Source organism: Aquila chrysaetos, chromosome 22 (assembly GCF_900496995.4).
Source record: "Aquila chrysaetos chrysaetos chromosome 22, bAquChr1.4, whole genome shotgun sequence".
NCBI lineage: Eukaryota > Metazoa > Chordata > Aves > Accipitriformes > Accipitridae > Aquila > Aquila chrysaetos.
In genome coordinates, this window is record NC_044025.1 from 17,813,936 (window position 1) to 17,958,114 (window position 144,179).

General features: G+C 42.1%; 2 protein-coding genes across 4 annotated transcripts; both read left to right on the forward strand.

Moving 5' to 3' along the window:
* Positions 1–4,967: 4,967 nt before the first annotated feature.
* On the forward strand, positions 4,968–86,247 carry TRPC7 (transient receptor potential cation channel subfamily C member 7). Of its 3 annotated transcripts, XM_029998432.1 has the most exons (13): positions 4,968–5,441; positions 13,247–14,024; positions 36,333–36,515; positions 52,838–53,002; positions 58,940–59,156; positions 64,638–64,871; positions 66,788–67,052; positions 73,472–73,667; positions 76,517–76,738; positions 79,757–79,837; positions 82,934–82,987; positions 84,317–84,392; positions 85,139–86,247. In XM_029998432.1, coding segments are annotated over exons 1-13 (2,616 nt in total). In that variant the 5' UTR covers positions 4,968–5,439; the 3' UTR covers positions 85,282–86,247. The 3 variants fall into 3 exon arrangements, with proteins under 3 accessions (XP_029854292.1, XP_029854293.1, XP_029854295.1); XM_029998433.1 differs by lacking the exon at positions 82,934–82,987; XM_029998435.1 differs by lacking the exons at positions 79,757–79,837; positions 82,934–82,987.
* A 51,230-nt stretch (positions 86,248–137,477) lies between these two features.
* Positions 137,478–139,659, forward strand: SMIM32 (small integral membrane protein 32; the record flags this gene model as incomplete). Its single annotated transcript, XM_029998312.2, has 1 exon — positions 137,478–139,659. A coding segment is annotated over one exon (453 nt), but the record flags the coding sequence as incomplete, so codon positions are not given.
* Between the last annotated feature and the right edge of the window lie 4,520 nt (positions 139,660–144,179).

The following is a 144,179-nucleotide window of genomic DNA, read 5'->3' on the forward strand; positions in this document are numbered from 1 at the left end:
GTGGGAAACAGCAGCAAAACCTCAAATATGTGCACATGCACTTCTCTAAGCCGCAAAGAATATACAGTCAGCAGTGTCTCACACAGAGAATAAAGGACAGTCACCACTGTTAAAATGAGCATCAAAAAATAAAGGTACAATGCTCTGTGTAACCGTATCTACCAAGTTATGTATAGAAATACCACTGTCTATGACATGACCTTGACAAAACCTACTTATAACTTTTAGAAGGAAATGAGTCTGTAATATAAGGAATGGCACAGGTTATGTTAATTAAAAGAAAGGAATAGAATTTCTATCTTTCCAGTTTAAATATCCTTAGCTTTTTAAACTTGTAAATAAATATTTTTTTCCATATTTATAGCTTTACTCTATAAATGGGAATGAAGTTCTATAAGAAATTAAACACATTTATTTGTATTCCAGAGTTTCTTCTGATTCAAATGTTAACTGTCCGATTTATTAACAGAAGACTTCTTTCTTGACATGTAAGGATCATTTACTTTTAATGGAAAAAAATTGCACCAGATCTGATTATCATATAGATTGTTCTTGAAATAAAATGGGTTAAAAGAAATAGGCACTTGTCAGACCAATCCTATTGCTGGTAGTATCTTAAATTAACTCATTACTTTTGTTCCCCTGCTGCTTCTCTTACCTGAGGGATATAACTTACTTATGATCAAATTTATCTTTGTGGGGGTAGATTGCTGCTAGTCTTAGTACAGTTATCCTGAAGTAGTTAGGTCAGTAAAAGAAGTAGTTAAAAGAGAAAAAAATGTCACTGAAGTGAATAAAACCATCTTAAAGATAATGGTTCACAGCTAGACAGAGTGTGAGTAATCAAAATGTATTCTGCTTATTATGTTTTCTAATATGAGGACACTTTGGCATTTATTTCACTTTTCTCATATGGAAGGATATTAGATGAGATTGTACAGCCAACGGGCTTACTATTCATAGATACCCTTGTAAGCTGCCAGTCATCACAACCAATAGCTCTGGAGAATGGAAAATTCATGAGATGGTAAAAGTAATATAAAGATGTAAAGCAATATTTTGCCTTTCGTCCCTGGGACAAAGCTGGTTCAGGTGGGTACCATTCCAGCAATAATTAGAAATACATGCTATATACGTTGTAATTATCTTCTTGAATTGTTAAAGATTATGCAAGTTAGGCCTATGTGCTAATATCTAGTTATAATTAGTAGGATGTTGGTACAGCTAGTTCTACGTGGGCTTGGTAGGAAATGATATATGCTTTTGATTGCCCACGTCTTTCACACGTTATAAGTGCTGGCCGGTTTCAGCCCTTCCTCCTTCCCCACCTTTCTTGCGTTGGCTTCTTCAAAAGCACAGCAGAACTCTGCTTCTTTTCTCCTGATGCTTTGGTTGTCATTTCAAGTCTGGGGAATAGGTGCAGAGAGCAGTGCAAAAAGGGAAAAAAGATGGAACCCTACCAAGCTTGCTTGTACTGTTAATGCTTTTGCTTTATTGTTTATATTTTAGCTGAGGTGGTTAGTTTGAAAAGTTGGTGCTTAACACATGCATGTGTTTGAAGGAAGGATCAAGTCAAGGTTATCACTGACTGAATGAAACAGTAGTCTCTGGACAAAACGGCTTTGTAATGAAAAAATATTTATCAATAGAGGCCAAAATTCTTCTGACAAATCATTGCTGAACTTCCACTTGTGTTCTGGTTTGTTCTGGTTGTGACAGCAGTAAAGGGGTTGAACAGTGGAAATGATTAAGAGACAGCAGAGAGGAGTCTGCTGAGCAACTGGAGAATTAACTACTCTGAAAAAGAATCAGAAGCTTAATACCATTATTTCTGAGTCTTTTTGTTCCATTTCATTGAAGCTTTTCCCAAATCTTTCTTCGGTCTTTTTTGGTGGCATATGGATAACTGAAACATCAGGCCTGAGCAAACAAAAGCAGAACTTTACATTCATTTTAAGGCCTTCTCATGCAATTCTGTTTCTGCAATATGTCTGGGAATACAATGACATTTGAGGGTAAAGAATACTGAGGTCAATAAGAACTCAAAAGCTTTCAGAACTACAAATGTTTAGGGGAATTTAAAGTCTCCATATTTCATTCATTTAGTGTCATAACTGTATGATTCCATGACTTCTAAAATTGCTTAACTGTTTCCACATTTTTGTTCCTGCAGAGAAATGTGTGCTTGGTTGGTTTTGGTAGGATGTAACATTTACTATGTTTTGTTTAGTTTTAAAGATACAGGTGACATGAAGCAAATAACAACTTGATTCTTTCATACAAGAGTTGTTCTTGCCCCCAGTGAGGTAAGGACATTTTTGGTTCAGTGTAAAACAACGCAAATAGTTGAAGATGTGCAGGAAAAAAACCCAAGTTTTTTGTAATTCTTTAGTCAATAAGACTTTAGTCAGCTGGGGGTTGTATAATATTAGAAATAGATATCTCAGCACACTCTTTTCATGTGAAACTGTTGCAATAGCAAAATGTAAAGCTAATCAAGATGAAAAGCAACTTGTAGAAGTTCAGAACCTTGTGATAAGACCTCTTTTAAGAGAGCCAGGTGTAAGATTCCTTGATTCTGTAGATGTGGGTTTCTAGTAATTCTGAGATGTGCCTTACCAGAAACATACAACAGTAGTTTGAATATTTTTAATGTGCATTGATAATAACAGACTATGGACTTCCTCCATCCCCTTTTTCCCTCCCACTTTTTTGCTTCACATATGTTAATCAGACATAATTAATTGCAATTGGGAGTGCTGTCAGTATTTTGTCAGTTGCAGATTTATGGAGTGGGTAAGCTGTTGATTATTAAGATTATTAAGAAGGTCCTCCTGACAACTCTGAGTGCTAGACATTGCTGGGGCTTGAGTGTGTTGGGTTTTTTTTAGGAAAAAAGATGTGCATGAAAATATAAGTAAGTGGTGAATATTTTCCATTGGAGTTAGAACTAAGAAGGATCAGGACACATAATTGCAGCTGTACAGACACATGGAGCAGTAACACAGTACATTGATTCCATACCTGAATTTTTTTCAGGATATATATGGGAGAAAGATTACCCATGTTTAGTCAAATCAGTTGCATATTCAACCCTAAAATGAATATTTTTCAGGTAACCTGGCAATACTGTCTATGAATAAAATAAATGAAAAAATGCTGGATTTGTCTAATCTCCACTTCCCATCTACCCAATTAAAAATAAAGGTGAATAAATTGACCTTTTGCAAGTATTCCCAAGCCTTAGAAAGGAAATGTAAATAAATACTTTTAATGCAAGAGCCTGTAAACATATTTGATTCTTAATTAGTTTGTTATGGTGACAGACAAGTATTGAACAGCAGAAAATAAAACCCTGCAGGGGGAAGAGCCAGACAAATACCAAGATACTTGGAGGGCTATTTTTTTGCTTAGAGAAAAAGTTGTCCAAAAGCAAAAGAGAGGGGTTGCTCTTACCCCCAAGCTGTGTTAACTACCTAAAACAGAGATTTGTGTCTGTGCAGCAATATATCATTTCCAGTTTATTTCAACAGCATAAGTGAGTATATAGCTGTGGAGTCTCTTTTTTTTCTTCTTCTTCTTTTTTTCTTTTCTTTTCAAAGGATGTCTTTCCCACAGAATGCTGTTCTCCCCTGAGCCTGGTAGCATCCACATCCTTCTCATATGTTTATTCATCTGGGCCCTCCTGACTTTCTCAGCAAACTCCAAGAAGCCATGAATGGGGGCAAGAACAAAGCAGTCAGTGCATTTTAGAGGGCAGGAGGTATCAGCACAGGAAGACAGTGTCAAAACAGAGTGCAGTGAATCGTGCAGGTATGGGTGCCTCCCACAATAGAGGTTATTATACTCTCCCCCTTATTCAAGCCATAAAAGCTCTTAGTAGGAAAAGGCTCACCCTCCTCACAATCATGAGTACAGCTCAGGCTAGTGAAGGTAACTTAGCTGCCTGGGGATGTGGGATGAAAGCCCTGCACCAGCTGTCTTTAAGGGTTTCTGAAAGGCACAGTCTGGGATGCTCTTATAGTTCTGCTACAGAAGCCACACCAAGCTCTCAGTGGTCCCTGCTGAAATGGTCAGTGCCTGCGCCCATCATTTCCCTCAGGTGTTCCCATCAAATAACGTCTTCAGCCGAGTTGATTACACAGATTCGAGACTGAAAGTTGGTGAAAAATCTCCTCTTAATCAGTGCCCTCGCTTCACCCAGTGCAGTGAGGGGGTGGGATAAGGAGAATCTGGGGGCAAATCAACAGCCTGCCATCCTCTCGCGTGTGCTGCTCAGAGAGCCCTGCACTGCCTCCCACCGTCACCTCTCCAAGCAGAGAGTTTCCTCCAGGCTTAAACTCCCGGAGATACGCCAGGTGAGGCGGGCTGGCGTTATCTGGTAATTGCAATGGGGTGCGTGATGATGTGGGGATCCCCGCGTCCGGGTAAGGAGGAGCGGGTGGGCAGGGGAGTTGCACGGATGGGGAAGGACAGGGAAGGTCATGGGCTTGGAGAGCCCTGTGTGGCTGGAGCTATGTGGGAGGCGGTGGGAGCATCCTGGGGGGGGGGTCCTGGGAAGAACATCAGCTCTTACCGCTCGGGATAGACCACAGAAGGGTGCACCGGCGCTCCCGGGTGCAGTTTGAAGTTGTTCGGGCGGCTCTCCTCTGCCAAGCAAGAGAGGAGATTGATTGCATTGACCGATTATTTTGCGTACTGGTTTAATTCCCCCCCTCTTTCACTCCCGCCACTCACACATATACACCCCTCCTCGGCCACCCCCCGTGAGACAAGCTCTCTTAGGGAAGGCAGAAACCGATCTCAGCCTGGGCACGGCGGACGGGGAGAAGCGGCACTAACCACTCCCAGCGGAGGGGCGGCACAGCCGGATGAGGCAGGCGTGCGGCGTGTGAGGGGGAGAGACCCCGACGGAGCCCCCCGCCCCGCTGGGCAGCCTGCAGGCAGCCCTGCCCTCTCCAGGAAGGCTCTCTCGCCACGCCTGCTCTGGGGCAGCCCTTGGGAGGGCGCAGGGGCACTCGCCCAGCTCCGGTGGAGAAGGGGGCGAGCCGAAAAAAAACCCACCCTCGAATCCACACCTAGAGGAAGACAACGGCGTGGGAAGAGGGGGAGGGAAGACGGGCAGGACAACGCGACCCACATGCCGACCGGGCAGCAGGCTTTTCCTCCGAGAAGCGAATCCCCGGCGCTGCCGGGCGGCTCTGCCCCAGCTGCGCCGAGGGGATAAGGATGAGGCGCCGCCTCGACCGCGCCGGCGGCGGCTGCAGCACCGCGGACAGCGCCCGCCCCGTCCGGCCGCGCTGAGCGGGCGTTTCAGCACCAGGGACAGCGACACTTCAGCACCGCGGACAGCGGCAGCGCCATGGCGGGCCGCGCCCGCGCAGCGCCGCGCAGCGCCCCGCGCCTCTAGAGTGAAGCGGACCCGGCCCCGACGCGCACATGTAAGCTGCTGCCCCTGCGGGGAGCGGCGGGCAGCCGCGGGGGCTCTGCCTCTCTTCCAGAGCCGGCTGTCCTTTCAGCTCCTCTGAGAAGTGCCCTGGCTCTAACGCCAGTGCCTTGTTACGCAGCGGGAAGTTTTGTTGGGGTTAGAGGTGTCTCGGTGCGACTCGGCCTCCGACAAGCCCGAGTATGGGGCTGGCGTGAGTGAGGTGGGTGGCTGCGTGTGAAACTGGTTTGGCTTTCGACCCTTAGAATTTGTGCAAACGTGCTTGGCCTCAGCGTACCTCCAAGGGCTTGTTGCTTGTTACTGGCCACATGGTTTGGAGCCACGCTGTTGTCTTCTCTTGTAGCTGGGTGAATTTTTTAAGGGCTTGTTTTTCCTGGAAACAGTGTGGCTAAGGCGAAATGAGGAAAAATGAAAGGTGTAAATACGGGACACTGTATCATGCCTGTTGCAGCTTACTGGGTCTAACGGTTGTCAGGAGTCCTTCTCTCCACGTTTTTTCTTGTCTTGAAATAACTATGAAGTAAGCAATGAAAAGGGTGCAGCAATAGGGAAAAAAACGAAATAGAGCCAGAACGGAGATTACCAGTTCTTTTCAGAGCTTTTTCTTTCCAATAGAACTGTTTGTTGAAAATCAGCTTTACACTGCCCCCTGCTTGCACAATTAGAAATATCTTTTGTCGCTCTCATCGGTAGTAAAAATTTATGAATGAACAGGTATTCTTCTGTTGTGTTCTTGGTATGATTTGAGCCTGAGTTTTGAAGTGCTTCAAGAGTGAGGGTGAATTATTCCTAGTTCCCAAAGCCAGATTATAAAAAAAAAAAGTAGGATTCATTCTTGTCATGGCAGTTTATTTGGTGGCCAAACATGTTAATGAATGGATAATGGAAAAGAATGTAAAAATAGTCTTGATTTTGGTATAGCTATCTTACATGTGTTCTATGATACCTTTGTAATAATCAGTTATCTTCACAACCATATATTAAGGGGAAGCAAGGAAGGAAGGAAAGAAAAGACCCCCAGTACGTATATTGTAACACAAGAAGAAATTGAATACAAGAACCAAGGTGATTATTTTACAGTCTCTCCTGCAGTAAAAGTCTTGTATTGGTGTATGACATTGCTTTGGAATGGGAAAGAAAATGCTGATGCTTAGTTTATAAGAAGGGGGAGGGTGAGACAACTGAGCAGCAGTGGATGGGTTTTTCGGAAAGATAGCTGGTAGAAAGCCAAATTCCATTTCCTTTTTTCAAACCACAAGGCAGAGCTGCCTTCTTTCTAATAGAGATCAGGGAGAACATGAAAATTTAGATGCTGGTAAGGATTTGGTGGTCTGTCCTCAATGTTTCTCGGTTATTGGCCTCCGACCTCATGCTTCATGACAAGATGATGGGAGTGTTAGTATGTATTATTCATCAACATCCTTTAATGACATGAGAGGCCTGGGTTGTCTTCCTGAATGTATCTTGTGCTGCCATTTCTTAAAAGGATTTGAAAAGGTGTGGTTTTGCTGACTGCACCTGTAATTCCACAAGGACAGAGGCCTCTTTTCAAAGTTTGACCTTGAATTATCATTTTCTTTTATGAGCAGTGGGAATGGTGGGGAGGGGATATTACTTCCTGCAACTGCTTTGTAGGACTACTCTGCAAGTGAACAAATATCTGAATAGAGCTAAAAAATTCTGTTAATTGTCCCTAGATATGTATGCAACTTTTCACGTAGGAGAATGCAACTTTTCATGTAGGAGAATGACCATGTTGCTAATAGTGTTGAATTAGTGCTTTGGACATCCCAAGATTAAATAAAATGACATGTAAGCATTTCAAAGCATAGAAAACTTTGGAATAAGCTGCTGTTAATCAAAAGCAACCACCCCAAACGATACTGAGTCTGTATACATAGTAAGTCAGCAATATGTGAAAAAAGATACTTAAAACTTTTATCTTAAAGGATAACATCTTGACTTAAGATAAGATTTAGAAGGCTGTTTAAGATATTGGAGAAAAAGAGGGTATCACAGAGCTCTGGTAGTATATGCCTGTGCAGCATTTGGAATGCCAGAGTAGCCTATTGCATATAGGATAATAAATGTGTGCAGCTGTGTTCAGTCTGTGCTTCTGACTTGAAGTCTGGAGTCTGCTTCAAAATATGTTACAATTTTTTTAACTGAAAGATGCAACACCTTACTGTTTCTGTTGTGAATAATTTGACTTACTCTTTTAAATGGATTCATTTCTATATCAATTTGTGTCTGCTTGTATAACTTAATTTCCTTAATTTTTGTTCATGTTTATAGCATGTCTCGGATGATCAGGTTTTCTGTGTGGAAGTGAGGGTTAATAGGGGAAAATGGTCCATTTGATGTATAAGAGCTGTGTCAATTCCAAAGCGGCCTCAGGGAGTCTGCAGCCTTTATGTGCCCTGATTCTTTTTAGAAATATTGATGTAAGTAGAAAGAAAAATAATAAGTAAAGCATCAATCTGACAGTTTCTGAAGCTCTGCAGGAACCGAGGGTAATGCTTTCAAAATGGCTTTCAGAAACTTGCCTTTTCAACAAGACAGAGTCAATGTGTCATCAATGCCTACACTGATGGTGCCTTACCCAACATGGGGCATAGTAATGGTTACATACCCTAAGTTTCTTCTGTAGTTTCTGGACAAAGGGGGCCATTGAAAGGGCACAGGGAGACTCCTGCCAACCTCTCTCCACTGAGTGAAAGCAAACCTAAAGTGTAGTCAGAGACCATAAGTTCCTAAAACTGTCTTTGTAAATACCCTGCTCAATTTTTAGGCTTTAAGACAAGTAAAGGTTGACATCACGTGAGAATTCCAGAATTGCCGCAGTACCTAATACCCATTGATTTCAATACCTATTCAGACTTCAGATGTTTTAAAAACTGAAGCAGATACTATTCAGCCTGTCCTACGTGCTTTTAAGGTTCTGGTTCAAAGCAATGTGTAAAAGCTCCAATTTCAATTTACGCCTTTGAACATTTCCTCCAAGCCTTAGCTCTGCCTGTCCATAGGTTCTTGTGTGGGACCAGAGAGGCAGCAGAAGGTCCTGTGTGGCATAGTCTGGAGCACTGTGGAAAGGAGGATCAAGGAGAAAGGACATTTGCTGGGGTAACCTCAATCTGAAGCTGCCCAGCTTCCTTCCTATGTCTACCTTTCCTACACCTCTGGCACTCAGACCAGTTAAGGGAGTGTGGTTGTGTCATGGTTTAACCCCAGCCAACAACTAAGCACCATGCAGCAGCTCACTCACTTACTCCCCACCCAGTAGAATGGGGGGGAGAATTGGGAAAAAAAAGGTAGAACTCATGGGTTGAGATAAGAACAGTTTAATAGAACAGAAAGGAAGAAAATAATAATGATAATAATGATAATGATGATGATGATAATAATAATAATAATAATAATAATAATAATAATAATAATAATAATAAAAGGATTGGAATATACAAAACAAGTGATGCACAATGCAATTGCTCACCACTCACTGACCGATGCCCGGTTAGTTCCTGAGCAGCAATCCTCCCTGGGCCAACTCGCCCCAGTTTATATACTGGGCATGACGTCACATGGTATGGAATACTCCTTTGGCCAGTTTGGGTCAGCTGTCCTGGCTGTGTCCTCTCCCAACTACTTGTGCCCCTCCAGCCTTCTTGCTGGCTGGGCATCAGAAGCTGAAAAATCCTTGACTTGTTATTAACACTGCTGAGCAACAACTGAAACCATCAGCGTGTTATCAACATTCTTCTCATACTGAACCCAAAACATAACACTACACCAGCTACTAGAAAGAAAATTAACTCTCCCAGCCGAAACCAGGACAGGTTGCAAAAAAGGAGGGTTTCAGCTTCAACAATGTTTTCAGTGACACCACATGAAGAACAAATCTCATGTTACGCCATGTTCCCTTTTCAGATGTTGAGTGTCTCAGTGCCTAGTACCATCAGTGCAAGTTGCAAGGACTTACTCTTAGCCACTTTAATTAGAAACTGAGATGCTCCCAGAGGAAGATTTGTTAAAAGCCTAACCACCTTTCAGAAATTGCTATTCTTCTCAACTCGCCACAGGAGTCCAAACATCTTATGGCTCCCTCAGCTGCATAAAGCTGGATGCGCTTTGCTGCAAGCACTACTTAGGCCCTGAAATTTTTGTTTTTCTTTTCCCAGACCATTTTCTCTCCAACAACACTGCATACATTGGCATTCTTTCCTAGAAAAACACAATATTTAATTGCAGTGCCTGATGAGTTTGATCACTAGCTGTCTCAATAAAACATGCAAATACAGAGTCATTTCAATGCAAAGCACCTTTAAACAAAAATGGTAAGATAAATGCAATCAAGTTACAATTACTTCTTTTTAAGAGGGCACATTACACACACTCAGTAAATATGATTAGTTCTAAACCTGCCGGCACGTAACTGAAAAGCAGAACAGAAAAATTTGCCGAGTACAGTCATGACATTACAGTAGGGTTCAGTTTCCAAGATCTTCAGCTACTGCATATATTACTCTTTGCATTACCACTTCTCTATCACGATTCCGTGCTTAGGTCAAACATAATTATAACTTTCTTCTCAGAACAGGAGTTGATAGCTGAGCATTTCTCATGAAATTATTCAAAGTTAAAAGTATAATTTTTTATTCATCTCTTGTTCTCTATAAAGATGATAAAGTGGGATAGCTGAGATATTGATCTTCTCTGCTCATGAGCAAGACTGGGGGTCATAATTCATCTGAGGTGAAGCCCTCTGAATTATGGTGCTCTTGCCCTTACCTGCAGGCAGCAGAGATCAACTCTGTGCTGTAGGGACATCCCTACAGCACATTTATTGCAAGATAAATGTTGTATAGTAATTATCTTTTGGAGGGCAGGTATGCTTTTCTGTTTCCTCTTTTTCTGATGCAATTTCTGTTGTTGGAAACAATGTATGAAACCAGTGCTCTCTCTGAATTGAAGAAAGTGAAATGAAGGTCTTTTTTTTTGGCATGTTATTACATATACAACAAACTGGTGCAAATTACCTCCAGGCCAAACTCTAACCTCTTTTCTCAGACAAAAATCTTAGAACTGAGCCAATGGTAATATTTTAGGTAGTTTTATGGTTACTTTGGGTGTGATTGTAAGGTTATCTATCCCACCTATCTGGTTCCTCCTTTAGAGGTAATAACATACTAGGAGAGTAAAGTTTTTCTAAGAAAAAAAGAACAGCGTATCAAGAATTATACTTGGACATCAGGCAAAATATCTAATAGATTCCTCACTGCTGGAAATGATCCATATTTCTGAGTTGCTTCCAGTACTGACCATTAAATATAATAACAAATATAAGGTTGCCAAATATCTTAGCATACATGGTTTTTGAACATCAGAAAAGCCCAGTGGAATTCCTCCTGCTTGAAGCAGCTCTTGCAATTAACTGTCCTAAAATATTTAGGCGTGTGCAGCCCTGCCACACTCATTGGTCATCACTGAGCAGCTACAGGAGCTGGATTCGTTTCCACTTGATCCCAGCAACATTTGCTTAAGCCATCACCAGCTCATCCTTTTGAGTTGCTTAATGTTTTAAGAGGTTTAATTTCACATCCAGGAAATCCCAAGACTGCAAATGTGTGAAGTGCTTTCTGGTACTCTAAGTCCCCATTTAACAAAGTCACAGTTCAGAAGTGTTTATTTGTATGTATAGTCCTTACTTGAACTCAGTAAGACTTCAGTGCAGATTTAAAACTTAAATGATGTCCTGAATAGCTAAAGGATATGAGCTCCAGTTTAGATAAGCACTTCTGCATATGGTTAAATACTTCATTTTAAGCACGTTAGTTCTCTTGGCCTCACTGGGACTGCTTCTGACATGAAAGCTAATTGCTGGGGACACTGTGTGTGTGTGTGTATGTGTGTGCGTGCGCGCACATGCATATGTGTTTGCAAAATTTGGACTTCACTGAAATCAATGGAACTTGTACTGTTGACTTCAAAGGGGCCCCACATTTACCCAAGGCATTTTGCTGCTTTAGAGACCTGTCTCCCTGTCAGTGTTAGATGTGTTAATGGTATATTTTTTTAGCTGTTATTGTTTTCTCTTATAAAATACTTCATGCAATCTTGGGAATTAAATTACTTTACTTAACCGTATCTCCTTGATTATTCCTATGTCCCTCATCTCTGTGTACTTCTTCAACTTTCAACCACACTGGAAGGGATTGGTTTTAAGATTCATATAGCACTTTATCTCTCAGTGGAGCATAGGATGATATGTTCAGTTTCTTCCAGCTTTTATTAAGTTGTTATACAGATGCATCAAAGCTTATGGGGACAGGTTCTTAATTATGAACCTCTCTTTCAAACGTGTATGGTCACAAAATTGCTTTCTTAGGATTTGTTCAGATTTTAATGTAGCTGCTAAAAATTTGCTTGAAATTCTTCAGTACTAGCTTTCTGTTCTAGATCAGTAAAAGATGATGAATTAAAATGATAGATACGTACGTATAATTTAGTTCCCTAAGAACAGCTACCTTCAGAATTTCTGTGTGCTGGCACTTTAGGTATTTGGGGTTTCTAATACCCTTTGTTTCCTGGGTTTTTGCTTGATGCCATTACTCTTTTCCTAGATATTATTGAAGGCAATATAATCTACTCCACTTTGACTCCTGGCACCTTTCCCTCTCCTCATTCACAACAGCATTTTCAAAGTCCAGTAGTATTTTTTCAGAGCAACAAATGAACTGTTCATTGACTGAAGGTCAAAACTGACTTAGAGAACAGATGGAGCATGGAAGGATGAACCTTTGCCACCCACTGAGCATTAACACCTGCTTATTTGTTACATCTGCCCACTGCAGCTTAGAGGCTCCTGAAAATTTTACCCAAGTGATTTAGGACTTGCTATTTGGACCGAGTGCAAATGCTTTTTGTGAAAGAGGTGTTGGTTTTGCCTTTTTACCCAGGCTGCACATTCTGTGGGCTTAGGATAGCAATTAACTCCACGTGATTAGACTCTAAAAGAGGGACTAAGACTTTGTTGAGATGCTACTGCAATAAAATTAAAACAGAAGAGCAACGTCGAGATGGTACTGAATGCAAAGTGTGACTGTTTTAAAACCACAGATAGATTTAGGATTTCAGTTAATTTCATACAACGGCATGTTTACTCCCCCTTGAGGCTGGTTGCACATTGCATAGTTTTCTTTGGGGGTTCCAGAGAAGGCAGAATAAGAACAGTTTGTCTCCATCCCACCAACTCCAAGTGAAGATATTTCAGCCACATAATCAGTGGGGAAACTAATGACCCTTTCTGATCTGCCCTCTGTTCGTGGTCAGAAACCTGCATTCTTGTCTTTCTGCAGTAGCTCTCTGAAAGATGCTTACTGGGGAGTGATGTGACTTTATTTAGGGCTTGTGGCCTCAAGTATAAAACTCAAGAAGAGTAATTCAGAGAAATATTATGTTGTGGATATAATTCCTAAATACTGTGTAATTAAGTTCTAAACAATAAAAATGGAAAACAATGTGTTCATACTTTTTTTTTTGGCTATTTCTCAAGTTAAGAATGTGCTGCGTATCCTTGTTGAAATCCAGAAGGGTGTACAAGTCAGAATAGAACTTGTCTGTTGTTCAGGAAACTAATTTTCTTTATTCCACATGTATCCTAAATGATTTCAAACAGCTGGCCCAGATTATAGAAACCTAGTAAGATCTGATCATAATGAGACATTTCTAACCTTATTTCAGGTTATGTGAGTTTATGACTCTCCAAGAATATAACCAACCTTCCTTTCCCATTTTCTACAGGTTGAGAAACAGCAATTATAAAAACATGCATCGAAGGCACACAACCCTTCGGGAGAAGGGCCGGAGGCAGGCCATCCGGGGCCCAGCCTACATGTTCAATGAGAAAGGCACCAGCCTGACTGCGGAAGAGGAACGCTTTCTCGATTCTGCAGAATATGGCAACATTCCTGTTGTGCGAAAAATGCTGGAGGAATCCAAAACCTTGAACTTTAATTGCGTCGATTATATGGGACAAAACGCCCTTCAGTTAGCTGTAGGGAATGAGCATCTGGAAGTGACGGAGCTCCTCCTCAAAAAGGAGAATCTCGCTCGAGTTGGAGATGCACTTTTGTTAGCCATTAGTAAAGGATACGTGCGCATTGTGGAAGCAATATTGAACCATCCAGCCTTTGCACAAGGACAGCGTCTCACGCTCAGCCCCCTCGAGCAGGAACTGAGAGATGATGATTTTTATGCTTATGATGAAGATGGAACTCGGTTCTCCCATGACATTACCCCTATTATACTTGCTGCCCACTGCCAGGAGTACGAAATTGTTCACATCTTACTTCTAAAAGGCGCGCGGATCGAAAGGCCACATGACTATTTTTGCAAGTGCAATGAATGTATTGAGAAGCAGAGGAAAGATTCCTTTAGTCACTCTCGATCGAGAATGAATGCCTACAAAGGATTAGCCAGTGCTGCTTATTTGTCTCTTTCCAGTGAAGACCCTGTCCTTACTGCTTTAGAGCTAAGCAATGAATTGGCCAGACTAGCCAACATTGAAACTGAATTTAAGGTAATTTGCCACTGTGCCTTTTTCCTTGGGCTGAATGTGTTCAGAATACTGTATGTTTTACATGTTTGATCAAGTCTTGGTTTGCCATTTGAGGGGGGCGGGGTGGAGGAAACAGAAGCTGCAGAAACTGCCAGATGTGTTAACTACACATAGATTGAGATCACTGTGCATTCTCCAGTTAATAAATATTTGGAACTGAATATTGCATTTTATAGCAGAGACATCCTTACTTGGAGATTTTATGTTCCACACTGCGATTGCTTAGAATCTCTAGATTGCAGCAGGAATAAAAATTAGATTATTACAAAAATGGAGACTCATTTTTTGTAAGAAAGGTAAGTCTTTTTAATTGAGCAATCTATTTTAGAGGCAGGGCTCTAAAGGTTGGTTTAATGGCTTAAGAATCCAGTACATCTAGTTCTGTTACAATGATAAAAGGTATATATCAAGCATTTTTGGTTCTCTGTAAAATAATTTAAATTGCATTGCATCTTAATGGTTTGGTACTGCATCTGTATATGATGAATTCCATGAAAAAGAAAGAGAGAAATGATCAAGAGATTGTTATGAGGTTTATCATCATGCCAAACATAACAGTGGAACTTGCAGAACTCTCTTAAAAGTTATTCAAGATTTCCATTATCATAATGAGTTTGTAAATGTCCAATGTCATTTGCATTATTTCTCTAAGTCATTTACGTGACATAAATAGCATTGTCTCCCTTTCTAAAATAAATTAGTCATGAAAAAACTCATTCTCAGTGGCTCAGTCATCAACATAAGACTGTTTTCTGACTTATGACTATTGTGCAGCTACAATCACGATCAGTGACACTGGGATAATAAAATCTATGTTGTGAGTAAACTGGGGTAGGATGCCTGCCAGGAATCCATTATTTTTAATTTAGAAAACTATTGAAGTGTTAAAGCATCCATTTCAGGATCTGTGGCTGTATGCTCTCCAATTTAAAAGTGAGAAGAAAGCATGTTTTCAGGCTGTTGCCTTTGAAACTCTTTAGTAAGCCTCTGACGGGAAAAAATGCCCAAACCACTGAGCTCTTTTGGCAATAAAATTTGGGCAAAATCTTGCAAACTCTTTTTACCCATGTGAATCAGAATTGCAAGGACACAATAATTTAAAAGGGAGTTTTTACTTGCACGGCATTCAGTGTTAGTGAAGCAACCTCATCGGGTTCAGTGAATCTGGCCTCTTGGGTGAGGGTTACTCCAGTGTGAAAGCACTGTGGGCTCACACCCACTGTTAACAACATTAATATCTCATTTATGTTCCAGCTTCTCTTCAGTAGAAAAATATATATTGTGTGGAGCATAAGCAGCCTCAGTATTGCACGCCTGTCAGTTCTGATAAGTGTCTTGCTGCAGAAAAGTAAATCTATTTCTACCAGAATCCCTCCTTTTGTTCATAGAGCTGCCAACGTGGTCTAGACTGGCACTGGCAGGTACATGAATCCTCCAGGAGCAAACAAGCACTCAAATGTTAAATAGTCTCATGGTGGTGATATCTCCCCAGCATTGGCAACTGGATGCAAATAAATCAATACCAGCAAAACCATTAGAAACCCTTTGCCAAATTACTGTATCTCCAGGAAAGCTTTCCAATTTCAGTGCCTTATTGGAAGGGTCTCTGCAACACACAGGTATGTGTGTTAGCAAAGTAGCTCAGAAGTACCCATACCACTAGTTTACTTCAAAGTTGTCACATTCCTTTAATATATTAATGTTTCCAGAAATAAGAAAAGTCTGGAAATTTTAATGTATTCTCACTGTAGAAAAAAATCAGATGTAAGTATTTACGCAAAAATATTTATTCTTATTAACATAATCAGTGTGATGTGGAATAGGGTATTAATAAAACAGTAGGGTTTTTTTCACAGAACATGACATTTTGAGAATTCATTTCTAGAAAAGAATGCAATTGCTGAAAATGTATTTAAGATGACCACAAATTATGAAAATCTATGAAATCAGACAAGTTCATGAGGACTTTTTTTGTGCCTAAAATATACTGTCCTAGAATTTTTAGTTTTTATTGCTAAAGTTCTGTAATTGCAATTGGTGCTTAGCAGATTTATAAAATTATCACTTGGAATTATTTCAGAATAGTTATTTATATGCAATCTTAGCAATACAGTTTTCAGGAGATACAAAAGGTCCTTGAAATGGAAGGACACGAGTAAGATTTTAATAATGTAGGTGGACAAATAGTAATTAAGTAAACCTCTGAAGAAACTCCTAGCATGAGCTAATTAAAATATAAATGCAGTGCCTCTCACCTGCTGCTTGCTGCCCTAAACCTTTTACGCAACAGCACCATTCAGTACATTGGACTGAGGAGCCAGTATGTGCACTATGTTTCTAGAGAACATGAAATTTTTTAGCTGAGTTGCCTTGTTGTACAGATATGAAAGGTGAAACAAAACAGCCACATGAACCAGTTCAAAGGAGAAAAGTTGCATTAGCTGTGGCTGGCCACAGTTTGAGAGAGACTCCAATGAAGATTACTAGGTGAAAATCATTTTATCCACACTTTTTTATAGTGGTGAAAGCTGAATAGATTGTTCTCACCCTAAATTGCTAAGATTCAGTCATAGACTGCAGTTCTTATGAAATGTCTTTGCATAAGCATCGCACATCACTATGGGACTACTATGGGAGTGGTTGTTACGGTGAAAATGAGAGTCTGGACATATGCTAGATCACACTGCTGGCTTTTAGCAGCATTTCTGTTGACTGATCAATAGGTCTTTAACAGCAAGAGTAGATGTTCTGGCTATCAGTGTGGAGTGGATATACTGCCCTATTGAACTCCTTTCCTGATGTGTTGATTTTGGCTCAAAAACAAGGTCAAGACAGTCAGCTACTATGTGGCTTCCCACACGCTGAAAAGAATAATAACAGTGGAGACTTGGAGCTGGAAGAAAGAGGGAAGTTGTCAGAGTCGATCAATGCCGATGGTTTTACTGGAGCAGATATTCTATTGGGGTAAATCAGTGCTTTTTTCACTGAAGCATAGATAAGGCCACAGAAGTTAAGGACTTGTCCCAGTATTTAGAACAAATGTTTGGATCAATGTTGCTGTGCCATTATTTCAAGCAAATGTCAGCTTTTGCAATGCTTATTGAAGAGGAAGGGAAAAAAAGGTGGAATAATGTTGCATTCATATAGAAGTAATTTCATTTTTTCCCTTAAATTCTCTAGTGCCAAAATCTTGCAAAAAAGTTTTCTTATTAATGGGAGAAAACAAATTGCTTTGAAAGATATAGTCCATGAGTCTAGAAATAAATAATCCCCATTCCCCAAAATAAGATGAAAAATATTCAACTGGTCAGTTCTACTGAAAATACTAGCAATGTGCTTGCATTAAATGTCCTGGCAATTAGCCTAGAAATGGGGTGGGTAGGAAACCCCTCAGAGGTGGATTCTTGAAATTTCAGAATAGAAAGAAGTAAATGTCAGAGTCACTGTGTGTGTTTGCAGTCTCTGTGCAATGATACCCTTCCATAGTGGAGGCAGCCCAAGTTGAAAAAACAACCTTAATTCAGTCCTTTGCCATTTTTGTATATCCTGTTTGAAAGCATAAAATTAAGAACCAGTTCATGACTTTCTCATTCTTTCCAGTTTTCATTTTGTGTTTAAAAAAAATAAATCAACATCCACAGGAGCAAGGGTAATACAGATTTGGGGCCTCATTTATTCCACTGGATTAGGCCCTTGGTCTGTATTGCCTTTGGAAAAAGAGAGAAAGAGAGGGGAGCCTTCCTCCCGGCGTGGACTAGAGGGTTCCTAGCGACCATGCTTCTGCAGACTGGAAGCACAATTGGGTGGGAAACCGAGGGGTTTATTTCAATTAAAAATCAAAAGTAGAATTAAAACAGAAATATAGAACAAAGTTAATGTGCTTCGTGGTTTTCCATAAAGTGTGGAAAACAGCCATTAGGCCAGTGATTAAAATATGAAGCTCTTTCAAGGGAGAAAACATATAATGTCAGCCTAGCAGAGCTAGGACCCCTCTAGTCCACCCAAGGAGGAAGGCTCCCCTCTCTTTCTCTCTCTTTTACTCAAATTGAAAAAAATCTGCGTACACTCCCATTTCTTTCAAAGTTGGCAGACCCTGGGCCTGAGTCATAAAGCAAATAATTATCTCTCATCTACCAGTGTATTCTGTTTGTTTTGCTCATGTTAGTAGGCTTGATGTCACTTCCAGTATGAATAACATAGCCAGTTTCCATATGAACAAGTCATCACCCATGAGCCAGGCTAATGAGAAGTGCTGTCCTCTTTGGTCCAGAGAAATCGATCTTCCCCGTGTCACCTTGGCGTGAAACCATATGCAGATGTCTTCACAGTTGCCAGCTGTCCACAGCCAGGTGACTCGGTTCTAAGACTGGAATATTAAAAGCCAAGTCAACAGAATCATTTTTATACGTCCATCAAACTCCTTAGGAGATTACATTTCTAGCGAAGAGTCTGCAGGAAATGCCCTTGCAACTGTCTTTAACAACAGTATGTTACTATCCGCATCCTGGAAGCAGTGAGTGAAGCACAGAATAATAGCGCTCTTTACTGTTTTTTAAAGCTGTGACTGCGCACTCCTTTTGCTGGTGAGATCCCACTCTACACCCAGGTCTGTTTTACAGCCTTGCACACTCTCAAATTAGACTGCGTGCTTGTGTACATCAGGAAACATCCTTGTAATGAAGACAATCAGCCAATTCATGCCATTTACCAATCCAGACAAATTAAATTACAGAATCACAAAAGAGGCTATGAAAAGATCTCACCAACCATAAGTGGTAAATAAGATCTCAGCTCCTGCTGATCAAAATGTTACCGAAGGCGTGATCAAAACCACCACCTGGAACACATATGGTGCATGGTCTTTGTTTACCAATCCTACCAACGTTGTCAGTTCATTTACTACAGAGTAACATGGTTTGTTTCTAAGTTATATGCTTCTCGCTGTCCCTTTTCTTTTAACTGTTGTCCTTTCTCAAAAAAATGTTGGGATCCAAAAGCAGACCCTTAGCTGTGAGCCTGCTCTAGCGTGCAGGTGAGCATCATGTCCAGGCTCAGCGGGCTGATGGACTGCAACTGGCTGCTATTTGTGGGGAGTGATGGCTTGTGTGGCAGCAAGTCAAGTGTGTAGATGCCTACAGAGATGTGCCTGCTAGGAACTGCTTGTTGTTTCACTGGGGCTGCAGTCATGTAAAACAGCTGAGGCTCAAATCCCTAAATTCTCGTGATGCTGAAAGAGTGGCAAAACAACCCTGGAAAGTCAGTGACTTGTATCCATTAGGGATAACGTGGCATTCCTGCAGCACAACTCTTGCTCCAGTTAGTCAGCCCCACCTTTTTTCTCCCTAAATATAAATTGTTAACTTCACAGAATGTGCTTCGCCTCAACTTCTTAAGAGAAGTGACCTTGTAAATTTTCCCAGTATTTCTGGCTTTATCTCTGCAAATGAGAAACTGGGACCAGATCCTGCGCTTTGAGGATGACACAGTATTGCTGTTGCAAAGTAACGAGCAGTGACATATCTAGTTATATCCTGCTGAGAAGCTGCAGCTTTTTAGGTTTCGTGGCTCTGCAGCATTGAAGAAGACCTCCTAACCTCTTCATTTCTCAGGCCATCTGCAAATCAGTCATGGGCATTACTGAGGATAAATACATCAGAGATTGTAAACTGCTTCCTTTCCCCATATTGATTGCTAAACCTGGTGAAATATGACTTAATGAAAGAAGTCTAACTCTTCAAATAAATACAAAATAAATGGGGGGGATATTTTTTAAGTTGTAAGAAAATAAGAGGAGACGGTAATAAATATAGAGAAAATAAGATATAAAAATTATGTGAAGGCCTAAGGAAACTTGGAAAGAACAGCTGACTGCAAAAGTTGAACTTTGCGGTCCTGACTGGGAAACATTTCAGCATGAAAAATACATGCTGCATGGAGTTAAAAAAATCATTATTAGACTAATGCTTTTTGAAATGAGTGATAAAAAACTAGGAAAGGGCAGAAAACATTGGGAAGCAAAATAGTTGGAAGGGGAAATATTTTGTGGGAATGGAGGATAGCAGCGGACTTGGAAAGAGAAAAATTCTTGACAACCATCAGGCTGTAAAACAGTAAGGCTGTACTTAGAAACTCTGCTTCCTACTTAAACAGAACAAACTCTTAGACTTGTTTGCTCTCAGAACTGACTGATTGGAGATAACTGAAACTCATTTCCCATTTAAAAAAAGAGGTTGTTGTGGGAACCTCCTTAATTAGTCTAATGAACACTCTTGTAAATCAATCACTTAATTTTTCCACTCTGACCCATTTTTCCTTGAGTCATCCTGTTATCCCTTTGTAATCTCTTGCCTCAACATACTCTCTGGCAGGCATCTTGCTTCTGATATGTTTGGGAACACCTTTTAAGATTCATATTTATTATTTCAGCAAGATGCTCTTTGAGGCTTTAGTGTTTTTATCTGGCCTTTCTTTAGGTTTTCATTTAATTTTCCAGATTTTCTGTTCTTTTCTACTTTTTCTTCCAGACAGGACTTGTATTTTTTTAAAGAGATGTCTTTTTACTTGTGCATCTTCCTTTTTTTCTGCTGTTTCACTTTGCTGGGTTTTAGGAAGAGAAGACAGAAGGAAGCTTCAGAAATCTGGCCTGGTAGGCAGAATATATTGATTCCTTTTTACTACTGTTTTTATTTTCTCCCACACAAGTATCATCAATCTTACCTCGTTCCTGTTTTGAAAATTAAGTATCACCGTTATAAATACTTTTGAGTATATGAATGGCCACTATTCCCAGGTGATCGGCTCTTGCACCAGCTCCTGTACACAGCTGGACCCAAACTCTTATTTCTCCTCCTGTGAGTTTTCTGACAAGCACTCCAAAAAGCAGCTGCTTGGGAATGAAAACCACCTCTTCCCATTGCATCCCTTTCCTCTCCTACCTCTTCTGACCCTCATTGCTAAATTTCCAATTGAGAGAGCAGGCCACTGGGTCACTCAGCTTTATCCCAAATTAATGCCTGATGACACTGGGCTTTGATGGGGCTGGTCCAGAACATCCCTTTCAGACCTTTTTTGTGTTGCAGTTTATGTTCTAATCAGCTTGTTCTCTGCTTCTCCTGTTGGCTCTATGCTACTTCTGTACCCTCAGCTTCTCGCAGGGAGATCCCTGCTGCCTTTGAACCCATCTTGATACTCAAAGTCAAAAGGGTGACTCACTTTTTGCCTTTTTTTTACCTAAATATGCATGATACTTGTGAAAGAACAAAAATGTATACATTGCTAAATGCATTTACACTGCTAGTGCACAGTCAAAAGAGTTGAGCACTTCTGTAGAAATGATGAAAACTTCTATTTGTAAAGATATGCTAGTAATCTATAATCTTTTTTTTCAAGTTTTTTGGATATGAACTTTTCCAGGCCAGTCTTTAACAAGAACGTTATTTTTTCTTAGAGATGGGGTCAGGGACGTGGTTTGGTGGTTTTTAGCCTTAAAAAAGAACTTTTTGCCCCCCCCACCCCAAGCCAATTTTCTCTACTGCCTTGAAAACATGTGCATTTAGAAGCTACAATTCTTTTTTTCAATTTTCACTTGTGCAAAGCAAATGCATAAGCTGGTACAACCAATTACCCAACTCATAATAAAGGAAAGAATCAAGTCCCAGTAAAGCAGGAAAACAAATTTCCTATTATTAAAATTTTAAGTTATTGTTGGAACAAATTAAGTATTAAAGTAAGAGAGGAAATTAAAAATGGTCACAGAAATAGCCTGGGAGAAGGAGAATATATTGAAGCCTTGTAACGAAATTTGTGTTTGGCTCACTGAGTGGGATTCACTCTGTACATGAGGAACTCATTCTCCGTGCTGTTCTTTTTCAGAGACAAATCCACCAATAATAGATGCTACATCAAGTTTGTCTTGAGAGCTGAATTAATTAATTGCAGATATGTTTTGCATGGATATATAGCAGGGACTGTGGAAAATGGATGTAGAGAACCCTTCTGATCTTAAAAAGCCACCAAATTTGTGACTCTCTTATTGTTCTCTTTAAATATTTATAAATTAAGAAATATCCTCTATATTTTGAGAGCTGTTTTTGTAAGTGCTCTTTCTATGCCTGTTCTGTGATTAAATCATTTTCTGCCTGGCACACTGCCCAAGCAAAATGGTTTTAAAATGTTGCATGAGAAGAAAATCTCCAAAGCTTTTCAGAGTGGTTTAGAACCGATGCCAAAGCTGTGATGCCTGGAGCTGTCTTGAAAAAAAATATATTTGTACCTGCGAATGCGAAGGTATCTTAGCATCTGTCTATGTCTATTCACAGTAAAGCAGAGTAGTAGATGTTGTGATTCATAGTGAAGGGTATAACTCAGCCATCTACAACCCACACCTGCACCTGGAAAAAATAAGACCATTATTCATGAAAGTTGTAACTCTAGTGACAGTACTAGCCACTGAGCAGCCACATAAAATTGGATCCTGGCCACTGTCTACAAGGTCATTTAACCTACTTTGTGGGTGATAGAGTGACAGTGTTGTTAAAATATCCCAGCTAACTTTGGTCAAAAAAGAAAAAGAAAACCTCTTGAAAAGTTGACAAAACACATTCTACAGGAAAATGTTCTCTTCACTTTCCCAGAAGAAAAAGCCCATGTCTCTCCTTTGAAACAGTGGAGGGGAAAAAAGATTCTTTCAACACATCAAGTCAGAGACAATGCATCAGTGTAAGAAAATTTAATATTTTAGTTAATTCCTTTAAGGGTTTTGCTCCTCTCATAAAATTGTCTGGAGGAAACTTTTGGTGTTTGGAGATGGCAAGACAGAAGCAACCCTGGAAATATTTGAATATCCCAGGGAGTACAGCTGGGATACTTTTGTTTCCCCTGAGGCTACTGTAAGTGAGACTTTTGGCAATGCCAGTTTGCACACCATCAGAGCAATGTTTATTACCCTTTACAGATCCTTGGGAAGCGATTTCTAGTCTACTCAGTTAAGGATGAACAGCCTTGCAACTGCAGCACTTACAGCATATTCTTTCCAGTTTGATTGCACATAACAGCCCTAATACGAGAGCAGGATTCCAGTTTAGGTGAGCAACAGACATAATCATAAAAGTATAAAATAACATGGGACAATAATAATAATAATAATAATAATTTATTATATTTTATAGTAATTATTAACAATAATCATTAATAGGAGACAACACATGGGTCCATAAGCAGGGTGTGAAGGGGAGAGCAATGGAAGTGGTTCACATAATGAAGCAGCACAGCAGCTGCTCCACCACTGTCAAGTATTTTGGAAGCATTTTCACGTAGATAAGTTTTAAGCCAAATAATGCGACATTTTAGCCAGGTAGAGAAACAAGTGCAAAATCTGGAACCAGATGGAATTGAGCATATTTCAGTTACTTTAAGGTAATTTTGCTCCTGGGATTTCAGTGTTTCCTTACAAATAAGCAGCCCATCCTCCATCAGGAGTGCATTTCTGTCAAGCTGAAAAATCCCTATTAACGGACACATTTTTAAGGGACCCTAAGGGAAGGAGTTGGTAAGGGTGGTGAGCAGAGTTAACTCCCTTACGCATAAATAATCCTGGGAGGAATCTGTAGGAAAAGAGGAGAAACCCCAGCAATATTAATGTGTTTGTTCCTCCCCTGCCAGAAACATCTGATACTAAATTTCTGAATCTGAAGGTACTACACTCCAGTAAATAGGTGGCACAGGGGCTGTCAGTGTGCTTTCTCTCTGCATAAGTGGTTGGTGACTTTTATTTTTCTTCCTCTTGTAGCCTGCTGTAGTGATTATATTAAGTCCAGATTTTCCATATAGTTCTTAAACCCGGGGTACGATGAGGAATTTAGAAATTAATTTTTGTTATGTAAGGTGACTTTTATAAATCCTTCTGAACTGCCAAGGCCTAGTGGCAACTAATTTTACTGAGGCATGATTTTCAGGAAATATATTTGTGTGTGTGACATCTTACATAGAGTAACTTGGAGCATATTGAATATATTTAGAAGAAAGGGGTTTAGAGTTCAGAGATCCCCTTTTCATCCCTCTTGAAACTGAACTTTTGATAGTGAATACAAGGAGAGAGTCGTTTACCTTTGATACAGGCAATCTCTGGATATTTTGTAGTCAGAGTGAAGCATAATAAAGCTTGTAAAATGTTAATGAGGAATATAAGCGTTTTGACTAAGTAGAAGGAAAAAAACAACTGACATTTTGAGATAATTTGCTGTGTGCGGAGGGGATCTGTATGAAGGCAAAGTTAAATACAGAGTTATATTAAGTTAAAGTTACTGTGATAGAAAAGCAAGTGAAATAAGGTTAAATTAAATGAATATAGTGCCCATCTGTGTTGTGGAGTCATATACACCACGTATAGCTGAGTAAAGGAAAATAGGTAGCTGGTATGAAGATTTAAGTGGTATTTAACTGGCTTTTGGGAGCTCTTTTAGCAAAAGTGAGGCTGTGATACCTGGTCCTCACCCTGTTTCTGCTTCTCAGAGACAAGGAGCGAAGAAAATTGTTTGGGTTTAGAGATGACTGATTTTAGGAATGAAGATGATTTGCCTACATTGTGTTACTCTTTTGTGTGCAAGCACTGTTCTACAACAGCTTTTTGAGTACAGATGCTTGGAAGGATGAATCTAACAGACATAAGGACTGTCACAAACCCAGCTGACAGGCAACAAATAGTTTAGAAATACTTTCAAAATTTAATTACACATAAAAACTTCAGCTTACCACAGTGTCACTAATTTCACATTTTGTATTTTATAACAACTTTAACATGGGAGAAAAGCCCCAGTAGTTGGCAAAATCATGGCTCATTTGACCATTGTATCACCTTCAGGTTTGTTGAACCCGAAGATGATTTCATCCTCACCCTTTGAAAGAAATATGTACAAAGAAGCTGGTGGACTAACCGGTGGGTCTGACCCGAGGCTGACCACTGCTCATGGATTCCTCTCTTTATACAAATGAGGAATAACAGATCGCATCTTGGATTAAGGGATCCATCACAGCTAACTAATTGATCAGCAGTTATATCAGTTAGGAAGGATTTATGCTCTACCACAACCTTTCCCAATGATCCGGGCTATCCCACAGAAATTTACCTTTGCCTCTCCAGTCTCTAAGCAATAAAGGGGAGACAAACTCCTCCGTGCCGCCTCTCGCTGTTCTGCTGGCTGCCCAGCCCAGGTGCCAGAGGACTTTCTGTCTGTGCGGGCAGTTGGATTCTGCTGCGGCAGAGCCGAACAGCCCAGGACTGCGCTCAGCCATGGCCCTCGCTGCCGCTCCGGAGAGGAGCAGCTCGCGTTTCTCTGCCAGCTTTGCCGCCAGCTGCTAGTAGCGCGGTGATAAATAGGGGGAATGATTTGGCCAGTTGCCTGTGTTTAGTTAACAGTGACAGAGTGTTTTCCTTTCTTACCCACTGAGCGTGCAAGGCAAAATGAGTCCTGGTATCCAAAACCGGTGCACCTACTCGATGGTAATGAAGAGAGGGCTCCTGCCACTTGCAGCTGGCCGTTTTGAAAGGAAAGGCATGTTGGTCCTTTCCATCCTAGTCACTGGATCCTCTGCAATGAGTGCAGAGCTTGTATGACTTTGAGCTTGCCCTTACTAGCACACTCACCGTTTGTCTCAGAGAGTTTTCTCAGAGCACTTACTGATATAAAATTACATAGTAATACAATTACCCTTCCTCCTCCCCTCAGCAAAAAATGATACGAAGATGGGTATACTCTAGAGCGCCAAAGACAAAGACATTTTTCAGAAAGACAAAATGAAATTATTGGTGAGGGAAGCAGATGGAAGATGATGCTATCACTATTGCAATATCAGTCCAATATGATATTGATAAGCTTTGTGTTTAATTAGTAACGCCAAATGCCCAAGCATTCAGCTAAAAACCAGCACTGGTTTTTAGGGAATAGTTAGGACCCGGGCAGTCTATTATGAGCAAGATGACTGGTTTCCAAAGACTGCCGCTCATTATTCTCTTTGGGCAAGGATATCTACTGGAACTACAAATGAGCATAATTAGGACTATTACTCTGAATAGAATAATAATACTAGATCAGCAGATGGGAGAACGGAGTCAGGTACGTTTGTCCAAGGCACTGTAGGGAATTAATATCGTATTAATGAATGTAAACGAAGTAACATATTCTGAGGATCTCAAGTCCAACATTAAAGAGGATGCAGATGGGAAGTGATTTAGTTTATCTTTCATTGTGTTGTTAATTGTTGTTATTGTAGATAATTATAATGAACTCATCCTCACTGCGTCTAGGCAGACTATCCACTGGATTGTGGATAAACAGGAATGGTATACAAACAAGTTTACATTGCCACAAAATGGTGCTAGGTACTTCAGTGTCTATGGGTTTTTGGCATTTACATGATCAAAAATGGCAATTTCCTGGAATATAACTTGTTGCAGGGAACTTTACACCAGTGCAGCGTGGAAATTGCTCATTGCCAAGTGTGTCATTTCATTGTCACTAACCAACCCCCAGGATTGGGACTCATTTCAGAACAAAGAAATGTAATTACACACTTTTTATATTCGCATTTCTGTTTAAGATAGTGCTGCAGCATCACTTCTAAGTGCTCTTCTTAGAGCGAGGATGATGTCCGTACGTTCAAGAGTACTCTGTACCAGGACTCTGCAGCTGGGATCACATTTTTCCAACGTGCTCGGTTGCTGCTTTGGTGCTGTGGGGACCAGAATTTCATTCACTCTGATGTTTGTGACTAGTTTTCCAAGGAGCTGTTGCTGCTGGACATTGGGAAATGTGGTACTTGTCTGTCTGAGATCTGGAAGACATATAGTTATTTTAGTTCTCGATGTAAGCTGCATCATGGCTCTCAGTTAAGCCAGCGTTCACTTGCAGGCTGGATTTAGAAGCAGTCTTTCTCCTGATATGCAGATGCAGTTTGTAGCCAAAATTCCCATGAGAAATGGGACTCACAGCACCTTTGAACACACAAGTGTGTTCCTTAAGCAAGCTGAAAGTGCCAAATTTAGCTCAGCTTAGGGGATAGATGTAGCTGTGTTAAGTAAATAATTGCTTTAAATTTAAATCCACTATTTTCTCCCTTTTTTTCCCATCTGGTTTTCAGGAAATGTAAGGGTTTCAAGCAGCTGAGCTGAAAAGAGCCACACAATTGAAGGAGAGCAGCTAATGCATTTAGTGCAAGGAAACTATCTATTCAGTCTCAAATTGTATAGGAAATGTGGATCTTCCCCAGTGGTGCTTGTAACAGACAGATCAGGAATGTAATAAACATGGGAAAATGCCAGAGAGGAGAAGTATGGATGGCATGTGAAATGAGGAGCTTGGCCCAGAGGTAACTTTCGTGCTTTGATACATCTATCACATCAGAGCAGCAGATTTGCTGCCCCTCGTCTTGTGTGTGTGTGCTCTGTTGAAAACAGAATAGGTGGCAAGAAAAAGAAGTTAACCCCAACACTGCATTGGACTCCTGCCCTTGTGAAATGCATCTGGCGGTAAAAGAGGAATTCTTCTGCATGATGATAAAAGTAAGGTTGAGATAAATGTTCCTCTAATGCAAGAGGCATTTGCATCTTTAAAAATAAGAAAAGCCATTTCTCAGTGTCATGTTCCCACACAAGGAGCAAGCAAATATTTGAAAATAATGGAGAGAGATTTGGAATCTTGCACTGCATCATCATGAGCTTGATTTTACTGCTGACATTAACAGATCCTAAAGTCTTCTTCACCAAGAGAATTAGTAGAGTATTATTTTGAGATGTGTAGTTTGTATTTAATAAAGAGAAGCTGTTGACAGGACACAGAGAGCCAGACCCTCTCCTTCACTGAACGTATGTATTCCCTACATTTTGCATGCCAAAATATTTAGTTAACACCTCTCTATAGCCTGTCCTGTTTCTGTGACATCCAGGGACTTGATAATTTATCTTCTGAAAACAGGTGTTTCAGCATAAACTTTCAAATGAGCTTGGGGAAATCTGCAAGAAGGTAAAAAAAAACACCTTTTAATTAGCTGAGGAATCAAAAGCATGTGGCTTATTTGTGACATGGGTTTGAAAGCCAGCTGAGATGATGTGAAAGAGAAGTACATCAAGCATCAAATGCCATCTTATGCTGAAAAGCTGCTATGCCAACCTTGAGAATTTAAATACTCTAATTTAAAAAAAATTATTGTCAACCAACATAATTTCTGTTCTAAGTATATTTAAATATCTTCAGAGACTTGGAATAGGGTTTTCGTTCTACGCTGAATAGCGCTGATGTTTCTGCACACATGCATGCTACGGAGATGCTCAGTAATGGTACTTGTCAGGAAGAAGGTGACATTGTGGGAAAGGAGTAGAGGAGATGGAGGTGTTCTTATAGCAACTTCTTAAACGCATATTTAAAAAAAAAAGATTGTACTTTGTTCAGGGTGAGAACTTTAAATAAGTCAAGTGATTCACTAATTTCAGTGTAGAGAGAGTTCACAGGTACAAGAAATTTATTTTAAGTTTCAAATAGAAAAAAATCAATATAAGTAATAAAAAAAGTTGAGAGTGGACTGATCCTGCAATTTCTTATGCTAAGGAATCTAAAACTTTGGCTGAAGAGTCAAGAATTGTGTTCAGTCTCAGTCCTTAGCTTCCTCCTAGGATTATGTGAATGGATTCCTAGCTTTACTTCCCCAAATAATCCACCCATTAATTTTAGATTAAAAAAGAAAAAAAAATACATTTTAAAGAATTGTTTCAAGGGGATATCAAAGTGAAGTATTTTGCATTTTCCAATGTTTTTATTGATGGAAAGAGCTTGCAAAATTTATTAATTGGTTTTGGTTCCACAGAAGCTGTGTTTATGACAAAACTGAACAATTTCCCAGAAGCAGTTATCAGTAGAGTTGGTAGATACATAACAGCTAGAGCGCGAAAGAGTAGAACCAAAACAGGGAGGTGCAAACCTATCCTTTCTGCTGCTTTTGACAGTTCCCACTTTAAAGCTCTTGGAACGTTATTGTTGAAGCTTACACATATGCCTGGACCTGTGAAGGATGCTGTAAAAGCACAGTAACAAATTTTAAGGGATTTTTTTAACTCTGCCACAGAAACCATTAACACCACCTTGGCTGGTTTCCTTAAGGATTTGATATATCTGCCAGTCAATAGGTATAAGGTGAAATCCAAAGTCAGTGGTTTGTTTGATTTCTTACTGCTCTAGCCCTTGTTGAAGGGGTATGCTGTCTCAGAGATCAGCTTCTGGGGTGCATATGAAGAGGTGAATTGCAGCTAGAAAGCCTAACCTATTGAGGAGAAAAAAGAGGCACCAAAAAAAATTTCTTATTGTAAATCAGTCAATGCAGCTGCCATTGAAGTCTTTGCAATGATGCAAGGAATGTTATTTTCATGGCTCATTGGAAGCCACACAATTTTTGTCCTCAGTCAAAGCATACTTGGTTTCTGGACTTCTTTGGCCAACAGTAATGTCAACACAGACAGCACTGTCTGCTTTGTCCTTGGGCTCTTTTATTGGACACATCTCTTGGTGTCCCCTGACACTCCCTCACAGGATTTAAAGTCACCCTTTGCCGGGAGGCACTGCCCCGCTGCTGCACCATGCTGCAGCCTGGCACTCTGCAGCGAGCAAACGCTTGCCATGTTTCTCTTGGCTCCATTTAGAAAGGTCCGAATTGCTTGGAAAGCAACAGACACGCACTTTTGAAATGTCAAACTCTTGTATTTGAACAGATTGCTTATTATATTATGCTCACTGGAGGTGAAGAAGTCAAGGTCTGGATCATTGGAAAAACGAACCAGCGGCATCTGTTGCTACCTCCAGACATAATTCGCAGCATGCACCTGAGGAAAGAAGTGTTTTAAATGAGAACTTGGCTTTATTTTCAGAGCCATGCCCACTGAATATAACATACTACACCCAAAGTTCCAAAAAAATCACCGATGAGCTGCCACTTAAGAAACAAGAGAACACAAATCAACTTGATGTTGTGCTTTCTGGAATATTAACTGTACAGCCTTGGCATAGTCTATGCATGTAGGCACTTAGTCTGGAAACAATAGAAACGCACTCGGCTGTATTCAAACGTGTCAGAAGTTACGTGCACAGTCGCCAGAGCTCTTTGGAAGGGATGCTCGGGGCACTTCAGAAGATAACATGGTTACAGGAGCAGGATCAGTGCAGGGCCCTTTCTTAGTCTTGCCTCTCATCACCTTCCCTCCCACAGGCCTTGTGCTTTTTTTCATTCCTAAACATATGGCCAGTCACAGACAGTGTAAATACCCAGAAGGAAATTTGTCCAACAGCTTCTAGACTGGCTTGTGCATATTTCATGTGATATCTAATTGGTAAATATTTATAAGCATTTTGTATATTTGACATGATGGTTTATTTAAAAACTTCGTTTCAAAACTAGCATGTAATATTAGTGGCTTTCTGCTGCCCTCCTTTCTCTCACCTTTGTTTTCTATCTACTAGCGTTTTTATTTGGGGGAGTTTTCTGTTCATGCTTACAGAATTACTTCTCCATTTTATTTCTGCTGCTTCTTCTCACAGTGCTAATCTAAGCAATGCAATATTTCTCCCCGTGATATATGTGTATGTGTGATGTAGATCAAATACAAAGAGCCAAGAGCTTCAAGGAAGCAGAAAGAGAGGCTCTGTGCAATGTGCCTACAGCTTTCATTTGCACAGCAAATTTAATGCTACCCAGAAATGCCAGATTTACTGCCGAGTACACAGCTCCTGCATTGCTCACAGACGGGAGGTTGGATTCAGCAGGTTTGTGCCGTGCAGTTAATCTGCAAACACACTGAGAGCACGCGGAGGCTTTCTGGTGCGATGATAGCCCCAGTCACAGATGCTGGACGTTCATGTCCATTGGTTCCAGAAATCTTGGATTTGTATGGAAGCCCTCAAATTCCAGTGAAGCAGACTTATAAAAGACAATATGGACAGAGCCCTAGAGAAATGGTGACTCTAGTATATAGCCACCATCCTGTGTCTCCTCCCCTTTTCCTCCTTTTACTTGGAAAAAAAAAAAGTGTATTGATAAGCAGCATTAGGTTGCTTTTTTTCCTAGAAAAAGGTCTGTAGATTAAATCATTCTGGGCCAGATATATGGTTACATATTCAAAGGAAATTCATCTGTGATACTAGTTTTTCTGATCAGAAGTCTGACCCTGAAGCTTTAGTATAGGCTTACAAAACAATTAGTTGTATACAGGATAGCAGTAAAAACTGTGAAACTTGGAATTATCTCTGCTTAGAATATCTATTGATGGGTTGTGGTTCCTGTACTGCTCTTTAAGGGTGTTATTTGGAAGCAATTATTAGATTGAATTTAATTAAAGGTCCTAAATGGTAACATATGGAGTGATTTTCATTAATAGTGCACCTGTACAGGTTGTTCTGTATTTGTGTGCCATGCACCATCCTGTGGGTCTGTGGCCCCATTTCAAGTGACAGCTGTGCAGTGATTAATCTACAATGATTACAACAAAAAAACCCTGCAGGTCGATTGACAAACTCATCCCACTTCAAAATTCCTGAAGCCCGAAAGAAGATTACTTCAGTGCTTCACTGAAACACATGCTTGCAAGCATTTCATCAGCATCAGCAGGACTTGAACATTAACTCAAGTGTGTTCCTCAATCTGGGACTGGGAAGGTAGTTTGTAATTGCATATAAAGTGGTTCGATCCTCTTAGTTTCTGAACCGTTGTCCACACTCCAGTTTCTGGTGAAAGCTCGTCTGCACTGAGAGGTTCAGCAAATCTCAGACCTGCTCACTGCACGTTGCAGCATCGAGGCCAGACATTTCTGTGTGCCATCCAAAATGCACCTGCAATGCTGGCATTTCAGAGGTAGGCTCCCATGGAGGACGCTCCTTTTCAGTGCTTGACTGTGATTGCTTTTTAAACAGGGGTTGGGTTTTTTTTTTTTCATTAACTAGTCAAGACAGGTTGCTGGTCTTACTTTTTCTCGTCACTAAACTTTTTACTCAGACTGCCTGCCTCTGACCTGAAACAGCTCTTTTCTGAAGAAATCTGGGTGGTTTTGAACAGATGTGGAGACATGACAGAGTTCATTTAGAACATAATCAACAGATAATAATAGGGTATTCAGAGAAATTGCAGTGAATGACAAGTACCATCAGCCTTTTCAAAACAGCAAAATTAGACATTTTTAACTCCACATGCACAACAGTGTTAGAAGAAGCAGGAAATGACTAATTTGGAATCCTTTTATTATGTTCTAGTTTTTAAAAAATGATATTGTAACATTCTCGAGCATTATCCTGATCCTTCTCTGCTCGCTGTCTCTGTAGGAAATAAAATACTGTTCCATGTGTTATTTGAAGCAGACTGGCTCTCTTGTGTACTTAGTTGTATCCTTCACCTTCCTCCCTGAGCCCTGACAGCACTCAGCTTGTCAGGATGAGGCCCCAGTATCCCTCACGTATGATTTGCGGTTTTCATTACTGTAAAGATCCATCTGCTTTATGAAACCTGTAATCCTCCGACTTCTATAATGTGGTAGCTAATCAGAGTACTCGGGAAGGTTTGGGTTATTGTCGTTGCCTGTGTCTGTTTTCACAAGGCTGCCGAGAGGACCGAGCTGGATTTTGTGTCTCCAGCCGTGAGTTCCTTGCTGCGGTGGGAAGGAGGACCTCCGCTTGCAGCCCACCGCCTGCCCAGGCTTGCAACCAGAATGGTTCAACCCAGAAACGTATTTAGACCGGGAGGGCCATGAAATACTTGGTTTGTTGGTCAAACCCAGCTGGCAGAGGCTGTGGCGGAGCGGGGACTGGCCCTTTGCGCCCCAAGGCCCAGTGGCCGTCTGCCCCTCTGCCTCCTGGCAAAGTCGCCAGGAGTCCTCAGGGCTCTGATCCTCAAACACCTTGGTGTAAAACTGGAAATGCATCCTGGTTCTCCTTCACCTCTGCCTCCCGACTCTTCCACCCCTCGATAACCCTTGCCCTGGGGCTGCAGCCTTCTGTCCTATGAAAAAGCGAGCCCCACCACTGCCACGGCACTCCTTTGTGCAGGGGATGCAGGATCTCAGATACTTCCAAATGTGTGAAATACAGGCAATTTATACAGCACTGGCACACCTACCAATATAGCTTGTGTGCTGCTTGTAAATCTTCTTGGCTTCCCTGAGTTTTTTTAGCACGCGTCATGGCTTGCAATTCAGTGTTTTATATGCAGGTAGGTCATTTCTGCTTGCGTCATCAAAGCTACACTATGCAAGCCAGGGTCAGGAGAAGCTTGGCTGTCAGTCTCCTGCTAATCTCAGTCTTTAGTAAAGATACAGCCAATAACCTGTGCTTGCAAAGAGAAAGACGCTGACATGAGGAGAGTCGCTGTGTTCGCTGTGTTCTCACCATCAGACTGAACAGGATTGTCTATGCTGACTGTGAGCATTAAGCAAGCCACAACAAAGATGACAAATGCTTTTGTAAAAGGGATCGTCAGAAGACACAGCAGGTTCAGTGATCATTGAGGCTTGTCTTAACATGTGAGCAAAGTCTCATGAGAGCAGTAAGCTGCTCTCCTGCCCGGCTACAGATTGGCTGGAAGGCACTTTTATTTTATTTTATTTTATTTTATTCTTTATACAGCCTGTATCTTGGGTAGATAGTGTTGCTGCTTGTGTCTACTTAAAAATTGGAGTAAATAATTCTGAACAGAAAAATCATTCATAGTCCCTGCAAATGTACAGAACAAGCAAAAACATTAGGCTTGGAGATGTGAATAAAGTTGGGTCTTGATGGAGTTTGCCAGCTGGGAGCCTGCCATTTACAGTTGCTTTAGAAGCACTTTCCTAGTTGTTAACTAAACTGCTTTCCTTAAAGAAAGCAGAAGAGGAAAAATAATCTGATCTAATACATACTAGTTGTTCAGATGATGTGGAAATGATGAGAATTACCTGAAATGTACTGGCTAACAGATAAGCTTGTGAACTTTGTAAAGGGTACATAGAGAATGGTATTAAAGCTTAGCAGAGTTCTCACCCTTGTATTTTTTAAACCTGCTGGGCTAATTATGTGTCTCGATTACCTGTGGCAGCTAGGTATTTCATTCCCAGCCTACATCTATTTTCAGATCTATCTATATTTGCTGTCCTTCACAATTCCTGTAGTTACTTCCAGGCTGATATTTTTGTTTGGACATCTATTCTCTCAGTGAACAGGCAAGCTTTCTATTTATTTAAATTCATCTTGGTATGGTGAAGATTAAAGCACAAAATTGATTAGAGAGGAGCGCTTTGAATCCATAAAATACAATCTTTTTTTCATTTACATTTCAGACCTTACTTTACCCCATATTTGATCACACTCACTCTACAAACCTTATCCCCACTAAATACCTAGGTACTAGATTTAGATGCAAATGTACAATCATTTTCTGCCTGAACCTTGAGGACATCTTAATGCACTAAATTGGCACATTTATAGAAGTCTTGGTGCCCCAGTTTCTGCAGTGGGACATGCACCTGCTCTACCAGAGATAAACATCTGCTTGTTGTTATGTCTCCTTTTAATGAAGATTTGAAGTTCCTGCTGATCTCCATTTATGAACACTCCAATTAGAACATGCGGTCTGATTACAGCACTCAAGGAGGAAAAGGGAAACCCAGATTTCAACCTTTTTGATAGATAAGAGGATGTAAACGTACAAGTTCCGCCTTGCAGAAGGTCTCACCACTAAAATACACGCTATCCCTCAGCTCCTCAGCCCCTTCTCCTAAACACCTATCAGAAATGGCATCTTCCCTGTTTCTGGGAGAATGGTCTAATCCCAGCTCCGAAAGGCTTTCTGGTTCCCTGTGACTATTGAATTTTTCTGTGCTGAGTGAAACAGCTCTTCATAGCCTTCAGCACACAGGACAGCATAGTAAGCAAAGTTGGGACACACACATTAGAAGCAACCTCAAACCTATGACAAAGTCATCAAACCAACTTATTTAAAAAATATTAAGTATCAAGAGCATCTCAATTCTGAAGGGGAAAAACTGTCCAAAGAAATTTAGCCACCTCTAATAACATCATATTTTAGACAGCACTGTTCTACTTAATTAATGAATGTTAGCACAGTGCTTTGAGATCCTTGCCTAACAAGGAAGGCTAATACGTTGCTATGTGTAAATGTTAGAATTAATAATTTAGAAAATATAGGAGTACAAAGCCAGGTTACTCTCATCATTTCATCAAATCCAGGTTTAACTATCTTCTTTTTTTGGCTGCTGGCTTAATTAGATAAGCTGCTGAATTTAATTAACTCATCAAACCTAATTTGAAAAGATCTCTCAAGTCAGTAAGAGCTTGTCTTATGCTTATTATTTCTATTTGTTACATCGAGTCTTTAATATCACTATTTTGTTAGGATATTAATGGTAGCCTTAATTGTGTTCTAATTTACTGCATTTACACAGATGGTGGCATTTTCCTCATTTTTTAAGTGTCAGCATGTGAAAATCAATCACAATTTAATTTAAGGCAGTGAAACTGCTCTTCTAGCTCTCTATCAAGACAGCTACATACTATCTCTTTTCCCATAAGTGTAATTTAGGTTTGCAAGGTGAAATTATTTCATAGGAAATCACGTTGAGTTTCTAAAGTCCCATTTGCTGGAGAAGTGTTATGACAAAAATGATCCTCTGGATGCTCTTTTGGGACTGTTTAACCAAATTGGTAGGTAATAAATTTGAAACTGAAATTGGTATTACAACTATATAATTCATTTGAACACATCTGTATGTGATGCTCCAGCTTGTTGTGCCAGCCTGAAACTCCTTGAATGTTACTAAAGAAAGAATTACTAGCAAAGAAACTAAATTGTAAAACTTGCTGTAAATTCTGAGCCATTAGCAGGACCTTTGTTTGGCCATCTTTTCACGTTCCTAGATGATATGCCACCCAGAGAAGAGAGATACAGCGACTGCTTAAAAACAAAATTTCCCTATAAATTATTTACTTGTTGTTCTGTAAAGCATGCTCTATTGTAATGTAAACTATGTTGCTGATAGAAACATTGCTAATTAAGACTGGAGGAGTTCATGTATATCTGTGAAAAGCTAGCTACACCACCCTGGGTGAAATCAAGTGCTTTCTTACTATTCCAGTCAGTAGTTTTGCAGAAGTAACCTTGCTTACAATTGCGCTCTCTTGCTTTTTTGGTTTGTTCGTTTGAGGCATGCTTTCACGTGTGCAATTAAATAATTCATTTTTCTCTGTTTTCCTTTAGAACGACTATAGAAAGCTATCTATGCAATGCAAGGACTTTGTTGTGGGGGTGCTGGACCTGTGCAGAGACACTGAAGAAGTTGAGGCTATTCTGAACGGAGATGTGAACATACATTTGTGCCCCGAGCACCACCGGCCAAGTCTGAGCAGGATTAAGCTTGCTATTAAATACGAGGTCAAAAAGGTAAGCTATTTCTTTGGGTCCCTGGTGATTATGTCTTCACATCTAAATTATGCTGCCTTGATGTCACCTGAAAAATAATAAATGTAAGATAGATTTCTGTGGGACCAGGACTATCCCTAGAATTTTAGCGTTTTATGGCTTGATTTGCATTTTCTCACACACTTTAATACGGAGAAGGTTATTTGCAAGGGGCATATTACAGCAGGTATGGCATTTATTTTAAAATGATAGACATGGATGTATAGACAGCCCAAGGGACTGCCCGTAGAGCACAGTGCTTCTTGTGCAGATCATGACTATGAGTCTCTGAAGACTTCAGCAGGGACCAAAAGTTGTTACTGTAACACACTGAGGGTCTTCCTTCCTTCAATGTGATTTACATGAAGGTAAGGGATGAACCTAGCAGATGCTGTGGCATCTTTGGCCACAAATTATAAAAGAAGATAATTTAGTCCAGGTCCTCACCGTTCCCAAACCATCTGTCTTTCCTTCAGACTGCATCTACTGCTTTGACTGAGGAAATAGCTGGCCCCTGCAGCCTGACTGAAGTCAGCAGACCGTCTCCTGTCTCACTTGTCTGCTCTCAAATGCTCCCTGACCACTTCACTCTGATCCACATCTCCTGTTAGTCTCCAAAGCCACTTGCAACCATGAAAAATGTTTCCTTTTCTGTAATGTTATAGAAAAAACATATACAAAAAGTAGCAATTTTGTCGTTGTCAAGACCCTTTACTACAGTCTGATGAAAAGTGCAATCTAAATTAAAAAAAAAAAGTTTTCTAATTTTTATTCAGAATTGGATCAAAACCTCAAAAATCAATTTCTGATTAACTTGGAATTTTGATATTTTTGAAAGCATGTGAAAGTAGATAAACATTAATAAAAAGTGATAGATTCCCAGCTTCTACTCTCCTAAAGCTCCGCATCTGTATTCTAAGAGTTCAGATTTCCCCAAATCTACAAAACGGAAGGAAGATGTATACTTTAAGGAAAAACATGAAGACTGAATGACTTTTAGAAGTATTTTAAACAAACATCTAGCTTCACGGAAGTATGTTGTGTGAATAGAAAATTTGATCCTGGCAAATCCTAGGCCTGGGTGGTCCCAATTAATTGCTCCTACAATATGCATTGATGGAAACTGGGCTCTTGCTACGGGACTCAAAGAGCGTTCCAATTTTTCAAGCTAACATCTGCTCTCTCTTTCCCCTCCCAAACCCACCACCTGCTTCAGTTTGCCTCTTGACTGTACTGCTGTGCTGGCTAGAGAAGGTCTTTTCCTGTTATGAAAGCCATTAATTAAAGAGAATCTTAAAACTCTTATTTGAAACGAATTGCTTTCATGCAGGAGCACGCAGTATGAAGCCAAATATTTCCTCCTAGGATGTTGTGTCTCTGCACTGTTCCATCACCAAAACTGAGCGTAACATCTCAGTTCACTCTTAGATGCCTTTCAGCAAGTGGGGTCAAGTTTAGTTATTGAAGCTGTTGCTTTGATAACAGGAGGCCAAACTTGCTCTGGTGCTCTTTCAGAAAATGAACTCATCTGAAAGACACTGATTGCACCTCATCAAAGAATAGACCCCAGTGGCCTATGCTCTGAGAATTATCATGAAGTTGGTCGGAACCTCAAGCCTTTTCAATGTATGAAGTCTTTTGCACTATTTTGCTGCTTTATTCTTCTAAATATTTGTGTCACCCTTTAGATACCAAGACCTTTAGCCAGACCTCAATTGCTGTTAGTTATTGTGCCGCTTTGAGCACATTCATCCTAGCTTAGCTGGTTTCAGAGCAACACGGCCTCCATTTCTTACGTTGTATATATGTGCACCTTTTCGTAATGCATGAACACTGACCTAAAGCATCTGTGGTATGTCATATACAGTTGATCTTGTTATGTATAAATATCTTCTTACGGCCAGGAAAGCTGAGCGTCCCTTCTGGATCACAGCAACTTGTTGCACACTGATAATAACTGTTAAAGTGATTACAGAACATAAACATAAGCATTCATCAACCTCACGTTGGCTCTCAGGTTAGCACTTTTCAGAATATTCTTTTAAGCAGGCAGTATATATCTATGTTAAAGACGAGCATTTATCTGCTAACTCAAAAGTAAGATAGTTCCATTTGTGGGAGGCAGACACACACTCAGATAAATGGCTTTGGTTATTGGCAGTGGCTTATGATAATAGACTGATATTTATCACACTTGCTGAACAAAGAGATTGTGTTATGGTAACAGAGTAATGATTTCCTTAAGAGGCAATACATTTCAGGTACAAGGTTTTTTATCCAGCTGAGAGATATTTAGGCTTATATATACAAACCCTGTGCTTTGAAATCTGTTTTCATTTCAAGAGAATCCTATAATAGAGAGGGGTGAGATGGAGGGTGAATTATTGTACATGTTTAATAAATCAATTCTTGGACAGATTCTGTAAATTTCAAGTCACTTTTTCAAAGCTAATGCAATGACTCATAGGCATGAGATCACATGTGGCCTCCAAGTGTGAAAGGCAGAGCGAGGCAGGCGCAGCGAGTGACTTCCCACCCACAGCACCCAAACCCCCATCGCTTGGTCTGACAGTGCTCCCTGCCCAGGCCAAGTCTGGGTGCTGAGACGTGGGTGGCTGTAACTCACCCAGAAACAGTCCCAGGGACGTGGAGACCTTTCCAGTTCTTTAACTGCACTCTGGGACTGGAATGACACAGAAATAGTTGTGTTTGCCATTTTTTTTTTGTCCTGGAAGTTTAGTTGGCAGGGTAGGACTAATGAAGGGACTACAGCTGTGCCTGCCACCCCTGCTCCCCACCTCTACCATTAGCGTCAACATTCAGATGGTCAGTTTTGCATTCTCCAGCTCAGCAAGCTCTAGATGAGCCAGGGAAATAAAGATGTTCTTACTTAAATGAGTATAGAGCTCCTGAAGTGTTTTATATTTGTTTTTTCCCATGAACAGCAAGAAGAATCTTAGACAAGACAACTTTAAGGACTTCAGAATGATCTGAGAAAATAAAATAAAAGAGGAGTTGTTATGGGGTTTTTTTCCATTAAGTTAGTATCCAGACTAAATAATTGCATTCACATCTGAAATTTTAAGAAATATTTGATGTTTAAAAAAAATCTATTTCTACCATTAGCTGCTTAATTCACATTTCCATATTAGTACTCTGTCTACAGTAGGCTTTCTTTGATGAAAATTTGCAGAGAACAATTTATATTGAAAATTATTATTTAATATCGATGATTTTACTTTTACGGCTGCTGATGCAGTCTGCATTTTATCACATTTTTATTTCCAGAGTCTGGGAAAGATGTCGAGGGCTCCCATCCTCAGGCAGGAGAGCATTTGCATCTGTAGGGTTTCATCAGGCATTTGCACAAACTCAAAAAATCTTCCTTGTTCTTTTAAATTTCCCTGTTACTTCATTGTCCTCATACACAGCAATCACCACAGCCACAGTGTCTAAGAATGGTATTTTTCTTTAATAATAGCAGCTGGTCTACAAGCTTCTCCCACTCCCTGCCCAGCTCCCAGCCCTCATGGAGTTGTCTTCCCCCTCAAAGGCCAATGGCCACGGAGGCCAGGAGGAGGCAGAGATAGCAGGATTTTGAAACTGAGCGCCATCACATTGCATTTTAAGGATTTAAATCACCTCTGCCATCTTTTGTCTTTTTCTTCGTATGTGCCCATCTGAAAATTTTAGGGATACAATTGATGCTACAATTACAGTTTCAATTTAAAGTCCTAATTTTGGTTCCAACACAGTATCTTCTTGATCCTGAATACAGCAGTTGCATTCCCCAATAAGTCACACTTGGTTGGAGGCAGAGGCTGCACCTCCCTTGCACGTACGGTGCATGTCACACCTGTACATCAGGGAGCTCAAACCATCAGCCTTGCGGCAGCTTTTAGCCCAAAACATTGTGCTGCTTGTGCCTCTATGTTTGAAGGGCAAATCCCTGCCCGAAAATCCCCATGTCCAGGGGCAACCTGCCCTTGAGCTGAATGTTCACAGACCTGTTCACTGATCACACTCTGTCGGTGCAAGAAAACTTTGTATGCACATCAGGGCTAAAAGGGGGACTGAAGCCTTCTTATCTCCTCTACTCAGTAAACCTGCAACTGGTACCCTACAACAGGTTTTTGTCCAGGCCCTAAATGATCTTTCTCTGCACTTTCTCCTCTGTGCTTCCCATTAGAATTCCCTGTTACCTCGCCCCTTCACTACTCCAAAAAAGCAGTTCTCCATTCACCTGAAAAGACACAGTTTTATTGATCATTATCTTTTTTTCCTAAGTTACAAAATTTGAGATGAATCTTGGAAAGTCATTCAAGAAAGAGCAAAAGTTCCAGACTTTACTTGTCTGCCTCTTTTTTTTTTCCTGCAAAGCATGCTACTAGCACATATGAGATGCTGGCAAGAAAGCAAGTTTAAGGCTTAATATAATTGAAGGACTTTATATAGAAGGTCATTGAAGAATTAAGAAACTCTGCTTGTACGTATTTCACAGCAAGGAGAAAGCTAAAATTACAGTAGTTCACAAGGTGGTCTTTAAAAGCACTGCATTACCCTAATTCTCTACCCTTCCGGAAAGAACTAAATAATCAATCTGTACCCTAGGATTCTTGGAAAACTGCACTCAAATGTCCTCCGTTCAAGTTTTCCAGAGTCTTTTCTCCCTTCAAATTAGCTGTCTTAAATGATTCATGATTCCTCGAAAATTATTACAATGGGAACAGTTTGTCAAGAGTAAAACAAACAATTTGCAAATGTTTGAGCATTTACTGAGTCCTGGATTGTTTCCAAGAAATGGACTTTTAGCCCATGTTATGGGATTGTTGCAAATGTACTATTGTCTCCCCTGATATCATTTAGCTATGCTTCACACTTGCGTACTCCAGTCAAGAACTGATTTCTTTCTCCCGCAGCTGAGCAGGGCTTCAGGCACAGGGAGGAGAAAGATTGGGTGCAGGAAGAGTAGCAGAGCACCCTGCTGATGCTGTAGCAAGGCTGTTCAGGTGGTTTCTTTGGATTTTGTAGGAGAAGGCTGGGGAACTCTCACAGTGTGAGAGCAAACACTGTGGCGGGGTCCAGCAGATGCTCATGGAAATGGCAAAATTAAAAGCAGTATTAAGGTGAAACCAGAATTATTTACGTTGGGTGTTTCTGGTGAATTATAGCCAAAAGTGGCTTGAGTTGCTAATTGGAGTTCTGGTCCCAAGGAAAGAAAATAAAACTGATCTTGAGCTTTTTGAGGCAAGGATACTCTCAGCTGTTCTTCATGCAGGCTTACAACACCTAAGTGAGAGTTTATTTCATGTTCTTGACTGAACGTTGCAGAATAACGTTTTTTCTTTTCTTGAAACAATTAAACAATTTTGGTTTCAATCAGATACTGGAAATATAAGGGTAGCACAGGTTTTCCCTGTGTGTGAACTCTTTTCTAATTAAGCCAGGGTGTGATTTCTACCTGTGACAGGCATAGGTACAGAGGCCGGGACAACTCTGTTTTGGAGTCTTCCCTTGGACAGCCGATAGTGAGAAAATGCAGCTTGTGATGTATTACAACAAAATTATTTTATTGGTGTATATCAGCTTTACAGAGCCCTTCATATTTTCTGTTCTCATTTTTGTCTGTATTTCTATGCTCCTTTCTTGTCATCCTTTAATATTGGCAAGGGGCTTATATGTCAACATTTACCTTTAGGTTTAAAGCTGTTGCGTCTCTGTAAAAGGTGACATTCGTTATCCTTCTTTCCCAATGTCAGAATTATTGTTGCTGTATTCTTTTAATTGCAAGTGTTGAGTGCCCACCTCAGCTTTTTCAGCAGTTCAGTTCATAGTCATCACAGAGCCAGAGCACCTTTCTCTTTCACGAGTTTTAATTTAATTAAAGACACACAAATTGGGTTTGGAAAAAAAAAAATTAATAAGAATTAAACAGAACACCAGATGGCTGTGTAAATCCTATTTAATAGAGAGCTAGAACAGGAACTTTTCTCATAACTGTATTATTAATAATTAACATATGGAGGATGCTCCAAACAGAATACTCATGGCCGCATTAGATTACAATTTTTCACTGCATTGGTCACGCGACTCAGATACTCAAGGGCATGAGAAGTCCCAGCTCTCGTCAACTGCTGCAATAACCTGTGCTCCCCATTCATTTGCTCGGAGGATGCGATTCTACCCTGCCCAATATCTTGTGCACGAAATGCCTTCCAGGGTCCTTCTCACCATTGAATGGGGCCCCACGTGCAGCATTTTCACCCCGCATGGGAGCTAGAGAAGGTCAGTCTCTGAACGGGCCAAAGAGCCAGCCCTGCTCCTGCGGAGGAGACAGCCCTGAGCCTCAAAATGTGCAGTAACAGACACTGCCCCAAACACAGGCTGGGGCAGAGCTCAGCCAGCACATCCTTAGGAAGGTTAATGGGAAAAGCTTGGTGTTTGCAAGAGAAGCACGAGAAAATAAGCTGGAGAGTAGAGGGCAGGAGAAGCCCACGGACAACAAGAAATTCTGCAGCTCCTCCCTTTGGAAAGCAAGGAGTATATCTGTGCCATGTGCCAGGGTGGGTAGCGATGGCTCAGCGAGCTCTGTGTCCTTCCAATTTGCAGTTATCCTGCAAATTCCTTGCAATGCCATGCCCTGGGGAGGGACCGCTGCGGGGGAAAGGCAGAGAGGGCACACCGGGGCACGCCGCCCACCGCCTCGCACGCAGCCTGTGCATTAGCCTTGACACGAATGGAAAACTACATTTCCGTAACCCGAACGAAATGTTTCAGCTCCGCAGCTTTCGGAGCTGTGTAGGTCACAGAAAATCTCTTGTGGCTGTTTGTCCTTCTTTGAAACAAAATTAAGTTTAGGAATTTCCCATGGGATGAACATTGATCTTGCTATACCCCAATGGTTGTCACATGCACAGATATGGCTTGAAGCAAGACAGGGTTATGTTTTGCCATCTAAACGTGAAGCCTCAAGGAGGAGAACTCCTCAAGAAAAAAGGCTTTCAGGAAGTTGGCTTTTTTGCTTCTGTTTCTGTAATCCCTGGCTAATTTTTTTCCACTCTTTAGTTTCAGGAATATTTAACTGAGGTCTTGTGGAGTCATTGACAGCTTGGACTGTGGTGGTGGGAAGAAAAGTATCTCTTGTTTCCATCACTGGAGAACCAGTCGATACTGTCCAAATGTAATTTAGTATCTATGTGAACAGTAGAAACACTCTGGTCATCCTGGACTTTTAAGCTTATCCATGTAATTTTTACATTTTTAATCGCATATTACAGATGTTTTGTCAGAGATTGGAAAGGGAAGGAGTTACTTTTCTTCCTCACAGAAAGTGTTGCTGTGTCTCTGAGTATTTCATTAGCAAGGTTCCTTCCTCCCACTAAAATCTGTGGTTCTGATGATTTCCTTTTGCCCAGATGTTATAATTTTTTTTCTTTCCCAAGATGAATCTCATTTTGTTATTTCCTGCCCATACATCCATCCTCTCAAGACTTGAATGAATCATTTCTCCATCGTGAGTGGTGTTTGCAATATTCCCAATTCACTGTAATATGCAGACTTAATTATTTTCATTTGCAAAGTGCCACAGGGTCTTAGATGTCCATCAAGACATTGACAAGAGAGCACGGGAACACACCAAACCCATTGCATGGATGTCTGTCACAGATGAAAGGACTTAAAATTACCTTTATTAATAATAAAATTCTCTTAGAAAAGAGCGATTAATATGGTCTGTTATAAACCTGACCTTAGTTGCCCCCAATTTTGGCTTCATCTATCTCCCCATAGGCAGTAGACCTGCTAATGTGCGTTTTGAATGGAAAGTCAGATGGGGATGAGTACAACCCCTCAAAAAACTAATAAGATTCAGTATTTCAAGTTACTGAGGGCATTTTCCTAAGCCGTGTTCAGGTTCAGATGTCTGCATGGGTACTGACCCAGGATGTGTGTGGCTCTCCTGCTTGAGATTCTTGTCACACACCTGTAGATGTCTATGTATGAGTATGTTTTTGAGGCTCTATACCTCATGGTGAGAGGAGTCTCATCCTATGAGTGAGTCTTTCTCTCCATCAGCTCTGCTGGAAGGAAAGCCATCTACACTGGAGGCATCTGGGTTTGAGCACCAGCCCAGCCTTTCCTCACCACGTAGCCAAGGGAAAATAGTTTACTGACTCTCCTGGGGGAGGAAGAAGCTTTAGCATTTTAAGTTTCTCCTTCTCTGCCCACTGTGGTGGTTTTTTTTAGATACCAAAGGGAGCTTGTTGTTTGGTAGCTTTTTATTGTGGCATGTTTTCAGATGAATAATTAAATAATAAGGATTTCCAAGTGGTTTTGATTCTGCACAGATATGAAAACCCTGGAATGTTAGAGGCTGGGACTTCCAATTCATTTGCTTGTTTTCAGATAAATAATTCAGTGATAAGATTTATTCATACATGTACAAAGAGGACAATGCAGACATTAGCAATAAATCTCTTCAGAAAACATGCAGCCTACTAGAATATGAAATTGAAGTTTTCTCAAGAGCCATCCACCTTATTCACTACCCTATAGAAGAATGCTTGGCACAAAAAAGAGCCTCTATCCTTGTCTCAGGGAAGTGAAATTATAAAGAAAATTTAGGCAGAACAAGGTTTAAACTGAAACAATTGAAGAATTTGTGTAAACTCTACATTTTCTAGTTATACACCTCAAATATATCAGACGTAATTTTATACCACATGAATTGAAAATGTAACAGAATGACAAAAGATCCCCCTCTGTTCCTTCCAGTACTAAGAGGATTATTTTGTGTTTTCACTCAGCACTGGAGAGCATTTCTGTCAATAGGCAACTTGCATTTGAAATGGTCCTGGCAGTTTTACTTACCCCATTATTTTCATTTTCTATTAGACTAATCTGTTTTTATTGATTTTTATTTTGTGCCTGTTTAACAATCCGGTGGCTGGTCAAATCCCATTTCTATCCACATTGCTCAGTCTAACGGGACCACGCCGTCTCCTTTACAGAGCTGCACCCCATGGATGGTTTAGGGCAATTACACAAGCGTTGGGATGCTGGGATGACCTTCACTGCCTTGGTTCTGTCTTCTTGTCACCTCTGCAAAGTGAGATCCCAATCCTGTTAATGTACTCACTGATTTAGCAGAGAGCAGAAGATCTATCCCAAACAACAGGCTTGCTTTTATAGAGCGGACTGAGTCGCAGGAAAGAGATGTGGTTGTAAACTGTAGCTGTGCTAAGGTTTTAAGTGTTCAGAATCAGAATTTTGGATTAACTCAGGTCAACCAGGAAGTGGATCCAGATATTGGATTTCCATAAAACTGGGCAATATGTGAGTGTCTTGGGATTTGATGCAACAAAGTATTTTCCCACTGCCAAATGGCTCTGATATAAGATATTTTGGTTTGGAAAGGTGCATGTGAAAGGTTTACAAAAGGTGTAATTTATGATTAAAACCATAATAGATGCTTCTGGGTTTATGTCTTAAAAGTAACTCAGAGACTGAGGTTGCACAATTTGTTGGGTTTGGGTTTTTTTCCTGATAATTCCAGCTCATCTGGGCTCTGTCTACATATAGAAACCTTTTCCCTTTGCTATCAGGTTTATAAATGCTGATGTTAGACTCCAGATATCAGGTCTGAATATTCACCAAGACTGTCATAAAGCTCATCTACAGGATGAGCAAGAACCTCATGAATATTTGTGTGATGCCATTAGACAGTCAAATGAAGCCCAGGGACAGAGGGAAAGCTGCAGAAATCCTGAGGGCAGGGACGTTTCCTTGCTTCATGTTCTCTGTGTGTGTCTGCAGCAACTGCAGTATCTCCGAGGACCTTTCCTCATGTAGTGTTTATTTTTATGCAATGGTCAGATCCCATTGAAATGAGTCTTGATCAGTTGAATTTTCTTTCATCCAAGTTGAACAGGGTTCCATGAAATTCTTTTTTGTGTCTGGATGAAGGAATTTGGACCTGCTGATTTACTCTCCCTTGTAAGGTTACTCTGGTGCAAAGTGTTTTAAAAAATGGGCCTGTGGCTATGGATAGAATTTAACTATAATTAGAGCAGGTCTCTTTTGTGAAAAGGTCACAGTCTCACAGCATGGGTATTTAGATTGGAACTTTACTTATTATTTTTAATTCATAAATAATAGGGCAAGTAGTTTTCTACTTCTTTCTTAAACTTTCTACAGTTTTACTTGCACCTCTTATCAGGCACAACAGCAACCAGTAAGCCAAGTTCCAGCCTTATTTACCCTCTGACAACCTCATTTGTCATAGTTTAATAGCACAAGCACTTGCTAAAGGCAGATTTTTTTTTTCCGCTCTCTGGATCGTGAAATATATTATATCCCATCTGCTTCTGTTAAGGTGTCTCAGAATAGTTTCTTCAAAACAAGGGCTCTTTGTTCACTTGGAGGTTCACAGAAGAGTACAAGGTGAAGATAAGAAAAGGCATATGCATATCTTGGCCTTTTCCTGTACTGTGTATTTCCTAGCAAGCTTCAGTAATTTCCACTGAGCTCTGCTGTCTCGTGCTCTGCTTTGGGTGAAATGACTCTGCAAGTAGGTGGGTTTTTTCCTGGATCAAAAAACTGTTCCAACACATTTTCCACTTTTTTTTTCAAGTTTAGGGTTTTTTCCCCAAAAAAGTATGTTTCAGTTCAAGAAAAGTATTTTATTCAGTGTAAATCCAGACTCATTATTTAGGCTTTGAGTATTAAAAATGCTTAAAATATTAAAGGAATCTTCCAAAGTGAGAAGTAGTTTAAAAGCAAAGAAATTATGTTTTGTTTTAATATTTTCATTGCCTTTTTTTTTTCTGTCATGAGCTCTTGGGCATACATTTACCCTTTAATTCTTCTCATCCTCTTTGGTGAAATGGCAGTATATTTTTTACCCTTCAGGGGAAGAGCAGTAATATCCTGCTTCAACCTTTCCCTGAGTTTCTTCCACCCCTGCAGATGTTTGCTGATACTCCCACAGCATCTTCAGCAACCCACTGAAAAAGGGTGATTTCGTATCTCCTTTAACGAAGGTTTCACTGGGAGAAACATAACGTTACCTACCCAAAAGTGGAGATGGGCAAGCCCAGCTTTCCATCCCTCCCTGCCTCTGAGTTTCGCTCAAGCACAGCACCGCTGCCCAGCAAATGCCAACTCACCTTCCAGACCAGGACTGGCAGCACCAGCACGGCAAGCTCAGCTCAAGTTGTGTTTGTCTGTGAGATGTGTCGTGAAGTCTTCTTAATAATACTTACGTACTTTCATCCTTTCAGAGCACACAATGTGTGTGGTTCAGATCCCACCTGGATTTTCCAACGTGCGGATCCCTGCAGGAGCACTGCTCCTCCGCTCCCTGGTGAGAGCCCTGGCAAAATGGGAAAAGCCATGTATACAATCCACTTGATGCTCCCCTCATTTTCCCTTGTAATTCAGAGGCACAGGGAGACGATTGACTCAAATGAGTCATCAAAACGGTTTCGGCGTTTTCGCTAGGATCTCTGGCATTTGAAGCATTACGCACCCGACCAGGGGTTCCTGTGAGCAGGTGCTGCAGCCTAAAATGTGTTAATCAATGTACGCTTGCAGAAGTGATGAGCTACATCAAAAGACAAATGTTTAATAATGAACTCAGAAAGGTTGTTCGAAGGACATGAACACAGCTACATGATGGAAAGAAAAATGGCTCATCCCTGCCCCTGCCAGTGTCTCTTGACATTACCAATGTTCTCCTGAAAATCTATTTATGCAGCACCTTTTCTAGCTCTCACTCGCTGATTAAACACCGCTGCTCACCTGAACTGCAGCTTTTGTTTGCTGAGGTTTGCCACTGTTTGTTATAAAGCTTACAGTGAAGGGGCGAGCTGGAGAGGCCACGACAGGAGTATCTCTGTGAAAGCAGGGCATTAAAGTCACAAGTTTACATTGATAGCTCTGACATGCAGGTTTTTAAAGTGTTTTCACTGTTTCACTGATGAGTTTTTCCTTCCTACCTTAGCCCCTGGCTATTTAGCATAGAGTGCATTAGCAAAGCAAGATGATCCTGTCCGAGTAGTTAATTCTTTTGCCTCAGTGGTAGATTTCTGTACTTGTAAGGGAATTAGAATTATTTCAGTAATAAAAGAGATACTGGTTTATTTCTGCACAATTAATTCCAATCATCTGAGGCTGACCTCTGCCTTTTACCTGTCTTGCCATAAGCTTCCTTATTTCTGCTGACAGCATTTTTCCTTTTTTTTTTTTTTTTTTTTTTTCCTTCCCTGTTTGATGCGTGAGCATTGTCTGACACTCAAGAATTTCCTGGGTTTTTGTCACCTGGCTGTAGCTTCTCTGTTATGTGCCACAGGATAGGAGAGATGCCCTTCAGGTAGGTAGGGACCATGGGTTGTTTTGGATAGAGGGTTTAGGTTTGAACAGTGCCTAACCACTGACAGCTTAGGCAACTACAGTGCTAATACTGAACAGCAGAAGTGACCAGAGTCCTCATCACAGACTCTCTGTGTCCAATATAATAGAAAATAAAAAATGAAAGTCTCTTTGTTACAGTGTTTTCTATGGGAAGTAACTTCTTATACAGTTATAGAGATATAAAGGTACTTTATTGTCTGCCTAGTGAAACTCATGCATTTTTAAACAAGTATGCTGAGGAAAAAATCTCCCTCTGTCATGAGAGCTGTAAAGTGCTTTCCCACAATGCATATACATGATAAGCTACGAGAAAGAGCTGTCATACATCAAATTAGATAGCAATGTGGAAAAGTTACCTTTCAATGTGGTATCCACAGTGGTCTCTAAAACATTCTCTTTATTTCTATGTGTAAAGCAGTTCCTTTGGGGCCTTTCAATTCCCACTGAAAGCTTTGAGAGTTTTTTTCCATATTCTAGACAAATACTCATCTCACTCATTTAATCCCCTATAGCACCGAACAGTGGCTTTTGGAGGTGTCAATACTTTCTTGTGTCTTTCAGTGGCTCTCAAAAATGCCACTTTGGCAGCTTGAGCTGCCTCTTCAGATTAATGTGTGATTTTATTAATTTTTTTTTAGCCATTTTTAAACTTAAAGAAATGTGTAACTGATAGGCTGGAGGGAAGTACAATTTTCTTCCTAAATCAGAGAGGTATGCATGGTATAAGGAAAAACCACCATGATCTACTGGGGTCCCTGTGCCATGGGTCCAGAAAAGCTCCCACTGTGGTTTGTGAATGCAGAAGCATTGGAAAACATTTTGCTTGAACTCCCAGATCCCGATGCATTACTTTTTATCAGCTTGGAGGGGACTCACTCTGCCCGTAAGATAAAGCACTTAATGCTTTTAAATGGCTTTTTTTGGACCTATGCAATCCCCTTCACTGCCAGCGCTTCCATTTCAATCAGCGATATCTTGCCCTTCTGCACAACCCCAGCCACGCTGGTCTTGTTGCAACGCTTTCTGCCTTTCTCTTCTGGGATGCAGCACAGGAGCAGTCACAGTTTGCTCCTAAAAGCCTCCTAGCCTCATTTTCCAGTACTGAAGAAAGGGAAATAGCATTTAATGGGAACTTTGAAAAAGCATTGCAGCATTTAAGTCTCTGAAATTCAATATACTGGAACACCATTTTTCATTACGCTTTGAAGCGTTCTGCTTTAAAGCTTTTGTCTCAAACTCTGTTCTTTTCTGTGCCTACGACACTAAGCAAAGCATTAGTGTGATCTTTAACTTGGTGTCAGTGCCCATTCCCAGAGAAGAGAGAAAGTTAACTGGGTCTGTAACATCTCTGATGAGATCTAAGATCAACTTCCGAAATTTTGATAGAGAGAGGGTTGGCATTGTCCAAGGGTGACTGTGTATTTCATTAATATCTGATGGATCAAACAATGGAAAACTCTACTACTTGCTATAAGCAAATAACAGATCAAAACTCATTCATGCTCTGATCTTTCTTGTCCTCATCTTATTTTTCCCTCATTTTTGTAATAATCAGAGTAAGATGAACACCATCAAGGCTCTGTGGCATGCTGCCCATCTTTATTGCCTTGTACAAAATAAATGGTTCCAATGGACTGGGTTTTATGGCAATTCCTTCTCAATTTTCCCATATTTGTATTTTCATTGTAGCTGTTCCAGACAGAGTGAAAAAATGAACAGATTAAAATGTCTGATGAATTCTCTGAAATGCCAACCAGCAAAAGTCTCTGACTGTCTCATTGCCAAGGACAACTGCATTTCTTTTTCTGAATCAATTCTCATAATGCAGTGAACAATTCCAAGAGCATGAGGAAGCCTGGCTGTTGCTTTGGCCCCTCATCTCAGAAGTCTGCACATCAGCCACTGTAATTTTCCTTTCCATGAGTTGCTACGATTGCTGTTGAATTCATCATATCAGAAAATAAAATTTACAAAGGGAATCAATTTTCTCTCTAGCTTCCTTCCACTTCATCTTTCTGTCCATTTGCCAGAAAGATAATAAGCCCTAGCAGCATTAGCGCAAGCATAAACACTGGGCATTAGGAAATGCCTCCTTGCTATACTGCTGTCATCACCTTAACCTTAAACTTTAAATGCTCAGAAGGACTAGGAATGATGATTTATAGATGATCTTCTTTGAAAGCTTTCTTTTTTTGAAAGCAGCTTAAAAGAAAGCATATTAAAATGTTAATATTTCCAGGAAAAAATTCTACAGACAGAAGAGGTTAAAAGTACCTATCAAATTTCTTCACTCTGATTGATTTATTCAGTGGAAGGGGCAAAGTCTTATTTTCTACTTTTTTCTTTTTGAGAAATGCAGGCCCCAGAGCCTAATTCATCTGAAGAAGCACATTTTAAATAGCTGCTAATGTGCTGTTAAAGAAGGAAATGCGCTATTCCATGGCAATCCTAATTACTGTGCAACTGTATTTCATTCTGCACTAGCAATGAACCAATCATTTAAACTCATAGTAATGGTTTTGTTATTATGCAAACATCTAGAAAAGAGTCCATTAAAGTCCCGATTTGATCATCGTTTCATAGATAGTGAAGATGAAAGCACAGTTAGAATTTCCTCTACTTTTCAGTCCCAATAAAACTACAGACTACAGCTGAAATCCCCCCAGGTGGTTGCAACTTAAAGGGCTGAAGCAGGGCAATGGGGCAGCTGCCAGACATGGTCCATGTCCCCCCTGCCAGGCAGGGACCCCAGCAGCCACCAAGTCCCCTGGTAACCTCTGCTTTCCTCCTCTCTTTCTCTCTCCCTTCATTCTCCCCCTCACCTCCAGAAAGTTCTGCTTTTTGAAATAGCGGAGGGGTTTACATTTCCCTCCTAAGAACATTTATTCAGCCGCAAAACTCATAAATGAAACACTCAGGTTTGCTAATGCAATCAGCTACATTAGCAACATATTTATTTTTCATCTTTTCTTTCAGTTATTTTGCCTTTTAATTATCTTCCTTTGTGATTAAAGACAGTCACATTCTAAATTCAATCACCCTGAAGAACAATAAGAAATAAAGAAGTTTAATCTTTTATTATAAAACTCTTCTGTGAGACCCAGTGGTGCTGTAATTTTACCATTAAGAAATTGCCCTTTTCAGTTGTCTGCTGCTCGCCTTTTCTTTTTCCTCTGAACAATAAACTGAAGAAGAGTCTCAGTTACAGATACAAAACATGTACTTTCTGTACCAGAGCACCACAGCTCTTCCTTCTGCTTTTAAATTTGTCTTTTTTGTCTGATCAGTGAAGAATGAGCTGTCATTTTTTGAAAGGTTCTCAGAGATAAAGCGTTTAAAGTAGCAATATACCAGCCAGACCTCTTATAGTTAACAAGAGAAGGAGAACCGTGCAGAATGGTTCTCTTCGAGTCCGTATGCAGTGAATAGAACGATATCACACTAGTGCTGTGTTGAGCTACTATTTCAATGCCCTGTGTCTTTAGCAAGTTATCGGGGGGGGGGGGGGGGGCAGGGTTCAGCTTGACATCAAAGTGCCTCTCCTTCTTTTCTGAATCTCGATGTAGACCGTCTCACCTCAAAAGGTAATTTGCCCACAGAGGCACTTTGTCAGTGCTGGCCGCTGGTGGATGTTGGGTTTTGGCCCAGACGGTCTGCTGTCTAGCAAAACTTTTACCTAGAGAAGACAAGAAGCAGAAGTGAAACACGTTTTGCCAGTACCTGGGGATTTTGGGTGCCTGGTTTGCAGTTTTCTGTTTGCGACACCATAAGCAATGTTGGACAACAAAGACGCACCCTGGCTTGTTCCCCTGGCAAATTCAGCAGGTTATTCACTGAAACATCACCCTCTTCAGACAGTGCTACTGATACTTTTATTTCTGTTTCTCTTACAGTTTGTTGCTCACCCCAACTGCCAGCAGCAATTGCTCACCATGTGGTACGAAAACCTCTCAGGCTTACGGCAGCAGTCTATAGCTGTGAAGTTCTTGGCTGTCTTTGGGGTCTCCATTGGCCTGCCCTTCCTCGCCATAGCCTACTGGATTGCTCCCTGCAGCAAGGTACAAACTCAGTAAGGTGCATGGTTTTTATGGTCATTTCTATCCAGGGCCTGGAATGAAGTCACATATTTTTCTGTAATGCTGTTGGGAAGTGATTCATGCTATCGTCTAAGATTGCCCCAAAGGAGAGCAAGCTTGAGGTGTTGCTTGATATACACAAACAGAGCTATTAGGCATGGCTTGAGGATCATCTTTCCAGGTAAAGGTGGGGTGGTAGCAGAAGAGGCTGAGAGAGCGGGTGACAAGAAAAGAATAGGGACAAGAAATGGATAGGAGATAACAACATGGGGGGTGGCATGAAGAAAGAATAGAAGAAGCTACAAAATGGCAAATAACTAAAACAGCAGAGCTTTGTTGCCCTTTTAGTTAACTCTGATGTTTAAACTCTCGTTCCTTTTATGTACTTTTTATTGGAGGTTCCTCCCTTCTTCAGGGCTCCTTTCTTCCCTTTCCTTGTTTCTGATCTTGTATTTTTAGTTAGTGGAGCATTATTATAGCACAGGTGCCTGAAACTCTGGCAAGCCCCAGGGGACTGCTTAGTGCTGCACAGAAGACTAGTCTTAATCATACAAGCTTTATGGTTTTGAGGGAAAAGATGATGAAACTTGGAAAACTGCCGTGTACCTAAATACAGCTGTGCTATGTCTCACAGCACCAGACGGAGCAAGAGAGTTTTGCCGAGGCCTAGAGGTCAAAGGACCAGAGCCAACCATTGGCTTAGGTAAAAGCTTGAGTTGTCTGTGGTATGAAATCTGTAGTGAGGTTTCCATCCTGAAAGGGTCTTCTCAAACAAGTGGAGATAAATAGGTGTGTGGCTGAGCAATAAATAGCTTTTTCACTACTCTTGCCACAGAAGAAAGGGATGGCAGGGGAGAAGATCGTTTCACATTCAGCAATAGCCAACAACATCATCCATTAGGAGGTAGCGGTCTTCAGCAGGAGGCTTATCAGAGGTAATTAAATTTGATCAAAATGACCCTTGGCACTGGTAGTGTATTCAGTCTTGAAAGCATCTTCTCCCATTTCCTTTAAAAGCCAGTGAGGAATCCTTTCTAAATTTGTCAAGCCCAAGAAACTATAGATCCATGAATGGGTATTAAGGAAAGACTATAATTTGAAAAGATTTATGTTAGTGCGATCAGACAAACCTTTTGAAAACAGTCTTCCAGAACATCTGAGGTAATAAAACATGTTTAAGGCTTGGTGTTCTCCAAAATACCACCAAGTACTTTCTCTTAGAGTAATTAAGAGTGTTACTTCGTTTTCTCAAGGTTTGTATCAACACAAAACCCCACAGCTCTTATGAATACTGGACAGGACTCAGGAGTTTCACGCAGAGAAGTGCGTGTGAAAGCCGGGCTGTGTTGTGGGTGGTTTTGGTTAGGTCGTAGAGGGAATTCGTATGTAGAATTTCCATGTTGATGCCGTTATGTCAGACCTCAGTCTAGCAGGGATTTATGAAGCTGTTTAATTTCCTTCACCTCTGTTGAATGTGCTGGGAGTTGGCACACCAGCCAACAGCAACATTTGTGGTGTATTCTCAGGATTACAGAGGTTGCATTTGAATATAGCAATAGATGGGGAGAACAATTAGACTAGAAATAAGTGGAGAATTTAAATGAGAAGCATAAAAACTAAGGGGAAAAAAACTGAGGCAAAAAATTCAAAATAAATCAGTTTTACAGCAGAAGTAAGAAATTATTGAGAATGTTATTTGGTTTTAATTTCTTGAGGTAGGTGTATTAAAATCAGAAAAAAATGGAGGGAGGGGGACTTACCTTTTCATCGACTGTGATTTCATTACACCAAACCTTTCGTGCATTCTCATTTTAAAATGTCCCTTTCTTTTCACCCCACTTTAGACTATGAAAAACCATCTGTAACAACCCTCTATCATAAAGTCAAATTGAAAGTTCTTTCAGGCAGGAATTGTCTTTTAATGCTTGCATTTGCGTTGATCAGAACAATGTAGTCTTGATTTTTGATTGTGGCCTGTGATAGAAATAACTGAATAATGAAGGCGTTTTCCCCCCTGAATTGGTACCTCACCCAAAATCGTCATTATTCGGTTCAAAGGCTGAGGGTTGATACATGAGCCGTGTGTCCTCTCACAGTGTTATTGCAGACAATTCTACACAGGCAGCATATCCGCTGAAAGGATAGTGATGTTAACAGATGATTTGCGTGTGATGCTCTGAGCAGCCCGGTTTTGTCCTGATCAATTTTACAAGTGTTTTGTTTGGTTTTAAGTCATGGAAACAATCTTGATGTTACACAACTGGGTAATGAAATAATTTTTCCATAGTAACAATCAGCTAAGATATTTAACTTAAATCAAATCAGGCCTGTCTTAAAAGCCACATGGATACCCAGGCATGAGTCAGCGACTCATTTCTGGACTAAGACAGTGAGAAAAATGAAGGAAACCTCTGCAGTGTGGCATACTTCTTATAGGAGCTGTCCTGACCAATATTACTGTGTATCACATTCTTAAGATGTATCGGTCAAATTCTGCAGTTTCACATAGGGTAATAGAGTAATTCATATCTCAGAATAATTCCTTCACTGATGTATCTTGGCAAGGAATATGTTTTCAAACCTTTACTCTCTAACAGAAGATTTTTTTAATAAACCTTTGCAGGGTTAGAATATACCATGCCAAATACCAGCCTTGAAAATTTGGTAAATAGTATTAACTGGAGTTTGCAACTGAACTCTTAAGTCTTCTTTTGCATTCAGTTGCACAGAGCTGTCTTTATTAAAACCAATTTTAGTGCGAGTCGTTCATTCACCTCTGGATGCACAAACTGTTGACAAAACCCGTGGAGTGTAAGCCCATCCTATCCTGAAATATCTGTGTTGACTCATCCATCTCATGGAAGTCACGCCATGACTCTGAAATGAACCGTTGCTTTATATGTTGGTGTCCAAAACTTATTTCACTGGTGATCAAAAGAGAAGATAAGAGATAGAATGGAAAAATTGCACAGTCTGCTGTCCAAAAATATAATGACAAGAGCAAGCAGGACTGTTTGGACTGCCTGCAGAACTTCAAGAGGTATTTTCTTCCTTCTCAGGTCAGTTGAAGTGCACATTCAGATATTACAACACCAACAGAGATCATTTATACACAGCTCTCATTGCCTCGGCTGTTCTCTGGCTTTCATGTAGCCATGCTGGGGATTTATGGACTGTAGCTCCCGCTGAGACAGACTCAGCATCCATTTAAGCACTGGAACTTTAACGGTTCACTCCACCTAAAGCTGTACCTATACCTTTTTACTCTAGGTCTTTTCCTCCCCTGGTAAGCTACATCAAATTTCTACAACAATATTCTTCATGCTTCTGCCATGAGCATAGTACTGGAAGTAGTAATGGCTTTTTTCTTTATGATGTTTCTATCTTTCTTTGTTCCTGTCTCTTAGAGTAGAGATTAATTTGCACTTGGAAAACTTTGTTTCAGTACCACATTTTATATGTTTTCATTTTGACATGTCTGCATGTTTCATTATTTTCCTGTAATACAGATAGGATACTAAGTCATGAAATGAGCTATTCTCTTAAGAATGAGCCTTTGTATCTACACACTGTCAGTGTTTCTGTCTTAATAGTGAGAGCCAGGCACTTCCTTGCAATCCTGATTTGATGAAAGATGATATTTTTGATTTTAAAAAGTAATTGAGAAATTGATACATCCAAGTAGTTACACACCTTGAGTTTAACTTTATCATGTTGCTTGAAAAATATATCTTACTGTCGTAAAGCATTAGGCTGGCTGGAGAAATTAACACTTTGTTGATTTTTTACAGAATATTCTAGTCAACACTTTCACCTCCTGTAGCTCTTAGCTAAAAATCAGATTTCTGAGAAGATATGAAAAGCGTCAGCTCAAGAAAAAAATTGTAAGATTTCTGCAGTAATAGAGGGGATAAAATGCTGATGTAACACTGACTAAATGCAGACTTTTGTTAAATCAGTAGAGAACTAAGTGAAATTACCCACAGAATTCATTTGGTTCTGTAGTGCATGGGATTATTTCTCTGATAACCGAGGCTGTGCTACTTTAATCTCAGGTCTCTTTTAAGTTTCTATAGACAGCAGAAAAAGTCTAATTATTTGGAGACAACTCAGGGTTCAATAGACAGTGTTTTTTCTCTTTTAGTGAATTCAGGGTAGAAATGAGTCTTGTAGAGATTGCAAATGCACTTTTAAAACACTTTGTTGGTAAGGCCCCATATACCCATAGTTGTTGTTCCACTTCACTCTTGCAATTTGAGCTCTCTCGGGTAGATCATACAAGGAAAACATCAGAGATTATTACTGTATGGGACATTGTTCAAACACATCCCATCACCCCATCAGCTCTGTGCTGGAAGTATAAATTCTGCTACAAAGCGTAAATCTACCCAACACCAGTTATAAAAAGCTGTTGAGAACTAACACTACACCAAGGTTTACAGCAGAGGAGTGAACCAACATCACAAGCATTGGGACTGGTTTTAACACACTTCATTTACTCCTACATCTGCCATAATATTCCTAGACAAGATTAAAGAAACTTGGGGTTTGATTCAGTGCAATATCTACCCACTGAAACACATCCTTATTGACCTCAGAAAAAAGCAGGCATGTTAATAAGGGCTTGGAGATAGATAGAGCAGATTTTTTTCATTTTCTTTATTGGAAAGTCTTTCTGGCATTTAGAAACATGCAAATTTTCCAATAGGATTTACTATTCTGTCAACTTCATAAAAGATTTATTTTACATTTTAAAAATTCAGAGAAGAAGAAGAAATATGAACCAGAATCATAAGGCTTCCTTTAAATTTCTGCTAAACCTAAAGAGCCCTGTTTTTAAAATATTTCCTGCTCTGCAATGACGAGAGACCTGGGCTCCTTTGAACAAAGCTGCTATTGGAAATAAGGAGGAAAACAAGGAATTTCCTTTTTCAGTCCTTTTTCATATTTCCTATGAAGTTTTATGGTCAAGTCAGATACTAAGAAAATTTTGAGGATACCTTGTCATCAAGGGAAATGATTCAAGGAGTAATATACTGCAAAAAAAATCCCATTTGCTTTGAGGGGGGTTTGGAAAGGGCACATACAGGCCGGCACTTCCATTGCTGTCCATTGTGTCCAACACCGCAGGCATCAGTCCTTGCACTCCTGAAAATGCTTTTACTGTGACATCTTTCTGGAGTAATGTTGTCTTAGATCACAGCAAATGTAAGATGAAAAAAGTGTTATTTAAATTAATTAACAAAGAAAGCTTTTCAAGAAGAATGGCACAAATATTATCTATAGTGAAGAGATCTGCTGCTCTGATTCTTGGCTTAATGTCTTGAAATAAATCCTTGTGTTCTGGGGGGTGAATCTGCAGCTTTTGTAGTAATTATGAGGGAAGACTGTCATACCAAAGCATATTAAAAGCATTACTAAAGAATCTTTAAATGGAAGGTTATTTCCTACGTATCATTAATGAACCAAGAATTCAGCATTAATAAAAGACTCTAATATATAACAATGATGTAAAGACGAGAAGTGGGCCCATCATTAGGATTTATATTGACACACACAAATACATTCATATAACACATATACACACAAACATGTCTCATATAAATGTCCTGTCTCTTCATTTTCCACTTACCATATAGCCAGGACAATTAGATACTACATGTGGGTATAAAGGAGCAATATGAGATACTGCCATGCATAGAAAATTATCCAAAGGGCATAATTTGAACTGCAATGCATAATGTCTAGGAATAGCAAAGAACAACTTGAACAAATCTAAACACCATTTAGTTCAAGATCTAGAATTCATTTCCGAATCCTTTTTACCTTGGGCAAATGGTTCAAACTTTTATAGGAAAAAAACTTCCAGGAGGTGGATAAGGGAAAAAAATCTTACGTCTTGTGTATGTTTCTTTGCAGTTGGGACGGACCCTCCGAAGTCCTTTCATGAAGTTTGTGGCACATGCAGTTTCTTTCACAATCTTCCTCGGACTGTTAGTAGTGAATGCTTCAGATCGGTTTGAAGGAGTAAAAAATCTCCCCAACGAGACGATCACGGATCATCCAAAACAAATATTTAGAGTCAAAACAACTCAGTTCTCATGGACAGAATTGCTGATCATGAAGTGGGTATTGGGTAAGCAAAACCAAAATATCTACAAGTCCTCCAGGGAAATTCAACATGACTAGGAATAGCATGACAGACAGTGACAAGACAAAGGAAAAAAACCCCAAACCAAACACCACCACCACCACCACCCCCCCAACAAACAAACAAAAAACCCCATCTTGAGGCTAAATTAGCAGTTGATGGCAGTATTTTGATTAAAACAAGATCAAAGAAGGCTTTGATCTTGGTCACTGCTTTTGAAAATATTGAGTGATGCTTAACAAATTCTCACTCTCTTGATTTTCCACTTCCCATGGTGAATGCTAGAGATGTTGTCTGTCTGCCTCTATTGGTTTAATCATTGCATCTTAAAGAAGGTAATATAGTCATACAAACTTACAGCTTTGCTATAGGACATTGCTCTATCTAAAGTGAGCAGAAAGAAGTGTGTCCATTGGGACATAGGTGACCACCAGCCAGTTTTACTACCCTGCCATGAGATCCTGTTATAATTCACTGAACCTCAGTTTCTTCATCTGCAAAATGGGTATATTGTTACTTACTTGTTCATAATGCACTCTGAGATCTAGTGATGAAAACTGTTAGGTAAATAAGAGTTGGATTTTAAGAAATTCATAGTAGGAAATTGTTACTGGTGAGAGGACAGCACAGCACTCAAATCTTTTAAAAGAAATTAAGTTATCCAACAATTATAAAGTAGCAATTCATGTGGATGAATGCTTCAAGTGCAAAAGTATGTCATGTGCACAAGTTAAACTTCCAAGGAGTTTTAGGCAAATTTAGATGTATTACTTTTCTTATGGGCATAATTCATTCCTGGTAGGTCATCTACCTTGAACCACTAATGTAAACAAGCTCAGAAGGATTTATTGGGAAACTGAGCTTATCAACTCTACACAGACTTTGTCTACCTCTTCTGTATCTATTTTTACTCACCACCATGATTTTGATTCTTTTCTTGCAGCAAATAATTCCACTGTTCCATAAGTACTGATGGCATTAAACCCCCCTGAAAAATAGGATAGGGCTGCTCTATCTGATGACTTCCTGGCCACCATTTCTTTGTTCCCTGTCCCCGCAATAATCAGAATCCCATACAGGATATTAGGCTAGAAAATACAGAATAGATGCCAGACTGGATAGAGTAAGTCTGTAAGATATATTTTTTTAAAATGATATTAAAGCAGTTGAACAAGATGATTAGATTTTAGACTAGGTATTCTTTCCTTACAAGCAGTAGGTATCTGTCTGCCCAGTGAGTTCCTGAGAGATGAAGAAGAAAACATTTCATTTAAAGCTAAGGTTTTCACTTTTCTGGGAGAAGAAAGGTGATTCATTGTACAGACTTCTGAATATAATGAGATTTTCTAATGACTGCCTACATCAGCACTGACAATCTTCTCTGGCCATTTTACCTGTCTGCCTACATAAAGCTTCAAATAATGTTTCAGCAATACTAAGGTGCAAGTTTGGTGCATGTGGCCTCCAGACAGCTGACACGGGGGCTTGGGCACTTGTTGAGCCCTATATGTGGCCCCGAACTTTAAGGACTGTGAAAGCACTAAGGGTGGTGGACTGCCCAGCCTTTTGGTGCAAAAATCTTCTAGGTATTATAAATACCTATATGTAAGTAGAAATATAATTAAATAAAAGTAAATGCTATACATAAATATCACAGGTTAAGTTGCCAAGACATGCTTTTCCAAAGAGGCAAATGTAAGTAGACAGTAAGTACATGTTAAAGTATAATGAATCTCACTCTTGTGTACTAAATACACATAGCTATATTTAAAACTACTTGGCAACACCTGAAGTTGCTGTCTTCAGACTCAACAGTGTAGGTGTGCTACCTACATTTCGATTTGTAGTACAATCAAAAAGTGTAATTTTATTTATTCTCAGCTTGTAAATCCTTTCCTTCTCTTTCTGTTCTTTCTCTTTTCTCCTTCATACTGTGGCAACAGTGATGAATGCTGGTGACACATTACTTGTTCCAACCATAGGAGGCCATTTTTGAGAAATTAGTTTACAGGTCCCTGATCTTGGCTCTTTTTTGGGGGAGAAAATTGGCTGAGTTTTCTGGCTCGCAACGATAAAATTATGACGCATGTTCAGAATAGCATTATTTGAGGATAATGTGATACATTAGCATAGCATAGTATGGCCACGAGTGAGCACAACTGTGATAACGGTTCCTGCAGTTAATCTTGCTGGAGATATGAAAATTGATCCACATGTATATATTTTAAGAGAAAACTACCAGAAGGAGAATTTCAGACTGGAATTATGCAAAAAGATACCATTGCCATCTCCTGCTCCCAACTATTTGTAATGCAGGCAAGTAATGGAGTAAACCCACGCAGAGGCAATGACTTTCAACCAGGCAAGCACTTCATCCTGCTCCAAAAATCCATATCAGAGGCTTTACTTTCCATTAGCCTGCACCTCTGAAATGGCTGTAGAGCATCATTGGATCAGCTAGGTAGTGTTAGCAGCCCATTTAACATCGCCATGAACAGCCAGATAGCATTTTAGGTGGGAGAATGCCTTTTTGGTCTCACTCCTCTTCGTTACGAATGAACATCCAAGGGTTGCAGATTATAAACCTGTTAGCGCAGAGAAATACCATGATGCTCTGAGAGGAGAACTTGAGCCTTTGTACATGGGGCACGGCAATTTCAGCTCAGGCATCTGTGGCTCATTGTATGCCTTGGCTGCCTCTCCTGCTGTGGCCAGGTCTTCCCATCTCTTGCCTTCAGGTGAGGAAGGCTGGGATTTTCCTTGTGAGCAATATGGAGGAAAGTGTGCACTGGCAGCAGGGAGGCTTGATTTAGAGATACAAAATCCCCACTGCAAAAGCAGCTGAGGTAGCACTTAAGCTCTGAGTAGACACAATCTGAGCACAACTCTGTCTCTTAATCCATCAGCCTTTGGCGGATCCAGGAAGGCTCAAAGGCAGCTCTGCAACATCAGCTGCTCGTGATTTATGTACCAGGCCAGTGGATATAAAAATCTGACAAACTGTTCCTTTTTGTGCACAGCTGGTGAACAGCACTTGTTGCACACTTCCATTTTTCTTCCAGACAGGCTGTGCCTGTAGCTAGACTCTTCTTCCCCTGCTGAAACCAGAAATGCCCATCAAGGTGACATTTCTGACTATCCCTGCTGTGGGAGAACAGGCACAAGGGACATGCAGAAGGTGGAGAGCAGAAGCTGCTCATATCCCACCTCTCTGTCCATCAAACTCAGGGAAACGACCTCTCCCAGAACCATTGGGGGCCTCAGAAACACCACATTGAAATGTCGTCACATCCTGGCAAATCTGCTTTGCCTAGTTGCCTTCCCTTATTTCTTAGATCCTATCTTACGTCCCAGCCCCTGAATTTTAGCTGCTTTTTCTCTTCTCAGTATTTTTACTTAAGGAGAAGCTTTGAATTACTCTCTCACAATGTATATACAATTACCCAGCAGTACTGACCGAATAATTACTGTAACTTTTCTACTTGTCCTGAATAGACATTTTTCCATATGTATGGATAAAAAATGATTGTCACACAGTTGGCAAAAAGAATGATATGAATTATAGGCCAATAGTGTGATACTTTCACAGAGTGATTCTAATTTTAGTCAGTCTACTCAGTTTTAGACATCTCTTGCTTCATTAATCTGTGACTTAGGTATATTAACTGACCAAGATTAGAAAAAAATTTGGATGGGAGAGTTAATATTTAAACCAGAAAAGACATTTCTGGGCATCAGGGAACAAGTGCTTTGGTAGGCAATGTTACCACGCATGTGGTATTTCCTGAAGTGCTTTGGTACTTTTATTTGACACACATACATAATGTGTAGGGCTAATGTCTCCTCTCTATCACTTCTGGGATACTTTTTTTTGAAGCTAGAAATGTTTCTTTAATATTTCATCCTTGCTCCAGGACAGTTCCTGAGAAACCAATTCTTCCACCTTCTCCCTTAGGCTATTTATTATTAAATGTTACTCATGGTGAATGACGGCTTAGAATGAAGTTCCTGCTTTTACTCTGCCAAGCACCCGCAGACTCGAGGAGAAAAGCTGGGAGGCTCCTCTCCTGCCCTCCCTCTGGCTCTGCGCGGCGCTCAGCAGACCTCAGGCTCTCTCCCAAGAGATCTATACAGGGCATAACCTATATCAGGGTACATCTCCAAGTACCTGCCTGGAGATTCCAGGGCTCTGGAGGTCACAGGCTAGCTGTGCCTTGGCCGACGGCAGTATCGATAGCTTAGTTTTCGCTTTTCTCTCAAATCCTTCCCTGTGCACAAGGACTGACAGTGGTAGTTCTTCATTCCCCCACCCTCCAGCTAGATTCACACTGACTTGTTTCCTTCCCTATAACCCAGCCCTCAACTGCGCCTCTTGGGACACCATGTGTTTCCAGGAGTCTCTGAAGTAGCCAGGCAAATGCATTTACATGCCATACCACAAGAGCTTCCAGTAAAGAGGATGGAGAAGAGTTCACGAAAAGGACAAGGTTGCAGGAGGCCACATGGAAATTGGCAGGCACTGCTCCTGCTTGATTAAACGTGAATTTTGCTGCTGCTATGGAAACAGAATTGGGTAAAGTGCAGGAAATATTTATCAGTGGGTTAAATATTCCAATATTTTAGCTATTCAGAAGCAAGATTTTGGCCCTGGAGCCCTGCTGTGATTGAAAATTGGCCAAGTTGGTGAATTTGACCTGAGCTCTTAGCTCCAGTTTGCCCACTGAACTTACCTGTCCTCCCCAGCACTCCCCAGTAGAACATGAATGTCAAAACGTTTGAATTTTCTGAGTTTGGCGTTTAGGTTTATCTGTAAGTCTGTTGGCAGAAAGATCCTAAATTCAGGCTAAACTCAGCGTTTTCAAAGTGGTAGATCAGATTTTAATGTATGGAAATTCATTATTATTTAATATATAAAACTTCAAGGGCAGAACTTCTGTCTTCCCTTTTCTCTAATCATACTGTATTTACTCCTGGATCCAATTTTCTCTCACAAAGATCTGTTTCCATTCTCAAAATGGACCCACCCATTATTTTAGGGAAGGAGGAAAACATGAGCAGAGCAAGCAATACCATCTTCAGTGGCACAGTTTAGCAAGGAGATTTGGGGGACAAGAGAGGAAATCTACATTTTTTCCAAACAAACAGATCAGCAGTAGGATTTTCTAATGTCTTCAGTATTTCTGAACTGTGCTTTCTCTGACATCACCAGAAATCTACTTTACCATTGACTCACATACATAGTAAAATTTGGAAATTTCTACCTCATATGCACAAAAGGACATCTAAGCTTAAAGTTTTTAATAATTTTTAAGAAAAAGATGACACGAGCCATTCTTAAGAAATTCAGTTTAATTGAAGTTATTTGCTTCTGTCTTAGAAGCCACTGTTAGCCAGGAAATGTGTCTGTCGGAATACAAAAAGCACCCTCTGTGTTTGCCTGTTAAACGTGCTCTGGCCTTTCCGCAGGCATGATATGGTCAGAGTGCAAGGAGATCTGGGAAGAGGGTCCACGCGAATACGTCGTGCATCTCTGGAACCTGCTGGACTTCGGGATGCTGTCCATCTTCGTGGCATCGTTCACCGCCAGGTTCATGGCTTTTCTCAAAGCAACTGAAGCACAACAGTACGTAGATCAGTACGTTCAAGATGATGACCTCAATAATGTCACCCTTCCCCCTGAAGTTGCTTACTTTACTTATGGTAAGATGCTTTTTGCTATATCTAATGCTTCCTGTTCTTTTAGGCTAATGTTTGGCAGTGCTGAGAGCAGCTTTCTTTTTGTGATATTTATGTAGTTTTTTTCTAATTAAACCAAATTATTCTTCTCAGATCTACCCATTCCAGCCATCTTCCTAAGCAGTCAGAAAGGAATTGAGATCTGAGCCTCATTCAGTCTCTGATCTTGTGCTAAGGCTACATTCAGGTCAATCACATCCTGACAAAATAACTTGAGCAACAAATAATCAGGAACTAGGAGTGAGCAGAATAGAATTTAAATTACAGAAGAATGAACATGCTTCGTTTTCCAAATGTGAGAGGGGGGAGATGTGTGAACAAACATAGGATCTGGAGCTCCGTTTCTAACTGTTGGCACACTCTGCATCTTTGTTACATCCGACACCTGTATAACGGAAATAGAAACACCAATTACACCCATAAGCTGCTGCTCCTCCAAGAGAAAAACTTTATTTTTGGAAAGCCTATACCATCTGTAAGTGCTAACATTTGGAAGTGCAAGCAGTAGCATAACCTTGACAACATTATTTTTGATGGCTGAAATGGTTTTTCTTCGATATTCACAAATGAATAGAGCTTTGCACCCCAGTGTGGGGACTGGATTCATTGCATGCGTCCGCAAGCTTTAGATGTACTCCTGAGCAAAATCCATGGGGATTTTGGCTCATGGAGCGGCTGCAGGAGCTAGAGACCTGGGCACAGAGGAGTGCCATTTGCTCCCTAGGGTCGTGAGGTGGTTATTCTAGCGATGGGCTTGGGCTGGAGAGGAAGATCTGGGGCAGCAGACTTTATCCACTGTAGACGTGCACCATGCGGCATCAGAGACACGTGCCCTGAACCCACACCAGGGTGCACGGCCACATGTTCGCTGGTGGGTCCATGAGCCGGTCGCACCAGCTCAGGTTCTTGCTTGGTGTGTCCCATCTGAAGGTAAGCTTCCCTCTCCCTGCCCAGGCAAGCAAGAGGCCTCTGAGGTGATGTTGTGGTTTGCCTCTCGCTGGTTTGCCGCTGACCCATTTAAAGTGAGTTCATGATACAAAGGTGCAGAGGGTCCAGAACAGGATGTCACAACCAGATCCTGCGAATTCCTCCATCTGCTGCTTTTCCTTTGGTTCAGATTATGGAAAATAATGCCTAAGTTTACTGCTGTGTCCTTAAAGATGTCACAGGTTTTAGCTCTGAGTCACAATCTTTTCATCAAGAAGTTCAGTTGATGCAAGGACACTTATAAGCCATATTAATAACAATGTTCAAATTTTCAGTAGATTAAATAAATGATGCATATCTGGTATCAAGAAGCTTTTTAAAGTAAAAATATTAGAGTGACTATACTGCAAGAATTGGTTTTAATTTTCAGATGACATGAAGATGATACACTTGATGGTTATATCTGCTTTATCTGAACAGATCCTAACTTTCTTATCTAATGGTAGGGATAGAGATCTCAGTCTCCCTCATGCTTCCTTTCCAAATATTGACACAGTGCCATGTATCCAAATCTATAGCCAAACTCCACTGGGTTGTGGTTTTGGTTCTCCATCTCAAGGACTTCAGATGGAAAAGGCACAGCACAGTTGATGTTTGACTAGGAAAAGGAAAATATCAGATTTGATTAAAGCCATGCTATTTATTTGCTGTGTGACTTTGGTAAATCCCAGTGACTTGCTCATTTCTCATCTTTACCATGTGAAAAATACAATTATTCTCACCCGTACTTGTACAGCATGCTGAGGACTTCAGTGACCAGTTGTTCCAAACCTTTTTTTTGCTTTAACTCCCAGCCAAACCCAAGATTCAGTCTTGAAAAGGGGTCATTTATCATCATAACTTCCATCTAACACTTTTTGTTACTAATACCTAGTGTACATGTATTGTTTTAGCCAGGAACAAGTGGCTTCCCTCGGATCCTCAGATCATTTCAGAAGGACTGTATGCAATAGCTGTGGTACTCAGCTTCTCCCGCATTGCTTACATTCTTCCAGCCAACGAAAGCTTCGGCCCCCTGCAGATCTCTTTGGGGAGGACTGTGAAGGATATCTTCAAGTTCATGGTCATCTTCATCATGGTGTTCCTGGCCTTCATGATTGGAATGTTCAACCTTTATTCTTACTACCTTGGTGCAAAATACAACCCTGCGTTTACAACGTGAGTACCTATGGAAAAGCGGCTGCTTTTGCAGGGCTCAATCCATTTTGGTCTGTTGCTGCTGTCAGATAGTTTCTACTCCAGTTGTGTGGGGAAGTCACACCCAGACTTTGCCTGGGAAACTTGTAGCACAGCCTCCAGCCCTGGTAGCCAGCTCAAGACCTGAGCATAGGGAGTCGTGTAGTTCAGAAATAGCTATTATTTCTGGAAATCAAGATAACAGATCAGGAAAATATTTTGTGAGATGTTCAGTTTAATGAGTCCAGAAAAGCAGTGGAGAAGAGGTTAGACCTAAGATTATTGTCCTTAAAGCCGTAAGCCGAAGTGTATGTAAAATAAGGGAGGATTTTGCTTACGTGGGGTCTGTTTTAGGATACCACCTGAGCGCAGCTGTGATTATTAGGTACACATCTGCAGAGCCAGCTGCTATTCGTGATGCTCAAAAAAGCAAAACAAGCCAGGATGCCTAGGCTGTGTTTTTTAAATCCCGACTGGGAACTTTTCGGCAGAGACCATGTGAAAGCTGTACAGAGCATCAAGCCAGGTTACTGGCCACGCAGGGCAGTGGGTCTGCCTGGGTTGTGCTCACCCACCAGCGCTTGCTGGGTGGCCGCAGAGCCCTGCGGTGGTGGCTGTGCTAGTGTCCTGCCTCCACCTTGTCAGGGATGTTGGGAAGAGAAAAAGGTTGGCAAATGCTTCTGGAATGAGGTTCAGACTGAGGCTGCTTTTGAAAGGGTAAAGCCTACAGCTCAAAGGTAGGAGAAAATGCAATCTTGATTCTCCAGGACCCTGGGAACCCAAGCCCCAACCCTGGCGGGGGGACAGCTGAGGTCCCGAAGGAGCTTTCAGAGGAGGGGAGAGCCTGGTGCCTTGCTGTGTCTGAGGGATGTGTCCCAAGCACCCTCCGAGGGAGGTGTCGAAAACACCCGCAGGAAAACCTCCTCCCTTGCACTGCAATGTGGCACCAGCATAGCACCGTGGCAGTCAGCTTTGTGTCTCACAAACCCACCGTGACGTGTCTTGGGGACACGGTGGGGACTTCCCTTCCCACACAGCTGTCTGTGAAGGAAGAGGAAAGCCTGGCATAATGTTTTCCCCTTGCTGTGGTCTGACTTCCAGGCAACCACGCCATGCTTGTAATGCGTGAGCCCACGGCGTTTACCAGATGCAGAGCAGACAGCAGCCGGCATCTGAGGTGTCATTTCTCTAACGTGTCACGTGGTGAGCTGGTGGCTTAGCTCGTAGCTCCTCTAGGAGAAATGACCTTTTCAGCATCATTTCTGTCCTGCGAGTGGCTGTTTCCTTCCAAATGCACAGGAGCCAGTTTTACCACACCACCCTCTTGTGCGACATATATCCTGTAACATAATGTTTACTTTCTCTAATTGAGCCAAATATGCCTTCTAGACCTCTCCTCTAACCTCAGGATACGTTTTAATGGAAGGATTTATGAGGCCAGATGCAATTGCATTTATCTGTGCTCGGTAGTAAGGTAGAAAAAAATTGAGTGTGGGGGATGTGACTTGCTGCTTATTTGAAGAGAAGGAAATGCCCTTGAAGCACAAGGCTTAATGAGAAGTTGAGTCGATACCATCCTTGATTGCCTGGTGGCACAGTAACCTTCAGTTATGGTATCCCCCAGGCACGTTGCTAGAGCACGTCACTGAAGAATTCTACTCTCTGATGCAATGCCGTGCAATAACTCTCTCATTAGCACTCATTACCTAAGTGGATCTTCCAGTAGTTACTATCTTTTGATGGAAATAATGAGCAAACATTGACTAAAATGATGACTGCTCACTGGCAGAGATTGCTTAAATGCCCAAGGGATGTCTGGATTCGTGAGTCTTGTCAAAAGACAGTGCTCTTCCTCCTTAACTTCAGCCTGGTGACTACTTATCCTGGAGGGACTTCATGTTGTTATGAAGCAAATTCTCCATGAGCATAAATTTTCCTTTTAAGAATTTGGAAGAGATTTAAAATGGACTTACTTTCTTCTGATTATTTAAACACATGGGAGTGTCAAATGATGATCAGTGAAAATGAGCCCTTTCATCATATGAAACAAAGAGAATAGATTAACATTCATCCAGAAAATCCTTCTCAGACATCTCGCTCAACAAGCTAGAAACCCTGAGGTATACAGTCTCAAACAATTTTAATAAGCTAATGACAAGGTTATATTGGCAGATGGGCAGCTACCAATTCTAGCAACATTTCCTTCTCTATTTTTCGTGAGCTGCCTGTGAGCCTTGCTGAACATGGTGGGCTCCTGCTGCCATTAACTTATTCATGAAAGGAAGGAAAATTTCAATATTAGAACTAAGTAGCTTGACTATTGTGACAATTCACTGGGGCAAAGAAAAATAATGCTTACTTTGGTGTCCTCATAACCTTTCTGTGACTTCAGTGACTTCACTGAATGCATTTCCTGGTGGGCTTGTTTGTGACTTCTAATGAGGATGGGTGAAATTTTACAGTAAGCAAGTTTTATACTCAGAAATATGACTATTTGACTATGGGACCTGATCCTCAGAGATCACTTGGCTAGTCATGACAGAAAAAGACCTGCTGGATTTGTGCAGTAATTGATTGTGGCCAGTTTCAAAGGGCAATGAATTGACAGCTCACTGGATAGCCTCAGTGAGAAACCTCACAGACAAAGAGCTACTCACTGAAATAACTTTGAATTACATATTTAAGAAAACCACAGCTTCCCAGGACAGTACATAGGCAGAAAAAAGAGCGTACATTTGTCCAGACGACACTAAGAGGGAATTGCTTGCTTAGTTCTAATGTTAATAATCAGTGAATGTTTGGTGCAACTTAGCTTTCGCCTTCCCTTGCTATTGCACTTTTGAAATCTTGTGCTCAGTTTTGCTTGTGTTGCTATCTACAGAGCAAGCACGTAGCACCCCAGTGGCCTCTGAAATGAGTTACCATGCAAAGTTTCTGTCATTTCTTCCATTCTAATGTCCTGGATGCGAAGGAAATAAAGATGCAGTGGACTTTATTTCACACAGTTAAATACAGAGATTATTTAGCTAACCGTGCTATACTTTCAAAAATTTTTTGAAGGTCTTCAATGCTGAAAAGTAGACCATTTCCACGACAGTTGCAACCGACCCCAGCTATGTTTATCTGTTTATTGTATGCTGTGTACAGAACACAGCTCTTGAAAGAGCCTGTAATTAAGAACATGCTATGCAAACAAAATCGAAATGGAGGCAAGACTGATTGCATTCATCTTGCTTTCTGCATCACAAATCAGGCTGAAGGCTACCACGCAAGGTTTTCTGTCTCCCTCTCCCCAAAGAGAGATGTGACTCACTCTTCAGTGCCAATGTTGCTTCTTCGAGGCTTGAATGCTTTTTTTTTCTCATTTTACTTTGTCAAAATATGATCTTTTTGTAGATTATATTGACTGCATTGCTTTTTTGGCAGTGTTATGTCTCAACCAATCAGTTTAAGGAAATAACTCAGTCAGAAAGGATGCCTTAAGCTTTCTTAAAGAGGAGGACACAAGATTGGCATGAAATCATAGCCTTGCCATGATCTTTTTTGATGAACAGCACACCGCTGTTTACAAAAGCGAGGAAAATCTGCAACTAGATGATTGCCTATGGTCTGTTTTCTTCCTTGATGCAAAATGTTTAACTTTTTAAACTTTGTTTAACTTTTACAAGCCTGCGTGTATAGAAACAAACAAAAAAAAATCTCTGCTCTCTCCTCACTGCAACCGTTGGCTCTACCGTGGCAGAGAGAGAGTGCAGGTACCCATCTCCACAAGGAGCATCAGTCAATCTGCCACTGCCAGATCCCCCTGCTGCCAGGAGCTGTCAGTCTGGGCAGAACTCCTGCCTTCCTCCATTCCTTCATTTGTCTGCCTTTCAGAAGGATAAAACACCCGCTGACCTTGCAGGAAGGGGGTAAATTGCTTAGCTGGCAATGACGAGGCACATCAACATCTTGGAATCTTTGAAACTTGGCTCCAGACATCCTCATCTCGTGTTTTAGTGAGATGTTCTCAAAAAAAAAAAAACCAACCAAAACAGCCAACTGATGTTCCCTGTGACCTGTGCCAAATCTCGTGCAATTTGTCAGTAATCTAAAAGGGAAAAGGAAAGAGCCATCCAGCCTTTTTGGAGGGTAGGGATGGACTAGTACAAAATTTCCTTAGAAATGTTTCCTCTACAACAGGGAGACCTGTGTCTGCCTGGGAGCATTGCTAAACACCATTTTGGGGTGCTACGGGTGAGGTCCACCTCTCACACCACCTTTCCAGTCCCACCACCGTGGGTGCTGGTCCCTCACCTGACCCTGGGAATAAGGACTATGGACATTTGCACTGGAGCCATTGCCTGCCTCCTCTGCAGTGCTCAGGGAGGTCAGGGCCGCTCACAGTCCTTAATTAACTTTTGAAGGAGAATCTGACAGGACGCCAGAACAAAGGTTAATGCTTAAGCTGCGGAAAAGCAACAGAGTTGACAGGTTGTATTAAAATCTGCTGGGAGGGTGGAAAACTAAGGGAACCTTTCCAAATTAAAAAAGGAAGGTTAATAGCAGGGTGCCACTGGGATCAAGGCTGAGGGTTATGGTTTTTATTAGTTTGATAAGTGACTTACTTAGGTGGTGGGTTTCAAAGCCAGAGATTTTTGGTGTTACATGTGTTCTTTAACTGGAAAGTACAACATTTATAGAATAAGCACTGGCCAGATTGCTACCATAAAAGCAAAGGGTATCTATCTGACACATTAATGCCAGCAACCCTTGGCTGCAAATGAGGACAGGAGACAAAAGCAGAGCGTTACAGGAGAGGAAATGTCCAGCAAGTGGAAAAGTGATGGCACTTGTTTGCAGCGCAGTCATAGCTCATCCCCCAAGTGGATCTTTGCATGCTGTCCCAGCCTCAGGCAAAGCAGCAAGGGGGAGTGAACATGGGATCAGTGACTCTGTGTCCCTGATATGGAGACCCAATAGAAAGCCACATTTTAAATGAAGTTGTGCAACATCTATGTGAAACACCACTCAGGGTTAATCCCCACAAGTCAATGCAGTTATATTGGCTGAAAATAAAACCTAAATATTTACTGCAGTCTTACTACTACATGTAAATGGAATGTGGAATACCATAAGTTATGATGGGAGATAAATACCAGTTTGCTGTGGCAGAAAGGAATTGCCCAGTGGTCTGCACTAGCCTTTCAAATGGTTGAAACTAATTTCTTTTGCTTTTATGCATGGTGTAATCGATACTGGAGTTGATGTAAAGCTTCTTGTTCCCTTAGGATATGTTTTAGTTTGTGTCTATGATCTGGGTTTAGGCAGAGATTTAGCAGGATTAGGCTGCCACCCTAGTAAAAAACATTTCATCAAAATAATTTGTAAATGGCATTGTTTTCTTAGAAGGCATTTACCTCCTGGCAGGCAGGGAGAGAGGGGAGGTAAGTAACTGTTAACATGCTAAGGATTGTTCAGTGAAGGCAAAAGTGTTTCTAAATTAGAAATTAAGCAAACTGTTTCCAAAATGTACCAGCGTCCCTCCTCCTTCTTCCTTCCTTCCTTTTCAGCTGTGGCTGCTCCCCTCCTGCCAATTACAGCTTTGACTCCTCTGCATCAGACTCTCTTTTTGGCCTGTCAGTCCGGCTGCATCCTTTCCAGCCACACTTCCCTCTGTCATTGGCTTATTCTCCTCTTTTTTTCCTGTTTGCAACCTTTTTCTTTTCCTCTGGTTCCTTTCTACTTTCAAGCAAGGGCAATAACCATATCAAAATGCCTCCCTGCAACGTCTTCTATCGCTCCTTAATTTCAGATTTTTGCTACAAATGCTTGGGCGTCTGACTTGTTTACAGTACCAAAGCAGGATGGGAAGAAAATCAGACTATGGGTTGACTACATTTACACTGTGTGCTCATTATATTAATGCCACTAATCAGAACTTTTCAGTCACTTTTTCTGCATAACAAGTAGTGCTTCCCTTCTGCCCTGGAAACAACATATAAGGAGGTCAAACTAGGTTCCTTCTTCCCTTTCCCAGATAATCTCTGCCTGTCTTCTCTGGATGAGAAAAGCGTGAGTAAGTAGAATTAAAAAGCCCTATGCAAAAAGTTTCAAACTGTAAGTTGTCCATGGAGAAGTCCTTAACAGGGACACAAAATCCAAGTGACAAATAATGTACCTGAGAAGAACAGATGGAGCAAATGAGGGGTCACTCTAACTTTATAGTATTAAACAGAAATCATATTTCTTTATCAAATCAGGAAATATGATTTGCAACATCCCTGGGTGCTGGATAATGGCTTACAATAAGTGTGCCAAGGCATCATATTTATGTTGGTGGATTGCCACTTTCATTATTAGCATTTGGCCTGGCTAACCTGGTGTCAACTCTCTAAAGTGATTGTTTGCTTTGTTTTTAGGGTAGAAGAAAGTTTTAAAACCTTATTCTGGTCAATATTTGGCTTATCTGAAGTGATATCTGTGGTGCTGAAGTACGATCATAAATTCATTGAGAATATTGGATATGTACTCTATGGAGTATATAACGTGACTATGGTGGTGGTGCTGCTTAATATGCTAATAGCCATGATCAACAACTCCTATCAGGAAATTGAGGTAAGATAAGAAATTAGATTACAAACTTAATGTACTTAATTATCACAGATAATGAAAATGTTAAAAAAAACAAGGAAGCTGTAGCTTATTCCATCTGCAAGATTAGAGTGCTGTAGAAACTCAGATCTTACACTTTGTAAGACTTAAGGCTGTGTCTGTCCTCCCTAAATTAGGATTGAATGAATAATTAACAATGAATCATTTCTAGAACAACTTCAACTTCCTTGTTTTTAATGACCGTCTGTGAGTAAACCCAATTTCCTTTACATGTATTTATTGAAAGCAGTTTGTGATATTTTTTATGACCTTTGTCAGTTATGATCATTTATCCATGTGTGTTACCTTAGCTGCATTGTTTGCTTATGATAGATTGACTAATATTTCATCTGACTTTTTGCCCTGTTCTCTACTGGTTAAATGCCCAAGCCCATCTAAGTCTGAAACTCATGTATGCATATTTTAAAAAATCCATATTTTCCAAATACCAGGCATACAACCTTGATACAGATTTTTTTGAGGAGTGTATAGGTCTGTAAAACATAACTGCATCTTTTAAAGGACATGAACATAGCCCTCAAGGAATATGAATAGGTTTCTGCAGAAAGGCGTTTGCAGGGTTTACCCAACCTTGTTCAGTAGTATTGCTATTAGCAGACTGGATTTGCTAAAAGCTTTGGACATAAACAACTCCCTGCTAATATATATAAAAGCAGAAAAAAAAATTATTTGGATAAGGTATATGCTGAGTCACATCTTTTTTCTAATTCGTTAAATGTCAAGTTTCTGTAGCTGGGTTTGTATTAATTATTTGTTGTAATCTCCCCTCAGAAGCTGACACTGCAAAAGGCCAGAGCTGAAAATATTTTCTCGCTGTAATGTCTTGTTCATCCATGTACTGTAGTGCAAATATAACTCTATCTTGTGCATGCTGTAACTAAATCTAAATGTCAGAGAGACCTTACATATGTTCTCTGCCCCAGACGCTTTCCTGCATGCAGAAGACAGAGTCATTTCCCCAAAGGTTTCTAATCACGTAAGATCAAGCATCTTCCCGAACCCTCTTCTACTGAAACAAGATTTACTTCTGAAGGGGTCTCAGCCTCTTACTGCATTTTCTAGTTTATTGTAGTAGGTAGAGATACTCTTGAAAGTTTCAGAAGAAAAATCTCTAAAAATACCAGAATAAGTGGCCTATATTAACTTTTTAGTCTCAACTTTGTGATGACCATTTTCCTGGAAAAAAGCTTTATCATCCTTCTTGATTGCGTGGAAATTTTCAAAACTTTGTTAAAGACTACTTGTAACTATCAGCAAGCAAAACAAGTGTGAGCTATTTGGCTCAGATCCTCCTACTTGAGGACTGAGAAAAACTAATAAATCTCATACCAGTACCTTTCAATCCTCAGGAGCAGGGAGGTTAAAGACAGAGTCATCCTAATGACTACAGAGCAAGTCCCTTTTGGCAATGTGTTTGTTTATCTGATGACATCAATGTCAATAACAACAGAGGTTGGTCATTACTTAGGAATTAAATTCCATTATGGTCACTGGGAACGTGTTTTACTGTCAGCTGGAGTGACAAGACCATATTCTCATGCTTTCCATTGGACATCTCTCTTGAGCTACTTCTGTTTTTCTTCTGTTTATGCCTCAAGTATTAGTGCTTCCTGTCAACTTTGCATTTATGGAAAGAAAAAATCCTTTTGCCAGCCAGAAACCAAACCTACTTCCATTAGTAACTTCTTACCTGCTTAAGAGAAAAGCATTAAAACTGTTCACAAGTGATTTCTACTGTAATTCAGCTTAAGGCTTCTGTGAGGTGTAACCCCAAACAATAAGACCAAGCGGCAGAGGTGAATGCTGTTCCATTGGTGAAGACATATTGCTGTAACTGTGACAGAATTAATCTCAATTGTGTTATGCCAGTTTTTGACTGGGTGTCAGAGGTACGGGCTAATCAGAGGTTATTAATTTCAGCAGAACACAGATGTACATGAGTACGGGGTGTTGGCAGACCCATGCTTCTATTGATGCTGCTGGCCTCTGTATAAACCACAATGAAAACAGCTATAGAGCAGCTGTATCTCATCCTTTCTTTTGCCTGATAAATGGTCCTGATACACGGCCCTGACCAGCCTCCTGTACAAATGCCAAGCAGATCCATAAAGTATGTGCTAATTTTGCCCTTGTACATGGAAGTGATCCTGGCACACCTTGACAGTTCGTAAAGGAGGTTCACAGGCACCGAGTGATGGCCTTTTTTCTCCACTTTCATCCACTGATGTGAATAGTAAGAGAATTAAGGTGTAGTGATCTAGGGATATGTGATGGTGAATGCAAACAGGATTCATGAGGAAATCAGCTAATGATAGAAGAAATCATCCTTTTCTATGGGGGATTCCTGACAAATGCAGTGGTAACAGTTAGCTGGCAGTCAGATAGCATTGCAGTTAATCAGAGACAGTCTTTGCTGTTGTTGTGCATGTAACAGCTTTTTCTGGTTTCCATGACTCTGTGTATGTTCTGACATATTCTTTTATCAGCATAGCACAAGCACCAGATTATTACTGAAAGACAACCCCTTTCATAGCCAAGGAAACAGGAAATAGTCTAGTATTTGGAGGACTTATACTCTCTGTTTATCCATTGCTTTGTCAAAATTTTCCTTAGTTGGAGGTTATCACAAAACCACCTACAAAGACACATTGTGCACAAAGGTCTTCATTTGGCAAACAGAAATCTGATTCTAGTTAAATCCTGCCTGTATGTTTGTTCTTCTCACAGGTAAATTCCTTCCTATTTACTAATCATGCATTTGGGTGTTCTTTTTTTTCTCTTCCCTTCCCAAGGAGGATGCAGATGTGGAGTGGAAGTTTGCACGTGCCAAGCTCTGGCTATCCTACTTTGACGAAGGAAGGACTTTACCTGCTCCTTTTAATCTAGTGCCAAGCCCTAAATCATTTTATTATCTCATACTGAGAATAAAAATGTGCCTCATAAAACTCTGCAAATCTAAGGCCAAAAACTGTGAAAATGATCTTGAGATGGGGATGCTGAATTCCAAACAACGGGTATGTTGTATCTTCACTTTTTGCCTTCTTTGTAGAAAGGATTCATGCCAGGAACCTTCTGGAAGGGGTTCCATGGTACACAAGTATATCAGAGACAGCACAGCCTCATCATTGCATGTCACTTGCATTACGTTGCACCTAGAGGGTCCTCCCAGACTTGTGGCCTCATTATACTAGGCACTGTCTGGACACCTGGAAAAAAGCAAATTTTATAAAAGCAGGCACTTTTATAAGGGAGTTTCCCAAGGTCAAATAAGCAAGGTCAAAGATGAAGGGCAGAAGCAGAGGCACAAACAGGATCCCAGCTTGTCTGACTCCTCATCTACCCAGCAGGCCTTTTGCCTTTTCAAAACATCCACCTCCCTTTAAGTGATTTCCAAATTAATTTTACTGTCATTACATTTACTGCCATTCCAGGTTTGGGAACAAGTTTCCAAGCAGTGCTTAATAACACCTCCTAGATACCTAAAGCTATAATTAACAACCTCTCTACTTACATCTGCCTAGTGATGTGTAGCCACTAATGGGTAGATCCTGCCTCAGCCACCGCCCCTTTGGTCATTTGAAATAGAAATTTGCTTTGGAAATACTGGCTACACAGCGGTACACTTTCCTCAGCACTAGTGAGTTGTCTGCGTGACAAAGCAAGAGAGATGCAAGAATATGGTTAGCATCCAGACCCTTCCCAACAGAATTAGCTTTGCTCCCCCATGGGAAAATGCCAAAGAAATTAGAGAAAATGATGTTGCCTGCGGAAATTATCATCTGCAACACAGTGCTGAGCATCACTGGGATGAAGCATTCCTAGCACATAAATCCATCACAAACATCATCCCACTCACAGGGCAATTCCACCTGCTTTACGCTGGAGAAGAAAACACCCAAAACATTCACAGGCACTCAGCTGCCATCATCAAATTCAGTGGATTCAAAGATGGGAGGAAGCAGCTTTGCTTAAAAGTGTCCTGGCCTTTATTTAATTTTCTCAGCTCAAGCTGGGTTTGAAACAAGAGAACAACACTGGGAACCCCATTCCTGGGGGAAAGGAAAAGTCCTCTGAAATGTGTTGTCTCTCATTTCTTACAGTCACTGCACATGAGAGGCCAGCGTGGCTCCTTGGCAGGCTGGCCAGCCTTTCTGGGGCATGTTGCTATTCCCTCAGCCTGGTCTCAGACTCATCCATCCAGGTTTTAAAACCCCAGCTGCGTGGCACTGCACAGGAGAGGGAAGAAGTGGGTGACACTAGGACTTTCCAACTGAGACTGGGCAGCCAACCCCCAGTTTTAAGCCTGCAAAAGAGAGGAGGTGTAATAAGAGAGACGGAGGAGAAGGAAAGGGAGGTTGGAGGAGGCTTTACAGAGTTCACCTTTGTAATGTGCAGCCTGCTTTTGGGCTTCGTCTGGATCTCTTGGCTCTCTTTGAAGGAGCAAACAGCTGAGCAACACAACTCATGGTGAACCATCTGGCTCCAGGCAATGCCCATGGCCTTGGAGGAGATCATGCTCCCATGAATTTAAGTGGACTGCTCAGGTCCAATGTTCATTCAGTCTCTGCCAGAGCCTAAATTGAAAGGAGAAGCATATCCATGGGGTCTACTCCATGCTAGCAATTAATTTAACTACCCAACACTGTGAGCATTGCCAAGATAGACAAGCACTGGGGGCATTTTACTCTATAAATTCATTTAACACTACTATTGATTACTTAAAGGCCCACTAGAACAGTGGAGTCTTGAAATAAAAGAAATGTTTGTCCTTTAACTGTCTCAAATAATGATTAAAAAAAATAATATTTTTAAACATTATTTGAATCTAACCACACAAAGCTTCCTTTGTTTGAAATTTAATTTCTGCTTCAAAGCACAAACCAAAGTAATAAAATTTTCTCCAAGCCCCTTGTTCCCCAAGCCACATGAGTGAAAGTGTCTGGCTTGCCCTCTTTCATGAAACTCATGCAAAATTCATGGTAACCATGGCTTTGACATAAACAATTAAAGGTATCAGTCATTTCTTGCTTGCCTGTTGATTTTGTTCACAGATCATCTTCAAAACAGTCTCTGTAAAACCATGGCACACCTGATGAGTGAGAAATAAAAAAACCTAATTACATTATTATATCAGACTTTCAGTCCAACCATTACCAGCATCCCGATTTTAAAATAATAATAATTTTTTTAAAAAGTCACCTATTTCTCAGGATCTCTGGTCCAGTCAGGGAAGCAAAACCCTTAACCAGGGCTTTCCCTGTACATACACTTGCATAGAGGTTCAGAGGCCTATGATATGTATTGGCTCCTTTGGGTCTATGATATGAATTAATTCCTTTGAATAAGTGATTTTTTTCATTAGCACTTGAACCAAAATGTTCAGAGGTGGATAACAGAGTCAAAGAAATCTGTTACAAATACTGTGTGTAGTCTTCAGAAAAGTCTCCTTGGAAGCTTCTAGAGCACAAAATTAGTAGCTGTGATGTCCTCTGATAAAAAAAATACTGCTCGCTCTCTAAAAAAAAAAAAAAAAAAAAAAAAAAAAAAAAAAAAAAAAAAGCATATTTTTGTTGAGCTGAAAAAGTAGTGTATTGTACTGCTCTTTGAAAAGGACCATTGAAAATCAATTCTGTTTCAAAATTTGTTTTTGTACCACATAGATTTGTTCTCTCTAAACATAAGCATTTATTCTTCTTCCTTCCTTAAATTGTGTTCTAAATTGATAATCACTGATCTATTTTAGATTAGCAAGTTTTGTGCCTCTTAACACCTTCTTGTCTAAAACTTGTGTGAGAATACCATTTTTGTCTAGACAATTTAAAGTCCTTTTTTTTTTTTCAGTAACTTGTGGGTTTTGACCCTTTTCTGTCTTTCAAAAGTTTACTTTTTTAGACCTGAATGTGCTGGGGTTTATTCTACTCATACATTAAACCATTTCCTACTGTTTTTATAAAGCTCTGTTTAGTTTGGGGCTGTCTGGGTATGAGAAACTATCATTGATTTAATTATATCATGATATTTTATAATTTCAGAAAGTTCGTTTTCACTCTAGCGCTCGAAATACAGACATTTTTTCTGGGAAGAACGCTTATAACAAGCCCACAAGATATCAGGTAATCACATCGTTGAAAGCAAGAGCCAGGGAAGAGATCTGTCTGTGAACAGCTCTTACCTGCAAGGGTGATGTTCGTTTTCTTCCAGTTAATGCCATCCTGTGACACACCAGGCACGGGCACAGGACCGGGCTGGGGCACTTCAGGGACAAAGACAACCTATCACCCATGGAAATACACGTGGTGTTAGCGTTTGTCACACTGATTAATTCCACTCGAGGGTATTTAATTTAATACAAGAAATATCATTCAAGCTTTGATCCTCCAGTCTTGCATCGACAGCATTTCATTTGTCATGACATAGCATCATCTCTCCAGCCTTTGCATTAACATTTGCACGTCCTTTCTCTGGCAGTGACTTGTCCTACCAAGCTAAACCTGCAATGTGGTACGGTTCAAAAATACCTGCGGCTGGAGCGGTGGCACAGGGTACCCCAGCCATCGCACAAACTAACACAACTGTCTGTCTCAGCTGGAGCGTTCATGCCAGCAGATGTATTATTTCTTGTGCAAACATGTGTAGTAGAGTAACACAACAAGCAAAATGTACCCCAGGGGATTTTTTCCTTATTTTTTACCATAAAGTGAAAAGGAATCTGACAGCAAGTGAAGTGTCTGAAGGAACCGACATTAAAGAGAGTTTAGGAAAGTAGTAGTTAAGTTGAATAAAATGTGTGCAATGGCAAATCTAGAAGTAATTTGTCTTGTGTTGGTACAGTATCCAGCACAATGGGCTCCTAGGCTGTACAGCAGACCAGTAATAAATTTCTACTGGTTTTAAAAGTTGTTCAGGCTTTTGTGCCAGGATAGGAGGAGTATCTAAAAATCTAAGTTAGAAATGGGGTACATTCACTCTGGCATCTGGAGTTAGTTGGCTTGATACCATCAAAGGCAAAGGGAAGAAATGATTGTGTCCTGCTCAAAATAGCATTTCAGCATTTCTGGCATTTTCCTGTCCATTCAAACCCATAGGTAATGGAAAGATGTGTCAGCCTCTGCTGGACTCATTCTCTTCCTGGAGCTATTAATTCTAAATGAGACTGCCTAATGTTTGTGGTAAATTAGACCCTTATTTCCAAGGTTGAAAAAGCTAAAGGCAGCTGTGAAAAATAGATAGAAAAAGATAACTACCTGTTATTCTGCTTTAATAATGCTCTTACTAGGTTTGTCTTCAAATGATCTTAGAAAGTTTCAGTTGCTGCAGGAAGAAATTGCCCAGATAATATAAGGACAGTGTAATAGTCTTGATTATCTAAATATAAAGAAGAACAAACAGTTTGATAATCTGGCCAGCAAGCTTTCTTCTACTACTGGGAAAACCTTTGAAGCAGTAGCTTTTCTGCAGTCTGTGTACTTGGACTACATACAGATAGTGCTCTTGAGGGATAACAATATACAGAACCTAAACATGCAATCATTTCAAAAGGAGGGAGAACAAGTCAACACACAGCTGCTATGATCTGGGAATAAACTAGTCCAGGCAAAAGGATACCTTTATCAAACCCCCTTGCGCTGAGACTTTGAGATGGAGCATTGCTAAAATGCTGTGCTAAGCTCACAAGTTTTTCCCACCTTCAGCACTGCAGTCTGCCATGCTATCAACAACTCATGAAAGGGTTTGTCAGGAAAAAAAAAATAGAAGGAATAGTTTTTACTTTTAAAGTCTAAGCAGCATATTTCTTTGCTGTTTGGAGAAACAAAATAGCAAAGAGGTGAGAAATAAGGAAATTCCTTTGCTCGCTTCACTCTCGAGCTCTTCTGCTGCCTAACTGATAATGTGTGCATTTGAGATCACCACATTTGAGATCTGATGCCCCAGTGAGTAGTTGTCCCCTCTGATCACTGTTGACTTGCGTCTGATTTTGACCAGGGACATGAAGGTACAAAGAATTTCCTCCCATTAGTGCTGCCCTGGGACCTCCCACACTCATGTCAAATGACATCTGCAGTGCCCACAAACACAGCATCAAGAAGAAACCTGTGACTTGAATAGCAGTATTAAGGTCTGGAACAATGTGATCTTCAACAGTGCATGTAAGTGAAGTCTGGAATAAAACACTATAAACAATGAAGCGGGAAGACAACGTGGCCTCCACATTAAGGACAAGGAACTGAGGTCCAGCAGGACTTACCAGACCCAAAAGCCTAAACGGTTGAACGAGAAATTGAGCCCCACATCTCATGAGTCCAACTTCAGTGCCTTGGCCACAAATCTGTCCTTTTCTTCTCATTTCCCTCTGTGCTAGAAGGTATAGGAGGTATTCAGGTAGCTGATGACAAATGCAGAGCTTGGAGATTGTGCCAATAAATACATTAAAAAGATTTAGTTCAGTGCAGAGTTACAATTTACAAATGCCTGACCTGTTCCTAGAACCTATTCTTTTAAGACCATTTTAAGACCAACACTCAGTAGTTGAGTATTGCACAGTATAAAAGATTCTAAGACCTGAAGAATTTCGATTAACTTTCAGAGAATGGAGGAACAGTATTTTATAGAAATCAGACGTATTTGAATTGTTTCAAGTTTAGCATTCATTACCACGAGACTTCTGTAAGTTTTGTTCAGCATTTCCCTGCAGGAACCAGGATTATTTTGCCAAGAGGCTATTTCACCCACTGTAGCTAAAAGGAGCAGTACTGGGGAGAAGGGGAGAAGAAAGCTTAGAAGCCACAGTGCAATATTAAGGCAAAAATTAATTACTTTCCTAAAGCTATTGGCAGAGATATCTCCTAAGTGGCTAAGTAGACTCTTGTTAAAAAGTGGTCACATTTTTAGTATTTAGTTTCTGTGGACAAATCTGACTACAACATGTATTTGATAGACTAGGCAGCCTTACACGTGTGACTTCCATCACACATAGTGGTTAATATAGGATAGCATTTGAGCAGCGTCCCTCAGAAATACGAGCTCTATGGGAACTGGAGTAGATAGATGTTATGTTATCACATTTTTCCAGGTAATAAGAGCATTCACTGTGCGATGATTCCTTGTTTTAGTCTAAATTTCCTCTGTCGTCTGTTCTGAAAAAATAATTTCTTTTTGGATCCAGGATTTCCCTACTTTCCCCAAACATTACTTCATTTATGTTTTCTCAGGTGACAACCCTACCTCCCTCTGGATTCTACTACCTTGGCCATCTTCAACACACCGTACGTGCGCTCTGCCTCATCTCTGTTGCCTTAATGACTCACCCGGTTAGCCAGATGCCTCTTTGATACAAGGACAGTCTTAGACATCCCATATTCCATGGCTGCATGACATATACAAATGACTGGATCCTTCTTTGATGTTCACATGCCTTTTGCGCTGCTGTAATCCATATTTGGCTACTAAGAAAAAAGAGCAGGTGTACTGATTTCTTAATTCATATTTCACACTCTGAGCAGCATTTTTCAGTGATGTTCAAAGCAGAGACATGTGATGGCTCTGTGAATAAGTGAGCCCATGCTGGGAGAGGCTTTTCCCTTAACAGTGGCCATCTGGTCGATGAAAGACATTTGTGTATCTGTTCTTGGATGCTCACTGAGCTCTCCTCTGTTTGCAGAGGATGCACCTAAATTTGCCTCTGACAGAGCAACACTTTTTGTTTATCATAGTCGAGATTTTTTTTTTTTTTCCTCATTGATGAGTGTCTTTTCTGTAGTGAAGAACTGGCAATGACACAGGCCTTCAGCTGTAACCCAGCGTGTAGCCCAAGACTGCAAAGTTACCTTCCTTCTAGATAAATGTAATTTATGCATTTTGGGAACAATATCACATTGCAAGCTTGTATCCATAGCCATCTTCTTCTATTTCCATATACACTATTCCTTACTAACAACCATCTCCCATTTTATAAGTCTACATGGCTCTATTTTTTCCCCTGTGCATGTCCCTTAAAATCTGCCATTTCCCTAAGAAACTTCTCTCCCTTAAGCCAAGTTCTCCACTTCTGTTCAAACTGTCTTTTCTCTGTCCTTCACTAAATTTGTTTTCTCTCCTAAAACCCCAATTGCAAGGCAAACAGAGTCTTTCCATTAACCTCAGGTCAGATGTTTAGTTCATCATCATGAGTGAGGTTGCTAACTTCATTAATTAACCATTTATTTCTTCCTGTAAAGTATCTTTTATTGATACATTAAACAGCAACATGCTAAAGGAAGGCTCCGGATCCCATTTCTTAGCTTGCTATTGGTTCATCTATGGTTTTTTTCTGTCTGTGGGACATACTCTACATTCATGTGCATCCCACCAAATACCCCAAAGTGCCTCATCTGTGGGCTCATTATGAAATAGCTGTCAATCAACTATTGTAGTACAAAGTTCATAACATGAAGTATAAAATAAATGGGAAGTCAATAAAAAAATTCTCTTTGCATCATCTGAAGCCAGGTTTTATCCATAGTGAAGTCAGGTGTTTGAATTGCTCATAACGAGTCTAGAATTAAGGCAATGTGGATAAGCTCATGTTAAGATAAGTGTTTCTGTTCTCTTTTCAGAAAATAATGAAACGTCTGATTAAGCGGTATGTACTAAAGGCTCAGGTTGACCGAGAAAATGATGAGGTTAATGAAGGCAAGTGGATTTTTATAATTAACACAGATTAGAGCATGTAACGTTATTGCTATTGATATGGCCAGTAAGAGGGTTGAGTTTAGATAACATCTTCTGGAGAGAGAGATCATGCTCATGCTCGCACTAAGGTGAGCAGTGGTAACTCTGAGCCACTTTTATGCTCTTTAAATTCTGGGTCCTTAGTTTTCCTTAGGAGAACACATATATCACAGGATCTGTCTTTACATAATCCTGCTTTGCCCTATAATTCTACCTCTCCTTGCTTTACAACACCCACGATACTGCCAACTCCTAACCTTGTCTTGGGGTCTAAGTAAAGCAATTTCTGACTGTACTGCCCATTCCTGCCCCAAGGACTTTTTTTGAACTGGATAAGGATTTGTACAGCCATGGTATCATGTAGGATTTATATGCAGATGGAAAAGAACCTCTTTCTAACACCTCTTAGCTGCTACCCTCCTGCAAATGCCCTGTGTAGGAGGGGATCTGTATGTGGAGAGATAACAGACTTGAGAAAAAGGATGAACTTTCCATACATACTTGCTATTGCTGTCAGTACCACTACTGCAAGTACAGGTTATTTCTTATAAGTCAAATATTAAGTGCATAAATGCAGGGACATCATATGGAGCTCCACACACATTCATGACCAAGGTCATTGAAATTAACGCTTTCTCAGGTCTTAAAACCATAGAGGTTAATTATTTGGTTCAATATTGCTAACAAGAATATTTTCCTCCTTTTAGGAGAACTTAAAGAGATTAAGCAAGATATTTCTAGTCTCCGCTATGAACTCTTAGAGGAAAAGTCACAAGCTACTGGTGAGCTGGCAAGACTAATACAGCAGCTGAGCGACAAATTTGGGAAGAACTTAAATAAGGACATTTGATGGTGAACACAGAGAAAGGCAACTGGCTTCCTAAACTTTATTCAGTCTCAACCAGCATCTTAGGAGGGCAAAAACCATGCAAAAGATGGGTACCGCACACTCAACTTTTGCTAGCTAGCAAGTATTGGTAGGAGCACTTTGCATTACTCCTGTGCTTGGTGAGTTACCAGTTAAACCTTTTATGATACAAAAGTGACTTACTGGTAAACCTACATGCCCTTTGACATGAGAAATAGATGCACCATAGGGAAGGCACCTCTACTTAAAGGCAAAAAGCCAGATCTTCACCCATCTGACTCTAGTGAAGACGATGCAACTGTGCTCATTTATACCAACTGAGACTGTACGGATCAGAATTGGGTGAAATCTGAAGAAAAAAAAAATGTGCCAAGCATATTCCCTGAAAAATTTTACAAATTCCTATCCTTGGGTGTGTACTCTCCTTTTATGTTTACATGGGCATCCATGAAGATAACTTTGAAGAGGACTGTGGTTAATGAGTTAACAAACAAATGAGAAATCATCTGCCGAAATTACCAAGGCAAAGTATGGCAGGTAGAGGTCATCTACCTTTTAGACTGGATGACAGCGCTGGAAAAAATGGACCAAGCTTGTTGGGTAAAGCATCCTTTGACCCCTCTGCTGCAACCTGATAAAGGGATTCCCAGCCAAAAACTCCTCTCCACCTTTTCCAGCTACATTAGCTAGTCCACTAATGGATATGGTCTCTTTGTACACACCTAGCCTCTCTTTCATCCTTAGATGATCCCAGCTTCAATAACAGTGTACTGAAATATTCATAATGATGTAAAACTCACTTCCCAGGAATACCCAGAAATAACATGTATTGTGCTAATGTGTTCAGTTCAAGGAACAACGTTAATCCAGTGACAGCAATGCAACTGAGCTCAGCTTTTTGGATTCCAGAGGTTAAACAGCAAGCAGTAGGGTGAGATAAATCACAAAGAACATAGCCCAGTAGTTTCAAACCTTTAAATCAATACGAAAAGGCTTCAATTCCACCAAGAACATTCTGACAAAGAAAAGGAAAAATCATTGTAGAAATTATTGGTTTATCTATTTGGCTCTTAGAGAGGACCAGGAAGGGATTAAAACTGTTTTAAAGGCTGCAGTAATACAAGTACTTGGATTGCACTTTTCTGACTGGAAAGAGATGAGTCTGCGCAACACAACTGCAAACTTGGATTGCTTGGGTTTTTACGTTTAGCTACATGATTTCAACTACTTAAAGCACACCTTACTACTTGGGAACCACTGAACTGTACTGTTTGTTTACAAGAGACACCTATAAGATGAACATGACATTTAGGTATCAGCTGAGAAAAACAAGCAGAACCAGAAGGTGACCTGTGATCAGTTCTTAAGTGCCAGATGAGAATACAGATATCCTAACAGAATAATAGTTATATTTGTACAAAAAAAAAAAAAAACTCAAAATAAAAAAAGTGTACTGTACGTAGATCTGTTTAGAGAAAAAAGCAAAATACTGTATTTTTACCTTTAATAAGATTATCTTGTATACTGTAACATTTTTACCTAAAAATGGGAAAAAAATAAAATTACCTCATAATATTTTGTTGTACACTGAGTGAAATATTTGCCTGATCTTTTGGCATGGACATTTTTTTTGCTTTTCTGCGATGCGTGAACAATGAAAACATTATATGAAGCAATTTTGCCATAGGAGTTCTGAAGCCTGAGTCAAAAAACAAAACTTAAACTCAAATACATTTAAAGGGAATAAAACTAAGAAATTAAAGGTTCTGTGAGCAACTATAGCCTGCAAAAATGACTCCTTATTTGTGGTGCTTGATTTGAAATTATTGTATCCTTATTGTGTTTGTAAAATTACCTTCTAAGAACAGAAATTCAGCTTGGCTGGCTTGAGACAAGCCTAGTGTTGGTACTGAGCATGCAATCAAAAGTCAAATAAGCAACATTGAAGTTTACAGGCTTTAGTTGGTAAAACAACTGAAATGGCGTTTGCCCCCGATTACCCGGTCTGGGCAATGGTACTTTACAGTGCTCCAGCACAGGGTAGCATTTCCCATTGGTCTTGCTTGCAAATGTGGGAAATCTGTTGCTTTGCATGATAGTTCTTGCACTGTAGCGTTGTGATGAAACACTTAAATGTCCACGTTCAGCAGAGAGTACCAAATGCCAGGGTAAGAAGACAGACACTGCAGGTAACGATATTTGCAAGAATGATAACTCATCGCTTTGGGCTCTCTTCCACTACTTAAACCAGAAAATGCTGCTGATTTAAAATATTCAGTTTTCCCCATAAGAAGAAGGAATATCTTTCATGGTAATACTGCTTCCCCCCGCCCCCCCTTTGCGGCCACCATGTAAATCTTTTTTCATTTTGGAAAACCAGCTCTGCTGCCACAAGCACCGTCTTAAAAATTTATTTCATTACAGCTCTACGCCTAGCTCCTGATCAAAGCATTGCTTTACCCTTCCCATTCAGTGTTTTAGCATCCCCTAGGAATTTAAGCAGAATTATTCTAGGTACAACATACAATAACCACCGTAATTTCCATTTCTCACGATATTGCATGCCAAGTAGCACAAGAAAGTTGAGTGGAAACGCTATGATGCACTTACATTTTCTACATTTAAACGCAGCTCAGCAACAGGCCTGTCCTAAAGTCCAGCAATGCCAACAGGGATGTCCTCCTACTGCTGAATATCGCAGTCAAGACATGTTCCAGTCAGCACAAATAACACCGTACTGTGAATAGCTTTGCTGAATTATGTGAGCCCAGGTGTAGGTGTGCCCCATCACCTACTGCCTGCTGCCCTTATAGCATCTATATAAGGGAAGCAGTGCAGTCCTGCCACAGCTAAATCAAATCAACTAGTTAGCATCAAATCAGGTAGTTAGCATGCTGCTCTGCATTCAGGAATTTGCTATGAAAGAGCATAGTATTTTCTTGGACTTTGAAAGTAGACTAAAAGATGTATAAAAAGTACTGTTAAAAAATCTACTTCCTCCCCTTTTGCATTTACATTCCAGGAACTATCAAGGCACGGAGACTTCTTATATAAATATTCATGACAAGCAAAATCCCACTTCATCAGAGCGCTTTTCTCATCTGGTCCCAGGAACACACCCAAGGAAGTTGCACACCATGTATTAATGTGCTATCAGCAGAAACTATGTTAAATTCATGGTTTATTCTCCAAGCTCTGTTTATAAGAGATTAAAATTAAGACGCCTTACTAAAAGATCCCTGAAAGAACTTAGAGAGTTTGAAGAGGAAAAATCCAAGCAGGTGGGTCCCAGATTGGATTAGACCTGAGATGTGCAGGTGCCCTCTCCCATCTCCCATCACCAGTGGGACCTCGTGGCAGGCCAGTGTCACACCTACCCACCTGCCGAGTTAGATCGGATCCAGTCTGTAACAGCTCTTACTTTTGGGTTTGAAATATAGGATTTAATATTCCTTGGACAAATTCATACTGTGAAGGAATGGAACTTTGCCCAAACTCTTTGTAGATACAGGATTATTACTTTTGATGGGAAATATGTTAGAGAGGGGTCAGGCAAATGTGAAACTAACCTGAAGTCATCCTTCACAAGGGTGAATATTCTGCAAAAGATCGTCCTAATTCTGCAAATGCCACAGGCCAATCAAACTGGAACTTATATTTAAGTTCCTATTTAAGCCACCCTGAGGAAGATCACAACAAAGCCATTAACGAGCCAATATTGATTTCTTGACTGCCCAAGTCTTCAGACAATTGTTTCACGCCTTGCAAAGACCAAACCAGTCAGCTGCTGCTAACAAAAGGGCGCAAACAGCAGGAACTGCCAGGTTTTAAGCCAGGAACCCCTGCTGACCAGAGGTGCAAATCTTGAAGCAAAGGAGCTGCCCGAGGGCATCTGGCATCTTGCCACCACTTTCAGCAGCATGGGACGGGCTTTGCAGCCCGCAGGGTGGAGGTGATATTTCATACCCGGCTTTGCTCTCACAGCTGGACTAATTCTGCCTGTAACTTTACAGAGAATGACTGAGGACTACTGTCCCCAGTTCCCACAAAACATGGTTTAAAAGTAAGTAAGAAGCAAGAACTGTGCCATGAATAATGGCTTAGCATACTGCCTGCATCCTGACCAGAGCTCACAGCACATTAAGTTGTCAGAGCTAGGCTTTATTTTTAATTAATCTTCATGAGAAAAGCATTTCCAGCAGGCCAAAAGAAATTGCCCTAATTAAAAGATGGAAGAAATTAAAGATCACTCCACCAGGACAAGCCAGGACACCACAAACACAGGAGACCCGAGCAGCACGGACAGGGTTTCAAACACATCTCCAGCCGGCAGCAGATCTCTGCCCGCACCACGGCCGGGTCTGGGCTCCAGCCCTGGGCATCGTGGGCAGCACCGTGTCACAGAGAACCTCTCGCCGCAAGCAGGGACCTGGCAAACAGGTCTTGTCATTCCTAATTTGGCTTGCATTTGCTTCCCTGACTAACCAACAGGTAGGGGAAGGAAAGGCACGACTTCATAGCCAAGGCTGCCAGGACTGCCCTGCAAGATGGCTTTCAGATGGGGAGGATAGATGTTTCCTCTATCTAGACATTATAAATACTTGCTTTGTGACCCAGCCTGACCCCTAAAAGCAGCTCTGCCCTTGCTTTGGCCACAAATCTCTCACCACTACAGAGTTAGATGCTACACAGCAGGTCCCATTGCTCCCTTTCTTCTCTCACTTGGTTCATGCCCATCATTTTACCTTGCCAGGGACTGGGCTGTAAACCCTGCAGGTGGGAGACCTGATGCTGGACACCAGTGTGCACAAACTACGGCCTTAAGGAACTTACTCACATTTTTAGTAAAAAAGGATAGAGAGGGCACAGGAGAAATAGCCCTCGCTTCCAGTGAGAGAAGGGAGGTGTAGAGAAATTCAGGCATTTGCCTTAATGAGCTGGAAGTTAGGGGCCAAAAATGAGATTGTGGCTCTGAATCTTATTTGGGGCTATATATACTCATTAGCTTTGCCCTCTCTTGGTCCCTGTTCTGCATCTTTGAAGGGCACGTACTCCAGTGTGGGGGATAAGGTCTGCCAATGCCCGATGCAAGCGGCACAAGAGCAACAATGGGAAAAAAGAATCATTGCCTCAGTTACCATATATCATTTTGGGAAGCGATTCCTTCAATCTCTGGGAGGTTTTAATGGCTCCATATCAATAATGAGATAAGTCTTCACTATAGCTGAACTTAAATGAAGCCAAATAGAAAGGGAGATAATAACCAAAGGGGCAAAATAACTAAACTGGTTCTGGAATTTGTAATGCCGTTAATAGCAAGCAAAAGGGCACTCGCTTAAGGTCATTTGAGACAGATATTTAACACAAACCTGCAGTGTGATAAATGGGGTTTGGAAGGGCTTAAAAGGTTAATGAATAGCTAACGAGCTTGTTAATATATAACTAATGTTTACTATAATACAGACTAATATTTAATTCCCTTACTAATGATTAATTATTCTGCTGCAAGGGTTTGATTAGGGCTCACACAGCAGGAGTGGGGGGGGATCTGGTGCTGAGATGACTTTCCGTGCGGCAGTGGCTGGCCCCGACTCCGGGGTCTCCTCCGGCACCTACCCCTGTGGTGGGCACAGCTTTGGGTGTCACAGGGTGCCCGCGTGTCGAGGAACCGGGAGACTGACGGCTGAGGTCTTCCTTAGGATGAAGGTTGTTCTCTTGTACATCCGAACGGGTGGCACACAGACTCCATAGCACGTTGCTTTTGAAAACAAGCAAACAAATCCCGAAAGGAAACCTCTTCTTGTACCCCAGCGGCTGACAGCATCGTGCACTGCAGCCGTGCTCTCCCCTCGGAGCAGGTCCCCCAGTATTGTTATACTGGTACCCAGCACCACTTCTGACTGCAAGGATTGTGGAGCAGGGATTGTGATAGCTCACTCCAAGGTTTTCATTTGAAGATGAAAGCTTCCACCAAATTAAAAAGCTGATTTTATGCAAAAGTGTTTTCTGTACAATAACATGTTCCAGGCCAAATCTGCATGATGATTCCTAAACACAAATAACAGAAGTGCAGCCACCCTGTAAGGAAGGTCGTTGGGCACATGCATTGACAAACAGCACTGACTGATTTTATCAGTCATTGCTGCAGCCAGCCAGGACAAACAGACAGTGCTTCAGCAAGCTACTCAGAAGACCACACTCATCTTTCCAGCTCTGCATTTGCAGCCAGGCAAGTGAGCTCACATCTTAGTTACTTTTATTTTGGTCTTTTTTCACCAAAAATCCACAGGGACACCATATCCATGTCACAGCTCTCAGGGCCATAAAACCTGAAGCCTGTAGAAGTAACACTTAGGCAAGCCTTTAGCTAAAGAGATGCCACTGATTTCATTCAAGGGGCAGTCACTAAGCACATCTAAGAGCAGTACTCCAGCTCATGGCTTTCTGGCAGTTTCTGATGTCTGCAAAGCAATAGTATTGAGATTAAAGTACGACAGTGAACGAATAACAGGTACCTCATCAGAAGCAATATTCACCACAGAGTAAAAAGACACAACTCGAGGGAGAATTTTGTACTTATTAAACACTGTTAACCATATGATGTGAACCTAATAACACCTGACTCAGTCCCTGCCACTGTCTAGGCATCGCACCAGAACCACATTTTTCGTGATGCTCCACAGTCACCATTTCTGCCGCAATAGGTGTCGTGGAAAATGCGGCGTGGGTGCGTGACAGCAGAGGTAGCCCATCGCGGGCACACGAGCTGCAGAGTGGAACGGGGTCTGGAGCAAACGAGCCACAGCTCTCATAAAGGGGAGGATGGAAGAGATGATGTTATGGATCTGAACCACAAACCTCCAGCAGAAGAGCGTGGGAGCAGGAGTCTGCAGGCAGGAAAGCCAGGGGAATGAGAGCAGGAGATTTGCACCCACTACAGCTGAGCTGTAGCATGAAGACTGTGGTGTACATCACTTGGCTGCACCTGATCAGCCTTTTGCATAAATTATAGCACGTACACTCTGGGATTTAATTTTTTTTAACTTTAAAAAAAAATATTTGTGGGGTTTGTGTTCTGCAGCCTTCCTAAGGGGAAAATGAGGAGGAGGAAAAGGTGCGACTTGAACTACGATGAAATTAAGGGAAAAAGTGTTACAGATGGATGTCAGCAGGCGTAAATTAAAATAATAGCCCTTCCTCAACTGGAGTTGCAGCCACACAGCACAAACTGCTGTCTCTGAACACCTTTTCCCCAAGCTGTGTAGACACACTAGCTAGCTCAGAGCTAACTCAGGGGTTTCAACGAGGCATAGATATATACCTATAGAGTCTGCTAAAAGCTAGCCCTGAACCTAAATGCAGGGTATAGCTCAGACAGAACATCATAAGTTAACAGGAATAATTTTGCCTGGTAATGTCAAGTGATGCCACAGCCTGCAATAACCCCACAATCCCTAAGACCTCCAAGTAGCCTGGCAGTCTGAGAGGAGAGAAAGAAACTACTTATTTTCTATTGTTTCAGGAGTTTTTCCTGGCTTTTAACCATAAAAGTTCAAACCTCTTGTCCCTGCAGAGAGCTGCAAGGTGTTTCCCTATATATTTTCCATGCTTCGGAGGGAAGGCTGTGGGTATCGCATAGGGATTTCAGTGAGCACGTTCATTCCCAAGGGGAAAACACAACCCAAAGCATTCCCAAACTCAAACACAAACTTGGGTGGGGGGTGATGGAGGAGGAGAGGACTCCTGCCCGTGGCTGCTGGTTGCGGTGGGAGCCGGCAGGCTGTGCTCACGAACAACTAATGCACAGCTCTGCCTCTGTGATGCTCTGAAGTAAAACCAAAGCTACAGGAGGAAAAAAAAATTAAAATCCTCTTTCTGCAGGGTTTTTCTTCAGCTCATTATAGCAACCTGCCTACATGCTTTAACAACGCATAAAGCCACAAGGATCTGGCTCTTATTAAACTGTATTATTACACCAAAGAAATGTTGAACTGCTGCTTTCTTGTTAGAAGGAAAGACAATATTTCTTCAGCTGACTTTGATTTACTCGGATAGGTTTTCTTCTTTGTATTGGCTTACATTTTTTTCGGGTAAATGTCTACCTTGCTCCCAGGGGACCACATCTTTCAGTATCTCGCACTTATTCACACCTGCACAAAGTAAAGATAAAAAGCTCCATAAGCAAAATTTTCTGTTCAGCTGAATTTTGTGTTTAGGACCTACCGTGGCCAAATCACCATGTGCTGCTTCCCCAAAGTGAAGAGTCAGCTATTTACATTTATTTAAAAAATATGAATATTAGGTTTAGCTCCAATCCATACCTACCTAAGCCAAAACCAAACTGCCATAAACTTGGAAACAAAATCGTGTTTCTGCTATCATCTCACATAATAAGCAGGGTTTTCTTCATCCATCCTTCAAATTTTAGTAGCATTGCTAACAAAATGTGGAAAATTCCTAGATCTGAGGTACCAAGACACTTGTGATAGCAGAGTGAGTGACAGCTCTTTTCAAATTCTAATAGGGAATCCCTCCGGCACGCATCCTTCTTGGAGATAGAATTTAGCCTTTAGCCTTTACTCTTTCTAGGCACAAAGTCTGTCCTTGATTAAAGACAACACTTCAGTCATAACCTAAACTTCCATAAGTACAGTAGTTTATTTCTTGCTATTCTTCTGGCAGTGGTGAGTCAGAAACCTTTGTGTTATGACAGCTTAAACCAACAAACTCGATGCTCCCAGATGCAATTAAGAGACAGGCAAAAGCTTGAGAGTCAAGTGTGTCTCTCCTGGGCCGAAGCCAGGGTAACCTCATTCCTGACATTTAGGTCTCCGGTGATCCCAAGATGTCAGTGGTAAGGGACTCCTCTGAGGGCTGGGTGAAAGACAGGAATGATACAGAATTATTGGGATGACACATCCACCATACACTTCAATTTTACTTGGAGTTTCACAGCAAAAAAGGTGAGTTGTCCCAGATAAGGAAGTTCAACTGTTTCTTGAAAAAAAGAATAAAGCAAAGACACATAAAAAGCATGCCATAACTGCATTACTGAATATCGGAAAAATCAAAACTAGTCTATCAACAGCTCTGTGTGTCACTCCTACGGCTTCACGTGCTCCCCACAGCCCTTCTGCTCTCCAGCGCTAGAATTGCAGGGACCTGGAGCCACCCCCACGCCACGGGCACAACCGTATATCAGCGACGTACACAGCATAAACCACAGCCTGCATCTTGTTCAGGCAGAGGACTGCTGTTCAGAAACATATTGTTATCATCTAAGTCAATCCTCTAAGCCAACCAATTCCAGCAACTCGCTTTGAAAATACCACCCACGTTTTATAAAAATTCAGATTTAAGATGCAGCCCACAGAGATTAATGAGGGTTTGAATTTATGCCTCAAGAGCTTCTAATAGTTTTATTTTTCTGCTATACCACTACAGCCTTCCTATACATGAAGGTTGCTCACATACTTCCAGCTAGGGAAAGGCCTTGATTTCACAGCTAATAAAAATTGCATTCAGGAAAAAAAAAAAAAAAAGCAATCATTATTACTCAGGCTGTATTTTAGCACAAAGTTTAGTTATGTAAATCAGTGTGTAGTGGACAAACCGAGTTTCAGGTGGCATTTTTCTCAGTTGAAGCTTCTGCGATACGCGAGAGGGCCCCGTGTAAGGCACGCAGCAGGGCAGCGCGGATGCCCAGTCCTCCCGTCTGTCCTGGCACCGGGGGGGCACTTTGCAGCAGCCTCCATAACGCTACGGGAGGCGTTCCCTGCAGAAAGCTTTTTGCTTGAGGTTTGAGGAGTAAAGTCAGGAATCATAAAGCAGTGGCGGTAGCCAAGAAGACCCTTCCAGTATTCCACAGCTGGACAGACCTTGTGACAATTCCTCACTACTCAGGCAGCAAATGCTGCTGAAAGCCATCCCACTGAGTGTGCCCATTAAAAGCAATCAAGCACACCCCTCTGCGCTTACCAGGCACTTCAGTACAAGTACTAAACAAGCACGTTAGTTTGGGCAGAGCAGGCTGGAAAACATCTCTGTGAATTTATATTTTACTCTATTACACCATGGACATAGGCAACCCTAGTACAGCACCTGGGTTTTGCCTTCCTCTGGTAGCGTTGCTTTACAAATTTAATTTTTTCCAAGTTTGAATTGGACATCCTGGGGGAAAAGAGGGGAAAGAACCTCAGTATTGGCTGAAAAGCCAAATAACCTTGTTCTCACAGATTGTAAGAAAAGCTCTCTGTCCTCTCCACCTCTGCTCAAAAAGAAAAGAGAGAAGATTTATCTTCACTTAGCACTGAGTATCTCCTGTTACAGATTTCTGAGTGATTCCACTACCTATAAAGCTGTAGGAGAGAAAAGACATTCTCCCTCTCTACACATTACATGTTAGACATCCTTAAATAGGTCTCAGACTGTCCCACAGACCAGGACCAAAATGACAGTGTGAACCACCTCTGTCTGACACTTGTGATATTCCTGCTTCTGTGGGCACATCTGTTGGAGTTGCCTTGTGCATAATTCAGCACAATTGTACACATTTCTTGGTTAATGTACTCAAAATAATTGTTACTCAGCTTGATGACTAGGTCCTCACTTACAGCCATCTGGATGGTTTATTTTAGAAAGTGATTTGACAGAACAGTGGTTTATTCATAATTATTACGAGGGCTCCGCGAGAACACGAGGGCTGCAGGGATCCAGCTACTGAATGTACCTTGCCTTTCTCTCATCAGCCTCCAGCTTCAGGTTTACCTTAGAAGTTCCCACATTTTTTGAAGGAGGAAGATAACATTTATCATTAACCACAACATGCTCTTATCATCAGACTTTGAACAGCAACACCATAAAGGCCACCTGGCTCCAGAGATGATTCACCATAAACCCACCAACTGATAGTTGCCGCTTCCACGCCACCAGCACGTGTCAACCTGCACCGGGCTGCGGCCAGATAACAGAACTACGCTTACCATTAATGCCAATTAATGTTCAAATGACTCACTCAGACCTTTTCTGGAAGTGTTGCCTTTCAGCGTACCGCTTGCTGCGGCTGGAGCCGTACGTGGCCATGGCAGGCTCAGGATGCCATCGACATAGCTCTGAGAGGCTGCAGCCCCCCCGCAATGCAAAAAAGGAGAGGCACTGTACATTTAGGAGGGGGGTTTATGTATCTCAGCCAAGCCTCACAGTACCTAAATGAGTACTGCGCGTTTGCTGCATTATTTTTTGTGTCCCTTTCGCCCACACATGCAAGGAACCTGAGCTAGTGGCTCCGCCACAGACTTCATACCTCATCCTAGCTCCAATGGTTTCTTCCAATTTTCCTCCAAAGGGCAGATTACCATGCTGTTTTCAAAGTAAATACGTTTTTCCTTGGGTGCAGAGGTCTCCTTGGGTGAAAAGGTCCCAATCGTAACCTCTGGAGAGGCAGGAACATGCCCAGCAGCCATGGCAGAATGAGCTGAAATTATCACAAAAGGTCACTGAGAGAGAGTTTATATTATAAACATGGTTCTGGTCACTGTAAATAAGCAGCCGTCTTGCTAACCACAGAGTATTTACATGCCCAGAGGGTAAGCACAGGGTATTTACAAGCCCCGGCGGGTACTGCTGGATCCTCCTGCAGCGGTTTTCTCCTTGGAAGAAGTTATCGTGACTGCGGAGCATTTCCCATCTCTGAACCACTGATATGTGGGGCAAAGCCTCTGCGCTGCTCGTTTCCCCCCAGCCAACACTGCCTGTTTCGAAAATGTTGCCGTCTGTAATTACTGCACAATGGGATGAAGTGAGGGTCCTTTGATCACGTATTCATTATATCTCCCCTGCTTTGAAGATAACTCTGCAGAGTGACAGCATCTGTTTTAATCCCTAGGTGGTGCCAATAAATACAGGAACTGGTAGTTTAATACAACGCTATCTGTGGTCTCATATTCCTTTAATAGCTAATAATAGAACAAAACTACAAAATATAGCAATGATCCCACAGCTGCAAACTACCCATTAAACCAACACAAGACGTGTAAAGGATGGCTGTTAGCACCCTCAAAGGCAGTGAATCATCTAATGCCCTCCCATCTGCACAAAGGATTGCACATTTCATTTATTTCTACAATACCTGTCAGAGCAGAAAAAGAATTGCATTTTAAAAGGGTATCAAAAATCATCACTGTCAGGACCAGGCTGGAACCTCCTAAATTGTCAGATTTCACAGCAGAGACTGCATGACACTTCTGCAGGTCTTTCATAATCCTGCCATGTCAGAAAGTTTGGGCTTGCAGTTTGATCTGCAAAGGAATCGCTAGTTGGGAAAAATAAGCAAGGCCACCCATTATATTTCACAAAGAACAAAACAAAACAACCAAAAAAACCAAGCTAGAGGATAGATTTGGCATGCTGAAACGGACAGATATTCCCTCAACTACATTGCAAGCATCAGGAAGATGCACCAGCTTGTTTCCCACTGTGGATTTTTAATAAAAGAAACAGAAGTAAATAAGGAGGGCTGATACCATGAGTCTGCAAAGGCATCTGTAATCTCAAGCGAAGCAATTTTGCCTATAGTTCTTGCTCTGTGGTCTCCAGGGATGTATTCTTAGCTGGCATTAATCGGCATGGAAAATCAATGCAGCCATGTGTATAAGCTGAGGCTGCTGCCTAGCTCTTTCTTTTCCTTCCCCTTCACTTGCATAAAGGTGTGTATGTGGACAAATTGCTTCTTGGGATGATATGTGCTAACTCCACATTTCCTCCAGTAAACTCATTTTTCTTTAATCCCCTCTGGTGCAGAGGCTTATGAAGGCAGTTGTGATTCCCAGCTCTCTGCCTTTGGCTACACCTGTGATTAATACCATTCCCTGAGTCTTGCAGACTTAGGATTTTAAGAATATGGTGGGAGAAAACTTGAATTTGTCAGGCCCCAGGACTCTAAAGAATTTTGAGTGCCACATCTTTCCTGTGTGGCATTAGATTATCCTCATTGATACATTATTTTATCCAGACTTTGCATTTCAAGTAAGAAACCTTTAGGGGTGCCTTGTATCCATTTTTTGTTAAACACGTAGAAACACACTCATGCTTTTTCACTGCTCTTTCCCTTGACACTGCATTCTTTTTTGGCTGTACCCTCCTGCTTATTTTTCTCTTATTTAAAGCTGAATAGTTTAGTTTTCTCTTTTATTTCTACTCACTTTTTCTCTTATTTCTTTCTGGTCTTTGCAATTGTCTGGTGCTGGTGTGAGCATCCCAGAGAGGGCAGGACAGAAGTCATGCAGTCCCAGCAGAGTGGTCTCCTCTCGCAGGATCTGCGGGATTGAGTACCGTTCCTTGCTCTTTATTGGACATCTATTAAAGGCTGAAATAACAAATGTGACTCTCAAACATGCCGATGTGTAACACGCGCATTCAAAAAGCAGCTGGAGGAGTGAAGCTGGTAGGAGATGCGGACAGAGGAACGCCAAGTCGGCAGGTCCCAGTGCAGCTGAACCGAGGGCCAGGCACCCATCAGCTCGCCCTGTCCCAGCCACGTGCTCTACAGCACCGAGCGTCACACCTTTCTCTGGAAACCAGAGGAGTGCAATGAGCACAGGCTTAGAATACTCCTTGCAGAAATCATTTTGCTGTCTGTTTTCTGCAGGACTTCACGTGCTGAGAACTGACTATTACCACTGCAGGATAAAAGGGAAGGAAGAGAGCTTCCAAGAACAAATGGACATTCAGCAGCAGACGTTGGATAAATCTCCTAGAAGGCACGTTATATGGATCCCAGCAAATCTGCACCATAAATCCGAATTGTGACCATTCTGTATGTCGTTAAGAGGGAGCTAAGCTTACCTCTGTCTTCCCTCCCAGTGGCTTCTTCTCCAGTCCAGCGTCAGAGGGGTTTGCTTGACAGTAGCAGAAGCAGATGGGAACCTACAGTTCAGATAAACAGTATAAACAAGGAAACAATAAAATCATTACACGGGTTGCACTTACAGGGGAATGAGAGCAGTAACGGTGGCGTAACCAGGATGGTGCAGCTCCACAAGCAAGAGTTTGTAAATGTCCCGAGGAAGGGACTTTCTACTCAAAACTTTGTGTTTTCCCAGAATTACCATCTGGTCTAGTGAAAGGCTCTGTCTTTCCCTACGGATTTGGTGTCGGTCACGGACGACACTTGATGCTGGCTTAAGCGAGCGTTAATCTTCAACTCTCGCCATGGGAAGAGGTGACCTCGTTGGACACCACTGCAGGCATGGGGCAGAGGAGGAACATGTCCAGCCTTGGCTCTCTGACACTGCAAAACAAAGGAAAAAACGAATCTGACTTAATGACACTATCCAAAAAGAAAGCGCTTATATCTCTGAGGATTTAAGCTATTCTATCACACGTTGCTCCTGGCATGAACTGTTGGCATGGAGACTGATGCGAAATGTAATACAACATAAATAAAATATTAATGACATAGGAGAAACCAGTAGTGATTTAAAGAGATACTGAGCTGCCAACCAAGCTACTGTTTGGAGTTCATCATACAAACAACAGGGAACACTATGACTAAAGCTATAAAGGGCAATGAGGAATAGTCCCGTTCTGCCAAAATCTTCTGGCCAGCAAAAACACTCAGAAAAGTCTGATTTGGCAGAGGGATGAAGCGAAGAACTTCCTAAAAATGTTTTTCCTTTTTCCCAAACAGAAATGAAAGGAAGGCCCCTGCCTCAGGAGCAGCAGGGCCAGGCCAGCAGGCTGTGGGACATGGCTTAGAAATGCACCAGATACATCACAGCACTCACCGAGATCAGAAAAATGCAGTCACAGCTCTTGGGTTGCCTTTGCAAGAAAACCAATACCCAGAGGGGAGGAGAAAGGACATTGCCGAGGTGGGATGCCCGGAGCCGGGAGCTGGGAAGCATTGCTGATTTTATTAGCATGGACGTAGACCGAGAGATTCAGGCTCAAATTCCTGTTTCAATAAGAAAGTTGTTCCAACAGGTTCAGTTGAGTGAGAAACTAACCCCAGATTAGCAAAAGCAGTGTTAGGGTGTTCACTGGAGGGAGGAAAAGGCAGCGTGAAAAATGTATCCCAGTCTCCCACACCTTGCGCAATCACCTTTCCCAGTAGAAATGTTGCTTTTAGTGGTACACTCCCGGTTTGAGAAAATTTTTCTTCAGCAAAGCTATTTCGTTGAAAAATTCCCAACAATCCCTAATTCTGAATTCTCACACTAAATTATATTTGAAGTGACACACTTCCAAAACAAGCAAAGATAATGAGCATTTAGTATCACCTAGAGCATGATGGAAAAATACTAAGTGAAAATTGATTCTTATATGAGCTTTTCACAGGCTCAGATAATTGCAAAGCTGTTGATAAGCTGTCAGAGAGAGTCAGCAGAGGGACAGAAATGATCAGAACAGTTCCTGAGCTGGTGCAGCCAACGTAGAGCTCAAAGTCAGACCAACTTTATTGAAATAGCTGGCCTCGGCAGATTTACATCATTGGACACGGAGGCAGAATTTAATCCCAAAACAGCACATTTCTTATTTATTCATGTCTAAAAGAATGGGACTTAAGTCCTCCCTACTCACATCCCTTTTCTCTTTGCAAGGCTTTGTTATCCACATCCCTTGCCCCAGATCCTCTTACTGGTTGCGTGTAAACAATATTAAAAAATAAATGTATTTTCTGAAGCCCGATAATTTCCCATTTACATAAATCATAAAAATTTCTCTTGCAGGAATTGGAAGAGAAAGACCGAGGAGTTTGGGAATAATATAAGTCTATCTGGACTACATATCTGAGAGAGAGCTGGAGATGAAAGACTCCCAGATACAATGCAAATTAATAGTCATAATTTAAAAGCCCTGTCTCCAGGAGATAAAATTGTCCCAAATAACTACTATAAAGGCTGAATTTCTAATACGGAACTTACAGCACTTCTTATTGAATGCTCCGCACATCACAGACCCACATCACAAAGTGCTACTGGAGGAGGACATTATGTTGGCTGACAATGGAAACCGAAGCATAATCACTGGCGATTTGTGTACTGTCATTAACTTGCTATTCAAAATGAACCCGAGACAACGGAGAGATACGCATCCTCCGGAGCCACAGGGCAACAAATTCAAGGGCCTTTTTCTGTTTGCAGGTGCAGATAAATCAACTGTGTATTTGTGCACGTGAAAATTTGTCACAGTGCCTTTTGCACAACTTGTATAACTGTGTCTAAAATATTTTAACCATAATCTCACTGTAGAAAGCCTACACAGGCAAAGAAATTACTCTGAATAGTATATTGAGACAATATACACGGAACAAACTAAGTTCACATTTCTATCCGTTATTCAGTGAATGAGAGCTAATGTTTGGGCTAGACCACAGCTGTATCAGTTTATTACGCACTATCTAGAAAGCTGCATGAGGTGCTTATTGACTCATGGGGATGTGGGGAAATAGAGGAGAATGGTGTGGAAGTGCTCATTAAAGTGTTTAGCACATGCACCTATTGTGCTTGTTTTCCTTCTATTGTCTCTTGGGCAAGCCAGGAGGCTGGGCCGTTCTCAGAGAGAGGATGTCTGAAGTCAACATCAAAAATATTTTCCTGGGAAGTGGATGCTGAGTTTATAAACAAAAGCACTCTCAGCCAGAGGCCAAGTGTCCTCTTTGCCTGGTTAATGTCACCTCTGCACCTTCCACCGTCCCTCTGAATTCATCCCGCAGAGGATAAACCTCCCGCCTTACCTGCTGCGGATGGGCATCTGCAAAGGGCTTTGCTTTGCAGTAGTGATGCTGAATACCTATTCCTCTATACCTTCTCCATATAATTCCCCTCTATGGACTCTATATTCTAGACTGAAACTGTCTTTATTCAGAAATAACTCTCTGCAATTCTCACGTCATTGTAGAAGAAAAAGACAAAACCAGGATGTCTTATTCAGAGCACCTGTCACTAAAAAAAAAAAAAAAAAAAAAGGAATACAGAAAACCTGTCCAATGAAAACAAATACCCATTTGTGATTTCTTTCTGACAGTGCCCATGACCCCTAGCCTGACCGTGCTTCTAAAAAAGGGTTCTTATCTGCCGGTGCCCTGCATTTTCCTCTTTTCTACAATATCCCTACGATATTCCTTCCCCCTGTGCCCCTTGCCTGTTCACACTCTTTGGAGCAGTGCCCTGCAGTGTAAGCTCCTTTCTGTCCTAACTACCCACCTACGGTTGGCATCTTGAGACACTAATCCCACTCAGATCAGCCTTTTTGGTGTTGTTATCATGCTATCATGTTGCATTATATTTTCATTACTATAGCTTCAGATGTTACTTTAGTCCCATTAAGTGCTAGCAAAATCCTTTGTGAAGGCACTTCCAATTAGGTAAATAATTATAACTCGTTTATAATAATTCACCTAGGATGCAGAGCATTAGGCTGCTCAGAACAAGCTCCTTTCCAGGCAGGTAGGTTTCACCAATAGTGCCTTCTCACTGCAGAAGGTGAGGGTGACTCGAGATGGATACCTGGGAGGAACGATCCCAGCTGTACTCCCAGCCTGACCCATTTTGAACGTTGAAGACAGCCAGTGCAGAGGGCAGCCCCTCCGCTGCTGACCTGGGGACTCGCACAGCCTTGCGAGGTATTTTTCTGGAGCAGGACCCCACAGGAGTGTGTTTTTCTAGCTACCATCTACTGTCTGGGGCAGAGCATCGACAGCATCCATTGGAGGGGCTATTGATAAAAATTGTGTACGTGGCAGCACTAAGGCATAATATTAGCACTGGAAGAGAAAACCAGCAAATATTCAGTTTTTAACAGAAACAGCAAGGCAAGAGCGTGTGAGAAGTGCAATGAGCAGTCTCAGCAGCATTTCCTATTTTTCTCAACTGTCTTGTAACATCATGCAAAAGTAAGATCTTTCAGCAACCCTACCAGACACTCTTCCCTATGCTGCCTGCTGAGCAAACCTGGGAGACACCCCAGCACCAGGAAACCCACAGGAGTCAGCTGCCGTCTACTTCCCAAACAAACAGCAGCACGTACCGCTCCCTTCAGGCATTGCAGTAGCGTGCTGCTTTTAAACGATGGCTCAAACACCCTTAAAAGCACCCATGTTTTGTCAGAATTCTCCACAGGAGACTTTCCTGGAGGAATTTAAGAAGTTACCTGTATCCCCTCCTTCCAGCCCAGCCCTAGGGCTGTTTGCGGGCACGGCCAGCACCCTCCCCTGCCCGCCGTGCTAGCTCAGCTCGCGGGGTATCAGTCACTAATTGTACCAATGAAGGTTATTAAAATAAGCCAGCCGATTTGGAGCAGAAATAGTAGCCCTTATGTAGTTTTTGTCAGCTTTGGCTATGACAGCGGTTATCATCAGCTGAGGAGTTGTAGCAAGCGTCAAGTGGAGATGGTTTCTGCAGCTGCCTCAGCAAGATCCCAGCAGAGCTCCTGGCTATGCCCTTTAAATGTTTCTCTCATTGAACATTCAAAAGCTGAAGGGCTCAGACACATTCTTTGCCCCTCATTTCATCACAGCTGACCCAATAACATACAAAGGGAGCTGATTTGCCTTTGGAATGCCAGATTTTGCAACCATGGCAATACACAAATGTGTTTCCTTTCCCCTTTCTCAGGGAAACAAACTGAAATACAAAACCACAAGAAGAAAAGAAAAGTTTGCATGCTCAGTGAATCTGGTGGTGAGCAAGTAATATCAGCTGGGAAGAACCCACCAGAAATGTCCAAAAGTGCCTAATACAAATTCTCTGCAAAGGATTGACAGCTTCGAAGATTCATACGTGTTAATCTACTTAGCTGAATTGCTATAAGCATGGCTCAGCTTTTAAGACTTGCTATAAGCTACCAAACAACCCTGCCTGATTAGTTTTAGTCATTCCAGCGCAACTTTTTGAGTCAGAAGAATTTCGTTTTTCTATTGCAGAAAATGATAGTTCTGCTTTGTAGGAGTAATACTTGTATGCAAGGAAAAGTCAGAACCTGAGATGAACCTCAATGTATTTTGACCTTGTGCACCATCTGAGCTACAGGGGTTTGTTTTCTTTAATGAGAAACCCCCAGTACTTTATAGATACAAGCTTTATCGCAGCAGAACAAAATGTTCATGTCTTTAAACATGCTCATATAGTCTGTGGCTCACTTCGGATGTTCATCTCACCGGTGATTCCCGCCCTAGCCTTTTCACACACCATTTCTCCGGGTGATTGCAGCCTATTTTCCAAAGGCAATGTAAAAGTCTCCTTGAGACGTGCAAGAAAATTCCTCCAAGTAAATAGGAGAAAACTTTCACAACTGCTTTGTGGCTGCTCTCCAGCGAAAGCTGTGCCTTTCCTTTTTGCTGGTCTGTTTGCATCGCGAACAAAAGCACAGAGCTGCTCTTCACTGAAACTGCTCTTGCTCTGCAGCGTTTCACCCTCCCACATCCAGCCTCTCTTTAGCGTGTGTTTCCCTGCTACGGATGCAAGGCGGCAGACGTATGGATACCCGGGATGGCAGAGCAGACGCTGCGCTTCATCCCCGAGCCCATCGGAGCGAATGGGCGCCTTGGCTTCAATCCCACTCCGACTCCCCTGCAGACTTTGACAGTGGAAGGTAAAGACGATGGCTCTTCACGCACCGCTTTAGTCATCGCAGCAGAAATCATTTCCGTCTCCGTGTACCTACCGGGAATAGCTACAGGAACATACTGGCAGCATCCTGTTGTTCCTGAAAGAGAACTGCCCCACGAGAGCTTTCCCATGTTACCTCACTCCTCTGCTATCCAAAGCATCCGTCTGTCCTTGCTGGCTGAGAGAAGGTTTTTGGACATACAGAAGGGCCCTGGGCTTTCCTGATGGCAGCCAAACTTATCGTCTGCTCCTCGCACATCTCTGGCTTTCAAACCGCTGTGTTTTATAGGAGGCGTGCGGGCGGGTTCGGGGAGGATGCCCAGGTTTTACACGGGTGAACGGAGGACTCGTGCTCTCCCCTCTCCTGCCTCCCCCACCTTCTGTCCCACTGGTAGTAACCTGCTCTCCTGCGGCAACTCCTTTCTCACCACGCAGCCCCCAAACTTGCAAAAGCCCACAAACAAACGCAATTCAATAACGAGGAGCTTAAATGCAGAAGCTGCTGTTGCTAATAGAAACAGATGCTCCATTTCTATAGAGGCAGTTTCCTCGGTAACTGATGTCAACACAAGGCCTCATCCTGCACGGTGCTGACTGCTCAATGAGAGCAGAGAACCACATAGGAGGTGCTGAGCATCTTTCCATAAACACCCTGTTAAAAATAGGCAGGGTCTGTAGCTGTTTCAAAAGCAGATTTTGATTTCTCTATAGTGTGAAATAGTTACAGGAGGGAGGAAAACATTGCCCCATCCACAGGACATTTGAGCAAATACTCTAATATGAGAACAGTCACTAGTTTACAGCCCACAAGCAATGTCACACCTTTAATCTCACACTTGAATATATCATGGTGACTCTTGGCCATTAGCTTTAACATCAGAAAGTACAAACCCCATGGGAGTGAAATAATATTAAGGAATTTATCTAAGCATTTATCAAATGGCATATGGGCCACACAGCTCAGGCTCCCCCCGTGTCCATACTCACCTAGAAACTCCAGGGGACCCCTGAGGGCTTTTCTGCAGCACTAGAAAATTATGGAATCTTATTCAGATGTGACATGGATGCGTTCACAGCATGGGATTCCCTGGGCACAAAGGTCCCAAGGGTTACAGGAATAAGAATGAGCAGGTGAAAGTTGGAAGGCGTGAAGTAACCGGCCGTTTTGGGATTGTGGGTCCCAACCCCAAATCTGGATCTGGTTACAGGATCTCCAGCCATCCAACCACTGCAGCCACCGGAGCGTGCCGAGCCCCGCGTTCTCCCAGCTCATCTTCTGCCCACCTCCAGGGAGGAGGCAGCTGCCCGCACTGCCTCAGGCTGGCAGCCACAGCCTGCACCCACCGGGTCATGCAATGCGCGGTCCCGTGCCCATCCAGTTAACTGGAATATCCTGCTCTGGGTTAGCCCGGCTGTCCGGAGGCAGCCGAGGTTGAGGAAAACCAAGGCTCACGCCCCACTCCGTGACTGGCCCTCGCAGCAGCAGGCACAAAGGTTGCAGGAGTCCGAGACGCATGCAGGAAAACATATGAAATGTGGAGACTTCAACAACGGGAGGTTGTCTCTCTAACTGCTCACGAGTACTACACCCGCTACTATTCCTCCCATCATGGTCTAAGGGGCACGCATCCAATTAAGTTGTTAACAACTCCTATTTAGTTTTGAAGACCGCTGTTCCTATTCACAAGCACTTGGATGCTGAAAAGCTCTCCTAATTTTCCAGTAATACCAGATCATCTGAAAAAAAAGATTTTATCTCTGCCTACAGACCTTGCACTGCCTGAATATGGTCTGGTCTTGATGACACTTGACAGGTTATTGGACAATATAAAATCCAAAATGATGATATCAGCACTTTATCTGATTTGAATGGTAGATTCTCCTCTGATTTCTATAGGTGTAGCAACAAGCAATAAGAAAAACTGTGATTTTACTGAGTTGCTTTTTTTTTTTTTTCCTCTCTGCAGAGATGGTGTGAAGAGCTATTACATTTCCTTCCCCCTGCCCTCAGATCTGCCCGAGACCTCCCATAAAAGAGCACCCACTCTTTATTCTGCTGGGAACTAAACAGAGAGCAGAAACTACGGCTAAACGCAGGCTTGCCTCTCCTGCAACCATGGGAGAAGACACAAGGTCCCTGCAGGACAAGCAGCCACCACGAAAGCTCCTCTGCTCAGCAGGGGAAGCCCCTGATGGCTGTGGGTTTGGAGTCAGAGCACTTCCCTGACATCCCCTGTTTTATGGACAGCTGTTCTACTGGTAACTGTATTCACCGTGGAGGTACTGGGGAGCTCCCCCCGGTTCCCAGAGGAAAGATGTGTTTACCTGATACCCGCTGCCAGACAACCAGAGTGGGACAAGAGCAGCACGTGCTGCGGCTGGCCCTGGGCTCTGCATGTGTGCTCAGTGCGTACGTGATGTTGGCCAGTTTGCTGGCGAGACAGAAGTCTCCGAGCCTGCATCTCAGCTGGCTACCTCCTGTGTTGAATGGCAAGAGAGCTGGGAGAAGATCTTACCCGTAAAGTCTCTACCCGAGGTCCCTCTGGGGCGAAGGCTGCTGTGGGACACGGGCAGGCAGTGGGGACTATGGGATGCCTGGCCACAACCAGAGCTGGAGGAGACCTCTGGGGTCATCTCCCCCATCTCCACCCCGAAGAGCAGCAATCACGCCAACGTCACTCCTGGCAAATGCTTTTCCAGCATTTCCTACCCTTAGAGATCCCAGTGACAATGTCTCCAGACCCACTTCCCCCGGTTCATATCTATGCCGTTACCTCCACCAGTCACTCAGCTGTCTTTTGCCACCCTCCCTCCCAATCAATCATGTTTTGTCTGTCTTATTCAGTTTTGTTCTGCTCCTTTTTCTGTTCTCTCCCCGCCTGTTCTTTCTCTAATTCCTGACATTGATTTGTTTCTCTTCCAGCTTTGCGACTCAGCTGAGCTTTTCAACACCTTTTGTTCCTCCCCATTCTTCTTTTCCTCTCCCCCTCCCAGATCCTCCTCCTGTCGGTCTCAAGCACAGACCAGGCTGTGGAAGGCAATTGGCTCTGAAAGCCTTTCCGAACTGTATTTTCCTTCTTGGAAAGAATCCCAAAACCAAATAATAAATGTTTATTTTAATTAGTGAGAGACCACTGGCCTAGTATTAAAATCACCTTTTGCTGACAGGATGCACTTAACTGACTGCCGATTCGCTCAGTCAATGAGGCTGCTGGATTCTTTCATTAATTCCAGCCAAGGAAAAAACAAGTCCCACAACAGACTTGGCTCTGCACATAAACAGCACCCGTAATTATGGCAGCACATCTGTAGTTAAGGTTAAGCCAGTCTGCTTCTGCAACCTGTGATTTTCTAGGCTTCTAACCTGGCAATAATGGGACTTGCTGAACCAAAACTTCTGCACTTTGCTCCTCCATGAGTCTCATCTGCAGCAGCACTCCAGAGAGGCAGGAATGCACTTTTAAGCCAAATGAATTGGCTATTAAGGTAATTTCCTACCCCTTGTGTTAGTCTTCCCATCAGATAACTGTAGTGAATCAGGGAGCTTGACCCCGCCAGCCCTGTGTGCAGATACATGGCTGGAACTGATGGAAGTCCTTCTCCAATCTCTGGGCGTCACGTCTACAGCAGGGTCTGTCTCAGATTTCCTCAATGGACAAAAATCAACTACAACACCCAACCTGAAGTTTCTCTGACTCTCTAGGGCAGGACAGCTCACTTGTTTAACCTTTGCAATCATCTTCTCTGAGTACCAGTAATTCCTTGGTTTCCCTATGAAGGTTTTTCGATTGTTTGGAAGGGGACTTTTTTTGGCTAAAGATGGAAGTAATCTCTTACACTGAGATTCCAGATAACACCTGTAAATACCAGCGCACCGCATTTCCCCACTGCCTGGACAAATACACTGATATAATCTCCCAGTGGTTGGTAAGTAGCTGGGGTGTTCCCCTTTTACCATCATCACGTAGTATACCCATTGGTGACCTTTGTCATGTCATGGTACCTGCATCTCGGTGTCCTCCAAGCAGTGGGTAGGCTTCCAGGAGAGGTGCTGAGCAATGATTAATGCAAGTTCCTGGGGTTCACCAGGAGATGTCCATCGAGCCCTTCAATGCCTCTGTCTCTGAGGCGATGGGGGAATCAGTATGCATTGACTGAATCTGATCCAGGAGGAGACACAGCCCTGAGCTTGGGAAACAGATAGACTTGCTTCGCTGCAAGGTAACATGTGCTGCAGCTGCCAAAATCCCCCAGGGGAGATGACCCCTGGAGACTTACCTTCAAGCCTGGCATAGCCCAGACCTGGGGAGGTGCTGGGGTGAGCGCTGGTACCAGAGCCAACCCGTCCCGGACAGCGGGGGCTCGACTCTTCCTTGCAGCCACCTTTGGGATGAACCCAGCAAACCAGCTGGGTTGCTTTGTGGTTTGTCGCTAAACCTGCACCGCGTTACCTCGGGTAGTCATCCTGGCCGAAACACCTCCAAATGATACCCCCCAGAACAGTTTTTCCGGACGGCGTTTGCAATACACCTACTCGTAAAACAGGCGATGCTGCTTTTGGTAGGACTGCTGCAAGCTCGCATCGTGCTCCAGCAAACCTGCTCAAAGGTAGAGAAGTTTCTAACCTGTCTACTAATTTGTTGAAGGCAGACTTAAACAAATACCTCCTTTTTTTCCTTTCTAAGTTTCTTTTAAATGACAAACTCCTTGTCTCCTGATTCAAGGTTAATATTTCTCCCGATTTAAGAGAAGCAGCTTGGATCTGAGACATCAGTCAGCCTTTTGCTGGCTGACACATCCCTACGGACTGAGACAGGCTCACTTGCTAAAGTCCTGCTGCCACACAATAGCAGAAATGTTTTGCTTGTTTTTCAGAAATTACATCTGAGTGATGAAGCTACAGAAGGAGAGAAAGGGTCTTCAGTAGAATAATTCTTTTAAAATATATGCAGGTTTGTCACAATGGGCAGTTCTCAAGATCAGTATGATGGCATTAAGTGCCAAATGTCTATTAAAAATTAAACCTTTAAAACAAATCCGTATAATGTCCCACCCCTTTGCTGGGGAAACATAACAGCCAGCTCGTGCATCAATAATCGCACATTCAAAAGAAACAGCCACCATTTGTCATTCTCAAGCATCAACGGAGAAAAGTTTGTAGCCACCCTGCTACACACCCCCAGAATAAGGAGGAGGATTTCCAAGGGCTGCATTTGCAGCTTGCCTTTCTCCCAGCCAGTCACCAGGTACCATTTCGGAGCCAGCAACCGTCAAGCTGAAACCTCTGCTTCTGACAAGCTGCTCCGTAAAGGTCAGCCACTTAGTAATGAAGCCGTATACACCAACGGCACAAAGAGAATACAAATGACAGGCAGTTCTGGGAAATAGCAGTCCCTGCGCTGCACGTGCCACAGTATCTGTCACCAATGGCCCCTATTTTTAATTTGCCCCATGCCCCCAGCAAAGAGAATCAGAAAATGTCAGGGAGTCAGGACGGGAAATCATCTGTCCACGTTTCTTCTGCTCCGTATCAGACCAGAACCATATTCGAGGCTTTCTAGGAAAAGGTTCGGACAGGAATTCACTTGTTCCACCCTGGCAACAGGGACACCCATGCAGGGCTGTCCCCTTCCCACTCCACGCTGGTGTCTCTGATGTCTGATTTCAGTCACTTTTTGTCCGTCGCTTGTCAGGAAGAGAGCATCTTTTCATTTCTTATGAGCCAGAGGAAATCCTCTTAGAAGCAAACGCCACGATGACACATTCCCAAAGATGCTGCACACTATCCCACAGGGATGCCCCATATGTCACCTTGCAGTTGTGATGGCTGTCCTTGGCTGACAGACCTGTGAAGGTCTTAGCTGGATCAGGCATCACTCCACAAATTATCTTTTTCCTGATAAACACATATATGTATGATATATATACAGATATATTATATGTGTGTATATATATACACACACATATATACATACACACATTACACAAAAATACAGATATATCATATAAAAGAAAAGACAGTATTGGACCTGACGATGTGTTACTGATTACCTGGAATAACAGAAGAAGGCGGCAATTTATTTTTTCCTACAGGAGAAGGGGATTTAACAAAATTACAATTTAAACATTATTTATAGGGTAACCTTGCCTCCAAAACCTCTTACAGCAGAAATAAATTAGGGCTCATCCATCATGAGCAAATGCTGCTGTTCCAGTCTCCTCTGGCGCAGTTTCATACCAGACTAGGCAATTTCCCAGGATTTCACCAAGCACCTGGAGCTGATCCGATCTCGGCTGCCTTCGGCCACGCTCGGCTGCGTGGTTAATGCACCCTGCCTGCACGAGCGGTCCGGGTGAAGTCAGCACAACATTAAGATAATTTGGAGCTGCCTGATTCAGATAATCAAAGTCAGATCCCCAGGGCTTGTCTCCACTGAGAAATCAGTGCAAAACATCCAGGATGTGAATTGTCAGTGCCACAAGCATTTGCATTAAGTCCTCCTGCTCCCCACTAAAATTAATTTCTCCCAGTTCAGCCTAACCCAGTTCCCAAACTGAACTGAGCTCAGCGACACGAAGGTAATTTCGGAGAGGAGTGAAGGTGTTGTGGTGGAAATTAGTGCAAAAAGCTGCAACTCAGCAGTACTGGCTTTGCCTGCTCTTTCAGACATTCCAGATGGGTCTTTGGACATATTTCCATTTGAAGGTAGGAGAGTCATCTTCCCTCACTTCCTACCCACTATCTTATTTTAGGTAATGAATCACATGTTTTACTTTTTTCCTCTTTTTCCTTTATGAAACTGAAAATGCAGATCAAGCTTTTCTAGTCCTTAGAAGCTCCAGACTTCTGCAACATCAGCAGCAAATAACTTCTGCTGCTATTAAACACTATTTTATCATTGCTAAGTGTCATTTGTCATAGAGGAATGACACTTTTCTGATTTCTTAAAATATTCCCCATGGTGATATACCTTGGTTTTTCCCTATTTAGCAAACTCATGTCTGATATTCAGAAATAAGGGAAATATTCCACTCTGAAATTTCAGGATTAACTGGAAATCACATCCAGGATGTCTGCGAACCTCCTGAACCATGGAGGAGGTGAGAAGACCGTGCATGCTGTCGGGTCTTTTTTTGTCAGATAAAGAAGATTTTATATACTTCTATAACAGAACATGAGACCTTGGAAATTATTTCTGTGTGAAAAATGACAGAGAAAAGCAAAGCAGCAAACCAAACTGCCCCAGAGCTGATGGCATGTCACCAGTGCAGCATGCGTGATGTCCTTCAGCTGACAGCAGTTTCATTAGCAGCTGAGCATGCTACATTTGCTCCAAGGTGCCTAAAACACGCCAGACTGACAGCTCTTCGGTTGCTTTATTGGGCCTGTTAGAGACAGTAGCAGGGAATCAATTAGCAGTCAGAATATTTAAGTTGTTTGTAACCGTGTGGACAAACACCCTAAAGCGACTCTCAGCCCACCGCAGATGCTCCACCAGCACTTCATCACCCCAAGGCTGCAGGCGTTTTAAGCGAGGAGTCAGAGACAACGATAAACAAGGACAATTTGGGCAAATTGTGCGAGAAGTTGCTCCATCACGCGGATGGAGCCATTAAATCTGGTCTGTCCCGCAGAGGAGGGATTTGCTATGGGGCAGCTCAACCCTCACCCAGCTGCAAGGAGCCACGTTACCCCCCCAAAACCTCACGTTTTTTAAAGTTCTTCCCTGGTGTGAAAACCCTTTCTGGACTTTGGGGGAGAGAGTTTTCTGGGTCAATCCTGTCAGTAAAGTGCCTTTTCCAGGCAGCAAATTAATTTCCAACATAAAAGCAGAAAAACATCAAAACTCAAGAGGAAACAGAAGGTAGGAAAGCTAGGAAAATAATTGCCCACTTGGCCAGACTGAAAGCAGCAGATTGCTTTGCAAGCTTATTCAGACCGCATGCAAGTATCCAAGACTTTTCTCTTGTAACTGGTAAAATAATCAATACCTACCCACTTGTGAAGTTTAGTGAAAATAATGAACTGGTGAATATTTATAGCAAAAGCCATGGCACATTAGGTATTCCAAAGGACTTATGTAAGTGCCACTTTCTTTAATACAGCTTAGAGGAAACGGTTTAAGAAGCTTTATCAGCATAAAACATATTTTGAAATTCATGAAAATTAATAATTGGCATAGCAAAGTCAAAGCCATCTAAGCGGAATGACTTAACCCTCCTGGACAGTATTTTTCACTAACTATAATGGTTAATCTGCCAGTTGAGAGAGGAAAATTCTCTTCTATTGTCAAATACAATGAAACAAAGGAGGAAATTTCTCCAGCTGATGGGGACTTCATGGGAATAAATGAAATATGGCAAGTTCTATAGAATAAGGCCCATTCTTCAAAATAAAACAAATTAACCCTGACTAAGTTGAGGAAACTGAGTCAGAGCAATTTCCTTGTGACTGAACTAAGCGCTGGTATTTAGTCTGGCCTCAGCCTCTATCTCCTGAGTGGGTATTTTCTTTGGACCAGGCCCTATGGGGCTCACATGAATTTCCCATCAAAGTCCTTTACTCCGAAATATTTGCATTGTTTTCACACCCATTCAGTGGTTGACTCCAACATATATTTTAGCATACAAATGGCAGAGCCTAAGGCTTGGATTTTCCTCCAGGAGGTTGTAGCAGGGAGTCCCTACAGGGGCCAGGGCAGCATAGTCCTGCACTGTTACACATTCCTGAACTTGCTCAATTAAATGTATGAATTAAACATACATTTATGTACGGAGAATTGTGACATGGCTTTCTGCAGTTTAATTTATACTCTGAAATTTGTTGAGCTTCATATCTTACCCTGCCATTCTTAATTCTTAAAGAGTACCCAAACCCCACTTACCACAGTAGAGGAATTTAGAAGAAACTTCCTCTCTCTCGGGTCTCAGGATAATTGTGTGCTCTTGGGTCTCAGGATAATTTTGTGCTTTACAGAGTTCTTTGGGGTAGTTAAGGGCACCTCAGGCTTGGGATGCATCCTTCCGTAGCTACAAGCCAGCTCCTGGTAGCAATCATTCCTCCACGGAGAACTCGCTTCCCGCTATCATCAAATACATCCCTATTAACAACTAGCAAGTGATGCTCCCTGCCAGTCAAACCAAACAATTTTTGCTTAAAACCGACTACATGTCTTCAACCTTCCTCCTACCAAGGGCTGCAAACTAAAGTCTTGTATTTATCCTAAATTCAGTTAACTTCTCTGTGGCTAGTTTCTTGCACATTCTCTATTCTTTGCTGACACCAGGGACATTGTTTACCCTGTTACATTAAATGGGTCCTTCTCAGTTCCCCGTTTAGAGGAACCTGCAGGTGCCACTGGTGGATGCCCCTGGGCTGGGCTGACTGCAGCCTCCTCCCAGCCATCACTTCTTGCTGACTCCTGCTCCTCCCTTAATCTCAGGCTGCCGTTGTGTTATACAGATTTCCTGGAGGTGTTTAAAAAGAGATCATTTTGGATCGCAAGACTTTGCCTGAATCCTTCTCTTTTCTGGCATTTATCACCTGCTGAATTTTGGGGTTCTTCATTGGAAGAAGCCACCATGTCAAAGAAAAAGAGGTTACCAAGGCTTGTTGAGTTTCAAATGAAAGTCACAGATTATCACCAAACCACACAGGATTTGTCTCTTTGAGTTAGAACTGGTGAAGATTTGTAGCCTATTAAATCTAAGATAAAATGAAATCTCCAGCATCTCTATAATGCTAAAATTAATCATTCCCCCTCAACAAATTGAAACTGCTATACCTCCCAAGGTTCTGTTTGTAATCTACTCAGCCAACAGTCATTTCTACTTTATAGATATATAATTTGCTTTTGTTACAAAACTGCGAATTCTGAGAAGCACGCTGTCCACCTGTCACTATCTTCCACAGCCTCCAACACAGATGATGATGCAATTTTTCATAGACATACTCCTTGGGGCAAGGAATGATTTTTTTCTCTTTTTGTGCATTGTGCCTGACACAGCAGGGGCCAGATTTGTATTAAGAAGCATATAATAGGATCTACAGCATAATGCAGTATAATGAGTGATAACAAGCAGAGTGGTAAATGATGTCATTTAGTGTATACTATCCCTGTGGTCCCCTATCATCAGCTCTTTATTGAACAGCCTTGTCCTCACAGTTTCTTACTGATCTAAAAGTTTGTCTTTATCATTATGCCTATCTGGGTGTCCATTTAATGCTTTTCTGCTGCAGCTCCTCTTTTCCTCTCCCTCTTTCTCAGCCTGCTCCAACGTAGTTGGGGACTACGTTCCTGTTTATCCCTTTTTTTTAATTCCTTCGCTGCTTCACTTCCCAACTTTGCAAGCAACGTGGACAGCCAAGTGCTTCTGAAGGCCAACACATGATATGCAACCGCAGAGAGGCAGATTGGTCCCAAAACACGAGACGATCCTCACAACACCCTTTTGCTGCTTCCTCCATTGTTTAAGAAACTAAACCCAAACACTCTTCAGAGAACATCGCTGCCAACTCTTCCTCAACTTTCTTTAGCATCTACTCAAGCTCCATTTGCAACACTCCTCCCAGACCTGCACCCTCCGGCTAACGCCTTTGCCGCAGACCTGCTCCCCACCAGACCTGACAGCGAGGGCGCTGAGGACTTTCACATCCCGAGATTGTCGTCCCAGGTTTCAGCTCGCATCACTCTCAGTCCTCCTCCCATCTGCGCCACCTCCTGCTACTTCCATCTTCAGTCCGTACATTTCAAAACATGCAGCGGGAGCTAATACGAGGCTGCTTGCTCATATTTCTATTCATCTTCTTCCCCTCATCCCATCTGCCACCTCTCTTTTTCAGTCTGGCCCACCCAGCTCCCAAATTTACAGCACTCACAATGCAGAAGAATTAATCAAATCCAATCTCTCAGCAAAATCTCTAGCATCTGCTGTTCCATATTTGGTTCCCAGCAAGGGCTGCTCAGTCCCAGCCTCATCTCCCTTGTTTGTACCGCAGTTCCTATTACACCAAATGAAGAGCGTAATTAATTAATTGGTACCCGAACTTGAAAGTTTCACACGCATCATTAGAAATAATCAAAATAGCTCTGCTGTATGGGTAAATATCTTTTGACTATGTCTTATCATTTACTGTTTGCACAGGAGCAGTAGCTAGAAGCCCCAGCTCGCCCGAGGGACTCATCACTGCAGGTCAGAAGTAGGTGAGAGCTGCAGGCAAATAAATGGAGGGGAGGGAGAGCAAAACAGGGAAAGACAGGCAAAACTTATCCACGGTCTATACCATGTGTTCACCTGAATAACACTCATGAGAGTGTGGTTTTCTAACAGAAGCTATTAAATTTTTTTTTTTTAAAAGAATAATCAGAAGCAGTAGGTTCACCTCTACTAGGCTTACCTGTTTTTTTAATCAGAATTTCTCAACAGTGAGTAGATTTCGAAGAAGAGATTTTTAAAATCATAACCACAATGGTTGATTTATCACAGATACTGAGGCCAGGGCAGGTGAAGGCAGCTCTGAGCACTCTCAGACGCAGAGGGCGAAGCCCCAACAGCCCCAAACTGTACCAGACCCAGCTGTGTTTCCTGAATTTCTTCCATGTGTCCCCCTTTGGGGAACACCTTGTCCTGCATGGCCTCTCTTTGCGTTTGCCATTCATGGATTTCAGCAGATAGCGGTGCATGGCATATCTCTCCAAGAGGCGTGTTAGCCCTTTTTGTACCAACATCTTTGGTCTGCCAACATCAGCTCAGTGAAGCGGTGGCCTTGGGGACACTAATGGAAAACCTATTATCCACCAGCCCAATCCCACTTCTGCTTCCTTTTGGAGGATGGTACCTCAGGCATTCACTTATTTGACATTCATTATTTTTTCTGGAGCCCAGCTGCTTTAGCTCTACCCCTAATTTCTTTTCTTTGCAGCGCAAATCATTTAGATGCCTGCGTAGCTCTGAAACAAAGCAGCCGTTTCTTCCTGCACAGCAAAGCCTGGTGCCTTCTGCTGAAGATAATTCATGCACCCACTGTTCTCAGCAGCAGGGATGTAAAGGGGGAGAGTTGGGGTATGTTTAATAAAAATACATCTTACACTGTTTATTGACTGAAAAGTTGTTCGACAGATGCTCCATCCTTAGCTATGTTTAAATTATTCCCCAAGCAAACAATACAAACTGCACACTTCATCTTATCCAATACAAAAATAAACAGGACATGCAAAATATATGGCCCTGGTATAAGATCCCATACAAAGAACAGTGATTTCTCCTTTGCTTAAATATTTTCTGCACAATGTTTGCTCAGTAATTTATTCTTCCACTGGCTACAACAAATTAAATGTCAAAATCTGTTTATCTTATGAATTTTCAAGACTAATACTGAGTCTCTCATTTCAGCTTAAATAATGTTGTCGGCGAGATACCTCTTGATGGATTGTATAAATAAAGCCAGATACAGAGATTAAAAAAAAAAAAACAAGAGCTGGGGTTTTTTTCCCATTTTTCTTATTTTAACAAAGAGGCATGTGAATACTGTGATCAGCTTTACTTTCCCTAAAACTTCTGAGGTCTTTATAGCAGAGAGAAAAGTCACTACCTGAAATGGATAATGGATTACAGAAGAGCTGCTTTGCTGTTTTCAGGTCCTTCCTACCACCTCCCCTCTGCGTCCTGCCTCGGATGCAGGGGGGGTCCCAGGGTACCAGGCACCCGCCGTCCCCAGCAGCCCAGCACGACCCCAGCCTGGGTGAGTCGCGTGCAAGTAGCTCCTGTGAAACCAGACTGGTTGGATGGAGGCAAAGAGGCCAGCCTAAACCGCAGAGCCCCCCTCCCCTTCAGCCAGGGCCACCCCTCGACCAACTCCGGACAACCTTGGACAAGCCAAGACACGCAAGTTGGCCATCAGCCCAGCCTTGCAGGTCATTCCTGTAGAGTGGCGCTGATGCTGCCATAAAGACTGACAAAAATCTCTTTTCACCTCGACCTTTGAAATCTGGAGCTACGTCAGACATACCAGACACCAGATTAGGGAGCAGGAGTGAACGTAGCCGAGGAAGGACCTGACCCATTGCCCACCGTGGCCCTTTATCCCATATCTACCCAAGCTGGGCTCTTCAGGGCTGCCACAGAGCCTGGAATAAGATCCTAGCTAACAGTCTTCATATGCACTTAGTATAAATGTTTCCCACTAATTAAATTATTTGCTCACAAGGTGTAAATGGACTAAGCCTGGCAAAGACCTTTCATATCTCTATAGCCACCTTATGCTAATTCACAAACAAATTATACCAATTTATTTCTGATGAGCCTTAAAAGGCAGAGGGAGGAAGAGTCAATTTAGAAACATCCTGGCACTGCTGCCAGGAGCTTCCTATCATTTTCATTGCAAAAGCAGAATTTGGACTGTTCTCTTGCTTTCTTGAAGCTCAAAAACAAAGCAACATGTAAAGTAGCTCTCCAAAGCCCGAGAGCCGCCATCCACCTGCTGCCAGCAGTTCCTGCTGATTGCCACGTGCTTGGAGCCCACCCAGGACAAAAACCATGAGTTTTTGTATTGAGTCTTTTGTAACAGGATGAGGGACAAGTTCCTGCTTTGCTTTCACTCCTGGCAGCCTTAACGCCATCAGCAGCAAGGAGCAGAGGGGCAGACAGGAGCCTGTTTCCTAATGTGTATGTAATTCACATGCTGCACCGGGGCTTTAGCTGGGGAAGTACCGATATTGACTTTTTGGATCTGTCTCACCATGTCACTTCCCACCAAATATATTTAAAGAGAAGTCGAACAAAAGAATAAAACATCAGGGAGCTAATGGGTCTGATTCATGGTGGTGTTTCTCCAGATTTAGGCAATTCCTCTCAAAACTCTGCTTCAGAAATGCAGAAAACCTGAACGCAGAGACCAGCAGCAGGAGCAGAGCAATTTCTGTGATTAGTGATGCAGGAACAGTGACGCAGCCCTTGAGGGAAAGGAAGGATGCAGGTGGAAAGGGAAGGAAGGAGACAGCCTCAATTTATCAGTTACTAATTCAAAGAACAGATTAGCAAAATGAGGAAAGCCCAGGGCTAAATAAATAATGCTTTGGTTGCTGCTTAGCTCTGCTGTTGCTGATGGAGAAGCCAAGCTGCGGGTCAGGCAGGGCTGCTGGGCTTTCAGCAAGGGGCACCGGTGGGTACCTGGGATGACTGGGCTGAAGAGAAGAGATGCCCTTGAGAAGGGATCAAAAGTGCAGCTATTCGGATAACTGGGATGTTTCTCTGGCTCTTGGAGTATACAAATGAGTGTGGTGAGGGTGGAGCAGTGATAGGGTCCTTTATGTTTAACAAGCTTTCTGCCTGAAGGTAAAAATGCATCTTTGAACAGTGAAGGGGCAGGAGGGATGGCACTGACACCTTCCCGAGGAAGACAAGCACAATACAAAGCAACTTTCTTACCCCATCAAGAGAGGCAGAGAATTCTCATACTCAAGGATCCCACCGTACCTGTGGGTATTTCCAAAGGACCTGAAGAAATAGGGCCTAATTTCTCTCCATAGCCAGGGGATTACTCGTCCCAACTTTGCAGCAGGGATGAAACAGCCGTGCATGGAGGCGTTTTTTCTGTTTGTCCAAGCGTCCTTGATAAAACACATCTCTGCCATACTTGGAGGGCTGCACATTGACATCTCCAGGTACAATCTGCCCAAGTGGCCACTCTCCAAATGAACCGTAGGTCAGGGGAGTGTTAGAGATGGTAACAAAGCTGGCAGGATCCACATTAGCATCTCATGAGCCTTATGATAAATGTTTCTAAAAAGGGTCATAGCAAGGCTCTGTTCAACACTGCACAGAGTTTACCTGAAGAAGGAGCTGGGAGGGGACAGGAGTGGTGGGAGATCCTGGAGGTTCCACATTTGACGCTGGTCAGGGAGAGCTCACATGGACTCTTGTGCCAGCAAACACGTTGGGGGAAATACTTGGCTGTAAAAACACCAAACCAAAGCAAAACATTGAGAGTGTGTTACCTGAAGTGTCTTTGATAAGAGCTTTGCAGTAAGGAAGCCCTCAGATTCTTACGAAGTTGAAGATAAGGAATTTAGCAAGAATATATGCTAAAGAGAAAACAGTAACCTGCTCGGAGTTAAGTACATTAACCACTATCCAAATAACACCACTGAAATTAAGGTAAGAAAAGCAGGACAGCTCCCACATGACCTCTGGGAGATGCATGCATAAATCGGTTCCTTCATTTAAATAACAGTTTTACCCAAGTTTATTTCTTACTAAGAGGGAGGGAGCATCTCTTGCAGCTTCTCATCAAGAAAATTCCAAACTCAAGAGAAAATACCTGTACCTGAGAATGAGAGGATTTACTTCAGCTTTCTTTGCATCCGTGTATGTTGCTGAGTCTCACCCCAGTGAATTACGATAGATCACTCAGTCTGGGACCTTTTTATAGTCTTCTGGAATTAGCTCCATTAACAGGTGATATAAATATTCCATTCAGGCAAAGTATTAGGAAAAGATACACACTCTTGGCATGAAAATTAGCAGCACATCCAAATGAATTTATGAGCTCCCGTCCCTCCACCCTGACACCAAAGGCTCCAGCCAGCAGCGGGCTCAGCCTGGCTGTCCCAGCGGGAGTAAGGGCTGTTTCATGTTTTACGAGTGCTGAAGGAGATGCCCGCTCTGCCTGTCATCTGCTGGAAGTCAGACCAGCTGTAGGGAAGACCTGAAGCCACACAAAGGGGCTGGAATACCACTGGAGAGGCAGGAACAGCCCTCGGGAAGGAGCTGGGCAGACCTGGGGTCCAACCTCCTCCACCTGAGCAGCCAGTTCTGCCGTGCCTGCCCTGACACCACGCACAGTTAATGGTCTAAGAAAATAGTGTGCGCTCGCAGTAATGGGCTATTAAACCTCTCAGCTGCTGCAGGGAAAAAGTCAAATGCATTTTCCTGTTCCTGTGAATTGGTCACATCATGAGGAATGGATGTGAACCTGCTTTCCACTGATCAACAGCAGCTACGCGGTCTCAACTGCCAAATGCTGCTTGGGAGTTAGGAGAGTTTATTGTCGGGGAAACAGGCATATATGGGGCTGGTTCATTAGGACTCATGAGCTGGAAAATGCTTTCAAAATGCACTGAATAGAAATATAGCTCAGGAGAAGAAATACATCGTAAAATGCCTCTTTGAACATTACTGTCAACGATCCCAGCAGTACAAATACTTTTATGATATGTTTGCTTGTGAAAGAGACTGTGAAAGGCATTACTCTGTGAATATTGGTATATTTTCTTCAGCAAGATGGTACTGCACAGAGGTATCGATACAGGCCCCAAAGTAGGAGCAACTCAGATTATCCTGGATATCAAAATGTACAGTTGTGCATTGCCTGCAAAGGAAATAAGGATAACTTGGTATTGCATAACTATAGCCTCATTATCATCATGACTCAATTATTATTTTTACTGCATAGCTTTTTCCAGTGTCAGACCCACAGTTATCTCTAAATAAGAGTTTTATATTCCCCTTCCTGTAAATCAAACTCGGAAAAAATAAAATTTTGCAAAATACATTTTGCTGACCTTTTGCTGTTGCCTTCGTGTTAGTCTGTCCCAGCCAAATCCCTGCGCGTCCTCTTGGACAAACAGTTAAACTCCTTCCACCAAAATTACACACTGATTTTTCAGACCCCTTGTTTTTCACTACTCCATTAGAAAGTAGAAGCAACAGCAGAAGGCTTATCTAAACACTGACCCCAAAACATGAGAAACTTGCAACCTCTGCACAGACAGCCTATGAACTGAAAAAAGGGCTCAGTTACTTGGCTAACAGAAATATTTACCCAGCTCTAGGGAAAATACTCAGCCACAGATTTTTATCTAACAACTTCTCTGGTGACAGTTTAATATGGAATTTGGACTCAAATGGGTAATTGAACTTCAACAAGCTTTTCCTACAAAGAAGACTGAAAATTGCACTTCCTTCTCGCTGATGGATACTTTCATTGTTTATGGTATAATATTGTCTTAGCATACAGGAGATTACTCATATTTTATTGCATTTATAGACATAGGTCCAAACACATACACAGGTATTGTGTATACCGCTGAGATGTTGCAAAGAAAAAAATGCCGATATTTTCACATCTTGGGAGAGGTTTTAACCAGCTCCCAAATGTCACATGGCAGTTAAAATGGAACTATACTCATGTTTTTATTCAAATAACTGCTCTAAAATTACAAAAGATAAGTACCACCTTTCAGCATGAATAAACTTGAATACATACTAAAAATAATTCTGCATTAACTCCTGAAGTTACTGCCTTCTGGAAGGTGTAAATGGATAGAGTTTGCTATTAGATGCTTTATATAACCATATGTCAAAAAATTCAATAGAATGAAAATTGCATATCCGAAAAGCGAATCTGCAGCATTTTGAGAGGTAGTTTTCCAATTTATTTTAAAAAAATCCAACTCAAGTCTTTTAGCTAAGCCCACGATCTTTGACACGATTCACCTCTTCACTCTGAGTAGATGGTATCAAAATTTTAGGGGATGGACAAAGAGGTTTGAAACACAGTTTAGTGATTAGGGGACAATTCTCTCGCCCTTACAACAGTTAGTACTTAAGAGTGTGAGTAGCCCTGCTCAATGCACTCGACTGAAGAGTAAGGAACGACTCGAAATGAAGAAGGCAAGCAGTGTCTGACCCACTAGTGATAAACAAACTCCAGCGGTAGATTGTGGTTTGAGCTATAAACCAGTGCCCCCCCCGCTTTTTTTTTTTTTTTTTTTTTTTTTTTTTTTGCATATCGCACCAGATTTTTTAACGCAGCTAACTGGGTGTCAGATGAACTATTTTCTTGAGCATCTCTGGGTCAAGATGGCCCTGGATGGTGATAGGAAGAAGTTCCTCATCTAATCCACACCCTCCTCCTCTTGCACCCTCTCTCACCCCTTACAGCCGACCTGGGAAGCGCAGAGCAGTGGGACCACGAGGGATCTGGTTATCGTCCCTCCATCCCGGTGCCGCAGAGTTTCCTCCTGGTCCATATTATTCCTTGGTGAGAACAGCACAGGACGTCACCATTTGGCTCTGCTGCCATGGAAGATGTTGAGACTCCTGCAAGCTCAGAGAGCAGTGAGTTATTACGTGTCACTTACTTCTTATAAATAAAGTTCTCTCAATACATTGTGTGGCAATGGGTAGAAGTACACTGCGGTGAGAGGAAAAAATGCAGCAACGCTTCAGTAATTGTTTGGGGGTTTCTTGAGGAAGGGCAGTGCTGGGTTGTGTTTCTTTCTCATAACTTGGAAGACAATTTTCATCCTTGAATCAGGCATTATTTCAGAAAGTACAGCTGCTGAGATTCACCAGGAGAATATTTGAAATTGTGAATAATAAAATATTTATTAACCCAAGCACAGCAGATTACAGCCTTTTATTCCTAGAAGATACAGTGCAGACAGCTTCTATCTATATGCAAGGATGAGTTCTGTAAATCCAAATAAAGCAATATCATAAGCAGGCAAAGCATAATACAAAATAAAATCATAAATACTAAGTAAAGAGTTTGAGAATTATAGCAAAGAGTGACTTCTGATTGTTTAAAATATGGAAGGCTATACCTTACTGTAACAGAATACTCCAGGGCTGATCATTTGGGCTGTGTTGTTAAACACATGGTCTATAAATACATTGACCCTCATTCTGCCACTTCTGTACACATCTTCTTTAATTACAAAGACACATTTTTTAAAAAAATGCTATATATTATTACACAATAGCTCTACTTCCCAACAATATAGTGGTATCCACATTTCAAGCTGATAAATGTGCAATAAGACTCTAATGCAACTCAAAGTTCCAATTTCAGGGAGGAAATTACACACTGGGCCAGCTCCTGGAGGGAGTTCGTAAATTAATTCGGGGTCCCAAATCACTATGCATGCAAGCCGGTTTTCCAAAGCGTTACTAGGTTCAACAACATTAAGTAATCTGGGGGAAAAACAGTTCCCTGTAGAAATCACAGGAGCGGATAGTCTTTCCACCAACTTCAGCCGTTGGCCCTAGCACCACGGCAGGCAGCGAGACTCCCCATATAACCGGGGAAGAGTTCCCTCACAGCTCTGCTGAGCTGTCCTCTTGAGGACCCCCCTTTCCTTGTGGACGAGAGCGCCGTGATCGGTACCTTTGGTTGTGAGTTGCAATGCACAACCTGATGGACAAACTCAACTTTACACGTGAGTGCTGTGATGCTTAACTAAGACAAGAATTTGAATATGTGTTTGAGGCTGCAGAGCAGATTTTCAAGACAGGTCAGCAACCGTCAGGTTCTTTAAAAAGAAATTCTGACCAAAATCGTGACAGTGGAAACAGCTACATGTTGGGTCTTCTGCAGACTTGTCCCATCCCATTCACTGTATCGTACTCAACATCCATTGTGGGCAGGACAGAATGCCCTAATTTTTTGTTGCTAAGAGATCTATTCCGTACGTAACTTTACAGACGTCCTTGCTCTAAGTTTGCTCTACTCTGATGACTTCACCCCTCTGGAAGTATAAGTGCCTGCCTCATTTGGACACAAAATACCACACATCGAGAGTGGGAGGATTTTTGAAAGTCCACAGCTTGCCCTTCTGTCTTCTGACACGCATCAGAAATTTTCCCCTGACTCCAATGGGAGCAGAGTTAGACCAGCACAGGCTTCCTTTTACAGCCAGTCCCTGCAGTCACACAGTTGCAAATCATTCTTAGCTGTGGATATTTATGCTGCAAACATCTCTTCTTTGATCAATAAACCCCTACCAAAGCCAAGACTTTGCTATGTAACGAACTTGAATTCAACAAGCGGACTTCAGGCATTTGTTGAAAGGCCAAAAAATATGACCGTACAGTTAAGGACCTTTATCTCTGGGAGCAGTCATTTGCCGACATTTTCCTCCTCTCTACTTACATGTTTTAGCAGAGCTGCATGATTTTGTGTCTTACATAATATAGACTGGATAATTACCAAATATCCCATATGTTGTAGGTCATTCCCACAGCTGTTGATGCTTAATCTCTTGTCTCCTGTTTCTCCATGAGCAGCCATCCTACCAAGTTTTGATGCACATAATGTATTGGGTAGAGGAAAAGGATTCCTTTTCAATAATAAAAAGGAAAGGGGAAAAAAAAAAAGAGAGAAATGTTTTGACCTAGCAGAGCAAAACATTTTAATTGATAAAAAAATCAGTCCAAAAAAGTATCAAAATCTCTCACAAGATGGCAAAAGTTATCGAGCTCTGAATTTGAGGGGTGGATGCTGAGGGCGGGCTGGAATCTGGAGCAGAGACAAGAAATTATACAAACAGCAACTGTAGGAGAAGAGAGGGTATTTACATGAGACACGATAAGCAGTGCAGTGCCTGACAGACTGATTCAACAAGGAAACCATTGCGGGATCATTTGTTAGTGATTGACACTTCAGATCCCGAGGTGAAGAATTCCTGAGGCTCCGACAGTCTCCTGTTTGGGGGAAGGTAATGAGAGCATTTTGTGAGCAAAGTAGGTCACGGCTCAGCAGGAGAGGCACGTTGTCACATTAAACTATGAAGATGAGTAGCTTCCAAGAGGTTTTCCTTTTTCCTGCACTTATTTCATTTAGCCAAGTATAATCCATATTTTAAGGAAAACAAGATGGTCGTAATTTATGGGTCACCTCATTGTTCTTGCAACGTCTTTGGGAAAGAGGAAAGTGATTGCACTGTCTCACTACAATAGATGGTGATTTGAGTAAGTAAGCTCAATTGTCTGAACAATATTCTGCAAATGAGTGTAAAAAATTATGTCAGAGAACAAAGCGTGAGTCACACAGAATTACTCAATAAGAAACAGCAAGTCAACTTTCATAGGATTTGGCTAATGTGGATATCTCCTGAAGTTACGCTTAGCTGCAGCAGCAGTCATGATGGAAACAAGACACACACAGCAATAAAAATACTCAGTCATTTCAAGAGCAATAAGTGGAAAATTTCAGGTGACAAAAACCAAACCAAACCAAGCCTCAGTCATGTCGTATTTTTGATAGCTCGCGTAAACTCTGCAAAGTGAGCCCAGAAATTACCCAAAGAGGCCTGAGGAACTGTGATGTTTTGCCCGCTATCCCGTCAGGAACAAGAGACTAATGACAGGAATGATTGAGGCTAGATTTTGACACTTGAGAGTACATAGAGTAGGTGTAGAAAAGATTACAGTTATGCACACAGATGGAAGAAGTAGATCACTGGAGAACAGAAGTGTGACAGTGTTAAGACAGATAAAGTAATTTATTTTATAGGAAACGATTATACAGTTGAGAATCATGGGGCTTTTTTTTCATCACAGTGAAAAGGAGAGAATATCTGATTTTCTTCCACAAGATCTACAAGATGTGTCATGTGATTCTAATGGCGTCAGAGAGAGATACAATGGTTTAGAGAGTGGGCGAACATTTGGATTTCTACCTGATTGACAGCGTGCAAGTCAGGGAATTGGCCCGGCATCAATGAGGATCTAATTAATTTTGGCAGTAAATACTGCCAACACTGCAGGAAAATGGTCATGTAATAGGTTCAGAATCAATACATTGTCCTATATTTAAAGAGTCACCATTGAAATTAATACTAATTTTACTAATTCCCTGCCCCAGGCTTCCACCCGCAGAAGCTGGAACAACTTCTAGGTTTAGGAGTGGGGTTTTGCCAGTGTTTCTCAGGGTCCATTTAATCTAGCGACCAAACATAAAAAAAAACCCAAATGCTGGCAGTCACCCACTGGGAGTTACCCAGATCTCAAATCTGGCAGAATATGGTCTTCCGCTCTGAATTACAGGATTTCATATTGCTTTGCAGCAGTGACACCATGCACAGACCAGAAAATATTCTGCCTTCGGGTACTAACGCTTCTGTCTTTTGCACCAAGCAAAGGCATGCATAAAGCAGGATTGATTTCTAACATCAGAATGGTTTGTATTCTGGCATGCTGAGGCCAAATCCTGTCTTCTAGCCAACCCAGGAGTTTCACATAAATTAAAAGATCAAATCTGAAATTCTATTAGAAAATGATGGAAGAAAAAAATTCTTTAAGGAGGCGAAGCAGCTTGATGTAGCTCAAAATTATTTCAGAAATTAATTGACTTTGAAGTAATTGGCAATGCTATTTAGGCACCAGGTAAGCAATTAATTATTTTATAAAGAGTTCTAAGGGATGTTAAAAGTGAAGAGCAGCATACTTGTACAAAACATATGGCTTTTTCCTGTTAATCTTCCATAACATTATCTGTAAAACATGCGACAGTACAAAGGTATCAGTCTTTCAAAGTCTTTTGTATATTCTTCCTCCGCACATTAGAGACATTAAGAGTTGAACAAATCATCAAAAGAAAGGTATGTGCCTAAATACTCTTCGTTTCAGTAGCCTACATATTTTCCGAGGATCCAAGTCCAGAGACACCAGATGGCCGTTTTTCTCAGATATTTAGGCACCTACACATGCAAATAGGTGCCCAGGGGTATTTTCAAGCATGTCCAAACACTTTGCTCTCTAAATAACCATTAAAAATATTGATGCAGGCAGCATTTTCATCCTACAAGATTCTTCCAAAATATCAAAGGGAAAAATACTTTTGTGGAAATTTGTCAGTAATTGAAAGGATATACACCTCCAGGCTACAGAGTGGGTACCATGTAGATCTGCAATATTGCAGCCAAATGCAATATTAGACTGGGCAAAGCAATGGCAGTGGCTCTAGAAATAACCTGGCACTGGAAGAGTTAAAAACTCCAGTTGAAGCTAGATAAAAACTACAGCCAAATTTCTTTGTATCGCAGCCGTGCAGTTATGGCTGGCTGTGCACACAAGGTACCTGCGCTCCTGAGGTTCAACAGCCAGACGTCTTCGGCCCTCCCTACTCGCCAGAATTCCCTAAAAAAAGGACGGGGACACAAGAATACACTTGGGAAGGCCGATTTTAAGAAATGCAGCTGAATTTTACCCTATAAACATTCAGCAAAGAGTCTCAAACGACAAAAAGAGAGGGCCAAAGCAGCTCAGAGCGGAGAAGACCAGAAGTATAAACACCAAACAAAAATACCAAGATTTATCCCCCTCTTTCTATGAAGGTGGATTTTGTATACTCTAACACCAGCAGAGCTCTCTGTTAAACCAAACAGCCTGTCCTGGGTTTTATTAAGGAGGAATAGGGTGTTACTTTGGTTCTTAAAAAGAATATATGTTAAGAAGAATATATGACAGGTCTTGTCCTAGAGATTTTTTTAGGTTCCTGACACTTCAGCAAATTATTGAGCAGTAAAATGCAACAGAAGACTGTCTTGGGGAACAATTAGAGAGTTTTAAAATGCAACAAAAAGTTACAGGGAAAAAATCTCATAGCTATAATTCATAGTTTTGTCTCAAAGGGAATTAACAGAATTTTATGACTTTGATCTTCTAAAGAATGAGTTTCTTAACTTCATTAGCCATTTTTCTTAATTTTAAATACGGATGCCACGAGAGAGAAAACCCCAGCGTTTGAAAAGGGACAGTCCCTTCCATATTTGTCAAAATTGCCCTACTGAAGGTCAGCTCAAAAGTTCAGTTAAAAAGAGATTTTATGGCAGACAATCTTATATAATTAATGAGTATTCATAATTAATGGCTGGCTTGATGTAGCCTTTGAGAAGGATCACAATGTTTCTCTTTAAGATCTCAACATAATGATTTCTCTTTATGACAACATTTCTCTCTACTGAAGAAAACTAGCAATGGGTTAAATGATAGCAAGAGTTAGATAATTCCACTATTAACCAAAGTTAAAAGTCCTTTATCTTGCTGCTCTCAGAGACCGTACTAACTACGGATTATAAAGCATGAATTTTAATATCAATGCTGTACTCTTTTTCTCACCAGCATAGGTTCAGAGCTAATTAAAATACAGCGGGGAATGTATTTGCCTCTATCTAAGCAAGGAACATGACTGAGTAACGACATTTTCTTGCATCACCTCAAAAAGAAACAGCACTTGATAACACTGCTTTCCTCTGCAAAGTTAAGTCAGGTGAAGTTTTATTTTACTAAGCGAGGGGGGTCATTAGATGCAAATATTTCAGGGGGCTGAGATTTGAGGTATTCCTATTTGGTTTATATTTCATGCAGTATTCCTTTTATGAGCACTGTTATAGATGTGAAAAAGATAACATTGTTATCCTAACTGATACTGTTTTTTGAGCTTTTCAAATTTATTTCCACGAAGTTATGGCAATGAAATTAAAACCAATTTTTTGCTCCATGAAGGAGCAGATGTTCCAGAAGCAATAAGATTTGAGATTATTAAAATAACCCTCGTCACATGCTGATAGATTTTCTTTCAAAGTTTATTTAATAAGCACGCGTTTCAGACCATCTTTCCTGACTGAGGGCATTTCACAGCTTCCCTGGGTGGTGGCCAGTGACCACCAGGACGATGCCTACTCACAGACGAGCCACCACCCCACGACGGAGCACATCTCCAAGGCTTCCCAAAGCAAGGGCTCTTCCAGCATGCTGCAGTCCCATCCCATGGGGCAACCGTGGGCACCTACCTTGCCTTGCCTACTAATAATTACAGTCTTAGGCAATGAGAGCCAAAGACACCGAGCCATCAGAGTTAATGCAGAGGGTGAAGAGGACTTACAAGGTTAAGCCACACTAACAGGAGAACCAAGAAGATGAGTAAGAGCCGTTTCCCCTCCAGCAGACGTTGACGGCCAGGCTTGCCGCTCACAGATCTCTTTTCCCACCTCTGCCTGGCAGCTGGGCTTTCCTCTTTCTTCTAGCTTATACAAACACACAAATAACCTAAGGCAAACCTTGCTTTCCATAACGGCCTGACCAGTAACCTCGCATAGAAACAAGGAGAGGGTGCTCCTGGGTTTATGGGGAGCCTTACAAGTGTGGAATATGAGAAAAATTGACTGATTTAATCTGATTCAAGGCTGGGTCTGCTACAGGCAGAGACATCACATAGTCACTTAGATAATTAAATGGAGCCTAAATATAGAGTGCTGATAATACATAACAAATCCTTCTCCAGGATTCAGACTCCACCACAGAAGAAGGAATAAACAGACACAGAAACCTGAGGTACAGGTCTATGAGCCTTTTTCCCCCCTTTTTGGGTAAATATGTTCGGTGAACAGTGCAAATCTTTCAGATCAGCTCTGCTGTAAGAATTGAAACTACAACTTTACCCTTTCTTTGTGTGCTTGCAGGTGATTTGGGAGAGCAGAAGAAAGGGAAGAGGTGGTTTTTCTTAATGAAGGATTTAATCCGAACAAATGGAAACAAATCCTTTTGTTCTGCCATCCTACAGATATAACTTCAGCTTGGGAGACAAGAGTCAGCTGATGGAAACCTTGGCTCTGCTGAGGATCGACCGTCCCCTGCCACAGGCAGGCCACGCACTTCCAGAGATGCTCCATGTGTTCCACAGAAGGTTTCTATCTTAACACCAAACAGACCTTTGAGTTAAAAACAACGAGCAATGTGATTTGTTGAGTCAGACTGTTATGAATGACAAATTAGAAATCATAAAAGTGTTTTTCTTTATCAAATAGCACACAAACAATTAAACTCCCCAGTTCCCTGGCCTGCTGAGGAACACCGTGTTCAATTTTCCTTTCATTTTTTTTGCAGTCATAGCTGCAAATATGCCTTAAAGCGGTAGCCAGCCACAGTGAGAGTTTGGTACTTCCCAAAATAAAGTTTATCTAAAACTCTGAAGTTTATGCCTAGTCTGAGAAGGGTGATGTGCTGCTCGCTCACTAACCTGATCTGGTGTTCCTATCACTGAGGGGCACCCAAAAACCTGCGAGTCAGCCCCATTTCTATGATCATTGTTTCTCTGAGCTAACGCTGCAAGCAGGCTGAGCTCACGCCAAGACCAATAATAAATAACCAACCTTGAGCAACCCATTTGCTTTATTAACTCACGTAAGCAGGGAAGCAGCAAACCCTAATGCTGCTCGGAGGCGAGGATTGCCTTGCTGGGGCAGAGGAGCTGTGTTCGAGCAACGGGACGAAGGTTTAACTTGCCAGAGAGTGTCAATACCTGTTAAGATTTCAGCTCCATCGCTCCCAGGGTTCAGCTCCCTCTTCCACCCTGTTTTAGATGGTTCTTTAGTCTTTTTTACCACACCAGAGCACCCTGCCACCTTCAGTAATTAACCCTCCGGACCCTACAGGGTAAGGAAGTATTATCAAGTCCATTTTTCAAACCGGGAAGGGGGTTGCAAAATAGACATCTTGTGGCACAGAACCTGATCAGAGAGATATCCAGGCTTGGCTCGCATGCAGGGAGGCAGGGTGCCCCTGGTCCATCAAAGACACTTCCCTATGTACGTCTAAGGCATCACCTAGGTTTAATAACTCACCGTCATTACTTGGTGTTGACTCCCCTCAAAATTTACAATCAATGTGGACCTTAAAAAAAAGCAAAAATCAATAACCAGAGAAGAAAGAGGAACCCTGTCTACCCAACCTGTCATCTGCTGTCTGACACACACGGCCACAGCTTCCCATCACTGACAGACCATGCCCAGACACCTGCGAGAAAGGAGGAAAAAATTCTGACACCAGACAGGTGAGTTATACAAGGAAGAAGCCATGAATGAAGACAGGCTCCGCTAATAAAAGAACCCTGTGATGATCTGTGAAGCTTCCCAGACAATCCTTGTCTCACCCCAAACACCTAATGCTGGCAAAATTAAGGTAGGGAGAAGCAGGGAAATGCCAGAGGAGGAGGATTGCTAGCTGAGAGTTTAACACTTCCTCAAAAGATGATGGGCACCCCCCAGCCCCTCCTGATCTGAATTCCCTACAATGAAGATAATACTATGGTTAAATGTGAAGTTTTACAGCATACCACTGGAACAGGCAGGAGGAGGATTATATATACAGGTAGGATGTGTTTTGTGCAGCAGCCTGGAGAAAGACTCATTTTATTGCCTTTGAGAAGAGACATGAATAGGAGGGAGATGAAAAGCACTATTCCCCACAGCCTCCCCAAATCCACTTCTGGTCCCCAGGGAGTGTATTCAGGATGGGACAGACATTGCCTTTTATTCATATTGCAGGGTGGAAAGGGATTGCTAGCATCAAAAGCAAAATGTATTCAAAACTAAAACCTCACAGTGAGTGGTAACATTTCATCCCTTCTTTTCTTAACTAAAATTCAACCCCTGATAATTGGGGTTAAACGCTGGGAATACAGACACTGCCTACAGCACGTAGCCCTGTTAACGCACATACCTGTTCTTGGGCATATCTCCCTGGGCAGCGACAGGCTGGACCAGGAACCGGCCCCAGGGAGCACCGTCGTGCTGCAGCGACAGGACTAATACCGTCACAAGCCCCCAGAGCAGCAGCCCGTGCCTGCCCGAGGACCGAGCTGACACACACCTGATGACCTGGGCAAAGTCTTTCTCCTGCCCAGAGCTGGGCTCTCGCAGAGCCCAGCACAGCGTCTGCGTCCCCTTTCGCACCCAGCTCAGCTCACAAACCGGTGCCTCATGACTAGAAATCAGTTTAAGTGTAAAGGAGGTACCAAAGACAACCTTTCTCTACCGTTACACCTTTTGCTTTTACTTCCAAAACACCCTCCTGCTCATGTTCTACATGCATGGATGTACTGCTGCTGCATCCCCTGGAGCATCACTGGATGCCCACCCACACGCTCCTGGCTGCATGAAACTCTATCAAGTTGTGCTTTCCCTTCTGTATACACCAAGCAAGCTATTGCAAAGAGAAAAAAAGGCACTGCAAAACCCCCTTAAAGCTCTGTCGAGCTGCTGCAGCGTGCTGGACCGGTGATGGGAGGGCAGGGAGGCTGGGATGCTGCCACCATTCACCAAACAGCCACATTTATCTCCCTACACCCACTTGAGCAGTGTCAAAGCTTACCTGGATGGCAGGAGGTACAGGATCCTTATTCCCCGTCCTCCGACGGAGCGTGACTCGGTGAATCATGACGCTCCTCGCAACCCAGAGAATAACAGAGGATTCGGACGTAGCCCTGATTGCATTTTGCACACAAGCTCCCCTTTTCACAGACTTCTCTGGAAACTTTCTAAATGCTACTGCTTCAGCTGGTGCAAACATGCCCCGAGAAACCTAATGTTAGAAGTTAGTTTTAAATAGCACACACAAGCTCTTTTGAAACAAAATATTTCTAAGACGTCTCTGCAATTGGGCCAATTTCTTCAGGCATCCAGCCCCGTATTTAAGCACCAAAGGCAAGATCCCCAGGTTAGGTGTCTAATGCTTAGTTTTATGCCCCTGCATTTGAAAATATGGTCCTTAATATCTGATTCTCAGGCACCTGGAAATAAGTATTTTCCTTTGGAGTGATTAAAAAAGGAAAACATCTCTGTATATTACTTTTATTTTCTTTCCTTTATATGGTTTTAAGGCTGCTTTTATGCGGCACTGGAAAGTTACAGCCCGTGATTTGTTGCATTCTGGTCTGCTAATAGAAACATCCCCCCAACTGCCGCTCACTCCTAAGAGCAGAAGGATCGTAACGCAGATTGTAAATGGTTGCATTACTGAGAAAGATAATGTTTCTTTCCGCTTTCATTTCCCTCGGTTGATATTTATCGTGGTAGGGGTTGCATAAGCATGTAAGAGAGAGATCATGCATTATTTACCAGTCTGGAAATAGGGAAAGGCTCCAGCCTTTCACAGCGCGGCTAAACCCCGAGCAGTTCCCACCCACTAAGATTTGCATCGTGTTTGCTGGTAGCTTGGCTGAAGGATCGTTAAAGCAAATACGATCGCCCTGCCAGCCCGGAGACCCGCAGCAGACTGGTGCTGAGGGTCACAGCCTCTGTTCTTCCTTCTTTCAGCTCTGGACAGTTTACACTACTATTTATTTCACGCTATGGCAAGACCGCACCAAGCTCAGGCCAGAACTGCCACCGAGTCACCGCGAGCATCGATAAATTCCTTGGGGTCAGCTGGGGCTCCGGGAGGCTCTGAGACAAAATTTCTTGCTCTCGAATGTAGTTGAGGGGGGGAAAGACATGGCTGTAGGGGAGGGTGAGATAGGAGCAGGCAGAGAGCCTCTCCGGCCCCAGGATTGTCCCCGCGATGCCACCAGGACCAGCGATGCCGACCCAGCTTCCACGTGCGCCAGGAAGTTGCAACACTCAAAGGTTTATTGTTGTTAAACTCCAGCCTGTGTCAGGGGCTCTGCGTTTGTCCTTGCAGCACCATTGCCAGTGCACATTAAAAAACTAACGAAACAAGTCAGTAAATGCTGGAAACCTTGGGGGGGGGGGGGGGGGGGAGAAAACAAGAAACAATAACAACAAAGCTACTACATAAGTTAATGAGGAAAAATTACAAGGAACTAAAGATTTTAAGTGCTCTTCCAAATTAAGGAGAACAAAGGGAAAGGATCAGCTCTTTCTTTTGCGATCCAGGTATTATTTATGACAATTTAGCTTTTTTAACATGAAGCCTGAATACAGCGCTGCAGAAAACATATTGGATTTACTCCCAGGGCTTCTCATCAGTTTCTCTATCAGCTTCAGCCAGCCAGCCAAGAAGCAGGAGGAGTTCAGTGCACTCCTGAGCCTGCGTGCACACAGGGCACTTGTAAAACACCCAGAGGATTTATCCCAGTGCCAGGTAGTTGGACCGTGACCATTAGCAACGGCCCTCAACCGCTGGAGCAGAACTACTGTATCTTCGGGGCAGAAAACAAATCTTCCCAGAATGAGAGTGAATATTTTGTAGGGTAAAAGGGAGAAAAATAAATAAAGATTCCAGCTCTGCGTCTGCCTGCAACCTGCATGAGAACAGGGGTGGAAAAAGGAGGCTCAGAGGGGACACCCCGCGTTTGCAGGGAAGCGGCACGCAGCCACACGAGGTGGTACGGAGACGCTGACCTGGCAGAGCACGCAGCCCGGTGGTCCCCTCCCAGCAGCGAGGGGACTGTCCCACGGACGTGACTGTCCCATCCCCATCTCCGATGGCTCAGGGGAATGCTCCCCGTGGGCTCGAGGGAGGGAGAGAAGTGGAAGACGAGCCCACGGCCACGGAGGAGCCATCAGGCAGAGCCCTTCTCTTCTCCTACCTCTGCCCAGTTTGACTCGGAGCCATCAAGTGGAATGTCACGGGGCTGCCAAAAACACCCTTATGTGCAGGGAGAAAGTGCACCCACGACTACGAAATTCACGTGCATCCTTTGTAGTATTTCCTCCCCCCCTGCAGAGTTGGTAACGTTTGCAGACGAGCTGTTTATCACAGACTTTTTGCTAAAGTCAAGACTGTCCACGCTATTTATAGGACTCAGCCCCCAGATGCCTTCCTGCTTTTCCAACAGACTAATAAAAACAATAAAGTAAATAAAAAAGGATGCAAAGTTTGGTTAAACTCAAAAACAGTTCAGGGAGGAGAAAGCTGAAGACGGGATGGTCCTGGGAAGACATCCAGCCTTCCAGACATCCATGTCGTTCTGCTGCTCACAAACTCTCCGATTTCAAGGAGACACCGTAGGTAAACCAGTTGCAAACTTTATCAGCTTTTTTATGACTCTGTTGATTTTTCCAGCCCCCACGCTGGCTGCCTGCCTCGATGTTCTGTTCTTTGAACCCGCACAGAGTAAATAGGTGTAACTACTGTGGCTCTGCAGGCAGGAGACGTGTCCCCAGGAGGAGTGTTAGGTCCAGGCAGGGAAAGACCCCCCAGCCATCCTGGAGAGCTGCATGTGGAAGAGACGGCTCGCTTGGGCTGAAAAAAAGGTGGGGAGAGGGGGGAGAAGAGAAACAAAAATCAGGCAAGCCTTAGAGGAAGATGTTGTGAATTCAAAAGGTCCCTGAGACTTGGAGGTAAACACGCAGGTAGTGGCTTTTCTGGGGACAGATGCAGAAGGATGGGGACAGGGATGTGACAGCCTCCAACTGCCCCAGCAAAGCTGCTGGAGGCACAAGGGGTTGAACTGGAGCACCTGGAGCTTGGCAGGGGATCAGGAACACGCTGACCAGGGCCTCAGAGGGTGTTGCCCTCTAGCAAAGACGTTGTTATATTTAAATCTAACTGACGGGAAGATTCCTCCTCTCTTCATTCCCCCCTCTCCCAGCAGAAACATTCATTATGCTAAGTGAAACATATAACCACACAGGACCGTCGGCTGCAATATCTCATCATAAGCAGCTTTAGCGTTTGCTTGGATCAGCACCTGGGGACTGGAGAAGGTGTTTCACCCTTTCCTCTGCCCAATTACCAAGTGCTCCTCTCTTTCTCCCTCCTCTCGCCCCCGGCTCTGCCCCCGGCCCCTTTTTCAAGTTGCAATGCGTTAAAAGTATGAAGGGCGCTTATCTGATGCATGGGAGAGAGAGATTGCGAGAGCGAGCTGGCAAGCAGCCAGCAGCTAATAGCAGCATAAAAGCAATTTGATGGGAAAAAAAAAAAAAATTAACATGCTAATTGTCAGGCTGGAGAGGGTACCGGGGTTCATATAGAAGGAGGGGAGACGAAAAAAAAAAAAAAGAAAAAAAAAAGACATTTTCTGATTACTCTAGATTTTAACAATGAAGGTCTGAAGAAGAAAGAAAGGTTTTGAGGGAATTTTCTTCTTTTTGTCCCATTCTCTGCTACCCTCCCCCCCGCCAGCTCAAAACCTCTAGCCAGAGCCTCAGGCACTCACGGGGATTTATCAGAAGATCTCTTCCTTTTTAGCATCGTGTCACTGCCAGATGCACCACGGGCTGCAGAGCCGGTCGGCACCACCACGCAGTTCTCCCCTTCCCACGGTAGCGAGTGATGCTGCGGTGCAGCTTCTGCTGGGGGGGGGGAAAAGTCATGTTTGACACAACCCTGCACAGTCCCACCTCACAGCTCAGCTGAGCCGAGGACAGAGAGGAGGTTGCCAAAGAACTAACACCCCCTTACAGGGAGGCTTTTTTGGTGTTTCTTTTTTAAACAAAGGACACTGATTTTCTTTTTTTTTTTTTTTACATTTATTTTTCTCAAAGCAATCAAAAAGAGTGCGTGGAAAGCTCAGCCTCTTAACGCCAGCTCCACAGCGCGCCGTTAACTGGGATTAAGAAAGTCAACTAACGCTTCACAGCACCGGGATTTCAACAGCACGGAGCCTCCCGACGGCAAATCCAGCAAGATCTCGAAGCAGCAGCTGCTTCTCCCCACGGATGCCACTGAACCCCGAATTTGGGCGCATCCCACTTCGGAACATAAGCTGGAAATCCATCGTGCCTTCCCTTCGCGGACAGTGAGCGCTGCCAGCCACAGCCTTGGGTCGTCTCTGCCCGGCTGCCGGCACCGGAGCTGGGTCAGGCAGAGTCTTTTCCCATGCTGGTGGAGCAGGGCTCCCAGCAGACTCCCGGAGCTCCCAGCCCATCCCAGCTGACCAGCAGATGATCCAGCGCATTTCCCCAAAAGAGGTGTGCTGGGGGAACAAGGGCCGAGACACGAGGTACCTGTATCATTTTTGATTAATATTTGTGGATTAGTGCTGTAAATACGAGCCAAGAAGATTTAAGAGAAAGTCACTGAGCCATGCAAGTGAATTAATTTGCCTTTACACAAAATGCGGCTGGTTGTCAGCCTTTTACAAGCAGGAACGTTATTTCTTTCCTATGCCAAAGACTGACTGCGTTTGCTCTCCTGCTTTACTTCTGCCGTGGAGGAAATTTAAGCAAGAACATGTATAGTGAATTGCTAAATTCAACCGGTACCACTGAAGCTCACCTTATCATTCAGACCAACACGCCCTACCTGAGCGGCACACCGAGACCCGTGAGCTCCTCCGCTTTTTACATGTCGACAGCCAGGGTGTTAAAAGAAGGGGAAATAAATAAGCCAGACCTGGTGACTTACATCATTCTGTTTTTCTTTCTGCTCTTGACTGTGACGCTCATTGTGCTCTTCATAAACTGCCAGCTGAAAAATTCTTTTTTTGCTACTCTTCCTTACGACAGATCGCTCAGAGAAGCGAGGAGCCCGTGGAGGACACAAGCTGTCTGACACTAGAGAGCAACTATGTCTTACAACAGTAGCAGGCACCAGAAACCCTGGGCAATAAGGCGTTATTGCCATGTGTCAGTGAATGGATGTGACCCTCTTTAGAGTAATAGCCTGCATCGCAGGAAAAGATTGCTGAAAAATATGCTGTACGCAAATCGGAATGGCTGTAAATAAAAAGCTCTGTTATGAACTGAAGAGAGAACGCTTTAGCAAATTTATACAGTTTTATGCAAAAAATTGCCCCATGATTCCAGATTAAGCTCTATATGTATGCAAATGTCATCATCCACCCATTCAGTGTCCATACAAGGATATTTGCATTAACAACAGTCTCTGATTTGGGCATCTGGTGGAGCTTGTTACCCGTGTTTATGAAACCATAGCATCAAATGTAAAAAACACAGTATATTTACCTAACAGCTCCACGCTGAGGATACGAGTTTACTTTCCAGACCCATTTCTCTCAACTGCTGCTGAAACTGCGTGGTAATGCAGTGGGAGCCCTGCCAGGCAGGAGGAGAAAACAAAAAAAAAATGTTTATTTAGACTTTTGATTGTGATTATGTTAAGGGTGTTTTTGATAGTTCACTGCATCATCGATCAGGTTTTAAGTTACCGGTTATGTGAAACACTATATACCTAAAGAATTTGTTTTCAACTTTCTTAAGTTACAAAGGAAATTATTCACCACAGCATAAAACCAAAATAATCAGGATGGGGAGAAGGAAGGAGAGAAAATAAATATCATTAATAGTATGTAAACTAATGAAAGGGGAGAGCAGAGTGCTCCGAGTTCAGTACAAAAAGTAGATAACTTCTGAAAGCCATAAACTACAGTTTTATAGGAATAGTTGCTTTAATGCACAATATCCCCACTCCTTGCTCTTTATATAAATCTAGCACAATTAGAAGCATGCTTTGTCAATACGGCAACAGCTTGATTCAACACTGATCACCGGCAAAAACCACCATTTTCAATTATTAGCTATCCGATTTTGTTCCAAAAGCTTCTGCTGAACCTTGTTAGCTGACATGCTATTTTATAGAAGCTGATTTCTAGTAAACTTGCAGTTACAGCACAATTCCAGATCAAACTGCATGAACCCCAGAACAGTATTTGTGTTTCCCACAAACAGTGGGCAAAGGGCTTGCTTTTTTTTTTTTTTTGACCCCAGTGGCTCAGCATACAACTGAATTGCAGCTATCCAGAAACAGAGTCCTAAACCCTATTTTAGCTCCAGTTTTTTGCTAGTGGACCATCTATCAGAAGAACGGGGTTCCAGTTGTGTCAGATGCTGTGCCCCTAAATCCGTTCTTAACATGCGGAGTACAGCAGAGGTGCTGTGTGTATGTATGTACATAACTTATTTAATCCAAATGAGGAGATTTTACAATGCAACTACACGCACATACAGGCTTGCACTTGAGCACACAGACAAAACGTGTATATACAGGAGCCTGTTTGCAAGTTGTTTTTTTACACAGAAACTGCACAGTTGATAACACTTCCATGTCATTGTCTTGGTTACCATGTTTTATTATGCTCCAGTAAGTTGAACTACTATATAACAGGCTTAAATATTTTATTCCTCGATAGGTGGCCAATTTTTATCTCCTCTGAACCAAATTTAACTGGTGTAATTCCAAGTAATTACTCTAATGTAGAAAGCGAGATTAAATTCAAGTGTGTTTATCTCAGCCCTTTTTGAATAAATCAAGTTTTATCAAATCAGACATTTCTTATTTATTTTTAAGTAACGACAGCTTGTTTTCAGCTATCAGCCATGATGAGTTCCGTCTAAGAATTTCTGCTGGCAAAAGCCTCAGAACCCGATAAAGCACATGTTGCTTTGCACCCTACTGTACTTTATTTAAATATTCAAGAAGAACCTCAGAATAATCCTGGTTTTCTCCACAGCCTGATAGTTGGAGTAATAGCCCAGAAGAACCTGTCACGCTTAGAGTGCTAGCTGATTTACCGGGAAAGCTTTTATGCATGCTCTGCATTGCTCTCATCAATACCCCGAATCATTTCTATTGCAGAAGAAAGTTCTATTAATGACATTTTAATCAATGTATGAAACATATGTATAAGAAAACATCTGGTATATTCTCTTTCACCAGGCCCCAAATTCAAGCTGACCGTAAAATCCACTTCCCAACCACAGGCATGCCAGAGAGGGACCGACGGGCATTTATTCACTTGTTGTAACTGGTTTATTAAGTGCATGACACACGCGGGCTCCCAGATGCGTACTCCATCCCTTCCCCTCACCTTCTGCCATTCACGCTCCTGCCCCTGACACAAATACACCATTCACTGTGTCTTTACAGCAAAGCCCACTTTCTCAATGTGCCTTTCAAAAAAGCCTCTCGACACTCGCAGCCCCGCAGCAGCCTCCTGCCTGATGGCTTCTCTTCAAGGCAGACTGGAGGTCGATACGCTAAAACACGAAGGACGAGTGAAACACCAGAAATCTGGGACACGATGTTGTGAGAAGCAGGGTGGCCCCAGTTCACAGAAGCTCTTAATTATATGCTTTGCTTTCGAAAGATGAGTAGTTCCCGTAACGCTCTGGAGAGCATCCATACACTTAAAATACACGGCTATGTGCTCTGCTGAATCAGGACCTGCATGTTAAATAAGGTTTTAACTCTTCTTCCTCTGGGCCAGGGAAACAACTCATCCCTTCCACCTGGAAGCAGTGCGACCTTTCGCATCTGACGCCACCCTTCCGACAAGTCATTATTATTGTTATATTTCAGTCTGTTGGCTTTAATCTCTTAGTCCACGGACAGCTTTGAACCCAGCTGCCCGAGCCGCTGGCACAGACAGTGCCCGCGGGGAGTTTGCCGCAGCGCTGGTACCGAGTAACCCAGCAGGAGCCACCGGCGCGATGCTCCTCGGCAAGAGCATCCCAAAAGTGGGAGCCCACTCATCCCATTGCACTGCCTGAACACTGGGTTTGTTAACATTTCAGGCACCCAGCAGGACCCATCTTTCTTCTTGCATTTCCTACCTGTAGGTGGGCTGTGGTGGGCTTTTCCATGGGTATTCACCCTCCTGCATTTCCCCTTCCTCCAAGCAAAAACCAGGAGCTGAGCGTTTTCTACACGCCATGCCACATGGCCATCACAACTGATGCCTGGAAAGGACTCACCTGTAGGACTGGCAAGTCTGTCAAACTAGACAGCAAGGCAAAAGGCAAAGAATAAATCCCAAAAGCGGAATATTTCATGTCTATTTGGGATGTCACGCTCTGGTAAATACACAGGTGCCGCACTGCAAAGTGAAAAAGCAAAACTGCATTGCATGATCACGCTCTCCAAACCCATGTCAAACCACAAGAGCCACAGCAATTTGTAACTGCGCTTGCTCTAACGAGTTTTCTTTTAGCAGCATCTTCAAAAGAAATGAAAAGCCCTTATCCAGGACACCACTTCAAAACAGGAATCACCAAGATGAAGACTCCTCGCAACTCAGCTTCAATTAAGAAAGAGAAAAGGGGACTTAACGTAAAGCCATTAGCGAGTACTAACAAGAGCGAGGGTTTAGTTATGCTCCTCCCGAGTTTTTTCTGTCCCTCCCTGAATGCTGCTCTGACCACGGTCCTTTTTCTCCTAAAACTTTTGAGAGCCAGGAGCTTTATCTACCTGGTATTTGGAATATTTAAAACACTGGCAGGTACATCAGACTGAGAAGATGAAAGGAAGACACAGTTGGATTGTGTTCACAGTGCATTTGGCTTTAGGAAGTTGTTTCTTCCAAGCCTTAACTCACAAGACCCTGAGCAAATACAGAAACTACAGGTATAAGCAAAGAAGTTTGGTTTAAATCCATTAACCCATACAGAAAGTCTCCCAGGTAGCAAGTTACACACACTGCCACATCTCTGCAAGTTTTTTTCCTCCTATCTCCCTCGTTTTTGCCCTCCTGGCAATATCAAATTCCTCCCTGCGGGGCTGAGCATTTGCCCAGGCAGTGCCTATAGAACCACAGGTGAATCATCTTCACGGACACAACCTGTTCGCTCCTGAACTTGCACTTCCAGGTTTAACATATTGTATTTGCCTCTAATTTCTTACAGGAAGCTTAAGGAGAATCCTGCTATAAAGATCTTTTAGAGTGAGACTCTTCACCAGAGACCTGAAATCTCACAGATCACAGGGAAACTAGTCTCCATGTGGCTCTTGCAGAAAAGAGCCTATTTTGTCTATTTTGCGTTGTCTCTCAAATTCTGAAGTTGCAGTCACCCACGCAGCTCAAAGCTTTCTCAAGAGGCTCATGAGTTTGCTGACAGCAGTTTCTATATCTAAGAGACTTCAGAAAATGAGATTTTGCAGGAGCGGCTGGATTACACAGCACTTCTTATTTAGTCCTGGAAATAACCATGTTGTTTGCAATAGCAGATGTACAACTTCAAAAAGAGAAAGGAAAAAAGGTATTTATAAAGAACAAAATAAAACTGGCCTTAGAAGAAAAGAGCTGTTAATTTAAAAGGCTTTTTAAAAAAAAAAAAAGTCTTATGGAAAAAAGGAGGAGTCCTGCATGAAGCAGGAACACAGAACAGCTGGAGACAACCCAACAGCTTCCACCCCCCAGAATCTCACCCCTCACCTCGCACGTCCGTGGGAGTAAACGAGTTTTACAGGGTTTGTCTTTGTGGGGGGATTTGATAACTAAGTAGGCTTATTTCTGAACACAAGTTTGAATTTTATTTTCTTTTACAAGACTTAAGACGGCAAAAATTTTACCTTGCCTTAGTTGTCCTACATCACCTGTAGCAGGTGCGGGCGCCTAAAGCATTTCCACGACACTGTCGCTGTTTCTGCAACCACCACTCGCACTGGAGCGGCCGAGTCTCTGGTAAGTCAGAGCACCCCTTTGATGACAGCCAAAACCAAGTCATACCTTGAGCAGGAGGCTGGTGGGCTCCCGTGACGTACACCAACACAGCTGCCCGTGACCACCCTCTGGACGTGTTCCCTTACTGCTTTCGTCCTGCTTCTCTTCCCTCCAGTGTCGCACCAGCAAGTACCATTCAAACAGCAATGCAGAGAGTTAATCAATTAAATACAGAACTGATTGACATGGCATAAACCTACTTTGCAGCTACAGCTGGTCTGGCTTGTTAGCAGTTTCCCCAGTCACATACATTTAAGGGAAACATTGCAGCTAGCACAACAAAAACTTTGGATAAAAGAGTACTTAACAATATGCTTCTCGTACGATTTTCTATAGATCTGTGTCGTCATTTCATGCACTGAAGTGAATACTTTAGTGTTCTTCTACAGCAGAGCTCCTTCAGCAGAGACATTCACAGAGAACTGCTTGCTGTGGGACTGCCCAACAGCAACCGCTGCTTCTAGATCAGGGTTGACCATCGCACTCAGAAAACGGGACACTGTTGTGATGCTGGCTTCTTGCCATCCTTCGAAGAGCAGGCGATTACCAATCCAGCACAAACTTAAGGTAGTAGTGAAAAAAAAAAAGTCTTCCCTGGCAAGGTATCTCTGCTGCAATAGATTGCCTGCCTCCAGATTTTTGGAATTAACTTTTAGACTGATTTTTTCTGTCATTTCAATGTTATATGTTGCCAGAAGCTGCAATGGTTTGCTTTTAACTGGACCCCCACATGCCCTACAACCACATTTACCAGCCGATGAAACTGCAGCCTCAGACTTACCTTTAGAAGCAGAGAACAGGAGGATTAAGGGAATCCCTTGGGTCTGCACTCAACCAGAGCTAAAAAAATGTTGCTTAAAGAAATACTTGTACAGCACACTTGAACACGTGGCCCTGTAAGGCAGTTAACAAGTACAATATATTTTAAAAGAATTTGATGCAAACTGCCTGGAAATTGTAAAACACCAAAGCACCCATCACACAGGTATTGTACATGTTTGTGCTCAGGCTAAGTTGTCTTATATTAAGGCTTGCTCCCTCTTTTTAATGTGAATGCACCCCGAGAACTCAATCAGCCAGAGGATTCTTATACAGAATCTTGAGGTCTAGTCTTTTGACTGTGCTGGACTTCAGAGACCTCTCAGGATGGTTTTGGAGGAAAACACTGCTAAATATCGAAACATAGGGCAGAGAAAAAGCCAGACTGCGTGTTTTAATCTACCTGCAACAAATGGCTAGCACATACTCCAGGCATGACATGGCATTTTCCCCAGCGTGTCTGAAAACCTGGGCACACAGTCCCCTTCACCTGATTCACCTGAACACGCATGATAAGAGGTAAA

What these genes read in the sequence shown, in the direction of transcription:
- TRPC7 (XM_029998432.1), top strand. An exon ending in ACAAGCCCACAAGATATCAG is followed by an intron (nt 79,838 to 82,933) that starts GTAATCACATCG and finishes ATGTTTTCTCAG; the next exon opens with GTGACAACCCTACCTCCCTC. An exon ending in TTGGCCATCTTCAACACACC is followed by an intron (nt 82,988 to 84,316) that starts GTACGTGCGCTC and finishes TTCTCTTTTCAG; the next exon opens with AAAATAATGAAACGTCTGAT.